The sequence below is a fragment of the Trichomycterus rosablanca genome, chromosome 3, assembly GCF_030014385.1.
Source record: "Trichomycterus rosablanca isolate fTriRos1 chromosome 3, fTriRos1.hap1, whole genome shotgun sequence".
NCBI lineage: Eukaryota > Metazoa > Chordata > Actinopteri > Siluriformes > Trichomycteridae > Trichomycterus > Trichomycterus rosablanca.
The window spans coordinates 11,415,703-11,558,428 of record NC_085990.1 but is presented as its reverse complement, the minus strand read 5'-3'; the positions used below and the strand labels follow the sequence as shown (position 1 = coordinate 11,558,428).

The window sequence follows — 142,726 nt, the reverse complement described above, 5'->3', positions numbered from 1 at the left end:
ATTGCCCTGCTGAGAGTCGACTTGACACTCTTCTCGAGCTTCACCAGACAGCGGCCAACTTCAGTCGCAGCCTGGAGAGCGCCATGCAGCCTCACCTCAGTATGTGTGCGCCAACTTTATAATACAGTATTAGTGTAGCCTATCGCTAACACTTCCGCCAGCTTATATCGTTCAATATTACAGCATTTGTCACTGGAGCTGCATAACACATAAGTAATAAGTAATTCCATTTATTTCAGTGGGATTGGCGGTGTTGGTTATACAATTTGCAAATTAATTTTATCATTATTTAACATGACATTTGTGTTGTTGATCAGTACCAGGGTTAATCTGAAGTGGTGTTATTTTAAGGTGTACAAAGTCAATGTTCACATAAAACCTTTTTCAGTAAAATAAATAGTTTTGGTGACCCTGTGCCCACTGTAGCCTTAGATTTGTGTTATAGAGGGACAAATACTTAATGCACACTGCTACGTCCTTTTGTTTATTTTAAACAATTACCAGTGTGTTACACTGTACTGTTTTCTACTGGTGTATGATTACAGCCCTGCTTGTGCATGTGTTGTAGGTGAGTGTAACCTTTTGAAGGTGGGGGAGCTGGTGTTGTGTGTGTATGCACCATATAAAACGTACCAGATGCAGTATGGAGACCTAGAGAAGACCAACCTGCTGATCCAGCTCAGTGCTGTTCCACTGGTGAGCATACACCCTCTTTTTCCACGTTAAACTTAGGAGTGGGGGTCTTGTAAACAACATGTGTCATTGTTTTTTGTGAATTAAATCAGAATATAGTTCCTTTATATATATTTTCTATTTTCTATTTTTTTATTTTTTTCATTTGCCTGTGCCACCCGATGGTTACATAATGGCAACTGCAATCGATTGAGTCATGTAATTTACACTGTACAACAATTATTAGTTTCAAAAAGTGTTTTAAACTTGTGTGTAGGAACGTGGTGAGGTGTTAGACTGTGTTTTGGAGCTCACACAGTCTGTACAGAAGGTGTTTGGACTGGCAGCAGCTGCAGTGGATCGTTGTGTGAAACTCACAGACGGACTCGGAGTGTGTGGCCTCGTCAAAGCACTGAGGGCCCTTTTCACCAAGTACATAATAACCCTAAAACCTAACCCAGTAAAAATTCCCGCTTGCTTTAGTTTTTTAGTAAAGTCGACACTTCAGTCAGTCATACCATTAACGACTGCTCCTTATGTCACTAAATTGTGTTGTTGTTTAAAGTTGGAAATGTAAGACAGGAAAAAAAATCTTGTAATAAGTTACCCCAGTAAGCAAATAATATTTTGTCTCAAATGGGTTTTATGCTAGACACTTAAAAATAAAATGCTATTTTTTCCCTCTTTTTCTCAGACCCCCCCTCCCGATTTTCTCCCCTAATCTAGTCGTATCCAATTACCCTCTACCAATACAACCCTTCACTGCTGACTGAGACACAACTGACACACGCCACCTCCGACACGTGTGCAGTACCGACTGCCTCTTTTCACCTGCACGAGGCGAATTCATATGCAGACAACCCCTGTGCACGGAGAGCCACACCCTGACCAACTCAGCCAGCAGAGGTCGTAATTGCACCAGTTATGAGTAACGCTGGTCCAGCTTTCCCATCCCTGAACAACAGCCAATCGTTGTTCATGTGGCCGCCCAGCCCAGTCGGAAGGCAGAGCTGAGATACGATACGATGTATTCGAGATCCCAGCTCTGGTGTGCTAGCGTATTTTACCGCTGTGCCACCTGAGTGGCAAAAATGCTATTTTAAAAATATCTGGTATTGTACAGAAAATTTTATTCTTTCAGTGTTAAAATATTGAATGTTTTCTTTACCTATTTGGTATGTGTTCACTTACAAGAAAAAGGCAAAACCACAATCATATGCATATTGGATTTGGCGCTACAGCCAGGGCTAGGTTTACATACCACCATACACCCGGGATGAAGCCTCCTGTAACTTTCTCTCTGTTGTTTTTCAGGTATGTATCAGATTTTTCTATCACTCTTCAGTCAATCCGGAAAAAGTATAAACTCGAGGAAAGGTCCATTTCAGAGGTGTTCACTGAGGACTGGACAGCGTTCCAGAATTGTGTTAGGTGAGCAGTGTTTCACTTAGATTCACTTATTTATTTTACATTACAAGTAAGTAATATAGCACGTTCAGACATAGCCAATCATATCTGTATTGGCAGCCCCCTGCTCGATAGCAGAGCCGAGATTCGAACCTGTGAGCTCAAGATCTCAGCAGTGGCGTGCTTGCATGTTTTACTGCTGCACCACCTGAGCGCCTGATGTTACAGATTTTAACTAGTAAAATAATGTTAAAAATGTTATTAACATTTCAATTACATCATACTTTTTTAATCTATGCTGGCGACGGTTGTACTTTCTGGTAATACTTGGGTTTGGAAAGGCAAAAATACCTTTGATTTTACTTTAATGTCCATATAAATAGGTTCCTGTACATTAATGTGATACGTGAAGTCTGTATTGAATTATTTAAACTTAATGAATCAATATGTGCAAACATATCATGTAACTACTGTCTTATTAAATGTTTTGAGTTATATTCTCTATCTCTGTGGTTAAATGTAGAATTATTGCTACATGTGGGGAGCTTCTCAGGCAGTGTGGAGCTTTTGAACAGCAGCTTTCAAACAAGTAAGAAGACTTTGAGCCACTGTTTTATGCATTTTATGTACACCAATTAGGCATAACATTTTGACCACTTTCCTAATATTGTGTTGGCCCCCCTTTTGCTACCAAAACAGCCCTGCAACTGTGATGCACTGTGTATTCTGACACTTTTCTTTCAGAACCAGCATTAACTTCTTCAGCAATTTGAGCTACAGTAGCTCGTCTGTTGGATCGGACCACACGGGCCAGCCTTTGTGCCTCATGTGCACCAATGAGCCTTGGCCACCCATGATCCTGTCGCACCACAAGAGCTGCAGTTTTGGAGATGCTCTGACCCAGTCATCTAACCATCACAATTTGGCCCTTGTCAAACTCGCTTGCCCAGTTTTCCTGCTTCTAACACATCAACTTTGAGGATAAACTGTTCACTTGCTGCCTAATATATCCCACCCACTAACTGGTGCCGTGATGAAGAGGTAATCAGTGTTATTCACTTCACCTGTCAGTGGTCATAATGTTATGCCTTGTTGGTGTATATTGTATTGTAAATTTAAATAAACTAAAGATTGTATTTATTTTGGTAGATTAAATGGACACTTCTTGACAATCGAATTGAACTTTAATGTTAACCATTCTAAGCCATCTGTACGGTGATTGGCAGGATTTTAGGAAAGGCTGGGCATTTTCTCTGGGAGGGTTTTAACCCCAGGAGCCTGAGCGGCCTACAGGAGGGCGGGACTGAGAGGCGGAGCCAGAAGAACCCTTGGCAGGAATATAACTACCTACAACAAAGCAGCACTGCAGAGTACAACACCCTGCTGGAAACACTGCACACACTTAAGGTTTGTCATTTCTATTATCTGTCTTCCTTAAAAAACCCTTTGCGTGTGCCAGTCGATAACAGGGCTTTAGCCATCCCCCAGCAGATATAGCCAATCATGTCTGTGTAGACACACAACCTGCCCAATATCACAGCTGAGATTCAAACCTGAATCTAGGCAGTGGTGGGTTATCTTAACAGACTGCTGCACCACCCAAGTACCCGCTTTATGCAAACAGGATATTTGTCTGTATGGTTAGACATAATTTAGAATTAGCTGGCAGTCTTAGCCCACATGTTGATGTTAGGATGGCTTGAATGTACACAGTACATTCAGAGACAGCTGTTCCATGAAACCGTTAATAGAGGTCGTGACAGAAAAGTCACCAGTAGTAGTCGGTCATACTCATTGTCATCATGAAACTTGAATTAATTAATTACACAGAATTAAAAATCTTAGTAGTCTTACCCAAAGACTGTCATGACATTTTGACCCTAACAAATGTACATAAACGTTTGGCTTTTGATATATTGGTATATTATGTATACATATAACTAATATTATATAAACATGTACATGATTGTGTGTGGTAGGAGAAAGGCACGGGCAACTCAAGCCTCCTCTCGGAAACTCGCACCGCACTGACTCGTCTGAACCAGCAGGCCAATCAGCTCGCGTTCGATTCTGTGTTCCTGCAAATCAAACGCCAGCTATGCCTACTCAATAAACCAGAGGTGTGTATATATACGTAAAGGTGACGTTACATTTGTGTGGGCTGTGACTGGAGTTTGAGTAGGCTCTAGAAAGAATAGTAGAAATTGACTGTGTGTGTGTGTAGGGTCGAGGTTCTGTTGGTCTGGGTGAAAGTTTTACAGAAGATCTGCCAACTTTCAGCCTCTCACCACAGGAGCACATTACTAATGTAAGTCAAACACACCGTATTCAACATCAGATCACTTTTACAAGACTGTGGGAGAATCCAACACCCATCTCTCTCTTTCTGTCTCTCTCTCATATACACACATGGGCACTTTATAGCACCCGTTTGTGTAAAAACAGCCATACTGAGGTTTTTAGGCATCAGTACATAGGAAATTGTGTTCAAAACCTTACATTCAATGATTAAGGTTTTCCCCTCACAGTCTAGTCATATCTAGTTACCCATTTGTAACTGCTCTACCTCTGCAGACCCCCACAATGACCAAGTATAGGCATAGACTGGCACGTGTCCCACTTCAACACTGAGAAAGAGCAGTCTCATAAAGAGCACTTTTTTGTAGTCATGCACTACTATACATTATTTTAAACTATCCCTTGTGTAGGTGCCTCAATCAGCTAGCAGAAGTCGCAATTGCGGTAATATTGAGGAACACTTTCGACCTTCTTTCCGCCAAGAAACAGATCATTTCTTGTATGGCTGCCCGGTCAGTCAATAGTTCTTAACGAGATCTCAGCGGTGGTGGGTTAGCGCATTAGAAGCCTAAGCCAACTGAATGCCTATGTTGATTTCTTTTAGCAGCACCTAGAGAAAATGTTGTACTGACATGTTAGACAGCATTCTCTACCATCGTCATCATAGCACCAGTGAAAAGTATTTGATGTTTCATCCATAAAGTACAGTTCCAGAGATTTGTGGATTGCCAAGGCATGTTGAAGTTGTTCTGGTGGCTCATGGTGGCCAAACAGCACCACCACCAATCCATGACAGCAACACTGACACTTTATTTTGTTGCTTTTCTTTAATTTGTCACCCATGTGTGTAGATTGGCCAGTATATCATGTCTCTGCCACTGCACCTGGAGCCATTTGTGACTCAGGAGGATCCAGCACTGGAACTGGCCTTACACACAGGAAAACTGCCCTATCCACCAGAGCAAGGTACACTGTAGCATCAACTGTAAAAAGGAATGACTTCTGGCTACTTTGCCACATGGTCTCGCTGCTGGTGTTTTACATGATACATATATTATAGATATACACAACTGGAAACAAGACAGTACACACATGTGCATTTATAGTAATGGGTGTCCCTCCTGTAGGAGATGATGTTCCAGAGTTGGAGAACACGGCAGATTATTGGCTGGGATCTATCGCCAGGGCGACCATGCAGACGTACTGCGACGTGATTTTGCAGATTCCAGAACTGAGTCCTCATGCCACCAAACAGCTGGCGACAGATATTGGTATATATTTACTTATTTTTACATTTTGTTTATTGCATGATGCTTCCGCTCCTTTTGAGGAGAACGAAACCAACACACACACCCTCCGACACATTTTTTCACCTGCACTAGGCAAGTTTATATGCGGATCAGCTTTGTCTATGGAGAGACACACCCTGATCAATGCATTATTCTTCGACTCCGTGCAGGTGGCATCAATCAGCCAGCAGAGGTTGCAATTGCATCAGTCCCTATCCGGCTCCCTTTTGTATGAACAACAGCCAGTTGTTCATGTAGGTGCCCAGCCCAGCCGAATGGCAGAGCTGATGTGCTTGCGTGTTTTACCGCTGCATCACCTAAGCGCCCAGATATTGGTATTCATTATTAAACTAGTATGAGCTTTCAGGTTTTATGGAAGCTGAAACCAAGTTTGTTCAAACTTTTGAGTTTTGGATCAGCACTCGGGTGGCGCATGAAAATGGTAAAACATGAAATTAAAAATATAAAAATTTGCACCAATGTTTTGCTGCACAGCTCAAATACACCTCAGCTGCAGTGTATGGAGAAATGACCTTTTACTCTCCATAAGACTTTTATAGTACAGTGAAACATTTCCACCATAACAGCAAATAATTCAGGTCCTGGTCTACAAATATTCATATTTGTTTGTTGTGTTTGTTTTTAGACTACCTGAGCAACGTGATGGATGCACTGGGTCTGCAAACCTCCAGAACTCTGCAGAACATCACAGCTCTCCTCCGGGCTAAACCTGAGGAATTCAGACAGACATCTAAACCTCTCCCACGCAGACTCACATCCTCCATTGCTGCTATGCGAGGCCTTGAGTACTAACCATGTATATAAAAAAGATGAGCCTTGTTTCGCCATAGCCAGTGGCATCTGCTTGCTTTACCAACCAGCTCCAACATTTCCAAAATGCCGGCTTAAATCTGAAGTTTTCAAACAGAAGGGAAAAATTTACTCGAGTTTGAAGGAGTTTAAGAAGAGAAGTTGCGTATACTATCTAACTTTTCAATTTAATACAGGGCAATGTTATCGTTTTTAGGCCGGAACACTAAGTTTTTGCTATTTTCATTCTTATTATTTTCATTATCTGAACCAAATAAACTTATTTAACACTGTTTTTGTTTCAACACGTATTTTTATTGTGACTGTTTACTGATGCAGAGAAGCAGAAATACTTAATTATGGTAATATAAAGATATGTACTCCATAAAGTACCATAGTGGTTTTAAACTAAAATCTTTAAGTGAGCTAAAACTGGCCTGTGGTTTGGAAAAACCTGAAACCTACAGCTTGATTTACCTGTTGGCAATGGGTGCGACTGAAACACCTATGCTTAATAATTAGGAGGGGTGTCCACATACGTTTGGCCATATACTTGGTCACATATTTAATGACATATAATTAGGTTATTTATAACTTACATTCTGAAGGGGGAGCAAATAATCCTGTTTTATATAGTGGATTAAACAGTGAGAAGCCATAACATAAGGACCACACCCCAAAAATATCTGCATTTCATACCAGTGGTGGATGTCATGGTCAGGGATCTAGTATAAACAGTTGGACTTATCGTAGTTACATATGATTCACATCTTAAATGCTGCAGATTTGTCCACGCACAAGGATTTAAGGGATTCGGATAAGGGCCAAATTCTTATGGCCAGTGACTAGGTCGAAATATCTCTGAAACTGCAAGGGGTGTTTACAACGGTCTGAGGAGGGACAAGCCATGAACCACCAGTGGGTTTTTGGTCAGCAAAGACTCAATGGGCACCAAAGCTGGTCAATGGACATGAAAGCTATGACAGAAGAACTACTGTGGCTTAAATTCTAGATCATTTTAATCCTGGTGATGAGGCAGTGCATTAAACTCTTTTGTGTATGGGGCTGCATAGCCATACAAGTCAAAGTGTTAATCTGAGTCTCTTGCTGTCTTTAAAAAGCGATTAAAAACCCACCTCTTTACTAAACACTTAAGCTGACTTGTACTTACTAATACTAATTCCTTTAAAAAAAACCCACTTTGGTTCTAACAGGTTTTAGCAGATTTGTGTTCTTGGACTGTTGTTTACTTAAACTAGAGTAAGGTAATGTTCACTGTGGTGCACTTCTGTACATCGCTCTGGATAAGAGTGTCTGCTAAAAGCCAAAAATGTAAATGTAATAATAACCCCCCCAGTACACTGTAAAAAAAAGCACTGGCAAAGGGCATGCAGGCTTGGAAACTTGACATTGAAGTAGGTCAACTAATCCAACAAATGCTGTTTTTTTACATTACGTAAAAATTTACAGAAGTAAAATGGTCCAACTCACAGCATATAGAAGATGTAAGACCTGTTGGTAATATTCTGGTATCAGATACAACAGAACTCCTTCAGCTGTCTTGTGGAGTCCATGTCTTGGTGGGTCAGCTTTAAAATTTATATATTTTTTCAAAAAATATATTTAGTTGATTATTTATAAGATTATTGTTTTTTATAAAGCTACTCTCAGCTTGAGTTGAGACATTTTTGTGTTTAAGTGACATGAACAAACATTGAGTGACCCTTGTGTTCATCTTCTAGTCAAAGGTTTTATTTCATTATAGGACTTGAGGTGGGGCATAAAGTCTCACTAGTGAAAACTTTCCAAGCAATGCCTGTATGGACTTGATTATCAATAGATCTTTATAAATGTTCTCTCTCTCTCTCTCTCTCTCTCTCTCTCTCTCACACACACACACACACATCAAGGAAGACATGACTATAAGCATATGATTTCTAATTACTTTATTTAATTACTCATCATGGTAATTGGTTTGGAGGACTGGCAGTGATCAGTGAGGCAAAAATTGCATATCCTTAAATAAAGTACATGAAAACAGAACAACTGGGAACAAACAGCAGCTAATGATCCGGGTAAAATAGCAGGTACAGAAAACACAATGATGCTGACAGAGGGATCATTTCTGAAATCATGTCAACATGGCAGTGTGTGCAGGGGTGTATAACTTGATCACATAATGCAAATAGAAAATTCATTGCTTTAAGTCTCAGGAATAACAACAGCTGTGGAATGCACTGAATGCACTGTATGTAGTTTTCACTTCTTTCTGCTCTAAAATATTCATGTTGCTTCTCCTGAAACAAAATAATAATTTTTTCTAGAGGCTTTCAAAATAACACCAACAAAAACCTGATTCATTCATGTAAAATAAGACTTGAGGCAGAACTGTTTAAAAGATGTACTTTTTAAGGTGTAATCAGTGATTTTGACAGACAGAAGCTAAATCTTTAGGCTTCAAATCAAAACTTTACTTACACTTGTGGGGAACGTGTGCAGTATGTCATACTAGTTTTGGGATTTTAATTATTTTTCACATTTGTGAACATTTCATTGTTCAAAACATAGTTGCTAACTGATTAGCTCTTTTCACCTCAATCAGTTACTTTTATTAGCTATTAGCAAGCTTTTGTAACAACTCTTTTTGGATCTTTGCCTCCTTCAACCAGATCAACTAAATTTGTTGGTTTTCTAGAGCACACTTTATTAGAAATCAATTCAATCCACTCAACTCCTGAAAAGCTATTCCAAAAGCCTCATTTGTGATTGTTAATGTGGCTAAATAGCTTACGCTTGTTTCCACTGACCACAAAATTCTCCTTCAGTGGAATTTTTCCTTACTTGTCAGCATGCCAACCTCTAAGTCCATATAACATAGCTATATATGTATAAAGCTCCCTTGACTGTGGACAATGACACCTGTGGTCAAGCTGCTTCTATGTTAACCATTTGTAGTGGTTCTTTTATAACACTGGACCATTTAGGCACATTTTCTTTCAGCTTTTTAATCCAACATGAGAGTCTGACCTCACAAATGTTCTTTGACTAAATGGGCACAGGTCCCCACCAACACACTCTTAATACTGTGGAACACCTTCCCAGGTGGATGTTCAACAAGCTTATGGTTGCAGCCACACAGTGCTTATATATATTTTCTATAATATTATACTATTAAAACATATGACATTTTCTTTCCTTTTCTATATTGGCCCAATTCAATGTGCAATACTCGTCACACCACTTTAATATTTCATCTATATTTAATCTGTACCATATTCTGTATACTTGGAACTGCACCTTTCTGCACTTTTAATTCCATTTGTTTATTTACACTCAATCCATCCTCATTAATAATAACTGCCGAACTCCAGTGGCCTGCACAGGGCCCTGGCCTCAACCACTTTAAGCACATATCAAATGAATTGGAATGTCATTGGCAAAACAGGCCTTCTCCTGCTTTTAATGCTGTGTGTTTGTGTGTGCTATTCAAAAAGCTGTTATTAATCATGGAACAGGACACGTAGATCCACACACAGTGAGGAGGATGGTTAGATACAAAAATCTTTCTCCCAAGGATCATGGTTGGAAATTTATCAAATGAGGCACCACATATCCAAATCTACAATTAGATCCCAGTTCCATTCCATCAAGCTAGAAATCTTTATCTCACTACAAATATTAGCACATTAGATTCTGTTTCTATGGTCAAATATGACAAAAAATTTAATTATTTGTCGAAAATAGGGGTTGGTTTGGTGCAAAAGGTGATTAGATTAAATGTTTTTATTAAATATGGAGAAGAATCTGTGATGGTTTTCCCTTTAAAGATCATTCACACAATCATCTTCACTGTGGGTGTCATTAACACCGGATGTGACTGTACACTGCACACCTGTATACAGAGACAAAGACATTTAAAAAAGCAAATTTCTTAGCTATGTGAACTTTATTCATCAGTCATTCATTTTTCTGTGTGACTAAACGGCTTTGTTTGTTTTTTGTTCTCATAAAAACTACAAACACCAAGAAAGTTTTAAATTCATGGATACTTAGATGGTAATGGAGACAAAAAAAAACAAAAGTGGAGTAAACTTGGTGGCAGGCTAAATGGGCATCAATCTTTTATTTTTCACCTGAGATGAGACAATCTGCCTAATACAATGCCTTAAAAAAGTATTTAGCCCCCTAAATATTTTTCTTAATTTATGAACTAATATTGCACAGTTGTTGATCTACACAGCATCATGCATCATGTTAAATTAAAAGAAAACAATGTGAAAAACTAAAACTGGTATGACCTTTAAATGTAAGATTATTTAACCCCAGGTACAACATAACTTTTTCAGCTTCATAATCCTTTTAGTTGTCAACATCTTTTATTAAATGTTGTCTGTTTTTACTTCCTTTACTGAGATAAACTGCACATCTTTTGTGGGGTCTATCAGTATGGTTGAGACCATATTGCCTAAAAAACAAAACAAATATGAAAATAGATTTCCAAGAAACATTCAAAACAAGTCAAAAGAATTCGTGACGAATTCAAAGGCACTCAAAATGAAAACTACAGCAACACTGACTAGGTCAGACTGTCCCTTCTAAACTACAGACTGTTTAGAATGGCTATTATAAACCAGTTACTCTGGGTTTCAGAAGGAATAACCACAGCAAGCTTCTACAACATAAATGACTTTCAAGACTTTCAAATTTTTGTTTAGAATTCAAAGTGACGTGCGGAGTAAGTGAAATTCATTTTTACTGTTAGTCAGCAGCAGGGACTGACAGCCTTGATCAGGATTAATAAAAAGTGAAGGATGCACCTGTCAGAAAGGAAGAGAAAACAAAAAGTACACAGATAAAGCCCAACCATTCACTCATTCATTCATTGTCTGTTTTACCACCGCTTTATCCTATTCAGTGGGTTGCAGTGGGTCTAATCCATGGGTGAAAGGTAAGAAACACCCCAGGCAAGTCGCCTGTCCCTCACAGGGCACACACACACACACTAATAACTAGGGCAATTTTAGCACCTCCAATTAACTTGACTGCATGTATTTAAACTGTGTGAGGAAACCGGAGCCAAAGCCCAATCAGTGGCATTTAATTAAATATTACATATACACCGATCAGGCATAACATTATGACCACCTCCTTGTTTCTACACTCACTGTCCATTTTATCAGCTCCACTTACCATATAGAAGCACTTTGTAGTTCTACAATTACTGACTGTAATCCATCTGTTTCTCTGCATGCTTTGTTAGCCCCCTTTCATGCTGTTCTTCAATGGTCAGGACCCCCACACGACCACCACAGAGCAGATATTATTTGGGTGCTGGATCATTCTCAGCACTGCAGTGACACTGACATGGTGGTGGTGTGTTAGTGTGTGTTGTGCTGGTATGAGTGGATAAGACACAGCAGCGCTGATGGAGTTTTTAAACACCTCACTGTCACTGCTGGTCTGAGAATAGTCCACCAACCAAAAATATATCCAGCCAACAGCGCTCAATGAGCAGCATCCTGTGATCACTGATGAAGGTCTAGAAGATGACCAACTCAAACAGCAGCAATAGATGACGTCTCGAAAACTAGGTAGAAGTCTAATAGAGTGAACAGTGAGTGGACACGGTATTTAAAAACTCCAGCAGTGCTGCTGTGTCTGATCCACTCATACAGCACAACACACACTATCAGACCACCACCATGTCAGTGTCACTGCAGGGCTGAGAATCATCCACCATCAAAATAATACCTGCTCTGTGGTCCTGACCATTGAAGAACAGGGTGAATGCAGGCTAAAAAAGCATGTAGAGAAACAGATGGATTACAGTCAGTTATTGTAGAACTACAAAGTGCTTCTATATGGTAAGTAGAGCTGATAAAATGGACAGTGAGTGGTTTTAATGTTATGGCTGATCAGTGTATGTGCTGAATATGTTTTTCAAGGCACTGCATCAAAACTGTCTAATAGCCTGGTGCATCTGCTACAATCTCCACTCAGTTTTATTGCCAGTAAGACATTTATTTAACTGAGAAAATAAAATGCTTTCCTTTGAAGCATGCTGGATGAAAAAAGAGGCTGGTTTAAAATTAGGTTTAAGAATCAGCACCACTGTAGCTACAGAAGAGGCTAAACAACGCTCAGCTTTCTAACACTACCAGTACACAGATTATACAGTCATGTGCATCTGTGGACGAGTGACGATGGATTAATTAGTATTTTACAAAAGACAACATATTGGGGCAGTGTGTTCAGAAATGTGGTGCTCTTTTTTCTTTCTTTAGCTAATAAAAACATTGAAACATCGTACGTCGTACAGTTTGTTACATTTACATTGTATTACTATTTCAAACAAAATATATCTATTTTAATGGAATCTTTTCATCTCCATTGCATATTTTATTTGCTCACTTTTTTATTATAATGTTTTATTTCTCACCCTTCTAAGTTCAACTAAGGTCTTGCAGAAGATCATGCAAATAATTCATGCTGGTAAACAAAGTTACAAAAATGCTTTTGTCCCCCCATCCCAACATTTTAAAGTCTAGTTCTTTTGACCTCTGTGCTTCTGTGGTCAAAACGTCTTGCTCCATCTTTTCAAGCGCTCTTTATTTTTGGTCCAACGTTTGCTTCCTTGTTCCCCTGAAGACAGTCAGTTTCATTGCTGCAGGATCAGTTTTCTTTTACGATGCAGTTGTCGTGCATGTCTGCATCCTCTTCCGTAACCAAACCCCCCACCCCATTATCAAAATATATATATACAGTGTATCACAAAAGTGAGTACACCCCTCACATTTCTGCAAATATTTCATTATATCTTTTCATGGGACAACACTATAGACATGAAACTTGGATATAACTTAGAGTAGTCAATGTACAACTTGTATAGCAGTGTAGATTTACTGTCTTCTGAAAATAACTCAACACACAGCCATTAATGTCTAAATAGCTGGCAACATAATTGAGTACACCCCACAGTGAACATGTCCAAATTGTGCCCAAATGTGTCGTTGTCCCTCCCTGGTGTCATGTGTCAAGGTCCCAGGTGTAAATGGGGAGCAGGACTGTTAAATTTGGTGTTTTGGGTACAATTCTCTCATACTGGCCACTGGATATTCAACATGGCACCTCATGGCAAAGAACTGTCTGAGGATGTGAGAAATAGAATTGTTGCTCTCCACAAAGATGGCCTGGGCTATAAGAAGATTGCTAACACCCTGAAACTGAGCTACAGCATGGTGGCCAAGGTCATACAGTGTCTTTCCAGGACAGGTTCCACTCGGAACAGGCTTCGCCAGGGTCGACCAAAGAAGTTGAGTCCACGTGTTCGGCGTCATATCCAGAGGTTGGCTTTAAAAAATAGACACATGAGTGCTGCCAGCATTGCTGCAGAGGTTGAAGACGTGGGAGGTCAGCCTGTCAGTGCTCAGACCATACGCCGCACACTGCATCAACTCGGTCTGCATGGTCGTCATCCCAGAAGGAAGCTGACGCACAAGAAAGCCCGCAAACAGTTTGCTGAAGACAAGCAGTCCAAGAACATGGATTACTGGAATGCCCTGTGGTCTGACGAGACCAAGATAAACTTGTTTGGCTCAGATGGTGTCCAGCATGTGTGGCGGCGCCCTGGTGAGAAGTACCAAGACAACTGTATCTTGCCTACAGTCAAGCATGGTGGTGGTAGCATCATGGTCTTGGGCTGCATGAGTGTTGCTGGCACTGGGGAGCTGCAGTTCATTGAGGGAAACATGAATTCCAACATGTACTGTGACATTCTGAAACAGAGCATGATCCCCTGCCTTCGAAAACTGGGCCTCATGGCAGTTTTCCAACAGGATAACGACCCCAAACACAACCTCCAAGATGACAACTGCCTTGCTGAGGAAGCTGAAGGTAAAGGTGATGGACTAAACCCAATTGAGCACCTGTGGCGCATCCTCAAGTGGAAGGTGGAGGAGTTCAAGGTGTCTAACATCCACCAGCTCCGTGATGTCATCATGGAGGAGTGGAAGAGGATTCCAGTAGCAACCTGTGCAGCTCTGGTGAATTCCATGCCCAGGAGGGTTAAGGCAGTGCTGGATAATAATGGTGGTCACACAAAATATTGACACTTTGGGCACAATTTGGACATGTTCACTGTGGGGTGTACTCACTTATGTTGCCAGCCATTTAGACATTAATGGCTGTGTGTTGAGTTATTTTAAGAAGACAGTAAATCTACACTGCTATACAAGTTGTACACTGACTACTCTAAGTTATATCCAAGTTTCATGTCTATAGTGTTGTCCCATGAAAAGATATAATAAAATATTTGCAGAAATGTGAGGGGTGTACTCACTTTTGTGATACACTGTATATATATTTGTTCTCCTTTATACATTTGTCCTTAACTGAACTTACATTGTTCTTAGGACATGCAAAGGTTATTGGTCTGAGCGGGTGTCGACGATGTGGCAGTGTCAGTCGAGTGTGACAGAGAGGGCACACACATTCAGTATGGCAGCATAAGCTTTAGTACTGTAAGCAGTTCTAGAATTATCCAGCATCAGCTCAAACAAGTCAGCTAGGAATGTAGTTTCTCAGTGAGGGGTCGTCCTGTTGCTAGTGAGATCGGCAGAGACCTGCTACGCTTGATTATCTCTGCGGGTCTAAAGGGAGACTCTTAGGCTATGTTCAGACTGAAGTTCAAATCTGAATTGTGCACTTTGTGTTCACACTAAATCGGATAAGAATTTAGATACTAGTTATACTCAACTGCTCCACTCGAGTGCCTGACATTCATCATGGTTGAGGTCGCAGCCGCTACCACCACTACCACCCAAAAAACACTACATGTCAGGCAGAAATACACTCTGTAAAGGGCCAACACACCCACCCACTTCCACTTGTGGAGAATTCAGTCAAAGCCTCATCTTCAGTGTACCTCTCCTATTTTCAACTGAAAACGCATAACAGTACATTAGGTACAGCACAAATAGCTCTGGATTTGGATGCGAGACATACTGTACTGTAGGGTACCATGCTAGGAATGTTTAACAGGACCTCACATTGCTATTAGCATTTACAATCTTCCTTCTTGAATATCTTTTTAAAACAACCTATTTACATTGTGCTCAAATCTCTAATGGCATGTAGCTCCCTGAAGTGACAACAGTAAATCTGATTTAACACCTGACTGGGTCACATTTTCAATTGTACTTGAAGATGATAAATAAAATTCAGATTCTATGTGGTTTTAAGTGATTCGGAGTTGAACTGTCTGTCTGAACATAGTCGTATGAATAACTGAACAAATTTTAAGGAGACTGAGGAAGCCGATCCTGGAATCAAAGTTTGCGTTTTATTTGGTCTTGGTGGGGACGGCTTTGGTCTTGAGGGTTTCCAATGATTGCCTTTTCTAAACTGATGAAAAAGAATGGAAGACTCGTGTCAGAACAGCTACCCATTTTCCAAACCTGTGTCAAGTTCCTGGGTTTCAGTCTAAAACTACAGTATGTGAATAGTGAGTATTATTTACTCGAGCTGCTACAGGACAGACAGTGTTTCCTCTGGAATGTTAAAATAATAAAGGTGCGTGTGACTAAGTCATTAGTCAGTCTGTGCAAACGATCAACGATCATCAAAATCTCTAGAAAGTGTCTGAGCTTCCTCCACCAACAAATGCTACAACGTGTTAGCAGAGATGCTACATGATTGATTTAGCAAATTGTTCTCAAAAATGGAATGATGCACACCCAGATCCGTGCTGCAGTACTGTGATTAGTGCAACACATGGACTCTGGGGTGTTTTTCATGGCAGTCACAAAGCATTTTGGAATGTTTCGCTAACATTTTTTGTATCTTTAAGTCTCACAAGATATGAGTAACAAAAACACCCAGTTTTGCCGTCTCATAAAGTCTTTAGGTGGAAAGAGGGTGTGTTTCAGGATCTCCAAAAGGCTGCTTTGGTTACGGTGTGATGATCTGGTCTTGGAAGTTTAAACATCCATGCCTTTTTTCCAGTTACTTCCTTCTGCTGTAGGCGCATCCCGAAAGTGTCGCATCTGGACGTCATTCGAAAAAGTCAGAAAACAACTAACTTTGTCTTCTTTAAAGTTGAAGTCTAAAAACTTAATACTGTGAAAAGAAAAAGACAAAGAATAAGTTAGAAAAATCTATTCGATTCTGTCAGAATGATTTACAGAACAAATAAAACCTACAATCTAACTTCTAACATCAAATGTGTGGTTGAAATGAAACATGTAAAACGTTAAAAAAAAAATATCAACAATAAAACAGTTAAATATCTTGAACCTGGATTGTAAAATACACATGCACTTTACAATGAGTCCCATGTATCTTTAAAGGGGTGCAAAACTCCACTTCTATTAAAACATACTATACATCATAGCAATATTTATTTAATTGCAAATAATATACGATTAATGTGATACATAAAAAACTACTACATTTGTTTTCTGACTGAAATAGAAATGGAATAATCCACCCCAGATACATTTAATACATTTTTATCAAACACTCACTGATAAAAGGAAACTTATTAGTTAAAACTGACAACAGTAGAAATCTGGGGAGGTTTTACCTGTCGATGGTGGTTAAAAGTTAGCATGCGAAAGTTCTGTTAACAGATAATTCACTATTAACTGTAGTTCGAGCCATTTATGTATCATCAGTGTTTTTTACCATTTGTAAACACAGTGAAAATGTGATTCAAACAAGTACATATGGAATTGTGAATAATTTACATTTAATGTTTTAATGATTTCTACATATATTTAATCTAGTGTTTCAACAGATGTTCACAAAAAGAACATGAAATTAAAATAGCCAGTATAAACTATATTCACTTCTTTTTTAAAGAGCCCCTGAACTTGATGCTAGCTTGATTATGAAGATTATATACTGTATACTGTAGGTCAAATTAATCATCACAGTGCAAGTTTAACTTTTTTACATTTATAACAGACACACAACCCGAATTAGTAATGTGGTAAATATATCAAAACATTATGATTATGACCTAGTCACTACATTAAGCTTGGCTTTCTACCCAGTGTTGCTTTGCTAAAGCTACAGTAATGCTAATAACGGCTAGTTGCCAGCTTCTTACACATGCTGTAAAGTATTCTAAAACATGTCCTACACAAACTATATATAATACCAAATATATTACTTTTTACATGACAAAGTCAAATCATTGATTGTCCATATAAATTACAATTTTTTTTTTTTTACTTGTGCCTGCTATGCTAAAGCTATTTTAATGGTGCCTGGCTTCTTGCCTTTGCACTAGTTGCCAGCATCATGGAATTAGATATTATATGTATATAGTGTATTTGGCTAATATTAAATAAACTGCTCTGATTTTAATCATGTAAACAAAGTCTGATAGTCAAAATTGACATAAGATTTTAAGCTGGGCGGCATGCTAAGTTTTAAAAAGCTAAAGCCAGTTAGCATACTGACACACAGTAGTATGTGGTTTGGAACAAAGCCAAAATAGTGAATTGTGCCATTCCTAGCACCCTGGTTGAGTGTTATTTCCAAATAGCTAGAGAACATGGGATGTTTTTAGTTTGAACCTTCATAAATATTCATATATAGTTAATAATAATGAAATTACAGACATACAGATCTCTATTCAACCGTGTTATAATTCTCTTAAACGTACAAAATCCTAGTAAATATTCTACACTACATGTCATGCATTCAATTAAAATATTTTATTTAAGCATTTAAAATAAAAAACATCTTAATGTGTATTATTGTATCATTGTAAAATTAATACTGGGTGCAAGTGATTGTGTGTAAGTGTGACTTATCCTGATTGGACGTAGTTCATGCAAAATACTCCATCAAAATAACATACAAACACCACAACATAAAGACACACACAAACCAATTAACATTCAAATAAACAGCACAAAAAGAATGCAAACGATTGAGACAAATCCAAGAATAACCAGCATACAGTGACTGAAATACATTATATACGAGTTTAATAAGTGTTCACATGTATGCTATAGATACAGGCATGTATACATTGAGGTTTGCAGGTGAAGCTAGTTCAATCTAGCTAGCAGTTTAGTTTTTTTTCCTTCTCTGAGTAACACAGCAGCTTAACGTAGCCTCATAGAGGAGCTCACATTTGTCTGAAAGTGTCCTGACCGTATTGTATTAGTAATAACAATATGGTATACACACTACACAAAGAATTGAGATTTGAAATTCTCTACATATTAAAAACAAAGTTGTTTTTATTTTTACAAAAACATACTGAATACAAGAACAGGACAACAGTATATAGATATACAAGTGAACACTGAATGACAAACAAGGAATGATTGCTATCAGGAGAATAATCAGTCTTTAGTCTCTGTAGTTTCTAATAGATGATTTCTGACTTGACGTAAAAGAAAAAGCCTCCTGTTTTACAGCATTGATAGGAAGGTTATGGGCCATGCTAATCCTGCCTTAATAGAGCATGTGCAGCTCTAAAGAATCTGAAGAACATTTTAACATTGCCCATAAGACACATCAGGGTATTTCCTGAATTCATCACAGTTACACTTTGTCCCAAATGCTAAATTTAATAATATTCATTTCTTTAAGGTGTATATAACATAGTCGTCATGGTTGTTAAGGGATGGTCAGTCAGTATTCCTAAAGGTCTGTATTCAGGGTTAGTTACTTTTGGTTGGCAGTTACAGTTAAAAAATAAATGAAAGGACATTTGTGACTACACAGGTTACATATTTAATGATTATATTGATAACTAATATGAACACGCCTATAGGAATTTACCACAGTTTAATCAATGATTGTCCAATTGTTTATGAAGTTCCATATATAAAAACAACACAGCTTCAATATTAAAAGTAAATCTACGTTGAAATTCTAGTTTGTACAGTAGAATTCAAGTCAAGGAATGCTACTCTGGTTTAAGAACAGACCAAAGGCAAGTGTCTAGCATTGGGATGGTTGAGTTATTCCTTTTTACAAAACACAGCGGTGCAGCTGTAATATTCAGATCATCACTTTATTTTCTTGATGCAATAGACTGTACATAATCTATCTATCCATTTACCTGTTGTGTATTTCTGGTTAACAGCACATTTAAGAGTTTACTCTAATATAAGTACAGTCCACTATCAAAAGAATTACATTACGGTTACTTATGTTAAGCTTTCCCTTATTACAAACCCACCATATGATTGATCAATTACAGTTATGATTAGGTGTGTAACAAGTCAAATCTTATGGATCAGATGTGTGAATGGTATACACAACAAAGACTACAGTCAACTCAACTCTTAATACAGTCCATTATACATTAACAATGAAAAACTATTAAACATTAGCATTTGGGACACTTCTTATTCAAATATGAAAGTTCTATAACATCAGATTGAATACTTGAGGTTCAGTTTGATATGACAGGTGCCATGTTTAAAACAAAATGGCTCTGTTGTGCTACCAATTCACTGGCTCATTATATATTGCAAAACTAAGCAACATAATGATAACATATTAACAGCTACAGATATAGTACAACTTTGCAATTATTGCAATTTTTGGCTATTCTAAGGAAGCATTTTCTTAGAAATGGCTTTGTTCTGTTTGTTTCTTCTTTTTATTAAATTCTGGAAGCACTAGGTCAGATATTTTCGTCTAACAAAAGAAACACTGACATCTAACAGTTACGTATATATTATATACATATAAAACAATGAAGTAAAAAGGAATGTTTTTGAAAATAAAAACAATCATATAAAAACAACCACAGAACATCAACAAAGACAACACCAACAAATTAGGAATGTCTTCTAGTTGTCACATAGTCTTCAAATCTGTAGATCTACTTCAGAGATACTTGTGTAGAATGAAAAATTTGCACACTCACAAATACAAACACCACATGTGCATGAACTACATCTCCAGTCTCATGAATCTGAGTGAAATACCGCACTTTTGCATATGGGTATAAATGTGCAGTGTTGAAGTTTGCAGATCAAAATGAGTCCTTGCTTTTTCGATGTCAGAGCAACCACCAACACTGAGACTGATCGGAGGTATAAAGTGGAAGGACTGAATACACAGAATGCACGATTGGAAAATAAAAATGAAGTCAAATGTGTTTAAAATAAACATTACTGTCCGAACCTGATTTCATTAGATTTGGTTTTTCTGGTCCCAGTTCATGAACAAAAGGTGAAAGTAAATAATGGTGCACTGAACATAATGGTAAAGAATGGTAAATGAACAGTTTTCATTTACGCTTATGAGAAATGTAAAATACGCTTTAAAATATCTCCAATAAAACTGCCTGAGAGAGTAAACATGTTTCTAATAGCTTTATTTTGAGATGTCTTGCATTTGTTGTGGGATGTTTTTTCAGCGATGATTATTCCCAACCTTTTTAATGAATTTCCTCAAATGCTACATTTTGAGAATGGCTACTGGCCTAGCAGGACTAATCATTAATTATTTATTATTATTATTACCTTCTAAAATAGAAAATCTATTATTTTTAACTAGGGTTATATTTACCAGTAATGGTAAGAGTATACATTTCAAACACAAGCCAAAATCTCTTGTGACTGGATGATTATTGTTCCAGTATAACATTCCTACACCAAATCTGACTTTACTGAATACCTGTCTGCATACATAGGTTAAGTGTATACTCTACTCATTACAGTACAGGTTACATTGTTAAAAATAAAACATAAGAATGAGTGTATTAAAATCGTTCCTTGCATTAGGTCCATGTTTCTTAATAGATTAAAATGAACAGATGATATGAATATGGAACAGGAACAATAGCTCTGATATACAAACATATATACAGATGATACTCTTCTCTACAGCTGCCCTCTTAATATAATTAATCTGCATATTTCAATACATCGTCAAACTATGTTTAATTCCACTGATCTGCTGCTATCGACTAACTACAGTACAGTGTTTCTTCTTCCGGAGATTCTATTTTACTGACAAGCACCTAAAGCTGTGAGTGAACGATGATGAAAAGGGTTTCTACTTTTAGATTCATTATTGGTGGTTATTGATGTCTGTTCCAGCTAGACACTGAGTGTGTGTCCATGTCCTCTTCTTTTACACACACACTCTGCACTATCTGCTCCTCTTGTTTTTCTGTCCTGAGGTCTAGCGTTTTATTATTTGCTTTACAAAATGGAAGGAATGGGCGAGCGACAGCGGCGTAGGGTTACTGGGGCCTCGTAGGGGTCAAATGGAGTGCTGGTGAGAGGAGTCAAACGCAGCGATGACCCCGTCATTCCCGATATGTTGTTCAAACTGCGAGATTTCTCGTAGGCCGTGGCTGCAGGAGGGGGGCAGTCGATTACAGAGGATTTGTTCACGAGTATGTTTTAGAAGGATTAGTCAGTTAGTGTAAGATTAAATCATGTATTGATTGGGGTCAAAATTATTGAGCGTGTTGGTATAGATGCAGATAGAAATTAGGTGTTGTATAAAAGGATTATGAATGGCCATAACAATTGTGGAAATTCGTGAATCAGATATGGAATGACAGAAAATTTAAACATAATGTTGAGACACATAAAGGAGAAAAACACACACACACACACACACACACACACACACATACACACACAGAGAGGACAAGACAGGACAAACAAGAAAATGCCGGTTATGAAATATGTCAAAGATTTCCATACCATAAACAATACACAACTAACAACACAACAAAAAATACATTATAGACTTCAACTTTATAACACATCAACACACTCCGGAAGTTGAAGGAAACACCTGCTGGAAGCTTGGGTTAAATTTTGTGTGTTTGCTCCATAGGAGGCACCATATACACTGATATTAACATAGGAGGCAATATATACACTGCTACCTGTTGTGTTTCAGTCAACCAACGACAGAGTTGCAAAGAGGTATAACAGAGTTATGACAGGTATGAAAGCTGCAGGTACACACATGACCCCTCCTACAATACTCTCTGCTGCTGGAGGTAACCAATCACATCACAGCCAATTTCACTCACTCACTCACTCACTCACTTTCTTAACCGCTTATCCAATCAGGGTCGTGGTGCTGGAGCCTATCCCAGCTTTTCAATGGGCGCAAGGCACACAGCAACATCCTGGACGGGGCACCAGTCCATCGCAGGGCAGACACACATACACACACACACACACACCCATTCACCTATAGAGAAATTCAGTGTCTCCAATTAACCTGACTGCATGTTTTTGGACTGTGGGAGGAAACCGGGGCTCCCGCAGGAAACCCACGCAGACACAGGGAGAACATGCAAACTCCACACAGAAAGGACCCGGAGCGCCCCGCCTGGGGGTCTAACTCAGGACCTTCTTGCTGTGAGGCGACAGTGCTACCCACTGAGCCACCGTGCCGCCTACAGCCAATTTTATTCTGTGTAAATGATAATAGGCTCATAGTTTAGCTTGAGTGATATCTTGGCCACCTCCAGCAGCTCTGTGGTAACACTTCTCATTGACTGTGTGGTCACAATGCCTTCATTAGGTTATTATAAGCATGATGTATTTTATAAATTATTTATAAGACAGTTCTGTGGAATCTCTTTGTTTTATACTGTATGTGCTTAATGTATTGGACAGTAGAACATCAGGCTTATAACTGCACCCAGATTTCATTTTGGCATAAAGGACCAGGCATTCAAAAGAAGTACACGCACATTTCATTACTTCCTTTTCTTCCTTCATATATTTTTATATTCGATAGAACGTGTCATGGAGGGATGTGGGGGGGACACTGCAGCATGTTTACCATTACATAGTACACCATAATAAAAAGCAAATAATGAACAGTCCCCGCTTTAAGTCAAACATTACAAGACATGCATGGACATAAGTAGAGTACACAAATATACATCCACACACACATGTACATACACACTGTCTGTGGATAGCAGCAGGATAAAGTGTCAGGTACAATAATATAAAACAGTACTGTAAACCTAAACACAGTGATAAAAATACTGATATACACACACAGAAATATATGTTTTTCATAGGTTGCTGTTGATGTAAATCTAGTAAATGATAAACTGGCAACCCCACATAAAAAAGTGCAGGTAATCACCCAGAATACCAGAGAACTAAGTACCAATTTTTGTTTTAGCCAAATCGTTTGTTAAAAAAATCAGTTTAGATTGAAAGAAAAAAAAAACCCTGACGTCCACATTGTGACCACTGAGAGGTGCTTCTTTCTAATGCAATAAAAGCAGCCCAAAGGGAAGATGAGGGGGAGTCACAAATTATGACTTCCAGGAGTTAGGAAATAGTGACAAAGCATTGACCCAAAATGATGGGAATGCCTAATTGTCTCTGCTGTGATTTCGGTTGTTCATGCGTTGTATCAAGACCAGGGTGACAAATTACAATGCAAATCTGCTAGTACAATCAGCACTTACATTGTATGTGGCAGAAACATTTATTTCACTAAAGCTGCAGCTAATCACACAATTTGCACTTGTTACCGCCTTCTTATTACACACAACTTAATGCTCAATAGACAAGCAATGTTAAAACTAGGGCTGTCAAACGCTAATTTTTTTTAATCGCGATTAATCTCAGAATTTCATATAGTTAATCGCGATTAATCGCATTAAAAAAAAAAATCTGTGTAAATGTTATAGAAAACAAGGATTTTTAAGTGAAATGTTACAATTAAAATGGTGAACACATTTTATGCTAAATGTACTTATGTTAAAAACTGCTGGGACAAGAGAAAACTGTAAGGGAGTTTTATTCACTCACATACTAGGCAGTAATACTATCCAGCAGAGACCCTTGACTTCGTATAAATGTCAGATTGTAGGTTAAAATTTCTCCATCAGCAAACATTGTGAGTGTGTTTTGACCCTTTGGGGCTTCCATAGTGCATGGAATAGCATGCTTGGCTAACGGTATGACTCTAGGACTGCGTCCGGAATCGCATACTTCCATACTCAATAGTACGCGAAATGAGTACGCGAGAGCGGTTAGTATGTCCGAATACATAGTATACACAAAGAGGTACGCGAGAAGTACCCGGATGACCTACTTATTGGGCAGCCATATTTGAGTATGCAAGCGATGCACACTTGCGGTCCGTTAATGTATCCCATAATGCAACTGGAGCTGCGTAGGCGTTCGAAGCGTAATAAGAAACAAGAAAGATAGCGGTCCTCTGTTTACAAGTGTAAGTAAGATAAATAAAATCAAACATTTTAAAGACGAATTAATAACAAAAACACGATAAATATCCAAAAGTTTGGCGAGTGGGGTTTGTAATGAGTCTGTAACCATGGTGATATTACGTCATCACGTCCCACGTCATCACTTGACGTTGGAAAGATGGCGGATGTAGTGCGTAGCAGTGTTGTGTGCATACTGCATACTTCTGTACTGAAAGTATGTACTTTTTTACCGGCCGAGTAGTGCATACTTCCTCCAATCTAGTACGTACTCTCTAAGTATGCGATTCCGGACGCAGCTTAGCTGTTTGCTATTCGGTACCGTAACAGAAGAAGTAATAAAGTGTTATGCTCCCGACAACTTGTGAATATACCGTGTATTTATTTCTTTATTAAGCAAGTGCATCACTACAATGCTCGGTTACATTATGTTAACAAACCGCAAATGAAACAAACAGTAGCAAGTCCGACGTTAAAACGTTGGTGCACGGTCAAGTCTCAACATGAACTACGGATGACTCGCAGGGCCAAATAAAATTTGCGTTAACGGCACTATTTTTTTAATCGCGTTAAATTGAGATTGCGTTAATGCGTTATTATCGCGTTAACTTCGACAGCCCTATTTTTACTTTTGTAATTTTTTGTAACTTTGCACTTTACTGCTGTACTTTGTGCAATATTTCTAATAACTGCAATATTTGGTTTAACTGTTTATATTTTTGTAATTTTTATATATTCTTACTATTTAGTATATGTGTACATACATGTAAACATTTTGTAATTTTCTATTTTTTGTATTCTTGAAAGCTGCTGTAACACTACAAATTTCCCCCTGTGGGATAATAAAAGGCTATCTTATTTTATCTTATCTCTTATCTTAGTTAAAACCAATTAATTTCCCTCAACAGTTTTACAATCACCTCATATTACTACATAAATTTCATAGTAAATTTAAAAAACATCTATATGTTAAGTACACTACCATATATAAACTGCACTCTAATACACAGTTAACCTTTAAATTCTAATCTGGCAGCAAAAAAATTAACCAGCGTCCATGACCATTAGGTAATTAATTGGTGCAAAAACAAGGACCTGGCAACCACTTCCCTCAGCATGGCTGTGAACGCTTTCGTGAGGAGAAGAAAATAAGGTGCCAAATTTACCGAAAATACCGAACATGCTAACAGGCTGCACATATTTTTGCGCATACAATTTCTACACTTTGTGTAATCTTTATAAATGTGCACATTTATTAGGCATCTATGAGGAAAACGTGACCGAAATGAGCTGGAATCTGTGCAAAAAGCTTAGTACAGCTAGCCGTGAGTGAGCTATCTGAAATATATATGACTCAACACACACGCACACATTCCACTATATTAAATATAAAATCTAAATGGCTGAATGGTTTTCTACATGAATATTTCCTTACTGCGACTGACCCAGTTTTCTCTCTTTATTTCTGCTGTATTTTTGTGAGATGATCTCTGATGTTTGAACACAAGGTGGCGTGCTTGGATGACTGTGAGATGAGTAACCATCGTACAGTACATATCATGGCCAATTCATTAGGAACACCAAGGCCCTAATCACAATATACATATTTAAATATGCTCTAAATGCCCCTCATATACTCCACTATCTAGCTTAATGTGTAATTTTAGGATCCAACAGTGTTCCTATAAGTTGTTGATATGGCAGGAATGTTTTAGAAGGGCAGGAACCACCCCTTCGTAGATTTGTCTGCCTCAATGTCTTGAGGAACAACATACTAATACTTTTTTAAATTAAGGCACACTGGGCATAAAGTGCTAATTTTAATTCTTGCCATAACACCACTATTTGGTTCAGGTCAGGATTTTGACTAGAAAATTACCAAACTTTATTTACTTTACGCTTATTCTAATATAAACAAGCTTTTTGTATAAAGTTTCATTATAAGTCACCTTCAGCTCACAGACAGATGACCTTTCATTCTCTTTAATGCTTTTTTGATAGAGATTGAAAGTGATCATTCCCTCAATAATAGCGAGACCCTGACCAGGATGAAGTGGTAACTAAAGACTGATGAAGACATGAATAAATAAATAAAGAAACAATACATAATTTTAATAAAGCGGCACCATTACTAAAGCTCTGTTGTGATCCAGGTCCTGAAAACCTGTGTTCGATCAGCTCAAGCAGCTGAATACATGAATACAATTAATCACATTTTACTATACATACCAAGGAGATCACATATGTACAATACTGCCAAATTTTTTAACGTTAATCTTCTTATTACATTATAAATGGGGTAAATAAGGGACTACACAAGGTTAGGGATCCACCAATAGCCAAATCAGACAGCATGCATTAGACACAGGGTTAGGATTGGTGTTAGTATGGTAAATACCTACCTACGATCACAGTTATGAAATACTGGCACTGTACTGGCGGCCTGGAGATAGATGGAGAATGAGATGAATGTTAGTCAATGGAAAAATTAACAAGTGAGTATGAAAGACATGATAAGTTATGAGAAAATATGCAAATATTAAAACCAGTTTTTAAATATTAAAAGAGCTAACAGTTACTTTAGTAATATAACAGGGTGACATTTTATTTAATACTGTGAAAATGTAAAGGATTTTATACAGAATTCTGTGGTGAACAAGAAGCATGAGGCTCAAATTAGGATTATATGGTCTTTAAAATCTGGCAACCCTATGCAATTCTCAAAAATGTTGTGTTTTTGGATTTGTTTTGTGATCATTTGTGCTGTTCATTCCACAGCCGTCACATCACTTCCGATTTGAACTTCCCTGAAGGTGGAGAATGAAATGTTATTTATTATCTGCCAATAAAACAAAAGCCTTGTACAAAAGTGACCGTATTTCACAATAAAGAACAATAACGAATGTACCTAACATTTTAGACCTGTACACCATCCAAGGTTCAGAAGGAATTCGCCTGTCTGCATTTATAGTGTCTTCTTTTAAACCAGCCAATTATTGATCCAGTGTACCATCTCCTGTATTCAGGTCAGCTGTACAAACACCCTAAATCATGGTTTTGCATTGTTATGAAGGCTGTACATACAGAGTGCTTATTAACACCTGTCCTGTACAGTGTATTGATCCACTAGGAGTTAAAACTGCAGAGGGTTTATATTACCCACAATTAAATTGCTCTGGGCTTAAGCTGAGCATAAATCAGAGTGGCAAGGTTGAAGTGTAGTTTGTAACATGAGAGCTTTTTCCAACCAACTCTAGGACTTCACACTAATGTCTTTTAAACCACTTAAACGCTCGGTTAACCTCGAAGGATTTTGCCTAGCCACAGTTAAAAGGGCGTCTGGGTGGCTAACCTGTCTGGGTGGCTAACCGCCCATAATAGAGCTGATCCAAATACATCCTGCTGAGGTAAAACTATGGGTTCTTTACCCAAAATGCTCTAAAGGACTGGTTTTAATATTTGAAGACACATTTTGCACTAAACAGAATAGAGGTTATGTAAAGGGTTAAAGGTCATGCTGATGAAGATTAAATGTTAAATTCAATACAAAATGTTCAAAAGAAATCTGTAGCTCCACTATCAACTCAAACAAAGCGTCTGATCTTAAACATGAATTTAAATGACCTTTTAACTGACAGCATCAATCACTGACTTCTTTGTCAGTTATCGGTTAAACGATTCATCATTGCCATCCCTAACACACACACACTCAGAGTAATGGAGATGAAGGTAGAGAATGAAAGGTCTATGAAGGTAGAACTTATAGTGGAGAGCAGAACTAAATACCTTTACAGAAAAAAACACTGGTTGGTTACACACCAGTTTGTTGCTTCACACATACTAGCACCAGGTAGACCAGTTTTTCATCCAACACGATCTGTATATACACCGATCAGCCATAACATTAAAACCACCTCCTTGTTTCCGCACTCACTGTCCATTTTATCAGTTCCACTTACCATATAGAAGCACTTTGTAGTTCTACAATTACTGACTGTAGTCTATCTCTTTCCCCTTTCATGCTGTTCTTCAATGGTCAGGACTTCAATGGTTAAGGTACTGGACTAGTAATCAGAGGGTTGCTAGTTCAAGCCCCACCACTGCCAGGTTGCTGCTGTTGGGCCCTTGAGCAAGGCCCTTAACCCTCAGTCGCTCAGACTGTATACTGTAACTGTAATGTAAGTCGCTTTGAATAAAGGCGTCTGCTAAATGTCAAAAATATAAATGTAAATGTTAGTGTGTGTTGTGCTGGTATGAGTGGATCAGAGACAGCAGCGCTGCTGGAGTTTTTAAATACCGTGTCCACTCACTTTCCACTCTATTAGACACTCCTACCTAGTTGCTTCACCTTGTAGATGTAAAGTCAGAGACGATCGCTCATCTATTGCTGCTGTTTGAGTTGATCATCTTCTAGACCTTCATCAGTGGTCACAGGATGCTGCCCACGGGGCGCTGTTGGCTGGATATATTTTTGGTTGGTGGACTATTCTCAGTCCAGCAGTGACAGTGAGGTGTTTAAAAACTCCATGAGCGCTGCTGTGTCTTATCCACTCATACCAGCACAACACACCACCATCATGTCAGTGTCACTGCAGGGCTGAGAATGATCCACCATCCAAATAATACCTGCTCTGTAGTGGTCCTGGGAGAGTCCTGACCATTGAAGAACAGCATGAAAGGGGGCTAACAAAGCATGCATTGGAACAGATGGACTACAGTCAGTAATTGTAGAACTACAAAGTGCTCCTATATGGTAAGTGGAGCTGATAAAATGTACAGTGAGTGTAGAAACAAGGAGGTGGTTTTAATGTTATGGCTGATCAGTGTATCTATGTGTTTGCAGAGCTTCAGTTTAGCTATAAGGTGCCTTAAAGAGTCTTAATCCAGTTTCATGTATTACAGTTTTAAGCTTTAATAAATTGATAATATTAACAGTGTGCAGCCTAGTAAATGCTCACAAGCAGGATATGCAGTAGATAAAAAAATCAGGATTAAAAATATGCTTATTGGGTAGTTACATGGACAGGATATTGGTAGAAATGGTGTTGAGGTGTTGTGCTTTTAGGGTTTGCCCTGCCTCTCAGTGCAGTTTGCAGTTTGTTCTTACCTTTTTTCAATCAGTCTTGGAGTCTGTTTAAATGTCCTTATGTCTGTCAACCAGTCAGCCACACATCAGTGTGTGTTTACATCTTACACACAACTCACAACAGCACAACAGCAAACCCCCACCCATACACACACACACACACACACACACACACACAAACGAGGTCCAGCTACATAAAGCTCTGATCTAGTGAAGTTGTGAGTCTGTGAGCTCTCGCAGTCGTGCCGCGCATTTAAACACCCTCCATCTTCCACCCGTCTATATTTAGTACCTAATTTAAAGCATGGCACCAACCAGAGGCTGCAAACTCATACAACCTCAGTCTGACTTCATCTGCCACCTGACCTTTAACCCTGGATAGCCTAGCCCAGCACAGGGCTAAAAGTGCAGTGGACAGAACAAGAAACACATTAGGTAAAGCCTAGTGCACACTAAACCATCCAGTCACTGATTAGAGGTCATTCGCCAGGTTGCCAGATGAAGCGCCTGGTCACAAATTCAGGCTGTCCCCAGGAAATAAACAGTATGTACCTGCCTACATGGTGCAGATGCAAAGATGGAGGGCTGGGGAGCTCTGGGTCACCGGATCAAGTCTGCAATGTGAAGAACTAAAAGTAGGACGACTATTTAGATTGGTATGTGCGGTAAATCAGTTTCAGCATTTGGATATACACCAACCAGGCATCCATCACGACACCTGTTAGTGGGTGGGATATATTAGGCAGCAAGTGAACATTTTATCCTCAAAGTTAACATGTTAAAAGCAGGAAAAAATGGGCGGCATAAGGATTTGAGCGAGTTTGACAAGGGCCAAATTGTGATGGCTAGACGACTGGGTCAGAGCATCTCCAAAACTGCTGCTCTTGTGGGGTGTTCCCAGGGTCTGCAGTGGTCAGTATCTATCAAAAGTGGTCCAAAATCTGCAAAACCAAATGTCCGGTTGTTTAAAAAGCATACCAAGACCAGTAGTTCAGTAACTGTCTGCTATCCGGTGCACGTCTCTCTGTTTACATAAGTGATAGGCTTTAATTTGTCGGGAGGCTCGCTTTGTTCTCGCCTTTTTCTCTCTTTTATGCTTCATTTTTGCAAGTTCTAGTGCTTAGTTATGCACCAGAGCTTTTCCAGTAGCCACCAGTAGTGCTTCAGACTCAGAATAATAGCTACTCCACCACACAATTAAATGAAATTTCTTCCCAGTAGTACAGTACACCAATTTAAATATTTATTTACAGGTAATACATGACATATTTACATATCAATTTACATTGTTCATTTTACTGTTGATTATATGTGCATGTTTAGCACTTTTAGTGCTGTGTTTTTGTATTTTTTTGCACCCCCTGGAAAAAACCTCACTGTTTCTGACAATTGCATTTTATGGACCAGTGTACCCCTTTTTTAGTCTGTTAAATCGAGGTTCCACTGTATTATCTAACACTCTCTGTATTGGGGTGTGCATGGAGCAGAGGAAGGGTGCAGCTTAAGGGCTGGGAGCTTAAGGGCTGTGTCTCAAATGACACTTTATTAAATAAACTATATGGTCAGAATAGTAATCTCAGCACTAGGAGAGATGTAATTTTGCACACTCTTTAACAGATGTTAAGGTATTTGGGACATAGTTGCTCTCTTCTTGTCTATGTACTGTATATGCGCATCTTGTAATGCAACCTGCACATTGTTTAATTTTTTTTTAAGAGCCTGTTAGGTTCTCACTCTCACATTGGTTGTTTCTAATCATACGGCTGCAACTAGTTGGCAAACATGCTGTGATAAATAATTATGGTTTTATAACTGCTAAGCAGAGCTCATTACATCAGCACAGGCCGTATCCAGTCGCCCATAAGGAACATGGGTACCTCTCAAAAAATTAATCAGTGACTGGAAAATCAGGTTGTCAATCACATAGCGTGCACTAGGCATTAGCCAAGTTACAACAACAACAGCAGCAACAACAACACTAACAACAACAACAACACACACACACACAGGGCGAGAGAAGACAGGGTAACACTAAAATAGGAAATAGAATGAAAAAGCCCACATACAAACGCGTGATATGACACAACCTGAAGAGAAAGACAATACAGAGGGGGTGAGATAGCACCTGATACACACACACACACACACACACACACACACAGTTCAGTCCTAGCTGTTTTAGTACAATTAATTTTCATCAGTGACCCAAAATCACAGGTGAACCACACCAGTGCTGGACTGGCGCATGTACAGAGAGTGGTGGGTGAGATAACACGTTCTGCTTTCATTCTTTAAACGTGTGTATGCTCAGACCAAGGTTATGGTCATATCTTAGTTTATAATCTTTATAAACTAAGATAAAATAATGTAACAAAAGTGATGTCCCCTTATAATTAGGGCCCTACTAAATTCACAGGGAAATGTACTTAATTTCACGCACCACGTTTTTCAAAAATTACAGATTTTATGGATTTTTAAAGTGCCACATTCACGGCAGTCATTAAATTACACTCATAAACTGAATAATAAAATAAATGAAAGCTACAATACACAGCATAACTACCTTAAGGGTTAAATGTAAACCTAGAACATCCAGCAGCGGTGCAAGGCTTCCTGTTCAGTCTCAAAGACGAAAATTCCCATCTGTTTTTTTTATTTGACAGAATTGGGACTCAGTTACCCGAGTCGTGTTTTTAGCTGCTTTAGACTTCGATATCTTGGACATTTTGACTAACTGATCAAGCCTGCAATGTAAAGAACTAAAAGTAGGATGACTTTTTAAGTCATTTACATGAAGTAAATCAGTTTCAGCATTTGGGTATAATATCTAACAGCCTCTGTATTGGGGTGTGCATGGAGCCGAGGAAAGGTGCAGCTTATATGCTAAGTTCACACTACACGATTTTCAAGTTGTTCAGATCGCTGTACAGTTCACACTACACAACTTGATCTCTTGTAATCGGGAGTCTTTTAAGTCGACTGATCGGCGATATGGGGTCACACACTACATCTATCACAAAAACACACAAGAAATGACAAGGGGTTTAATGATACCATGTCCAAAAATGGAAGTTGTTTGTGTGCTGATGTGTAGCGTAAAAGCAATTAGAAGAAATAAATGAATCTGGGTAAAGGAGTGGATTTGGCTACACGACCAGCAGGGATTGTCTGTTCTGCAAAAAGAGTTGGAGGTAAGTAAATATTTTTTGCAGTGCAGCATTGGTATTATGGTTTGGCGTGGATGATAAGGTCACAAATACTGTAAGGCTTGTGTGTGCTGATGTATTTTGATATAAACTATATTATGCACCAGTTCCACACATTTACATGTACTTCCCCCAGGTTTAACTGATTGCTATAGGATTATTAGGACCGCCTCATAGTGCAAATGAACTTAAACGCTACACAAATGCAAAATGTTAAGTCGCTAAACACAAACCCTGAAGTTTAAATTTTACAGGAAACGGCACATTACACAGAAAAAGGCTCATTTCACAATCTGTGACACGATTTTCATGGCCGTGAATTAGGTAGGGCCTTAGTTATTACAAAAGAGCAGTCCTGTTATAAGAAATGAATGCACATCTGCAAGCCAATCAGAAGCAAGGATTTTTTTTTCTGGCCATGAGGTGCATTTTGGAATGTTTTGAGTTTTTCCTCTTTTCGAAGCTTTTTTAAATCACTATACAGTAAGGAAGAACTAACTGAAAGTGCAGAATGTGTGTTAAACCCACCCTTCACTCTTAACATGGTTTGTAAATAAAACACACACACACACACACACAGCTGATCAACATACACATACAAATTTACACAGATATACATGTTAGATACAAATATACACTCGGATGAAACTGTGGGACAGAAAATCACACAGAAACACATGGGCGTGTATGTTTCCACATTACAGATTTGGGTTGTTTGTGTATGTGTGAAAACTAAAGCAAAGAAAAATTAATCAAATACACGCTAAAAAATATATATATTTTATAAGTTTAGGTTGGTAAAAGTGGATGAAAAATTGAAATAAGTTGAAGTTAAATAAGAAAATGGAAAAGGCAAATCAAGATCAATAAAGGGAAAAATACTTCTAAATAAATGAATAGAATTAAATGATTTAATAACAAACAAAAAGGAACATGAGAGAAATAGGGGAATCTGAAATAAGAGCCATGGCAATTTACATAAAGTGATCTCAGTGTCCACCATATGGACAAAAGTATGTGGAGACCTGTACTATATGAGCCACACCCTTTACTAAAATGGGCAAAAATCAATCTTATGGCCAGAAAGTGCAACACAAGTTTTAGACTGTCATCTTCATGAGCACAGGAACTGTTCAGTTGCACACAAACCTAAGCTCAACATGCTCAATTACAAGTTATCTTGAGAGGTGTAATGCACACTGAAACTGGACTCTAAAGAAATTAATCGTTTTTCATGATCGGCTGACAGTCAAATCTGGGTGTATATGGACCAGGAGAGTGCTAGATTAGCCAAGCATAGAGCTAACTGCAAAGTTTTGGTGACAGAAGTTGTTTTTGTCTGGATGTCGTTGGACCTTTTCTAATGGTTCAGTTTGACTCCCACAGTTCTAGTTTGTTTGTTTGTTTGTTTATTGGGATTTTAATGTCATGTTTTACACTTTGGTTACATTCATGACAGAAACGGTAGTTACTCATTACACAAGATTCATCAGTTCACAAGGTTATATCAAACACAGTCCTGGACAATTTTGTATCTCCAATTCACCTCACTTGCACGCCTTTGGACTGTGGGAGGAAACCGGAGCTCCCGGAGGAAACCCACGCGGACGTGGGGAAAACATGCAAACTCCACACAGAAAGGACCCGGACCGCCCCACCTGGGGATCGAACCCAGGACCTTTTTGCTGTGAGGCGACAGTGCTACCCACTGAGCCACCGTGCCGCCCCACAGTTCTAGTAAAGAGTTCTGTGACAGCAGTTGTGTCCTTTTCTGTTTCAACCCAAAACAAGCTTCATAGGGCCTTCCACAAACTGTTGCCACAAAATTAAAGGAATATACTTCTTTACTATCATTGATTTTATAATCGTGTTAGCAATGTGTGTGGCTGAAAAAACAGAATTCAATGATTAGTAGGGGTGTCCACATACTTCTGGTCATACAGTGTATGTCATGGCAGTTTTGGGACTGTAATGATCTTTGTTCTGTGATGGGACCAAATCTGCTGAGGCAAAAATATCCATACAACTACTGTCCATATAAACAGGTCCAGTTTAATTGGGAAAGTCAAGGGAGCTCTGTACAGATCATAGAAAGCAAAAATCATAGCCCCCTCATTCACTTAAACAAACTATGATTACATGGAACAGTTGCCTCTATTATACACTCCATCCTGGTCAGGGATTGCAGTGGCCACATGAAAACAATAGCCGCAACGTCAGAACACACCCTGAACAGAGCGACACACAGTCACACATTAATTCACTTCCTCATACCCGGGGGTAATTTAGTGCGGCCAGTTTATCTTCTCAGCATGTTTTGGGAAGTGAAAGGAAACACACTGTCAGCTGCACCAGCATGCCACACTACAGCGGTCTCTATGCCAAGAAAACCCAAACTGTCACTTTATGCTTAGAGAAGTTTGTCCGGGCAGTCAGATTACCCAAGAACCACCAAGTATAGGGTACGCGTCCATGTCCACAGTCAAGCAAGCTTTACGTCATCATAAGCTTATAGACTGACATACAAAATTTTCCTCCCAATCTAGTCGTATCCAATTACCCAATTGCATTATGCTTCTCTTTACTGAAGTTGATCACCACCCTGGTTGAGGAGAGCGAGACTGACACACGCCCCCTCTGACACGTGTGCAGTAGCCGACTGCATCTTTTCACATGCACGAGGCGAGTTCATACGCGGATAAGCCTGTCCACATTATCCTTCGTCTCTGTGCAGGTGCCATCAATCAGCCAGCAGAGGTCGTAATTGCATAATTTATGAGGTCCCATCTAGCACCCCCCTAGAACAACAGCCATTATTCACGTAGGTGCCCAGACTGCCAGGTAGCAGCAAACCGACGAGTTTGAAATGTCAGCTCTGGTGTGCTAGTGTATTTTACCACTGCACCACCTGGGTGGCGCAGTGGTAAAACAAGCTAGCACACCAGTGTATGTATACCTGGTACCAGCAGGCCAGGCGACTATAAGGACAATGATTGCCTTATCCTAGGGTGGAGTGCCAAGTAGTATACAGTGTGTGACTCTCTGTATGCAATATGGATCTCCATTTAAACCCATCTTGTGTAGCAGCTCAGGTGGCGCAGCGATAAAAAGACACGCTGCAACCAGAGCTGGATTCTGAGTACGTCGTATCAAATCCAGCTCTGCCTTATGTGGGTCTTTCTCTGTCAGAATGCGATTACGACCTCTGCCGGCTGATTAGAGATGCAACGCTAGGTGGCGCCACACTCATCAATGTGTGGGTGGTAAAAATGCATCCGGCTGCTGCCCATGATTCGGAGGGGATATGGGTTAGCTTCGATCTCCTCGGTCAGGGCAGGGTTCGGCATAGACAGAGAGGAAGCACGATGCAAATTAAACAATTGGATGCGCTAAAGGGGGAGAAAAAAAAAAAAAAAAAAAAAAAAAACATGTTGTGCAGGTAAATAAGAAGCGGTCGGCTACTGCACACTAATCGACAGGCCAGGAGTGGAGATCAGAATCAGTAAAGAAAGCTAAATGTGATTGGGTAGTTAACACGACTAAAATGGAAAAATGCTTTACCAATAGGGTGGTCAAAGATCTCTGTAATAGAAGCTTAATGAATCAGTCTGATGGGGTGAAAAGAGCTAAAGAACAATTTGGGGTGGTGTATGTATATTTTTGAGCCAGCAGTTTCTCAGAAAACCCAAAACAAAATTAGAAAATCTGTTTTTGGACAAAAAAAAGTTTGTTCCAATCATTAAGTCACAGAAAAAGAAAACTGCATTGACACGTGGATGTAAACTTTTGACTACAATGGTGTTCGTATGTTTTGTGTGCATTACAGGATATTTGTGTGTGTATGTGTGTGAACTGCCCCAGAATGGCTTTGTACAACCTATCGTATAGACCACTGAGGAGACTTGGTTTGGTGTTTAAAATAGCGTGAGCAGATGATCGTACCTTTCCGGACGTTCGTGTCGGCTGGCCTGAATTCGCGAGTGTTGAGCAAGAAGCAGGCTCGGTCCTGCTGGTAGCGCTCTCGTGTGAGTCCCATTGGGCTGCGCTCGTCTGGACTCAGTACCTGGTCTATGGTGGGACAGTCCTCGTTCGCCAGGGCTGCGCTGGATGCGTCACCGTTCTGCTTCGAGTCTGATCAAGACCGAGAGGTGGGGTGGAGAAAGATAGTAGAGGAGGGGAGAAGTGTGAAGAATGTGAAGAACGTAGCAGAGATGTAGAAGGAGAGAGACGTAGAGTAAGAAAGTAGTAAAGCTCACTGAGACAGCAAACAAGATTCAGAACAAGAGAGGAGAGAATCGTAGTGTTCATAGTTTAAATGTATAGCCTTCTTCTAAACACACACACACACACACACAGGGGGTCTGTTCAAAAACCTAGTGAGCTACCTTGCTGTCTACTGCCTGCATAGGCAGCTGCCTAATTAGAGAGGATTCTGATAAGTCATCGACTTATAAGTCAGGTTATTCAGACACGCTACTCAGTGATTAAAGGAAATACTTTGCTTACTAATACTTGCTGCACTGAATGCTGGGATTGCCTTTACCGCTAAGGAACCATCGGACGCTCCCTCGTTATTCAGTCAAAATATCGTTCAAATTAAAGGTACTAGGCAGCATTTTAAGGTGTCTAAGAATTCGAACAGCCTTCTTCTTAGGAGCAAGTGTAGGATGACGTAAAACGCTGTCTAAATAGAGAGCTCACTAGGTTTTCGAACACACCTATATGGTCAAAAGTATGTAGACATTATTAAAGCTGTACTTATTAAAGTTGTCACTTGAACAAACTTTAGGTCCCAAAATGATGTACATGGAACAATGGCATCTTTATATTTCTATTTTTACCAACTGTTCCATCCAGGTCAGGGATTGCAGTCGCCACCCAGAAACACTGGATGCAAACCCGCGTACAAACCCTGAACACACTGAATTACTAAAGTTAGATGTTTCTGACCACAAAGCATGGTCCATAAAGACATAGTAGCCTCGGGCTACAGCAGACCTGTGAACAATTTTGTCTGCTGCAGGCACTGCCATTTGTGCCTGCTAGGGGGCACCCAGCTGACCAGTAGCAGAGCTGAGATTCAGCTCAGGAAGTTCAGAATCCCAGCGCTGGTGTGCTAGCGGAATCTCCTGCAGCACCACCTGGCACCCCTAGCAGCCCGAATTGTATGAACAAGGCAGGTTAGATCCATGAATTAGTGCTGTCTATAGGGCATGTTGCAGCACAAACCAGGATGAACCTGTGCCCACTGTAGCCTCAGATTCCAGTTCTTAGCTGACAGCAGTGGAACCCAATGTGAACCCAATCTTTGGTTCTCATATCACATCCATCTGAAGGTTCTGAGAGGCTGTTCTGTTTACTTGCCTGTACGTTTTTATGCAATGCATTGCTCCTAAATAATAAAGTGGCCAGTCGGTTTATATATACTTAATCGTTTACATGTGTTGGATTCCTACCTCTGTTTATTTCTATGTTCTCCTCCTGAGCAAGCGGACAGTCTCCAGTGAGTCCACCCGGGCCAATTACCCTGCCCAGCACGTTACCCATGATCCTCTGTGGCGAGGCGGTGGCCATGGCCAGGGCGTCAGGCTTGCAGTAATTCGGCGAGCCAGGCTGCGGGGCCCGTGGAATGTGCTTATTCTTTTTCTTGGGCAGCTTCTGTTTGGCCATAGCCAGTGAATAGTACATGCCGAAGTTGTTGACGATGACCGGAACAGGCATGGCGATGGTAAGCACACCTGCAAGAGCGCACAAAGCACCAACCAACATGCCAGACCACGTCTCTGGACACATGTCACCGTATCCCAGTGTTGTCATGGTGACCACAGCCCACCAGAAGCCGATGGGAATATTCTTGAATTTTGTGTGGTTGCTGCCTGTAGGGTCATCGGGACTGGCACCAATCCTCTCCGCGTAGTAGATCATAGTGGCGAAGATTAGCACCCCGAGCGCAAGGAAAATAATAAGCAGCAGGAATTCGTTGGTGCTAGCTCGGAGCGTATGACCCAGCACGCGAAGTCCTACGAAATGGCGCGTCAGCTTGAAGATCCTCAGGATCCGAACGAAGCGGACCACGCGCAGGAAGCCCAGGACGTCCCTGGCCGCTTTGGACGAGAGGCCACTCAGACCCACCTCCAGATAGAACGGCAAAATGGCCACAAAGTCGATAATGTTCAGTGTGCTTTTAAAGAATTCAGCCTTGTCCGGGCAGAAGATAACACGCATGAGGACCTCAAAAGTGAACCATATGACGCACACGCCCTCCACGTAAGTCAGCCAGCTGTCCGTCACCACCTCGTAGGTGATCTCTTCACGGGTCACGTTGCCTACGGTCACGTTCTCTGTCCGGTTGTAGATAGTGTTGAACACCTCATGCGTCTCCATGCAGAACGTGGAGATGGAGATGAGGATGAAGAGCAGCGACCCGAATGCTACATACTACAGAGAGAAGTGAAAGACAAACAAAGAAACTTAATCAACTTTGATCAAAATCATATTCGCGCAATGCCAAGTTCACAATGTAAACACAATGTATCATTATTTATGAATCATTTTATAGCAATAACAGTGTTATTACTACAGCCCTACTAAATTCACAGGAAATTTTACTTAAGTTCATGGACCAAAAATCACATTTCACAGATTTTTAAAGAAAAGTGCCACATTTCACGGCAGTCATTAAATTATACTCATAAATTGAATGATAGAATGAATGGAAGCTACAATACATAGCACAGCTACCTTAATGGTTGAATGTAAACCTAGAACATTCCGTGGCAGTCTCAAATACAAAACTTCTTGTTGTCGTCCCCCCCCCCCCCCCCCCCCGCATTTACAGAACTGAATAGCAAGTTTTCCAAACGTAGTTACTTAAGTAGTGTTTTTTAGCTGCTTTAGATTCGACATTTCGACTAACCAACTGCTAACTGAATTGCCGTAGGATTGCTAGAACCGCCTCATAGTGCGAATTAACCAGTAAATGTGAGACACTTGAGTGCTACGCAAATGAAAAATGTTAAATCTGGCCCTATAACCCTACTCCTCTAGAAACCAGACTCTAATTCTCTCCCATATATTATCTAAGGTACCTGAAAGCTAGACCAGTCATTGTTGTGCACATGTGTGTGTGTGTGTGTGTGTACTGGAGTCTTACACACTTACATACACAATTTGACACACACACACACAGTTTCATACTAAAGCCCCTCTCACCTTACACACTCATATAAGGAGAAGTTCAGGACTGTGATGTTACTTAGCCTCTAATTCACATTAAACTGGAAGTATGTGTGTGTGTGTGTGTGTGTGTGTGTGTGTGTGTGTGTGTGTGCGAGAAGTGATATCGATTCGGATATGAAGTCATTCTTAAATTGATTTTATCAAAGCCTTTCAGAAGTTCTTACACTTCCATAGTGGAGAAACAGAATCTGCTGCTTTTAATGAGCTACATCCGGAGCCCATCCGGAGCAGGTCTGTGATGTTTCTTCAGATATAGAAATGAAGGTTTACTGCATGTGCACCCATGAATTCAGAAGTAAAAATGACAGGACTTTTAAGGTAACACCAGAATTTGTGCCGGAGCCTATCCCAGCTATTCAATGGGTGCAAGGCACACAGTAATACCCTGGACAGGGTGCCAGTCCATCGCAGGGCAGACACAAATACATACACACACACACATACAAACACCCATTCACCTATAGTGTCCCCAATTAACCTGACTGCATATTTTTGGACTGTGGGAGGAAACCGGAGCACCCGGAGGAAACTAATGCAGACACGGGGAGAACATGCAAACTCCACGCAGAAAGGACCCGGACCGCCCCGCCTGGAGATTGAACCCAGGACCTTCTTGCTGTGAGGCGACAGTGCTACCCACTTAGCCACCGCGCCACCCTGGATTACACTCAGACATGGAAAACAGACAAGATACAATAAAGCGATTGTGTGTGACCAGCTACTCAGTTCACGCCAAGTTACAAGCCGAATGCTCACAACAGACAGAAAACAGGGGAACTTAAGCCAGTAGCGAAAACACACCAAGGCAACTGTAGAAACCAAAAGGCGCTACCGTTTACTGGTCGGGTCTCTGAAAACAAAATAGAGAGAGTTTGAGGATGGTGAGAGAGAGTGGACTCAGAGCTGACCAGAGGCTCAGGTACAAGTGTGGATCTCTTTAAACTACACTTTGTGTAAACCTGCAACCGGTCAATGGCAGGATCATGGCACGGTCATAGCAGATCAAAACGTTACTAGAAGCTGAGAAGTTTAAACCTGAAATAAAATCCATTTTAAGCTCTATGTATATTAGGTACACATTAAGGAGAAACATAGACACCTGCACAAAAGCAGGTCTGATCGAGCATGGTATTTTTGCCTTGTGCCCAGTGTATCCTGATGAAACTGGCCTGCCAAGACCCTGACCTGGACCAATCACTTGAGGCTGGGCGGCTACATGAATAACAACTGGCTGTTCTTCATACAGGGTGGGAGCCTGAGCCGGGACCTCATAACTGATGCAATTATGACCTCTGCTGGCTGACTGATGGCGCCTGCACAGAGACGAGGGATTATGCAATGATCAGGGTGTGGCTCTCCGTACACAAAGCTGATCCGCATATGAACTCGCCTTGTGCAGGTGAAAAGATGCAGTCGGTTACTGCACATGTGTCGGGGGGCGTGTGTCAGTCTCGCTCTCCTCAATCAGAAGTGGAGATCAGCATCAGTAGAAAGGAAGTGTAATGCAATTGGGTAATTGGATACGACTAGATTGGGAGGGAAATTGGAAAATGCAAAAAAAAAAAAAGACCTCTTTAACCTAGGTCAAGGTTACAGTTGCTTTAGCTTCTCAACAAAAGAACTAGTCAAACGTCACACTGGAACAGGAAAGGGCCTTCCCCAAATGGCTGCTACAAGGCTGAAAGCATTTCCTTTATTATATTTCATTGATTTTATCCACCTGTTAGCAATGAGTGTTGCTGAAACATCTACAATGCAGGGTGTTATATGCCTTAAACTTCTGGTCAATTCTTTTTTTATTTTTTTATTTTTTTTTATAATTTTTCCCACTTTTTTCCCCAATTTTCTCCCCTAATCTAGTCGTGTCCAATTACCCTGATTATGTCCTCTATACTGATTCAACTCTTCACCGCTGACTGAGGATGCCTTTCAATTGACATACGCCCCCTAGACACGTACAGTCAGTACAGACTGCATTCTTTACCTGCATGAGTCAAGTTCATACACCGACGGGCACTGTGTACGGAGGGCCACACCCCCATCAGCATTATCCCTCAGCCCTGTGCAGACGCCATCAGTCAGCCAGCAGGGGCCGCAGTTGCATTAGTTATGAGGACCTATGATCTGACTTTTTACCCACTAACCATGAACAACGGCCAATCATTGTTCATGCAACCGCCAAGCCCAGTCGGAAGGCAGAGCTGAGATTCGATCCGATGTATTCGAAACCCCAACTCTGGTGCGCTAGTGTACTTTACCGCTGCGCCACCTGAGCGGCCCACTTCTGGTCAATTCTAAAGTCTAGAAACAAAAATATTTCTGCATTATTAACCTGTCGAAAGAACAAAAATCTCTGAAGGTTAAAACTGAAACTGCAATTAATACAAATTAAATAAAAAAAGCTAAAGTGCATCCTGAGGTAAATTTCTTTCCTTTTTGATTCGGGTAAACGGTTCTTTCCTTGACCAAAAAGATCTTTTAAAGGTATTAGTCCAGACACCAGGTAATGTCATGAGAACATGAGAAGTTCAGTGGAGTAGACGGGAAGCAGTCCGAACCCCGCAGTGATTACATCAGTGAGCGTTTGCATTAGATAAAAAGAAGAGAGTTCCGACAACAGGACGTGTTGAATTACAAAAGTCAGCCAGAGCCAAGTGAGTCATAAACCTCACACCAACATGGCTGACTTCTGAGAACTACCATTATACACCATACAGCAATAAGCAAACCTGTTAGCAGCTCCAGCCACTGCTAACAAAAACACTATCTGACCAATAGCATTTGGACACCTGACCATGAGCTTGTTGAACATCCCATTTAAAAAAACCTATGGTATTAAAATAGAGTAAAATAGAGTGACCTCTATGTGATCTTTTCAGCTATAACAACGGTTACTCTTCTGAGAAGGCTCCTCACAAGACTTTAAAGTATGTCTGTAGGAATTTGTGCCCATTCAGTCAAAAGAGCTCTGGACACCCAAATGGAACAGCGGGATATTCCGCTAGCACACCAGCGCCAAGATTCTTAACACCCCGAGATTATGAACACCCCGGTTCGAATCTCAGCTCTGCTACCGGTCGGCTGGGCTCCATCCAGCGGGCACAATTGGCAGTGCCTGCAGCAGACACAAATTGGCCTCTGTGTCTGCTCGGTGGGAAAATGACCGGACTAAGTGGGTGGGGTCTTCAAACACTGTGCAAGGACCTTGGTTAGCAGACTAAGGCACCTGTGCAGAATGTGGATCAGCCTCGTGCAAATCCACCGAAGCACGGGCGTAAAAGAAGGGGCCCACTAGGACTGCAGCAATATAACCTCCTTGAAAGCAACTGGGGATATGGTGTGGTATGTTAGTGTGTGTTGTGCTGGTATGAGTGGATCAGACACAGCAGCGCTGCTGGAGTTTTTAAATACCGTGTTCACTCACTGTCCACTCTATTAGACACTCCTACCTAGTTGGTCCACCGTGTAGATGTAAAGTCAGAGACGATCGCTCATCTATTGCTGCTGTTTGAGTTGGTCATCTTCTAGACCTTCATCAGTGGTCACAGGACGCTGCCCACGGGGCGCTGTTGGCTGGATATATTTTTGGTTGGTGGACTACTCTCAGTCCAGCAGTGACAGTGAGATGTTTAAAAACTCCAGCAGTGCTGCACCCATACCAGCACAACACACACTAACACACCACCACCATGTCAGTGTCACTGCAGTGCTGAGAATGATCCACCACCCAAATAATATCTGCTCTGTAGTGGTCCTGACCATTGAAGAACAGCATGAAAGGGGGCTAACAAAGCATGCAGAGAAACAGATGGACTACAGTCAGTAATTGTAGAACTACAAAGTGCTTTTATATGGTAAGTGAAGCCGATAAAAAGGACAATGTGTGTAGAAACACGGAGATGGTTTTAATGTTATGGCTGATCAGTGTAAATTGCTAAATGTAGTTAAAAGCTAACAGATGTGCTGGGCAGGAGAGGTCACAGAGCCTTAAATACTATCCACATTTCTGTGACAAAGATCTAAATTTTGAAGGTACATGACTGACCACAGTGTCCCTGTTCAGTGATTGTACAGCTCATCCTTACACTGTGAATAAAAGTTGCTGAGAAAGTCAGCTAGAGACACCATGAAGTAATGCATATGACTCCACAAAACACTGAAAACTGCAAGGAAAGTGCCAGGATGCCAGATCACCCATGATGTACCACATGTGCAGGTTGGCATAAACAGTATCCACAGTATCCATGGATGGTGGTACATTTTGCTGAGTCACTAAATAAATCTGCATTGCAGTGCATTGGACACTCTGAGTTTATGTGAGAAAGTAGTTTTATATTGTTCTATATACAGAATTAACCAGAAAACCCTAAAAAAGAGATGCATTTAATTATTTGAAATGTCACAAGTAGCCGCACAATCCAGTTTAACATTTACCACACACTCAGTGGCTCATATTCAGGAAGTATATTTTTCCTTTCTTTTATTTTTAATCTTCTATTTTTCACCTGTCACATGCCCAGTCCGCTTCTTTTGACTTGCCAGGGACGGGTCTCACAGACCGCAGTATCACATGCGGATAGCCTTGCAGTGCCGTCCGTGATCAGCGACCCCCATTCGGGTGCCTCAACCGGTCAGCAGAGGCCATAACTGCCCCAGCGACCTGTTTCAGTTGTTGTCCCTCCTCCTACAGACACACAGCCAATCGGGTGTCTGTATAGCCCCCTGGCCGGCTGATAGCAGAGCTGAGATTGAAACTCTCTTTAGGCATTTAGTAAAGTCTTAAATTTCAAACCAGAGCCCAAAAAGGAAAAGGTAAGGGAAAAAATATTTGTTGTGTTTTCTGAGGAAAAGAACTACAGTTCCTAGAATGCATCGCAAATAATGCCATCCAATCATCTTCATAACAACAAAGTGCATTTTGTTATGGTTTACTGTACTTTAATGATAGATAAAATAGTCTTGTTTTTAGATAGCCAAACAAACACTTCTGCAATCGACCACTGTCTAGACCAGGTCGCACTATCAGCACATTATATAAATTCGTGGTTCACTTTGGTAAATCATAAGCAGTTCTTGCAGAAAACGTTACTTCACAGAGTCAAGTATAGACAAAAGTTCATCAATTACTAAGTTGGTTAGTTCGGGATCATCTGCTCTGACTGACAGAAAACGTTTAGCTCCACAGACAGAACGAGTCTGACTCTGTGGTAATACTCAGTATAATTAAGCCTGAGCTTTTTAAGGTAAGCGAGTCACACAGAATGTTCTGTAGTAGTTGGTGTTTATTTATAACCGCAACATTCATTATAACAGTAAACACGGAGAGATGACTGAGAAAAGAAACTTACGCTGCGCTTACAATGAATCGACTCCTGAGTCACTTATAATCGATACTGTGAACAGAGCGTCTCTCTTAAAGACACAAACACGTCCTATAACAGCGGTCGTTGCTTTTGTCACCGGTTATCTTCGCTGATAGCTCTATTTTGAAGGTTTTTTTCAGACGGAACTGAACAACATTAAACGTGCGTGTGAGCGTGGTCAGTTAGAGTAATGAAATATGTCTCCCGTGGGTGAAAAATTAATTGCTTTAGTTTTAGAAGTAAAAAAATCTCGTAATGCCACGCCCCCCGGTCAGGCACTCGCGCCCCCCCAGACAAGTACTCGTGCAATTACGGTACTAAACACAGAAATACAAGAACTTAAACGATGCAGAACGGTCACATCTAAAGCTTTGCTAGCTAAAGTGCAAAAGCAACAATGACGTTTTATGGGAAGTTTTACACACCCAGGACTGGAGCAGTCAAGACCAGCTTTGTGATAACAAATAACTGAAAAACAGCAAATTAGGTCATTAGAACTTTGTGTGAAGTTAATGCAAAAACCTGCACATTTTGATCACACCTGTGTTCGGGAATAGTGATTAAATAGTGAAATAATGTTAATATTTTTACTCTGCCTGTCTCTCATTTTCATTGCCTGAGTGTAACATCTACATCTAACAGCTTACCAGAACTGTACAATTTTACTGCTTTTTATAAAGAGATACAATTAATACTGAGCAGAATTAAGTTCACGCTATTGGTCCGGCCCTTCACAACAGTCCCAGTTTCTTATGTGGCCCCTTGGAAAATGTAATTGCCCTTCTCTGGTCTAGAACCAAGTTTGGAGGCTTTGTGGTGCCACCAACCTGTTCAAAGCTCAACAGATACAATTTGCCGTGCCAATGGAGGGAAAACCAGACCATTACCTCGACATGTAGCATGTTTCTCTGTATGTTTAAGCTCTCTGTAAGAAGTCTTGTTTTAACTTGGGCCAGAAAGGGTGTCATGCAGCCAGCAGAGGTTGCCAGAGTGCACACAAAAAAAACAACAATGTATAAATCAAAAGAAAAACATGTGCCATCTATGGAAGGATGTTCTACGGCGGCGTATTAGGGCCCCTGTAAAAACTATATTTTTAAGTTCCAATTTCGAGAATAAAGTCAAGACAATTTTGAGATTAAAGTCAAAATATTATGGCCATAGCAACCTTCTCATGTTAAAATGAGGGATGTTCATGATTTGGTAAAATTATACTCTCGTAACGGTTTCACAAATAAAGAAATCCTTAATGTCCTAGCATATCAGCACCAGTTTGTTATAGCATAAGGACGCTGAAACGGCTTTGCCATAAACTGTTTATTTAGAAGAACCAGATGGACCTATGGCCTTACGGCATATGGACTCGTACGATAAACTAAAACCTTATGGCATCGCTATCAGTGGTTGTTTCATGTGGATGGAAGCATACAATACAAACAATGACCCAAAAGTAATCCGGGTTACTGGATAAACTAGCAGCTGAAGCTAAGTGAAATTACAGTGTTATTTAAATGTAGTAATCTTTTTTTATCATAATTTTTATATATTGTGGTTAATTGTGTGTGTTTGTGTGTGTGTGCCCTCATATTGATTATGTTCCATTAGTTCAAGGTCAGTATTACTTTAATTGATAAAACTTCATATCACTCTAATCTTAATGGATGGATGTTCTTCGCCAGCATCTTTTTGTCCTTGAAGCAGAAAGCTAGTGAAGCTGGAGCTGGTGAAGGTGGAGCTTTGCTGAAGTATAGATTAAAACACACTAAATCACATGCATGCAAATACACACGTGTGTGCACATGATCGCGTCATGCATACACATGTAATGCACTTGCATTAAACACTCTCTGTTTATTAAACTCGCCATTATTTCTTCACCTCTCTCGCCCTTTCTCCCTCTCTCTCTCTGTAAAGGACTAAAAGTGCTTGAGGAGATAAATTAACAGAGTGTGACAGAGATGCAAAACACCACCTACTGCATACACACACACATACATTCCCTTTCTCTCTCTCTCTCTCTCTCTCACACACACTCTCGCTCACACATACACTCACACTGCACTACATTTAATATTAGCCAAAAGGCAGAAAAGCCATCTCTGGCACACACACACACATACACACTCACACACAGAGACACACACACAATCTCTCTGACTCTCTCTCTCTCTCTCTCTCTCTCTCTCTCTCTCTCTCTCTGTGAGTGCGCATGCGCGGCTGTGAGCGGTGAGCGAGCTGAGCGTGGGGAGCGTGAGTAAGAGCGGTTGGCGATTTGCCAAACTTTTGTGTGTGAATAACTTTTCAGATTACATCTGAAGTTAAATCGCGTGTGTGTGTGTGTGTGTGTGTGAGAGTGAGTTGTTGTGCTGAGTGTGTGTGCGGGATTTGTGACCCGCGGAGAGTCGTGCTGCTGCCGGCGTTTAGCTGCAGCATGTCGGCTCCGAATACAAAGCTCTGTGAGAGCCTTACTCGGAGACACGGTGTTAAGGTGGAATGCAGAGTAAATGTTGAGGATTGTTGTTTGGCGGTAGGGAACGTGGTTGGACACTCCAATATCGTTTCAGCCTCCCGCATGAACAAAGCTATTGTACTTTTTCTAAATGATGTGGAAAAAGCTAATAGCTTAGTTCAATCTGGTGTTGTAATTAATGATCAACTGACTCCGGTTATACCTCTCAGCACCCCCTCTAGGAAAGTTATATTGTCTAATGTCCCCCCCTTCATTAGTGATGAGCTCATTATACGTGAACTGTCCCGGTTTGGAAAAATTGTATCCCCTATTAGAAAGATTCCGCTTGGTTGCAAGTCCCCACTGATTAAACATCTTGTGTCCTTTCGTAGGGTTGTGTATATGGTTTTAAGACCAGATAGAGAATTAAATGTGGTCCTAAAGTTTAAAGTAGAAGATTTTGACTATATCATCTATGTGTCGACTGATACTGATATGAAGTGTTTCTGGTGTGGAGATACAGGACATCTTGTACGTAACTGTCCCACAAAAGCGAAAGAGACCTCTGATAGCCCCATGGGCGATGAGCGGGAGCGGCTGGGTCAGGCTGTTGCTGAGTCTGAGGTGGACGTTCGCCCTGCGGCTGCTACGTACGTGGCTGCAGAAGACCCACCGACTGCTCTTGAGCCTGAGGTGGGAGAGCTGAACATGCCTGAATCTAGTGTGGGTGAGACTATAGGAGCTACACAGGGCATGGAGGAGTCTCCTATGCCTGCTCCAGCCACAGAAGAGCTCTCTGTGGAGGGTCTAAGCAGCACTGAGGAGGACATAAATGGTTCTAAAGGTAACAAACCTACATCGGTTGAAATGGATGTAATAGAAACCGTAGTTAATGCTGAAATGGTAGATGAACCTATTTTCAAAACCCCAATTAAAAGAAAGCGGGAACGGGGAAAGCAAAATAAACAAGTAAAAAAGGAAACTAGTGGTGTTGATGTGGACTCAGAAAATGAAGGCTCAGTGTCCGATTCTGGCTGGTCTGTGTGCTCCCAGGAGGAGAAATCACCTGTAGTGTACACTGTAGAGGAGATTAAAAAGTTCCTTTGTGTAACTAAAGGTCAGAGAGGAGTACGGGTAGAAGAGCACTTTATAGATAGTCAACAGTTCATACGTGATGTTAAGCATTTTAGAAGGGAGGGGGCTTTTACTGCACCAGAGATTTTTAGACTGAAGAAGATACTGACCAAACTGCATAAAACCAATAATGATGATGATGATGAATTTTAGAATGGCCTTTGACCTCATAGCTCTGTGGCTACTTATAATTTTAATGGGTGACATAAAAATAGCAACCTTAAATTTAAATGGAGCAAGAGACCAAGTGAAGAGGGCCACTTTTTATGAACTGGCAAAGCAGAAGCGTGCTGATGTGTTTTTTCTCCAAGAAACACATAGCGATGTTAATAATGCTGCTGAATGGGGTAAAGAGTGGAGGGGGCTAGCCATATTAAGTCACAGTTCTAATGCCAATAGAGTTGGAGGAGTAGCTATTTTATTTGCAAATAACTTTGTCCCTTGCACGTATACTGTTGATGAAGTTGTACCTGGAAGGTTGCTAAAAGTACGAGCCTGTTATGAAAAAGAGACCTTTGTTTTTATATGTGTTTATGTTCCCACTACAGGGGCTGAAAGAATGGTTTTTTTAGATAAGTTGTGCGCTGTACTTGCCAATTGCAATTTTACTGAGTTTTTAGTCTTGGGTGGTGATTTTAACTGCACAGCAGATAACTTAGACAGGAATCATCTGGAGCCACACGCGGCCTCCCGCAGGCGGTTGTGTGAACTCATAGAAACTCATGACATATGTGACATATGGAGGACTTTGCATAATACAAAGAGACAATATACATGGGCACACTCCAAAGATAATGCACTTTCATTGGCCAGGCTTGACAGATTTTATGGATTTAGACATCACTTGTCTGTTTTCACGCACTGTTTCATTACTCCTGTTGGTTTTTCAGATCATTTTATGGTTCAGTGCAATATTAGAAAACGTAATGTTAAGCATCAGAGTGCATACTGGCATTTTAATACAGCACTTTTAGATGATGTTAATTTTAAAAAGTCTTTTATCTTTTTTTGGGATGTTTTTAGAGAACAGAAAGCATATTTTAATTCATTGCAGCAATGGTGGGACCTGGCAAAAATACAAATTAAAGTGTTTTGCCAACAATACACTGTTAATGTCACCAGAGACAAAATCAGATCCCTTAAAGCACTGGAACTGGAAATAGTGGAGCTCCAAAATCTATCAGAGACCACAAAGAATCAAGAACATATTAATGTTCTTAAAAGAAAAAAGTCTGCACTAGCTGATCTACTAGGCATAACAGCACAAGGGGCGCTAGTCAGATCACGTTTCCAAAATGGAATGGTGATGGATGCTCCTTCAAAGTTCTTCTTCAGTCTTGAACGTAAGAATGGACAGAAGAGGCTTATGCATGCTGTGCGAACTGAAACAGGGGATCTCGTATCTGAGCCTTCTGAAATACGCCAGCAAACAGTCAGCTTTTTCTCAAAGCTGTTTGAGAGTGAGCAGGCAGATGTACAGGATGCTGAAGAGAACTTTCTTGACCTACAGGCCAAGCTCACAGAAGAGGCTGCTAAAATGCTGGATGAGGAGCTCTCTGTGGAAGAGCTGTATGAGGCCTTACAGGGAATGGAGAATGGCCGGGCGCCAGGCATTGATGGTCTCCCAGCCGAGTTCTATAAGGCATTTTGGTCAGCGATGGGTCAAGATTTGCTTGAGGTGCTCCAGGCCAGTGTAACGGTAGGACAGCTTCCATTAAGCTGTCGGAGAGCTGTACTGACTCTGCTACCAAAGAAGGGAGACCTGACTTCGCTGAAAAACTGGCGCCCGGTGGCATTGCTGTGTACAGACTGCAAACTGCTTTCTAAAGCATTAGCGTCAAGACTGGGGAAGGTGATAGAGCAAGTAATACACCCAGACCAAACGTACTGTGTGCCTGGTAGATCTATCTTTGACAACATTTACTTGATTCGGGATGTTTTAGCTGTTTCCAGGATATTGGGTCTGAAGACGGGTCTCATTTTTTTAGATCAGGAAAAGGCTTTTGACCGCGTCGAACATAAGTATTTGTGGAAAGTTTTGGACAACTTTGGTTTTAAGTCAAGATTTATTGCTATGATACAAGTGTTATACAGTAACATTGAAAATGTACTGAAAGTTAATGGCAGTCTATGCGCTCCTTTTACTGTTAACAGAGGCATCCGTCAAGGATGTGCTCTATCGGGCATGCTTTATGCTCTATCTATTGAACCTCTGTTGTGCCAACTAAGACAGAAACTCTCTGGCCTTAATATACCACAATGTAACAAAAATTTGCACATTTCTGCATATGCAGATGATTTAGTGGTACTAGTTACCTCACAGAAAGATGTAGATGTTTTAGCGAGTGTTCTTAATGATTTTAGAATTTTATCATCTGCCAAAGTTAATTGGAACAAAAGTGAGGCTGTTTTAATAGGAGAATGGCATAATGGGGGACCTACACTGCCTGGAGTATTATGGAAAAATGGTGGTTTTAAATATCTTGGAGTGTACTTAGGAGACAGTGAGTATGAAAAGAAAAACTGGGAAGGTACCATTGAAAAAGTTAAAGGACGCCTCAGTAGATGGGCTTGGCTAGTTCCCCAGCTGTCATATCGGGGACGGGTACTAATTGTGAATAATCTTGCTGCTTCTTCTTTATGGCATAAATTGGCATGTGTAGATCCCCCACCAAACTTGCTTGCAGACATTCAGGCATTGCTAGTGGATTTCTTTTGGGACCGATTGCACTGGCTACCACAGGCCATCCTCTACCTACCAAGAGATGAAGGAGGACAAGGGCTTGTTCACTTAGCCAGCAGGACGGCCACTTTTCGACTCCAATTCATTCAGAGACTGCTTAGTGGACCTAAGGATTTGGTGTGGAGAGAGGTCGCAAACAGGATTTTACGTAGCGTGGCAGGACTGGGTCTAGACAGAGTCTTGTTTTTACTGAACACTAAAGCGCTGGACATGACTGGCTTGCCAGTGTTTTATCGTGGACTTTTTAAGATTTGGAGCTTTTTCAACATATCAAGGACAGACATCACCTCGTTACACTGGCTTCTGGAAGAACCTGTCATCTATGGATCTCGACTTGACATCACAAACCAAACTTCCCCGTCAGTGGTCAGAACCTTGGTCTCACACAACATCCCCACACTTCGTCAGCTGGTGGAAACTGCAGGACCTGGGCTGGACGGTGTGGAGAACCTGGCTAGGCGGATGGAGGTCAGGTCCTCGCGTGTCGTAGCCCAACTTCTACAGCACTGGAGATCAGCACTGTCATCACAGGAACGAATACTGCTAATGGACTATGGTAAAGGAACACTCAGCCCTAATGAGAACGACCCTTTCCCTAAAGTCAACATCATCCCTGATATGCAGGACTGTCAAGGCCCCCTCCTAGACTGTGAAGAAACTTTGAGCATGGACCCAAGTTCAGCTTCTGGAAAGCTTTTGTACAAGGTCTGTGTGAAATGTCTTAATCGGAAAAAACTTGCTAATAGAATGGATACACCATGGCGTGATACTTTGCGTCTCAGTGCGGAAGTAAAGCCTGAATGGAGAGTAATTTATAAACCACCTTTAACAAAAAAAAGGGCAGATTTACAGTGGAGGATTTTACATGGAATTGTGTCTGTGAACTCTTTTATTTCCATTTTAAATCCAGAGGTCACTCAGGAATGTCCTTTCTGTTCTCAGAGAGAAACGGTTTTCCATGCTTTTATGCACTGTTTTAGACTGCGTCCCTTGTTTAATCTTATTAGCTCTGTTTTTATGTCTCTTAATGTGATTTTTACACCTCACACTTTTATTCTTGGTTTTAAATATGTATGGAGAGAGAGGTCAAAGTGCCAGCTACTAAATTTTATTCTTGGCCAGGCTAAGATGGCAGTGTACATAACCCGGAAAAATCATGTGACACACATAGCTGATTCAGACATTATAAAGGTTTTCTCTAGACTGGTGAAATCAAGGATTTTAGTTGATTTTAATTATTATAAATGTATGAATGACCTAGAAACTTTTAAGAATGTATGGTGCTGCGGAGAGGCTGTGTGCTCGGTTTTAGATGAAGAGCTCTGTTTTGCACTTTACTTTATTTAATTGTTACCAAACGCACTTTACACTTTGCATGTTTACATACTTATTTTAAATATTTTTAATACATCTTTATGTAAAACTTAATGGTTAAGATGGTAATGTTTTTTTAACATGTTGTGATATGAATTTGTTTAAAATAAAGTGTTGTTAAAAAGTCAAAAAAAAAAAAGTCTCTCTCTCTCACACACACAGACACACACACTCACACACAGAGACACACACACAATCTCTCTGACTCTCTCTCTCACACACACACACACAGACACATACACACACACAATCTCTCTGTCTCTCTCTCTTACACACACACACACACAGGGACATACACAAAGTCTCTTGCTCCTTCTTTCTCACACACACAGACATAGAGACATTCACAGTCTCTTCCTCCCTCTTTCTTTCTCACTCTCTCTCTCTCACACACACACACACACACACACACACACACACACACACACACACACAGCCACAGACACACAGACAGAGACACACAGTCTCTTCCTCCCTCTTTCTTTCTCACTCTCTCTCACACACACACACACACACACAGCCACAGACACACAGACAGAGACAAACACAGTCTCTTCCTCCCTCTTTCTTTCTCACTCTCACACACACACACACACACACAGCCACAGACAGAGACAAACACAGTCTCTTCCTCCCTCTTTCTTTCTCACTCTCACACACACACACAGCCACAGACACACAGACAGAGACAAACACAGTCTCTTCCTCCCTCTTTCTTTCTCACTCTCTCTCTCTCACACACACACACACACACAGCCACAGACACACAGACAGAGACAAAAACAGTCTCTTCCTCCCTCTTTCTTTCTCACTCTCTCTCTCTCACACACACACACACACAGCCACAGACACACAGACAGAGACAAAAACAGTCTCTTCCTCCCTCTTTCTTTCTCACTCTCACACACACACACACACACACACACAGCCACAGACACACAGACAGAGACAAACACAGTCTCTTTCTACCTCTTTCTTTCTCACTCTCACACACACACACACACAGCCACAGACACACAGACAGAGACAAACACAGTCTCTTCCTCCCTCTTTCTTTCTCACTCTCACACACACACAGCCACAGACACACAGACAGAGACAAACACAGTCTCTTCCTCCCTCTTTCTTTCTCACTCTCACACACACACACACACAGCCACAGACACACAGACAGAGACAAACACAGTCTCTTCCTCCCTCTTTCTTTCTCACTCTCTCTCTCTCTCACACACACACACACACAGCCACAGACACACAGACAGAGACAAAAACAGTCTCTTCCTCCCTCTTTCTTTCTCACTCTCTCTCTCACACACACACACAGCCACAGACACACAGACAGAGACAAAAACAGTCTCTTCCTCCCTCTTTCTTTCTCACTCTCACACACAGCCACAGACACACAGACAGAGACAAACACAGTCTCTTTCTCCCTCTTTCTTTCTCACTCTCACACACACACACACACACACACACACACACACACAGCCACAGACACACAGACAGAGACAAACACAGTCTCTTCCTCCCTCTTTCTTTCTCACTCTCACACACACACAGACACACAGACAGAGACAAACACAGTCTCTTTCTCCCTCTTTCTTTCTCACTCTCACACACACACACACACACACACACACAGCCACAGACAGAGACAAACACAGTCTCTTCCTCCCTCTTTCTTTCTCTCACACACACACCCACAGACATAGAGACATACAGTCTTTTGCTCCCTCTTTCACACATACACACACACAATCTCTTGTTTTCTCTCACACGCATACACATATACACACACAACTAAACCACTTTAGTGACATAATGAGACAGAATTAAAAGGTGAAACAAACAACAAAGGAAGGCACAAAGATAAGACAAAAGAAAGAAAGAAAAGGAAAAGTGGAAAAAAAGAAGGAAATGTATTTATTTATTAGGATTTTAACGTTGTGTTTTACAAACTTTGGTTACATTCATGACAGAAACGGTAGTTACTCGTTACACAAGATTCATCAGTTCACAAGTCATGAACAATTTTGTATCTCCAGTTCACCTCACTTGCATGTCTTTGGACTGTGGGAGGAAACCGGAGTTCCCAAAGGAAACCCATGCAGACACGGGGAGAACATGCAAACTCCACACAGAAAGGACCCGGACCACCCCACCTGGGGATTGAACCTAGGACCTTTCTACTTACGAGGCAACAGTGATACCCACTGATCCACCGTACCTCCCCAAAAAAGAAAGAAAAAGAATATACATTTAAAGACAAAAGAATAATGGGGACCGTGGTGGAGGATTGGTGGTTCAAATCCAGGCTTTGCTATGCAGCCACTGTTGGGTCCTTGAGCAAGGCCCTTAACCCTCTCTGCTCCAGGGGCGCCGTACGATGGCTGACCCTGCGCTCGGACCCCAGCTTCCAAACAAGCTGGGATATGCGAAGAAAGAACTTCATTGTACTGTACACCTGTATATGTATATATGACAAATAAAGTATATCTTCTTCTAAAAACTATAAACATATAATAATGTAATAAAGGTAGAACAGAAGAAGTAGGTAAAAAATAATTGGAAAAAACAAAGAAACAAAGAACAGAAGTAAGGAGTCGTTTTGCTTGATGGATTTCTGTCTGGGTTGTAATAAATAGGGCTGGGCGATATGGATCAAAAGTAATATCCCATAAGGTATAGGGATGTCCCGATCAAGTTTTTTTGTTCCCGATACCGATCCCGATTATTAATTTTGATCCCGATCCGATACCGATTCTCAAACCGATGCTTGTATTTTCTAGATATTGTCTAGATAAGAACTAGATAACACTGTTTACACAGTGCACACTTCAAGTACATTACAATTATTCTAATTAATCCAATGTACAGGGGTTGGACAATGAAACTGAAACACCTGGTTTTAGACCACAATAATTTATTAGTATGGTCTAGGGCCTCCTTTTGCGGCCAATACAGCGTCAATTCGTCTTGGAAATGACATATACAAGTCCTGCACAGTGGTCAGAGGGATTTTAAGTCATTCTTCTTGCAGGATAGTGGCCAGGTCACTACGTGATGCTGGTGGAGGAAAACGTTTCCTGACTCGCTTCTCCAAAACCCCCCAAAGTGGCTCAATAATATTTAGATCTGGTGACTGTGCAGGCCATGGGAGATGTTCAACTTCACTTTCATGTTCATCAAACCAATCTTTCACCAGTCTTGCTGTGTGTATTGGTGCATTGTCATCCTGATACACGGCACCGCCTTCAGGATACAATGTTTGAACCATTGGATGCACATGGTCCTCCAGAATGGTTCAGTAGTCCTTGGCAGTGACGCGCCCATCTAGCACAAGTATTGGGCCAAGGGAATGCCATGATATGGCAGCCCAAACCATCACTGATCCACCCCCATGCTTCACTCTGGGCATGCAACAGTCTGGGTGGTACGCTTCTTTGGGGCTTCTCCACACCGTAACTCTCCCGGATGTGGGGAAAACAGTAAAGGTGGACTCATCAGAGAACAATACATGTTTCACATTGTCCACAGCCCAAGATTTGCGCTCCTTGCACCATTGAAACCGACGTTTGGCATTGGCACGAGTGACCAAAGGTTTGGCTATAGCAGCCCGGCCGTGTATATTGACCCTGTGGAGCTCCCGACGGACAGTTCTGGTGGAAACAGGAGAGTTGAGGTGCACATTTAATTCTGCCGTGATTTGGGCAGCCGTGGTTTTATGTTTTTTGGATACAATCCGGGTTAGCACCCGAACATCCCTTTCAGACAGCTTCCTCTTGCGTCCACAGTTAATCCTGTTGTATGTGGTTTGTCCTTCTTGGTGGTATGCTGACATTACCCTGGATACCGTGGCTCTTGATACATCACAAAGACTTGCTGTCTTGGTCACAGATGCGCCAGCAAGACGTGCACCAACAATTTGTCCTCTTTTGAACTCTGGTATGTCACCCATAATGTTGTGTGCATTGCAATATTTTGAGCAAAACTGTGATCGTACCCTGCTAATTGAACCTTCACACTCTGCTCTTACTGGTGCAATGTGCAATTAATGAAGATTGGCCACCAGACTGGTCCAATTTAGCCATGAAACCTCCCACACTAAAATGACAGGTGTTTCAGTTTCATTGTCCAACCCCTGTACATGTTTAACAACTGAATAGCTCTGCAGTGCTGAAGGGAAAAATGCTGCATCCAAGCTATTGCTTAATGTTTTTGTATTTTTACAAAATCAATCAAAATGAGTGAGATAATTACAGTTTTACTTTAAACTTTACAGTCAAAGAAAAAAAATGTTTAATGCAGTGATGCACTAAAAATGAACAGAAATCTGTGTAGCAGCTTAACTTGAATGTAAGAAAAAAAGTTACTTAAAAGCATTACAGTAAAACCTGAATACCAAAATAAAATGGAAAGGCTCTTTTGTTATGAAGGAAAGCCAGTTCTTAAAGTGCTTGTATTGTGACAATGGTTTGATGGACGTTTGTACACGAAGTGAGTGTGTTTTGACCCTTTAGGCCTTCCATAGAACATGAAACAGCGTGCTTGACTCAACTGTCGGCTATTCGGTACCGTAACAGAAGAAGTTAATAAAGTGTTCTGCTCCCGACAATATGTGAATATACTGTGCATTTATTTCTTTATTAAACGAGTGCATCACTACGTTGTTTTGTAAACCGGTGTGATCCTTAACTCACACACACTCTCACACATGAACGCAGCTCTGCTCCCACCGCCTCGTGAAACGCTCACACTGCAGACGTTACACTTCACTGCTGGACTTGTTTTACTTTTCAATTTAAAGTATTTCCACACAGCGGACATGCTGACGTAACACAAAAGATCGGGATTAAGATCGGGTTTAGTAAAGCCGATTCCGATCAATTAAAAAATGCCTTGATCGGCCCCGATCCCGATCTTTGAGATCGGATCGGGACATCCCTAATAAGGTAATAACAAAAAGACACTTCTGAGACAAAGCTACATGTTCCAAATTTTTTACAGCCACTTTTATTAAAATTCATGCTGGGGAAGCTTCACACAAGAACTATTTTTACTTTACAAAAAAGAGCTATTCTAAGAAAAAGAAAGTTGTTTCTAAGGTATCTCCTGTCGTGTAATGTAAACGTTTTCACAAAAATCCACCCAAACGTTTTCTCAAAAATCCACCCAAAACTTTCTCAACGATCCACCCAACCTTTACCTCAACAATTCACCCAACCATTCCCTTAACAATCCACCCAAATGTTCCCTCAACAATCCACCAAAATGTTCCCTCAACAATCCACCCAAATGTTCCCTCAACAATTCCCCCAAATGTTCCCTCAACAATCCACCCAAATGTTCCCTAAACAATCTACCCAAACGTTCCCTCAACGTTCCCCCCTCACGTTCCCCCCCTCACGTGGAACATGCGCAGAGACTAACTGTGAGAAGAGAAAGACGAACTGTCGGATCTAACTGGAACGCAACATCTACAGTATATCGATATACACGATATTGTCTTATCTTATATCGCGTATGAAAATATATCGATATTTAAAAAAATCAACGTTCCCCCCGAACGTTCCCCCACGAACATTCCCTCAACGTTCCCCCAAGAACGTTCCCCCAACGTCCCCCCACGAACGTTCCCACAACGTTCCCCCAACGTTTCCACACGAACGTTCCCCCAACGTTCTCGCGAACGTTCCCCCAACGTTCCCCCACGAACGTTCCCCCAACGTTACCCCACGAACGTTCCCTCAACGTTACCCCACGAACATTCCCACAATGTTCCCCCACGAACGTTCCCCCAACGTTCCCCCATGAACATTCCCTCAACGTTCTCCAACGAACGTTCCCCCAACGTTTCCCCACAAACGTTCCCACAACGTTCCCCCACGAACGTTCCCTCAACGTTCCCCCACGAATGTTCCCCCAACGTTCCCTCATGAACGTTCCCTCAACGTTCTCCAACGAACGTTCCCCCAATGTTTCCCCACAAACTTTCCCTCAACGTTCCCCCACGAACGTTCCCTCAACATTCCCCCTCAACGTTTCCTCAACGTTCATTCACGAATGTTCCCCCCGAACGTTCCCCCAACGTTCCTTCATGAACGTTCCCCCAACGTTCCTTCATGAACGTTCCCCCCCAAACGTTCCCCCACGAACGTTCCCCGAACGTTCTCCAACGAACGTTCTCCAACGAACGTTTCCCCCCGAACGTTCCTTCATGAACGTTCCCCCAACGTTCCCTCCCCCGAACGTTCCCCCAACGTTCCCCCACGAACCTTCCCTAAGCGTTCCTTCATGAACGTTCACGTGAAAGAATTGGCGGTGGGGAGGGGCGAGTTGTGTTCAGTGAGGGAGAGAGGCGGGGCAGGTGAACATGCGCAGAGACTAACTGGGAGAAGAGAAAGACGAACTGTCGGATCTAACTGGAACGCAACATCTACATATCGATATACACGATATTGTCTTATCTTATATCGCGTATGAAAATATATCGATATTTTAAAAAATCAACGTTCCCCACGAACGTTCCCTCAAGGTTCTCAAACGAACGTCCCCCCAACGTTTCCCCACGAACGTTCCCCCAACGTTCTCCAACGAACGTTCCCCCAACGTTTCCCCACAAACGTTCCCTCAACGTTCCCCTACGAACGTTCCCCCAACGTTTCCACACGAACGTTCCCTCAACATTCCCCCTCAACGTTTCCTCAACGTTCATTCACGAATGTTCCCCCAACGTTCTCCCTGAACGTTCCCCCAACGTTCCTTCATGAACGTTCCCCCAACGTTTCCCCCCAAACGTTCCCCCAACGCTCACCCCCCCGAACGTTCCCCCAACGTTCCCCCACGAACCTTCCCACGTGAAAGAATTGGCGGTGGGGAGGGGCGAGTTGTGTTCAGTGAGGGAGAGGGGCGGGGCAGGTGAACATGCGCAGAGACTAACTGGGAGAAGAGAAAGACGAACTGTCGGATCTAACTGGAACGCAACATCTATATCGATATACACGATATTGTCTTATCTTATATCGCGTATGAAAATATATCGATATTTTAAAAAATCGATATATCGCCCAGCCCTAGTAATAAATATTCATTATTCATGGTTTTTAACTTTATTTCAGTCTGAGACAGACCCGCTTGTCCCTCTGTTATTATGGCTAAAATGAGATGGAGAAAATGACATGAGGGAACAACAAACGTTCCCCCAACGTTCCCCCACGAACGTTCCCCCACAAACGTTCCCTCAACGTTCCCCCACGAACGTTCCCTCACGAATGTTCTCCAACGAACGTTCCCCCAACGTTTCCCCACGAACGTTCCCTCAACGTTCCCCCACGAACGCTTCCCCAATGTTTCCACACGAACTTTCCCTCAACGTTCCCCCTCAACGTTTCCTCAACGTTCATTCACGAATGTTCCCCCAACGTTCCCCCCGAACGTTTCCCCAACGTTCCTTCATGAACGTTCCCCCCCAAACGCTCCCCCCGAACGTTCCCCCAACGTTCCCCCACGAACCTTCCCTAAACGTTCCTTCATGAACGTTCACGTGAAAGAATTGGCGGTGGGGAGGGGCGAGTTGTGTTCAGTGAGGGAGAGGGGCAGGGCAGGTGAACATGCGCAGAGACTAACTGGGAGAAGAGAAAGACGAACTGTCGGATCTAACTGGAACGCAACATTTATATCGATATACGCGATATTGTCTTATCTTATATCGCGTATGAAAATATGTCGATATTTTAAAAAATCAACGTTCCCCACGAACGTTCCCCCCCGAACGTTCCCCCACGAACACTCCCTCAACGTTCCCCCACGAACGTTCCCCCACGAACGTTCCCCCAACGTTTCCCCACGAATGTTCCCTCAACGTTCCCCCACGAACGTTCCCTCAATGTTCTCCAACGAACGTTCCCCCAACGTTTCCCCACGAACGTTCCCCCAACGTTTCCACACGAACGTTCCCTCAACGTTCCCCCACGAACGTTCCCTCAATGTTCTCCAACGAACGTTCCCCCAACGTTTCCACACGAACGTTCCCTCAACATTCCCCCTCAACGTTTCCTCAACGTTCATTCACGAATGTTCCCCCCGAACGTTCCCCCAACGTTCCTTCATGAACGTTCCCCTAACGTTCCCCCCCAAACGTTCCCCCAACGCTCACCCCCCCGAACGTTCCCCCAACGTTCCCCCACGAACCTTCCCACGTGAAAGAATTGGCGGTGGGGAGGGGCGAGTTGTGTTCAGTGAGGGAGAGGGGCGGGGCAGGTGAACATGCGCAGAGACTAACTGGGAGAAGAGAAAGACGAACTGTCGGATCTAACTGGAACGCAACATCTATATCGATATACACGATATTGTCTTATCTTATATCGCGTATGAAAATATATCGATATTTTAAAAAATCGATATATCGCCCAGCCCTAGTAATAAATATTCATTATTCATGGTTTTTAACTTTATTTCAGTCTGAGACAGACCCGCTTGTCCCTCTGTTATTATGGCTAAAATGAGATGGAGAAAATGACATGAGGGAACAACAAACGTTCCCCCAACGTTCCCCCACGAACGTTCCCCCACAAACGTTCCCTCAACGTTCCCCCACGAACGTTCCCTCACGAATGTTCTCCAACGAACGTTCCCCCAACGTTTCCCCACGAACGTTCCCTCAACGTTCCCCCACGAACGCTTCCCCAATGTTTCCACACGAACTTTCCCTCAACGTTCCCCCTCAACGTTTCCTCAACGTTCATTCACGAATGTTCCCCCAACGTTCCCCCCGAACGTTTCCCCAACGTTCCCCCCCAAACGCTCCCCCCGAACGTTCCCCCAACGTTCCCCCACGAACCTTCCCTAAACGTTCCTTCATGAACGTTCACGTGAAAGAATTGGCGGTGGGGAGGGGCGAGTTGTGTTCAGTGAGGGAGAGGGGCAGGGCAGGTGAACATGCGCAGAGACTAACTGGGAGAAGAGAAAGACGAACTGTCGGATCTAACTGGAACGCAACATCTATATCGATATACACGATATTGTCTTATCTTATATCGCGTATGAAAATATATCGATATTTTAAAAAATCTATATATTGCCCAGCCCTAGTAATAAATATTCATTATTCATGGTTTTTAACTTTATTTCAGTCTGAGACAGACCCGCTTGTCCCTCTGTTATTATGGCTAAAATGAGATGGAGAAAATGACATCAACCAATCAGAGCGAGGATGTACAATGTGGTACACCTGAAAGGGAAAGGAAGTGGAACACAGGACACTGCGGGAAAATGAAGGTCACTAGTGGGACAGGTGTGTGTGTGTGTGTGTTGCAGGAGGGAGATTGTACACAGTAATGATGATAAACTGTGTGTGTAACCTTGCAGCAGTGCCAGCTCTTTATGGAAGCATGGCCGTGCCACACTTAGTGTGAGTGGTTTCTGGGAATCGCGGTTTGATCCACGCCTACAGTTAATGTGTGGAAATACTTTGTCATGTTCTTTCTTCAGGCTACTCTGGTTATTCTATGTCTCCAAAAACCATGCAGACGTTTCACTGGCTGCTTTAAACTGACTACAGTCTGATAAAAAAAACATCAATCTAAACAGTGACAGTATTAAGGGTAACGACAAAGACAGTCCAGTCAGCTTGATTCTTATTGTTGTTTTGGCAGGGTTCCCTTAAGTAGTGAACACATAGGGTCTGTTCAAAAACCTGGTGAGCTGCCTTGCTGTCTACTGCCTACATAGGCAGCTGCCTAAGTAGAGAGGATTCTAATAAGTCAGCGACTTGCTACTTGGACAGCGATTACAGCGATTACATTAGTTTTCTCTTACTAAGCTAACACAATTAGCCTCATGCCATTCAAACCAATGTGATAGGGTGGCACAACGCCCTAGCATGTCAACTTACGTCTCCCTCCGTGTACCGAAAACTGTTAAATTGTCACTGACAAGCCCAAATTTACAAATGAATTACACTTTACACCGACTAGGCATAAAATTATGACCACTGACAGGTGAAGTGAATAACACTGATTATCTCTTCATCACGGCACCTGTTAGTGGGGGGGATATATTAAGCAGCAAGTGAACATTTTATCCTCAAAGTTGACGTGTTAGAAGCAGGAAAAATGTGCAGCATGAGGATTTGAGCGAGTTTGACGAGGGCCAAATTGTGATGGCTAGACGACTGGGTCAGAGCATCTCCAAAACTGCAGCTCTTGTGGGGTGTTCCCGGTCTGCAGTGGTCAGTATCTATCTAAACCGGCGACAGAGTCATTGGCGGCCAAGGCTCACTGATGCACGTGGGGAGCGAAGGCTGGCCCGTGTGGTCTGATCCAACAGGTCTACAAAGCTACTGTAGCTTAAATTGCTGAAATTTAAAAATTGAATCGTATCTGTGGCTCGAGGGGTTTTGTCTTGACTTAATAACATGCACTTACAAATAAAAAATAAAAAAAGGGTTTCAGAAGTTTTGTACCCGTGTAATCTCATGGTTGGACTACTGCAACTCCCTCCTGGCAGGTGCTCCTATGTCAACTATTAAACCCTTGCAGCTCATTCAAAATGCAGCTGCCCGTCAGGTTTTTAACCAACCTAAACACTGCCACATCACCCCACTGCTGCGTTCTCTTCACTGGCTTCCTGTAGCTGCACGCATACAGTTTAAAACACTGATGCTTGCATACAAAGCCAAAAATGGACCAGCCCCAAGCTACCTCCGAAGGTCCAATTAAACCCGCGCTGTATCATGCAACCTCCGAGCCACTAGTCTCGCTCAACTTGATCCTCCACCCAGAACTAGAGGAAGACAAGCATCAAGGCTCTTCGCTGTACTTCGGTATACTGTACTTGCACCCAAGTGGTGGAACGAACTTTCCTTGTCTGTCCAAACATCTTAGTCTCTTGCTGTCTTTAAAAAACGATTTAAAACCTTCATCACCTCTTTACTAAGCAACTAAGCAGACTTGTACTTACTTACTAACGCTCTTATTCATTTCTTGAAAAACAAAACAACACTTTGGTTCTAACAGGGTTTCAGTAGATTTGTGTTCTTGGATTGTTGTCTACTTAAACTAGATTAGGGAAATGTTCACTATGAAAGCACTTCTGTAAGTTGCTCTGGATAAGAGAATCTGCTAAATGCCGAAAATGTAAATGTATCCTTTAGGGTTGGGCGGTATGACGGTATTACGGTATACCGCGGTATTTAAAAATGGTGACGGTATTTTAAAAATGTGAAGCGCCAAATTTCTGCTTAAGGTCCACCTTGAAAATGGAGACTTTAAGACCTGCGCGCATCCACAATAAGGGAGGGGCAGGAGTTGTAGACGGTTGGAGCTCACTGATTGGTTGTGGGGGTGCTCACTTTTTGAGGCGATAACACAAAAGCTAGGGAGCTCTCTACATAGGGTGTGTTCAAACACCTAGTGAGCTGCCTTGCTCCCTTACTGCCTACTGCCTCAGTAGAGAGGATTATAATAAGTCAATGACTTATTATAAGGCAGGTTATTCGAACGCGCTACTTAGACAGTGATTCCATCGGGTTTTGCTTGCTAAGCTAACAGTTAGCATCTTGCCATTCAAAACCATGGGATGGGGTGGCACAACGCGCTAGCATGTCAATATAACATCTTTGTACCGAATACGGTTACATTCACTGACAAGCCCGAACTTGCAAAAAAACACACTTGTGCAAGTATATACAATATAATATTATCTCTCTGTGTGTGTGTGTGTGTCGCGCTCACTCTTTGCGATACTCGGATTTCGGATTTGAATTCCGACAATAAACAGCTTTTATTATGACTGATTAATTCCCCGTACTGATGTGAAGCAGAATTGGTGTATTACAGGCAATAAGAACGGCGCAAAAATGAAAAGAACATATAAAACATATATATAACGGTTCCCAGAGATGCGACTCGGTTCATTTGAAAGAGCCGTTCAATAGAATCAGATCGCTCGTGAACGACCCATTACTAACAGAGAGACGTCTGCACACACCCCTCCCCCCGCCACGCGGTAATACCGTATACCGCAGTATTTTATGAAGACGGTATGACGGTATGAAAATCGACAATATCGCCCAACCCTAGTATCCTTGGACTGTTGTTGATTTAAACTAGAGTAAGGAAATGTTTACCGTGGAAGCACTTCTGTAAGTTACTCTGGATAAGAGCATCTGCTAAATGTCAAATGAAGCATTCTTGTTTTGAATCAGATGCAGGACAACAGGACAACCTTTAATTAATGACTTCAGATGTTTTAGCCACACCCATTTCTAATAAGTGCATAAAATCAGATTAAATAAATGATACGCTTACAACTTTGTTGCAAAAGTTCAAAAACACGTCCTTCCTGTTCCAGTGTAAATAATGCCAAGTTCACACTACACGACTTTCCAAGTCGTCAGGTTGCTGTACAGTTCACACTACACAACTGGATCTCTTGTAAGCGGGAGTCTTTTAAGTCGGTGTGGCTTTCACACTACACGACTGATTGGCGATAGGGGGTTTCACACTACACCATCTATCACCAACTGGAATCACAGGTGAGCTTCTCTGGTCTCCCAAACTACGTTCTGTCACGAAAACAGACGTGAGAAGTGACGAGGGGTTTAATGATACCACGTCCAAAAGTGCACGTCAACAAGTGGCGAGCGATCAAAGTTTGTGCGCTGATGTGCAGCGGAAAATCAAAGAGAAAAATAAATGAATCTGAGTGAATTTGGCTACATGAACAGCATGGATTGTTCTACAGTGAGTTGGAGGTTAATAAATATTTTTGCAATGCAGCGTTGGAGTTTTGTCAAAAACGATCAGGTCAGAAATACTGTAAAACTTGTGTGTGTGCCGATGTTTTCTGATATAAACTATATTATGCCCCTGTCCCCCCTTTTTACAACACCTCCCCTGTGTTTCCCCTCACCCCGTATCTTACGTTCTCATTGGCTGGTCGACATAGCACTCATTGCCAGTCGGGCAACTCGGATCCAGATATCTGACATGCTAGAAATCTCACTCCGGTCGCCGAGCGTTCAGCGAGCCGCTCGATCGAGTTGTTGAGTAGTTCACACATAGCGATTGAGAGCTGAGTTTCGATTGCAGAGCAAGTGCAGAGTTGCTCCCGAGTCGCCAAATCTAGCGCCGACCAGTCGGCGAGCGAAAATCAGGGCAAAAATCGTGTAGTGTGAACTAGGCATAACCCCTAACAAATGCTCTTTTAAGTGTGTGTGGGCCCAGGAAGAGTGGGTAGAGGCACCATTTTAATGACAATGATTTTAAAGTGGACTGTCCACTTACTTTTGGCCATACAGTGTATGTAACATGTACAGTGTAATTTACCCGTCTGATTTAGGCTTAAGTGACTCTATTTGTAAAATGACTTCAATCACATTGAATACAATCACACCATCAATTAGCGTGCTAGAGCAGCTTGTACTGCAGAGAAATAACTTGGTGTGTGTGTGTGTGTGTGTGTGTGTGTGTGTGCTTTCTATTTTGTATTCTCTCCAGAACACTGCAGTGTTGCCGTGTGTGTTTTGTCCTTGCGACACACCCACTGTTCTTCATCTCTTTAGCACACACACACACACACACACACTCACACAAACACAGTTTACATGCATATAAAATAACTGCAATTTGGTTACTTCATCAACCAGTTCACCAATTTAGCTACATGACAACAGCCTGTTGAGATACAAATTTCTTGGGCTTAATCATCAATGTCAAGCACTGACTGTAATGTTTCTATCTGAACACTACACAGCAATCAAAAAAAACTCTAGAACGGGTTATGAAGCCATTTGTAAAGTTCTCGGACTCCATCAAATCACAGCGAGAGCAAATACCCTTCAATAAAGGACACTTGTAACTGTAATGAATCTACCCAGGAGTGTCCAGAGCTGAGCAACATCATCTCCAAAAAGTCATACTCAAGATATGTCAGACAAAAGCCGACGTAGCCTAGCCTAATAGTTAAGGTACTGGACTAGTAAGTAGAAGGTCGCTGGTTCAAAACCCACCACTGCCAGGTTGTCTTTGTTGGGCCCTTGAGCAAGGCCCTTAACCCTTAATTGCTTACACTGTATACTGTAAGATGCTAAATACTGAAAAAGTAAATGTAAAAGCCAAAGAGCATTAACATGGCAAAATGTTCTGTCATATAGCAGTGGTACTTTGGTGTGTGATTGATTTGCTGCATCAGGACCTGTCCTGGACTTTAATCTCTGTTAAGGGGGAGTAATGAAATAAAGTTTATCTGTCCATGAGCTGAAGCTAAGGTACAATCATTTAGTGCAGGTTTAAAGTTGTGCAGTGGCCCACAGAAGCGAACAGGAAGGGGGCAATTACTTGTTCACACCACACACACATATAAATAACTCTGTGTGTGTGTGTGTGTGTGTGTGTGTGTGTGTGCTTGTTTACAGTGTTAAAAGTGATGATTTCAGCACTGACTGTCCCTGCGTAGACTTCAATGCTGCCAACCTTGGTAACAAGCAGATGGTCAAACACACACATACACACAAACACACACTACGCACAATCACTTACAGATGCACACCATACAGACACATTCTCTAATTCTCACACATTCTCACACATGCATGCACACACACACGCAAACATATGCACATACACCGATCAGGCATGACATTATGACCACCGTCCTAATATTGGGTTGGTCTTTCTTTTGCTGCCCCATACACAACAAACTGAGATGCTCTGTGTATTCTGACACCTTTCTATCAGAACCAGCATTAACTTCTTCAGCAATTTGAGCTACAGTAGCTCGTCTGTTGGATCGGACCACACGGGCCAGCCTTCGCTCCCCACGTGCATCAATGAGCCTTGGCCGCCCATGACCCTGTCGCCGGTTTACCACTGTTCCTTCCTTGGACCACTTTTGATAGATACTGACCACTGCAGACCGGGAACACCCCACAAGAGCTGCAGTTTTGGAGATGCTCTGACCCATTTGTCTAGCCATCACAATTTGGCCCTGGTCAAACTCGCTCAGATCCTCACGCTTGCCCTTTTTTCCTGCTTCTAACATCAACTTTGAGAATAAAATGTTCACTTGCTGCCTAATATATCCCACCCACTAACTGGTGCCGTGATCAGTGTTATTCACTTCACCTGTCAGTGGTCATAATGTTATGACTAGTCGGTGTACATGCTCCCACACAAACACTGTGTGGCTGCATGGGTTTCCCCTGGATTACTAAAAAACATGCAGAAATTAAACTGTGGCCCTTCAATGAATCGGCTTCTGCTGGGTGATTTCCTTGAATCTTGTGTTTTTGGTTGGTGCTTGACCCACTGTAACACAGACCAGTATGAATGTATACAAACACTGCATGGTCAGTATAAACCAAGTTTGCTATAAGTATGCACAATACACACATTTACATGAACAAAAGATCAATGAAAGTGCAGTAAGTTAACAGCTGTGGTCACCATAGTCGCCCCATGTTAACCGATTACTCCAATCAGTACACTTTAGGAATTTAAGAATATGAGTTTTTTTCATATAATTTTAACCTAATAGACACAATCAAACCAAAACCAAATTCATCCAGGGCCCTGATGAAACATAAGACAACACAGGAGGGGGTTCTTACATAAGCAGAGGGACTATTTATGTTCATGCTACTGAAATGACATATTTGGGACCTGTGGTTTATTTCCTTTGGGATTTCTTTGCTTTCTGTAGAGAATTAAGTCAGAATCCCAACTAGACCCGAATTACCAGAATTAGCGTGATGCTACTAATTGTTCTTCATTATACTCGTAACAAGCAAACTTCTTATGGGATTTTTGTTCCCATAATGCTTTTCATCCCCATGAGTGTGTGTGTGTGTGCACACAATATGTTTTCTCTATGAAGAAACACGGGCAGCACGGTGGCTCGGTTGGTAGCATTGTCGCCTCACAGCAAGAAGGTCCTGGGATCAATTCCCAGGTGGAACGGTCTGAATTATTTCTGTGTGGAGTTTGCATGTTCTCCCCGTGTCTGTGTGGGTTTCCTCCGGGAGCTCCGGTTTCCTCCCACAGCCCAAAGACATGCAAGTGAGGTGAATTGGAGACGCACACACAGAATGGTAAACCAGAGTCAGCATAGTAACAGTGTAGTCCAATACAAGCAGACAAAAGGAGACGAGGGACAAAAGGGACACATTTTATCAGAGGAATAAGAAAAAGCACTGTTGCCTCACAGCTAAAAGAACCTGGATTTGATTCCCCGGATTGGTGGCCAGGGTTCTTTCTGTGTGGAGTTTGCATGTTCTCCCTGTATCCGCTTTGACTTTCTCTGGGTGCTCTGGTTCCCCCCAAAGTCCAAAGACATGCAGTCAGGCCAATTAAAGCTAAAAATTACCCTAAGTGTAAGTGTGTGTCTACACCGTGATGGACTGGCTACCTGTCCAGGGTGTTTCCTACCTTTCGCCCAATGAATCAGACCCACCGCAACCTTGACCTTTGTACCTTCTACAGTCTAAAGAGACAAATAATATGGACAGCTGAACCATCAGACAAAATCGCAATCATAACCACATTGTAGAAATGTAACCTTGACATAAAAAGTCAGAGCAATTAAAACACTTTAGATTAGTGTGTGTGTGTGTGTGTGTGTGTGTGTGTGTGTGTGTGTGTGTGTGTGTCCGAATCTGAGAGGCAGCAGGGCATGATGTCGCCTTTGAGATGCTGCTCAGCAGGATATGATCTCATCTCTCCAGCAGGTATCAATCAAATTGGAGATGAAATTACCCAGCAGCCTTTAGCTCAGGTTCCCAGCGGAGCCAACACTGGATCTTGGTGCTTAACACACACACACACACACACACACACACACACCTGGTGTGTCTAGCCTAAAAAACAGATCAATTTAGATTTTACATGCTTTCAATCTGATCCACCAGAATCCTATATTTCAACTATACTACAGGGCCAAAAGTATGTAACCACCCCTTTTATTTAGTAGTTTCTGCAATGTGAAACATTGAGGAATTAAAGCTCACAGAATCTTGTGCTCAAGTTTCTAAGTACTTGAAAGTCCCATTCGCTCCAACATTCACTCTCGGGTTCCAAACTACCACTGGATGCCTTTCAGTTCAAAGACTGTTCCCTACAACTTTTATTCATTGGGCTTTCCATGGTTAAGCAGTTGCATGGCTAAGAGACAAGCCTGAGCTTCCCATGCACACTACTCTAGACATCAACTAGTAGTGTAAAATACAGCACCACTGGACTCTGAAGCACTGAATCATAATGAATTTATACAATGATAATTTATATTTCAGTGTTATATTTCAACAAGACAATGGCTTAAGTGTTTTCTCTCATACTGTCAGTGTGATATTAAGCAACATGACCATAAAGACGTCTTTATAACATTCTTACCCATATTTAACAAGGGTGCTAATAATTCTGGAGCCGACTGTAAGACTACGCAGGATAATCGATGTGTGAGTGGTGCAGTAAAACCCAGACGTGTCTCTCTTCTGAACAGAAATGAGCAGTGACTTCACTTGATGACGCCATGAAAGACAGACAGTGTTTTCTCTTAAGCAAGCAGCTGCAGAGCTCAGTACATGAAATGAGCAATTGGCCATTCCCATCCGTCTAACGCTGCTTTGTGATTGGCTGCATCACTGAGCCGTGTGAATAGGCTGAATTCTGACTGGCTGTGGCTTTTAAGAGGACAGCAATACTGAGCAGAACAGACAAACTGTGATGCAATTGGCTGTGTGTGTGTGTGTGTGTGTGTGTGTGTGTGTGGTGCAAAAATAACCTAAACAGAATCAGAGCAAAACTGAAATCTGAAAACCTGGACCACACACACACACACACACACACACTTAATCAGTACAAAACCAAAGTTATCCAATATGCATATCACCTTGCTAAAACAACTCCTGAAGTAATCAGAAAAGGTCTACTGAGACCTTTCTAAGTACCTAGGACTCCACCAAACCACAGTGTAAGCTGTTGTTTTTAAATGTAGTGAATCTAGCAAAGAGTGACTGGCATGCAGAAAGGGCCCAGTGATAAATCATCCAAAATATACATCATTTTAAAGTAAGAATACTATAGTAACAGTTGAACATGGCAGCGGTACTGTGATGTGGGGTGCTTGCATCAGGGTCTGAAGCAAAAGAGCTTTAAATGCTAGGACTAAGTGGAACAATGCAAGGTCATCTGTCCATGAGTTGAAGCGTCATTTGCAGAACAATGATCCAAAAGACAAAATACAAAGTCCTGAAGTTCTAAGCAGTTCTGGTAGGACCAGTTGGTTAATATTTCTGCATTATGATAAACTAACAAACTATATTAATTTTTTTACAGTGCCGTAGCTATTTAATGCAGCTAATTAGCTAGGCTCTAATCTGCTAGAAAACTGATCTCCAATGGCCTTGATAGAAAGTGTCACACAAAGCCCTGTCCACAGCAATGTGGCTAATATGACTGCTATATTTAAAGACCAAGCACTGTATGGACGACAGATTTATGTCAGAACTGTTGATGAAAGCAACATTCAGGTCAGTTCTAAGCACTGAGGTGCATTATTATCCGTCTCATATCTGCTAATCATAAAACACTGAACCCAATGGACGAGCAAATATTAAAGTAAAACCCAGCATCCTTGTCTGACATGTTTCAGTTAGCATGTACAGAGCAGCCATGTGTTAGAATAGAATAGAATAGAATAGAATAGAATAGAAAAGAATGCCTTTATTTGTCATATATACATATACAGGTGTACAGTAAAACAAAATTCTTTCTTCGCATTTCCCAGCTTGTTTTGAAGCTGGGGTCAGAGCGCAGGGTCAGCCATCGTACGGTGCCCCTGGAGCAGAGAGGGTTAAGGACCTTGCTCATGGGCCCAACAGTGGCTGCATGGCAGAGTTGGGATTCGAACTCTCAACCTTTCAGTTGATAGCCCAAAGCTCTACCCACTAGGCTACTACTGTCCCGTGGTACATGTGATGTACATGTCTTGACATAGTGACCACTGACACCGGATTATGAGCATGTTGGACATGCCATTCCAAATCTATACTTTGATATGTAGTTTACATTAATGGCATTTAGCAGACATTTTTAACCCAAGTGACTTACAGTTGTAAGCAAATACAATGCAAGCAATTATACCGTCACCACTGAGATACCACTGACTTTGCAACTCTACCAAACTCCATCTCCTGGATAGGCTTTTCACGAGAAGAGTGTACCTGTGGGGATGTGTGCCTATTTAGTCAAAAATGCATTTCTTGGGCAAGGTATTGATGTTAGATGAGAAGGCCTGGCTTACAATCAACAGTCCATTTTATTCCAAAGACGTTCGGTGGTGTTGTCATCACAATCATGTCTTTATGGACCTCACTTTTGTGCAGAGGGGTACAGTCACACTAAAAGAGGAAAATGATTTTCTCTGCTGCCAGTTTAAAAACATATAATTTACATTTTATATCAGATTTTACATATAATGGGTGTCGATAAAACATCATGATGTAAAAAATTTGTTTTTAGGTGTCTATAAACTTTTGGACTTACAGTGTACATTTTTAACAACACTCATTTGTTTGAAGACACCAAAACATCAACTGATCCAGTTTGGAAAACACACAGATAGCAACTGTGTGCACTAAAACAACTTTGATGTTGCCGCTCAGGTGGCGCAGCGGTAAAGTACGCTAGCGCACCAGAGTTGGGTTTCTAGATACATCGTATCGAAACTCAGCTCTACTTTTCCGACTGGGTTGGGTGGCAGTATGAACAACGTTTGGCTGTTGTTCATGGGTTTAGCGGGTAGAGTCGGAGCATAGGTCCTCATAACTGGTACAACTGCGGCCCCTGCTGGTTGACTGACGGCGCCTGCACAGGGCTGAGGAATAACATTGAGGGGGGTGTGACCCTCCGTGCGCAGTGTCTCTCGGTGTATGGACTCGGCTCGTGCAGGTGAAAAATGCAGGCTGTACTGATTGCGTGCCGGAGGGGGCGCAAGTCAGTTGAGTGGCGTCCTCAGTCAGCGGCAAAAGGGTCGAATCAGTATAGAGGACACAATCAGGGTAATTGGACATGACTAGAATAGGGATAAAAATTAAAATAAATAAATAACTTTGATGTTGCCATCAAGGGTGTATTCCTGCCTTGTGCCAAGTGTTTCCAGGTGGCACTGTACCAACAGAAACGCTAACTAGAATAAACAAACAAAAAAAGGTTATTTTAAATGCATTACATGAAATCGTCCCTTCAAAATTATTTTATCAAACGTATTGCCAAAAAACAGCATATATCCACGATGGGGGTTGCCATGACGCCTCCCTATTTCCGTTTGCCATTTTTTTGTTTCCGGACGCGTTACATTTGCTGTAGTACTGAGAAAACTACAACATTTCTAATGAGAAGAATTAAACTACTTTTGGTAAGGACTGCATGGTTCAAATATGAGCTCGGGCTCGACGTGTGCCGCTCTCGGGTGCCACAACAACTCAAAAAAATTTAAGCTGTTGTTGGAAAGTATGTGCTTTGAACACCAGCGGATTCGTAAACACTGTCCGTGCCCTGCGCCTTATGCGTTTATTATATATTATATATATTATTATTTATTATACATTGTTTATTATTTCCAATGTTTCACAGCAATTAGAATGTTCCTAGGCTCATCCCTACCTTCCACAACACAGCCGCTGTGTGGCTGCAGGAGTTTCCTAACCCTGCAATGTAAGAGCAACCCACCGTCTCGACTACTCCACTTTCCCTTAGCATTACCCACGCCTGATGTTTACCTCGGCTGACACTCTGACTCGGTTCTACCTCTGCTTTCAAGAAAATGAAGTCGCTGTGTTTGCTATATAAAACCTTTCCTATTTTGTTGCTACATAGGTAATTGTATGCCTCTGTGCTTTTATAGTTCCGTAGCTCCTCACCATCTACATCTTCGGAAAAGATGAAATGGTTCACTATATCGATATAGCTGACCTCTGGCCACAATTTCATGTCATCTACCCACTCTGTAAACGTGGAAGGGTGGGGCACTGTCAGAACATGTACACCACAGCTTCTTAAAATTTCCTTACTATGCAACCACCTAGCGTTTTTGGCCATGCTTGTTAAAACAAAAAAAAACAGTTACGAATGACCACTACTTCTGTCGATCAGAACGTAAACACTGTAACCGGAAGTCAAAAACCGGCTTCAGCTACGAATCACAGGAGAGTTCAAAGTTCAGGAAAATCATGGAAAGGATTTTAAACTGACTTATTTTGGTTGGTGCTTTTTAATTGTGCAAATAGAAAAGAATTCTCTTCAGAATAACAGAATCTGATTAAAAGACACAATTCACACAATTCTTCAGATTTACCTAACAAAGTTCACTTAACATTAGCAAAGCAATTTGTTCAAAACAGACATTTTACTCTCTACTACCCGAGGAACTAGCAATAAAACCCTCATTAATTAAGGTGAACAAACGCAGCGCTGTACATTTCAGCCAGATACTAAAACATGCTTTAACACTTTATAAACTGATAATGGGGGGGTTATAAATGCTTTATGAGCTGTTAATGACTTCTGACTGGGATGAAAGTTTATCTAATTCTCTGGGTTTTAGCCTCCTGTAGAAGAACAACAGGAGTTTCTGCAGCAGGTAAAATTACTTGTCATGTAAAGAATGAGTCCATGTGTCTGTTACCGGGACTGACAGATACAGACTGAGTCCATGCACCTGTTACCGGGACTGACAGATACAGACTGAGTCCATGTGTCTGTTACCGGCACTAACAGATACAGACTGAGTCCATGTGTCTGTTACCGGGACTGACAGATACAGACTGAGTCCATGCACCTGTTACCGGCACTGACAGATACAGACTGAGTCCATGCACCTGTTACCGGGACTGACAGATACAGACTGAGTCCATGTGTCTGTTACCGGGACTGACAGATACAGACTGAGTCCATGTGTCTGTTACCGGGACTGACAGATACAGACTGAGTCCATGCGTCTGTTACCGGCACTGACAGATACAGACTGAGTCCATGCACCTGTTACCGGGACTGACAGATACAGACTGAGTCCATGTGTCTGTTACCAGGACTGACAGATACAGACTGAGTCCATGCACCTGTTACCGGGACTGACAGATACAGACTGAGTCCATGTGTCTGTTACCGGGACTGACAGATACAGACTGAGTCCATGCACCTGTTACCGGCACTGACAGATACAGACTGAGTCCATGCACCTGTTACCGGGACTGACAGATACAGACTGAGTCCATGCACCTGTTACCGGCACTGACAGATACAGACTGAGTCCATGTGTCTGTTACCGGGACTGACAGATACAGACTGAGTCCATGCACCTGTTACCGGGACTGACAGATACAGACTGAGTCCATGCACCTGTTACCGGCACTGACAGATACAGACTGAGTCCATGTGTCTGTTACCGGGACTGACAGATACAGACTGAGTCCATGCACCTGTTACCGGCACTGACAGATACAGACTGAGTCCATGTGTCTGTTACCGGCACTGACAGATACAGACTGAGTCCATGCATCTGTTACCGGCACTGACAGATACAGACTGAGTCCATGCATCTGTTACCGGGACTGACAGATACAGACTGAGTCCATGCACCTGTTACCGGCACTGACAGATACAGACTGAGTCCATGCACCTGTTACCGGCACTGACAGATACAGACTGAGTCCATGCATCTGTTACCGGGACTGACAGATACAGACTGAGTCCATGCACCTGTTACCGGCACTGACAGATACAGACTGAGTCAATGCACCTGTTACCGGCACTGAAAGACACAGTCTCTGTAACAGGTGCATGGACTCAGTCTGTATCTGTCAGTCCCGGTAAGTGTATTTCACACTACACAATTGGATCTCTTGTAATCGGGAGTCTTTTAAGTCGGTGTGGCTTTCACACTACACGACTGATTGGCGATAGGGGGGTTTTACATTACACCATCTATCACCAACTGGAATCGCAGGCGAGCTTCTCTGGTCTCCCAAACTACGTTCTGTCACGAAAACAGACGTGAGAAGTGACGAGGGGTTTAATGATACCATGTCCAAAAATGCACGTCAACAAGTGGCGAGCGATCAAAGTTTGTGCGCTGATGTGCAGCGGAAAATCAAAGAGAAAAATAAATGAATCTGAGTGAATTTGGCTACATGAACAAAATGGATTGTTCTACAGTGAGTTGGAGGTTAATAAATATTTTTGCAATGCAGCGTTGGAGTTTTGTAGAAAACAATCAGGTCAGAAATACTGTAAAACTTGTGTGTGTGCTGATGTATTTTGATATAAACTATATTATGCCCCTGTCCCACCTTTTTACAACACCTCCGCTGTGTTTCCCCTCACCCCGTATCTTACGTTCTCATTGGCTGGTCGACATAGCACTCATTGCCAGTCGGGCAACTCAGATTCAGATATCTGACATGCTAGAAACCTCACTTCAGTCACCGAGTGCTCGGCGAGCCACTCGGATCAGGTTGTTGGGTAGTTCACACATAGCGATTGAGAGCTGAGTTTCAATCGCCAAGCAAACGCCGAGTTGCTCCCGAGCTGGCAAATCTAGCGCCGACCAGTCGCCGAGCGAAAATCAGGGCAAAAATCGTGTAGTGTGAACTAGGCATAAGCAGCAATTAAGTAGGCCATCTGGGACACAACTTTACAAGCTTTGCACACCTGGATTTGACCAGTTAATTCCCAAAGTTCCATCAATTTGAGTGGCGATTTGTCTGGGCTACTCAATTTTATTCAGAGACTTGCCCCAAAGCCACTCCAGTATTGTTTCTGCATCTTAAAGGTGCACTGTTACCTGAGTCTCCCCCAGAAAACTCCCCGAGAGATTGAGAGAGGAAGAGGATGATCATGTATTGAAAAACAGTGCTGTTATGAATATGACTGAAACATTAGCCAGTACAGCTTAGATTAAGCACATAATTCAGTTCTGAATGATGATCATGATCAACAATCAGTATAAACATCATTTCATTTCTCACTCAACTCTCCAGTAATCTCTACAGAGACCCATCAGGAACCAGCTTGTGTCAGGCTATTATGAGTCATTCATTTATTCATTCATCTATAGTAACCACATTATCCTGGTTACAATACAGGGTACAAAGTAGAAAAGCACTCTGGACAGGATACCAGCCCACTACATGGCATCATACACACACATTTACGTTCATTTACATTTACTGGAATGTTCTGAGTGCTGAGAATACTTAAAGGTAGCCGACATGGACCATAAGTAGGAATCAAACCTGGATCAAACTTGTGTGCAACCAAAACCAGTGCAGTGCCACCATGCCACAACAGTACCCAATATTCATTTACATATATTTTTGTTTGGCTCAAACAGCCTCTATCCTAAACAGGGTCCCTGAGGGTCCAGAAATAACTGAAAACACTGGGCACAAACAAAAACCACTCACCAACTATGTCACACTTATGATTAACTCAGAATTGCCAGTCTACAGTCTTTGTCTGTTTCTGAATGTGAAAAGAAACCAACAAGGCGGGAACATGCCAGACTCCTCATAGACAGCAGTTTGAAGTTTGAATATAGGATCAGAATCAGAAGGACCATGCAACTACGCAACACCAACTCCTCCTGCAGTGTCACGGTGTCACCATTGAATGTTTATTCCAGTAGTGTTCACTGGATTCAAAGGGTCACAGGGTCCTGTGAAGGGTCCACGTCCTTATGGATCTTGTTTAGAGCTAAGGGAACAGTTATTTTGGAACTGTGATTAAGCTAAAACACCTGAAATCAATACTTGTGCATAACACAAGCAATTAATATCCTACCATATTATTATGTGACAGAACAGGCCCAGTTTGACATTGATTTTGAATCCAGGTGGCTGGAAAGTGAGTTTATTATCAGGGCGTGAGTGACATTTCCTTTTTCCCTCCTGTGTCCACTTGTCCTCATAGATGGAAGGATCACTGCAGATCGGTAGAAAATAATTTTTGCCCAATCACCTAATCAATTTAATTGTACGTGTCTTCCCTGCTCTTCCAGCATTTTAATGCCCCCATCCTACAAGGAATTAATGGGTTTAATGAGTATGTAAATTAAGTTTTTACAGTCACCAGAACCTAACTAAACGCCTGTAGGAGACGTCAGTGTGTTAGATTGTGCTTTACCCTATTATTATTAAAACACCAATTAAGGAAACTAGGTTTGAAAGACTGATGCCATATATATTCTATTTCTCCTAATGGTTCCAGAGATTGGTTTGATTTGCTGGAATCAGAGTATAGGGTCAGTCATTCTAAGAGTGGATGCATGGCAGAGCTGGGATTCAAACCCACAATCTTCCAATTTATAGCTCAACGCTCTACCCACCAGGCTACCACTGAGCCAATATCTTAATAGGACGCATTTATATGTAATCAACTTAACACAAGAGTCATCTCCAGACCCAGACAGTAATAAACTCAGTAATTTTGAGCTGTGTGTGCCCAATAACGTCTTCTGCACCTCAACTCCACTGAATAACTTTGATTGTAAGCCAGGCCTTCTTGTTTAACATCATCGCCTGGCCTCAAAAATTCTCCTTTGACTAAAAGGTCACAAATCGAACTGACACACTTGACACTTCTCTTGTGGGAAGCCTTTTTAGAGGAAAAGAAGCTGGTACAGCACTTGGTATATTAAAGCACTTGGTTTTGGAATGGAATGTTCAACAAGTTCACTGTCAAGTGTCCAAATTCTTTTTTAACATTTAGTGTATGTGAATTAAGTGAGCTTTAAAGTATTTGGTTAATTATAAAATGTGATGAATTAAATACAAATAAAAAATGTTAATCTTCTATTTGATGCTGTTATGGGTAGGTAAAAATGGTAAGTGCTTACCAGTTAATTTTGCAAGAACATTAATAGGCTCTTTGTTTTTGCAGCTCAATACAAAAATGCCCAATTTAGCCTTTAAAAGTATATTTTAGGGCGTTCAGGTGTCACAGCGATAAACCTCTCCTGACTGAATGATAATGCCTGCACAGAGTCATGGAATAATGTGCTGATCAGGGTGTGTCTCTCCGTACACAAAGCTGATGCTCATATGAAGTAGGGGTGGACGATATGGCCTTTAAATAATATCACGATATTTTGGGATATATTTTTGCGATAACGATATTCACTAGCGATATATAAGAACACTTTTTTAAAAAGTTTATTTTAAAAACAGTTTTGTTTTGCAGACAGTCAGGAAATCTAAGGTACAAATGTTACTAAATGTACATTAAATTAAGCATCACTTCCAGTAGGGCTGGGCGATATGGCAAAAAAAACCTCATATCTCCATATGCTTTTGAGAAGTGGCGCTATACGATACGATATAATGTAAACTTAAAGTAATGTTTATAAGTTCTCTTAAAAACACAAAACATTGTAGTTCTGATAAATTCTGACTAATTACAGTGTTTTTTGCATTATTACAGGCTGTATTTGTATTCATATTGACAACATTTATATTAAACAAACCAGCAGAATCTCACAATCACATTTATGCTGACCGTCTTACTTCAAATAAATGAGCATCAAAAAAATCCCGATTAATATTTGATCATGCTTTGCTATCATTGCAAAATGAATATCTGTCAATTACACAGCGACCAATGAAAAGAGAGCTTAAAATTCCGCCCAGAATCTGAATTCCAAGCTCTGATTGGTTCATACATCTGAATCTCTTGAACCAGAGTTGTTTTGCCTTGTTTCTCAGATGGTAACCTCTATATTTTGTTCGTTCACTGACACAGTTTTGGCCTCACATCATTCTCTGACTGACACTCCTCGTACTCACACGAGCGCTTTTGCTTTAGGTGCTGAAATAAAGTTGATGTGTTGCCACCTTTTGTCGTTACAGTATTTTTGCACGTTTTGTCCGACCTTCTGTATCTGAAAAACTTCCACACTAGTGATGTAGCTCGGCTTTTAGGGACTAGTTCGTCCTCGGTGCTAACTCCGGTACTACTGTCCATTATTTCACTGTTACGCGCTTGAGAGCGAGTGACGCGCGTTTGCTAACAATATCGTGATATGGCAAAAACCATATCGAATTTACAACTATACCGGTATTATCGTGAACGATATTATATCGCCCATTCCTAATATGAAGGTGCAGGTGAAAAGATGCAGTCGCTACTGCACACGTCTCAGAGGGGGCGTGTGTCAGTCTTGCTCTCCTCAATCAGGGCGGGGATCGGCTTAGTAGAGAGGAAGCATAATGCAATTGGGGATACGCTAAAAAGTCGGGAGAAAAAATGAGGAGAAATGCCCCCTCTCTCTCTCTCTCTCTCTCTCTCTCTCTCTCTCTCTCTCTATATATATATATATATATATATATATATATATATATATGAGACTATTTTGTAAAGGATAATAGGGTGATAAATCAGGGCGGGGATCGGCTTAGTAGAGAGGAAGCATAATGCAATTGGGGATACGCTAAAAAGTCAGGAGAAAAAATGGGAAGAAATGCCCCCCCATATATATATATGAGATTATTTTGTAAAGGATAATAGGGTGATAATTTCAGGAGGAATGTTTTACAGTGGTTGGGGTCTTGATATACAATATAAATGTTGTTGCTCAAAGCACCATGCAACAAGTACTCAGATCAATGAAATCCATTAAATAACTTGAACACCAGTTAGAAAATCCTCTCATCGACTTTAAAACCAGCATGAATAATAAATAACCAGCAGTGATTATAATAAATATGATGCACTAACCCGTGCGTATTTGGACGAGTAGGGGTCGTCAAAGAGCGCCCAGATTCTAGGTTGCCAGACGCGCCACCAACCCACTTTGCGATTATCCTCGTGTATACAAAGGTGCTTCAGGTCCCCGTCAGCACCTCCCGCGAGTCCCACATCATCGTCCGGCGGGTCCGGCTCAGGGGTCTCAAAGCTGTCCAGTGCCTCTTCAGCATCCCGGTGCTGCCTGTAGTTCATCCAACAGCACGCCTCCACGTCCGTCTCGTCGATGCCCCAGAATGCCAATTCCTCCTCAAACAGCGGTCCGCACACGTCCCCTGGGCAGTGCAGCTTGCCCGTGCGGTAATAGTTAAGCACGAAGGCGAACACGGCCGGGTGACGGTCAAAGAAGAACTCGTCGGAGGACGAGTCGTAGTCGAAGTTGGTGGGGGCGTCGGTCTCTGTGAGCCATGCCAGGCGCGTGCCCGGCAGCGTGCGCAGCGTGCTCCGGTAGGTCTCGTGCCGCACGCCGCCGCAGTTGATGACGATGCGCTCGTTGTCCGCCGGGCACAGCATGTCGGCGCTCGCACATGCCTTGTTCGACGACTGGTTGCCCGCCTTGCGCCCTCGAAACGACGATACACACACCGAGCTGAGCATAGAGAGGAGGGGGAGGAAGAACCGGGGGGGGGGGGGAGGGGTCTGAGAGGGTGAGAGTGACAGAGAGAGAGAGAGAGAGAGAGAGTCATTAACTTCTCAACCTGTTTTATATAAACACGGTACTGCGCATCCCATATTAATACTATATCTATATATTATCCATCCATCCATTTGCCCCCAACTGCCCACTATACCCACTATACATCTGTCTGTCAGTCCAACTTTTTATATTTGGTACACACTGATCAGCCATAATTAAAACCACCTCCTTGTTTCTACACTCACTGTCCATTTTATCAGCTCCACTTACCATATAGAAACACTTTGTAGTTCTACAATTACTTATTTCTCTACATACTTTTTTAGCCGCCTTTCATGCTGTTCTTCAATGGTCAGGACCCTCACAGGACCACCACAGAGTAGGTATTATTTGGGTGGTGGATCATTCTCAGCACTGCAGTGACACTGACATGGTGGTGGTGTGTTAGTGTGTGTTGTGCTGGTATGAGTGGATCAGACACAGCAGCGCTGCTGGAGTTTTTAAATACCGTGTCCACTCACTGTTCACTCTATTAGACACTCCAACCTAGTTGGTCCACCTTGTAGATGTAAAGTCAGAGACGATCGCTCATCCATTGCTGCTGTTTGAGTTGGTCGTCTTCTAGACCTTCATCAGTGGTCACAGGAAGCTGCCCACGGGGTGCTGTTGGCTGGATATTTTTGGTTGGTGGACTATTCTCAGTCCAGCAGTGACAGTGAGATGTTGCTGTGTCTTATCCACTCATATCCATTCATTCTTCTTTATCTATCCATCTCCCTGCCTGTCCATCCATCCATCCATCCATCTTTCTCTATATCTTTACATATTTGTCCATACGTACATTCATCCATCCATCCATCATCAATCTATCTATCCATTTATATATTTGTGTCTCTCTCTTCATCCATCAATTCACCCATCCATTCATCCACCCCCGTTTATGTCTGCATGTACATGTATTCATCCTTCTGTCAGTCTGTCCACCCATCATCCATTTCCCTCTATTAATCCACTGTTTTGTCCATCTGTTCATCCATTCACAAATTGATCCATTAATACATCCTCTTATCTATCTACTTATTTGTGTAATTTTATTAAAGAATCACTACAATTTTTCCTGCCCACCTGTCCCTCAATGTACCCATCATTTAACTTATCCACCCAGCTGTTCATCCATTAGTTCCTAATATATGTACATCAATCCATGGCAAAGCAAACATACTGTAAAATGTGAACTTTTATAGATAATGTAACAAATAATAAAATGGATGTAGGACTTTCTTTGTCTCTTTTCATTTTCTCTGTTTTTATAGGGTATGGGGTAGACAAGCTAAGGGACAAACATCAGAAAAACAGAACAGTGGTTGCTAGTGGAAGCACAGTAACAGGAATAGACAACACTTTCACACAGTACCACAGTCACAAATATAACCACAGAATTGAATTAGCACCTCTGCAAAAACTGTGCATTGTTAGCTTTGCAAAGCTAAAATCCACAGCAGTACTGCAGGGCCTTTTGTATCAAAGGCAAATGCACAAATCACAATTTGGGATAGCATGCACAAACCTCTGACACCTGAGCAATAAAAAACTGGTCTAAAAAGACTGAAGCGAACTATTACCGTTTTACCTAAACATTGACAGATTTATGTTTGGAGTAAGCCAAAGGATGTCTTTGAACTATAATATCTGCTGCCAACTGGTAGGTATGCTGGTGGATCTATGGTTTATGCACAGCACCTGGATGAAGCCATTAGGTTCAGTGAATGCTATGCATGATTTTATGAGAATGTCCCACAAATACGAGTCAGATTTACAGGACCAGATGCACCATATGATGTAAACACTATTTCCAGATGTCATTCTCTAATGTTCTATAACGATGAATAATTAAAAAGTTGGTTGATGACCACCAAGATAAAGTCAAGATCCTTCCATGGCCTCTCTAATCACCAAGTTTAGACACTAAACCTTTATAGAAAAGTCTGAGTGCAGATAGTCAACTAGATCTCCACTCTCTTTGGCCCTAAAATAACTGAAAGGTTTGTACCAACATTCTACTTAGGGCCACAGAGTGGTGCTGCACATTATGCTATAAAAGTAGCCCTTGATTATGACACCACGAGGAATTTAAGCAAGACCCTGAAACAAACTAAACTAATCAAAACTAATCAAGTGTGTGCTGGCCACAAAACATCAGGATCTACTCGAATGCTATGGTGTTGATTTAGCATAGTTAAAAGCCAACAGCTGTTTGCAATTTCACTGACAGATCAATGCACTTGAAAGAGGGCACTTTCCACCCACTTCCAAATAAATGGGCTTAAAGCTGTCCTAGATTGGTTGCGTCACATTTTTATTAGTAGACATGGCAATGTTTTACCGTTCGCCAATAAAGAAGCATCAGTTAGCTTACAGATCTTGGTTACAATGCTTGTGACTTAGTCAGGAGTCAAACTTGTAAGGTTTGGACCACAGAGCAAATGCTTTTTCCATGGGCACTCTGGCGCTGAGGCGATCTAATGCACTACTCTACCAGTGCTAAAAGCTCGAGATGTAAAATTAGAAGCTCTGCTGTCTGGAGCCAAAAGGCCTTTTTCTCAGAACATTAAGCTAAGCTACCAGTTCGTGAAATCAGACCTGAAACAACGAATGCCAATTGTTAAATTTTTCAATGTCAATCAATGAAATGGAAAAAAAGAGTGGGAGAGATTAAACATTAACCTCTTAACCATCCTATATACACTGATCAGCCATAAAATTAAAACCACCTTCTTGTTTCTACACTCACTGTCCATTTTATCAGCTCCACTTACCATATAAAAGCACTTTGTAGTTCTACAATTACTGACTGTAGTTCATCTGTTTCTCTACATACCTTTTTAGCCTGCTTTCACCCTGTTCTTCAAGGGTCAGGACCCCCACAGGACCATTACAGAGCAGGTATTATTTAGGTAGTGGATGATTCTCAGCACTGCAGTGACAATGACATGGTGGTGGTGTGTTAGTGTGTGTTGTGCTGGTATGAGTGGGTCAGACACTGTGCACTCTCTTAGACACTCCTACCTAGTTGGTCCACCTTGTAGATGTAAAGTCAGAGACGATCGCTCATCCATTGCTGCTGTTTGAGTTGGTCATCTTTTAGACCTTCATCAGTGGTCACAGGACGCTGCCCATGGGGCGTTGTTGGGTGGATATTTTTGGTTGGTGGACTATTCTCAGTCCAGCAGTGACAGTGAGGTGTTTAAAAACTCCATCAGCGCTGCTGTCTTATCTACTCATACCAGCACAACACACACTAACACACCACCACCATGTCAGTGTCACTGCTGTGCTGAGAATGATCCACCAACCAAATAATATCTGCTCTGTGGTGGTCCTGGGAGAGTCCTGACCATTGAAGAACAGCATGAAAGGGGGCTAACAAAGCATGCAGAGAAACAGATGGACTACAGTCAGTAATTGTAGAACCACAAAGTGCTTTTATATGGTAAGTGAAGCTGATAAAATGGACAATGTGTGTAGAAACAAGGAGGTGGTTTTAATGTTATGGCTGATCGGTGTAAACCCTGTACTGCGGTACTACTGAGGCATAGCAGTACAGCTATTCATCCCAAACCTCACTGAGTGAAAATAGAGGGAGAGTGTAAGGACAAGTAAACTAGTATTTTGCCGCAGTAAATGCTGGAGCTTTCTAATTTTTGTCCCCTAGACGCACTCTCTTGCTCCCTCTCTTTCTTTCTCCCTCTATCTTGCTCGTTCACTGCAGTAGCGAGCACTGTGTTCATACCTTTGTGCGTGCTGCTTTGCCATACGCAAAGTATTCCAATACCTCCCCCCTCACTCTCAGGTTCTGCATTCAGGATTCAAGCAGTTCACTTTCTCCCATCGCTCCATCCCTGACCATTCTCTTCCTATCTCATTGCTCTACATCCATTCACTCAGTTCCAGGTCGGAATTCTTTTATCCCTATTTGACTTTTTTTTTTTTTTTTTTTTTTTTTTTTACTTTTCTTTCTTTTTTGCTTTTCTCTGTTTTCATCACTGGGCTTGACTTTAACTGTTTTCTCAGTAAAAGTTTGTAAACTTCAGTCTTCAGGAGTTCAGTTCAGGGCTATGAAACAGAGCGATGAGAAGATGGATGAAGTAAGGTAGGACTGTGCATGGTTCTGGCATGTAAAAATAAGCTTGATAATAACATTATTGGACAGAAACTGATCTCAGAATAGTGGAAGTGAACAGAAAATGTTAAAGCCAGAAGCATGCCTTCACTGCAGTCCAGTTTTTAATGATAAATAATTGGAGTACATTGGAGTTGCTGTCAATTTTCGGACAATATGACGAAATCTTTTGGGTCACTAGAAAACATACAGCAACTTAGATTGGTGGTACAATTTAGGTTTTTTTTCCTTGTTAATGATTGTGATCAACTATACCTGGTGACGTCTCTCTGTCCACATAAATAGGACTAGTTTGAATACAATGAGCCACAAGCATTACAATAAAAAGTCTGTAAAGCTCTGCTCAGACCTTAGAAAGCATATTATAGACATTAACAAGTCAGAAATGTCACTCGAAGGACTTTTGGACTAACTTGGAACAGTTCCGTTGCAGTTTGTGCAAATAATTTAAACATTTAAAGAGTTCGGTGCATTTTCACCAAAAATAACTAGATTCCAAACAGAGAATGTTTGTTCCCAGTGGGAACCAAAGAAAAGTAGGTTTTTTAGCACGAATCATGATATCTGTGGGTGTGTCCAGTTGTAGAGGAAAGAGAACATCTTCTTATCACCTATAGTCGATCCATGCTTTTTTTTAGAGTAAATGTAATCATCTGTAACTACAGCACAAATGCTTGCAATCTATGCACTCCGCCACCTTAGTGGCGCGATCCACTGATGGTGCAGCCTTGGTTTCCAGTGCAAATTGGTGCTTACGGAGGACAGTTCTCTTAATAGCACCAAGGTTCTCAGAGGCCTGAATGGAACCAGTTCAAAATCCAGAGTGATTTTGGTCAAAAAGAGCTATCAGAGAAATATCAAAGCAATTGCATGTGCCAAGACTTAAGAGAAAGATCTTCTGGATGGTCAAACATAAGTAAAACAATCACCAGGTCTGCCAAAAAGTTAAAACCAAGGTGACATTATCCACAATCAAGCAAGCTTTACAACTGTCCTGCTTTTTCTCCTCCATTTGATCAACAATAAACATCAACTGAGTTTAAATGTGCTGACTTTAAAGCAGAGGATTTTTACTACACACATTCCAATGTAAAGCTTGCTTGACTGTAGACAGTCAGTGGTTTTGGACTAAACAGTGTTTTAATTATTCAGTCAAAAATCATGCTCTAATTTCAGCACCACAGACAGCGAGCCAGACCAGTTGCAGCAAAGGGAACACACTGGTGCATTCAAAATGCTTGAGAACACCAATTAGGCATAACATCATGACCACGTTCCTGATATTGTGTTGGTCCCCCTTTTGCTGCCAAAACAGTCCTGACCTGTCGAGGCATGGACTCCACTAGACCCCTGAAGGTGTGCTGTGGTGTCTGGCACCAAGATGTTAGCAGCAGACAGTAGCTCGTCTGTTGGATCGGACCACACGGGCCAGACTTCGCTCCTCACATGCACCAATGAGCCTTAGACACCCATGACCCTGTCGCTGGTTTATCACTTTTGATAGATACTGACCACTGCAGACTGGAAACACCCCACAAGAGCTGCGGTTTTGGAGATGCTCTGACCCAGTCGTCTAATCATCACAATTTGGCCCTCGTCAAACTTGGTCAAATCCTTACGCTTGTGAATTTTTCCTGTCTCCAACACATCAACTTTGAAGATAAAATGTTCACTTGCTAATATATTCCACTGTTCACTGCCTAATATATTCCACCCACTAACAGGTGCCATGATGAAGAGATAATTAGTGTTATTCACTTCACCTGTCAGTGGTCATAATGTTATGCCTGGTCAATGTATGCTAAAATATTTATTCATTCATTTTCATTAATCACTGACAGGGAGTACATTAAAAATTCTTATAATTATTATTGGAAGCAAGGTCTTCTTGGTCTATGTTGATGTGTGTCACCCATTCCACCATCGTCATGCTGCCTCAATATAGGGTATTTATATGCAGAATTTATGCTAGAGTGGTGAGCTGGTGGTACTGCAAAGCATCATGATTCCAGTGGTAGGGATTCTGTCCTCACTTCATTGTCATTGTTATGAAGTTTGCAGGTTCTTTCTTTGTCCATGTTGGCTGTTTTGGCTAGGATAGGTTTAGCTATGATGTAATAAATACCTCAATCAAACTAATCATACTATTCCATAATTCCTGTCTCTGTTCCTCTATTCCTTATTCCAAGTCTCTGTTCATTCATCATTTTCACAAACTATTGTTAATTGTTAATGTACAAATCCCAGTTTTGTTAATTGAAGATGTGTGTAGGACGGTGAGACTAGATAAGAGAAGAATGGAAAGAAAAAAAATTAGGAGACAATGAAGGAGAGTGACGTGAGTAAAAGAGTGCCAGTTTAATTACAAAACATTTACAGCACCAATGACATTCAGTGTGTCCTCTACTGCTGCAGTACAGTGTGTGTGTGTGTGTGTGTGTGTGTGTATGGAGGGAAGGGGGTTGGAAATTAAGCAGCAAATTGCCCATCAGTGAGATGAAAGCGAGAGGAAAAAAAATAAAATAAGGAAGAACACAGAGATAGAGGGAGAATTATGTTGATAAAGGGTTTAAAAAAGGGTTAAAACTGGGGATTGCTGACTGTGTCAGGTGATTAAAACGAAATCGTCTAGAATAAAGGTGGGTGTCTGGGGTGGTGGGAGAAAGAGGTAGCACAAACTGATGACGTGATATCAGGAGGAAGGAAGACAAATGTTTAGTGTGAAAGATGTAAAATCAATGCAAGATCAAAGAAGCAAAACAAGAGGGAAATAATACGGAGTGCACAAGAGAGAAAACACCTCAAGAGTGACTGAGAAAGAGAAAGAGGGGATATAGACATGGAGAGAAAGAATTATGGAAGAAAAACAGCAGGATAAAGAGAAGAAAGATACAGATGATGGTATAGAAGGGGAGATGGTAGAGGAAAATAAAAGTCAGAAGCACAGTATAGGAGAGAGAGGTAGATATACAAAGGGAGGTAGAGAAAAGATCCATGTAGAGTTAAGGAGTACAAAAGGAAGGATACGTAGAAGGTACAGGAGAGAGACATATAGTCAAAAAAGGGAGAAGGAACGATAGCTAAACAAAGGGAGGTAGAGAGGAAAGGTAGCTTTACAGACAAAGCTATAGGCAAGAAGTAAAAATACAAATAAAGATATAAAATAATAGAAAAACAGTTATATGAAAGTGGCAAATATACTGAGGAATGTATAATAAGCATGTATAGAAGGAAAGTGGAGGACATCCAGTGGATACAATGGATTTAGATGAATCTAAATTAAGGAATAAAGGAATTGGTAGTTAATCGAGGCAGAGGCAAATTTACAGAATAAGATATATAATATATGTATAGTATAATATGTGCAGGACAGTGGTAGCCTAACAAGTACAGCTGTGAGTTACCAACTTAAAGCTCTGTAATGCAGCCACTGTTGGGCCCTTGAGCAAGGCCCTTAACCCTCTCAGCTCCAGGGGTGTCGTACAATGGCTGCCCCTGCGCTCTGACCCCAGCTTTCAAAAAAGCTGGGATATGCAAATAATGAATTTCATTGTACTGTGCACGTGTATGTATATGTATATATGACATTTAAAGGCATTCTATCTGCCCTAGATTGTCCTTTAATATAAGAGAGAAAGGTATTGTACAACCCCAAATCAGAAAAAGTTGGGACAGTAGGGAAAATGCAAATAAAATAAAAATTCTGTGTTCCTTACATTTACCTTCGCTTTTATTTGATTGCAGACAGTTTATACTCAAGATATTTCATGTTTTACTTGCTCAACTTTATTTCATTTGTTATTATACCTCCATTTCAGCATTTCAGGCCTGCAACACATTCCAAAAAAAGTTGGGACGGGGGCAATTTAGGGCTAGTAATGAGGTGAAAAACTGTAAATTGTAATCATGGTTTGGTACAAAAGCAGCATTTAGGAAAGACTGAATCTTTGATGAGCAAAGATCAGCATTCCAGGTTTTTTGGAAAGAAATGGACATTGTGTGCTCTGGACCAAAAAAGAGGGTCTGTTATGGTACGGGTCTGTGTCAGTGCCCTCGGTAAAGGTAATTTACACTTTTGTGATGGCAGCATTAATGCAGAAAAGTACATTGAGATCTTAGAGCAACACATGCTGCCCTCAAGACATCATCTTATCCAGGGACACCTTTTCAACAAGACAATGCAAAACCACATGCTGCACACTTTACAAAGGCACGGCTGTGGAAGAAGAGGGTATGGATAATGGACTGGCCTGCCTGCATTCCTGACCTGTCCCCAACAGAGAATTTTGAAAGGAAAAACAACCCCGTACTGTTGCACATCTTAAGACGTGTTTGCAGGAAGAACGGGACAAAATAAAAGCTGAAACACTAAATCACTTGGTATCCTCGGTGCCAAATTGTCTTTTAAGTGTGATGAAAAGGAATGGCAACATTACAACGTAGTAAATGCTTTACTGTCCCAACTTTTTCTGGAAGGTGTTGCAGGCCTGAAATGCAGGAATGGATGTTTATTAATAAATTCAATGAAGTTGACCAGACAAAACATGAAATATCTGAGGTTCATCCGGCAATCAAACAAAAGTCAAAGTAAATGTAAGAAAATCTGTAGAGGTATAAAATAGATATCAAAGTTAGAATGTATAAAAGGAGAGCGGTAACCACTCTCATAATGAATAAATAAAAGAAGAAACGTTGATAATGATCACATACAAAATGATGTATTAAAGGAGAGACACATATTATATAGAAGGAGAAATAAAGGACAGAGGTAAATGCTGTGCAGAATGAGGTATAAAGTAGATGTAGGTGGACAGGGAAATAAAGAATAAAGAATGCCAGGTGCAGAAATAAATTAACAGACAGTAAGTGCAGCTGAAGGTGATGTTTATGGATGAAGCATATCCAAGGTGTTACAGTGAGGGGTCTTTAGGGAGAAGCACACCTTTGACAGGGCAGCTATCTGTTGCAAGCAGGTCAATATATGCAAAATACTGAGGCACTCAGTAGTATACTATATACTGGAGTAGTATGCAGTATGATTTAATTCATCATATACCTGAGCCCTATGCAGTATGAAGTACGGGGACCTAGGCTATATGCAGTATGAATTATGCCATTTTAAACAGTCTGTGTCTCACGCTTGTTTTCAAGCAGAGGCGCCACCTACAGGAAAGAGGAGGCAGCGCAGGCATGCAGAATACTGCAGTCACCTCCCCTTTTTTGCAGAAACACCCCTGTCCTCCATCTCTATTTCCCTGCTCTATCATCCATGACCATTTCCCAACAAATAGAAAAAAATGAAAAAAATAGAAAAAATGGTTCTATTTGAATCTCTATACAGAATAAAACTGGTAAAACAGAGTGAGCTTGTTTAGACAATGGAGAAGAAAGAAACAAGAGAAACGTCAAAAATGTACAAATATGTTGACACAAAATATAATGTAATATAATAATTAATCAGGAGTACCTCAAACATGTGACTGATATAATACCATCAGTAAACATCTATCAGCATGACGTCACTAAACTATCACATTATAGGACCAAACATGGGAAAAGGGGTGGTGGTCATTTTACAGGGAACTATGTACATTTACATTTTCGGCATTTAGCAGACGCCTATATCCAAAGCGACTTACATTACAGCTACAGTATACAGTCTGAGCAATTGAGAGTTGAGGGCCTTGCTCAAGGGCCCAACAGCAACAACCTGGCAGTAGCGGGGCTTGAACCAGCGACCTTCTGATTACTAGTCCAGAACCTTAACCACTAGGCTACGGCTTGCCTAGTGGTTTGCAAAGTATGTACTTTGTGTGTGGTCCTGAGGCTTTATTTGCCCTATGTAATAATCTGACTATCCATAATGTATAAGGTATCGATATAAACCCAGCTTAAAGTATTTCAGTTAAGATGCTGGGCCACTGCAAGCTGCCACGAGTTGTTCAATGCATCTTGACATTGATGCTCAAGTCTCTGAAACTGTACAGGTGGAATGAAATGCCATACCTTTAAAAGATCTTCTCTTAACTGATGTTTTAATAATGGAAGTCAGGAGCTCTGTTTAAAACGGTCATGGGTGACTGTTATGACAATCAAATCATTGTGTCCCATGAATAAGGCAACTGGCACTCTGGAAGAAACCACAATGAATAAAATCTTCTATTAGATTGATTAGTTGATCGGTTAGAATAACAGACTATTGATCTGCAGACCTAAACCATGCCTGCAATATGCCCCTCACAATATAACACGGTCAAGCATTACAACCTATGTTTGTTTAATAGGAATTTAACATCATGTCTTACACTTTTGGTTACATTCATGACAGGAACGGTAGTTACTCATTACAGTTCATCAGTTCACAAGGTTATATCGAACACAGTCATGGACAATTTTGTACCTCCAATTCACTTTACTTGCATGTGTTTGGACTGTGGGAGGAAACCGGAGCACCCGAAGAACATGCAAACTCCACACAGAAAGGACCCCGACCGCCCCACTTGGGGATCGAACCCAGGACCTTCTTGCTGTGAGGCGACAGTGCTACCCACTTAACCACGCCCCATTACAACCTATGTCATTCTCTTGGTAAACATCACATGCAGTATGTACTCGCCAGTACTTGCAGTTAAGAGATCTCAAGCAAATTGAACAAGATTTTGGACCAACAGGCCAGACAGCACTATGTACCACCAACACAACTAAATTTAAGGGAATATGTTTTGAAAAAATAGCATCCTATTTCAGATCCAAAGATGCTCTGATGGCTTATTAAAATAACCTGGGTTGTTAATTCTATGAATAAAAATCAATATTTAAGAAAAATATTAAAATTATTAAAATATTCTAAACTATACACCTAAAGACAATTAAAGATGTTTCTCAATGGCTAAAAACACATCATCTACCTGTTGTACAAACACAGCATGCAGACCAACATGCATAAATCTACAGTATCTGTGCTGTTCTAACAGTGACCACCTGTAGCTGCTCCCACTGCAGCATTTTAATTATAAATGAAGCTTGTGATATCAGCGTCTCAGTCCTGCATTAGCTACATACATCATGACATCTGGGATGCTGTGCACATGATAGCTTACTCACAACTGCTCAATAGCTTTCCAGATTATATAACAGAAACCATAATAATTAATTTGAACATGTTGAATATTCAGTCATGTTGTATCATTTTACTAATTTAAAAACTAATGTATTTAATCATCTTATAAGTGTCTTACCCTGAAACCCAGATCAGAGTTCTAGTTAATTTTCTCTCTATAAAACTGTTTGTACAAATTTTCCCCAACCACTGGGCCACAGACCAGAACCGGTCATTTATTACCGGGTCACACAGAAAGAATAAATAATTATTTTTTTCTGTTTTATTGACAATCACACTCTGAAAGATGTTTTATTCTGAACAACCCGATTCTCTTTTAACAACATCTGTCTGTTTCTCTTTCAGTCATGTGATACCAAAAAATTAAGCCTACAAGCTAGGTAAAATGAGCAAAAAACAAATGTCGTTGGAGTGTCTCGTTGCAGTGTAAAAAAAGCTCAGAGTTCCCACTTTTTGTGTTTTTTATTATGCTTGTCGTATAATTTTATTTTAAATCCTCCCGCCCCAGCCAGTCCATGAAATTATATCTTATATAAAACCGGTCCGTGGTGCAAAAAAGGTTGGGAACCGCTGATCTACATGCATCAACGGCGGTAAAGCAGGGCTTTGGCAGTAATCATATTGCCACAGAAGAATTGTTTGAGACATTACTCTTATTTAAAGAACCTTCACTGTTTTCAGTTATTTATTCTGTTGTTTTCAGTTTTTAGACCGAATTTGACAAACCTGGTTTAATAAATTGTAACAAGTCTGCCTGAGAAAAGAGAAAGCAGAATTCACCCATAATGCCCTACAACTTTATTGCAGGCCTGGCACAACTGGCTTCAAAAATCACATTAATAATAAATTGCTGCTGAATTATAAATCACACATGGTCTGGTGCCATGTCTGCTTTTTATCAAATAATTTAAATTCAGCAAAAACTCAGTAAGTAAGAGAATTTGTTTAACATAGAGAATTCATGAACATCAACAAATTTAAAATAGGTGTCCAAATAAAACTGTACTTGATTGGAAGTGTTTAGTCAAGCATCAGGTTAAAGATTAGATTTTGTATAACCTGTTCCTCAAGACATCTCACACTGCAGCTCCTTCTTCTGCTTCAACTCCATTAGTCTAACAGTAACTACAACAGAGAATCTATAGAGACAGAAAGCTTATTAACACTGCCACTCGATTAATATTGAACTCAAACATACACTAAATATAGTACAGAGTGAAATCCCTACTGAATTAACTACTTTAGAAAATAAGCTATTAGTGCGTATTACGATTGGCAAGAATTGTAGCTTGTAAAATGTTCAGGGCCACGGTGGGTCTAATGGCTACCAGTGGTAGGGACAGTGGTGGCCTAGTGGGTAGAGCTTTGGGCTATCAATCGGAAGATTGCTGGTTCAAATTCAAGCTCTGCTATGCAGCCATTTTTGGGTCCTTGAGCAAGGCCCTTAACCCTGTCTGCTCCAGGAGCGATGTACAATGGCTGACCCTGTGCTCTGACCCCAGCTCCAAACATGCTGGAGTATGTGGAAAAATAATTTCATTGTACTGTACACGTGTATATGTATACACTGATCAGCCATAACATTAAAACCACCTCCTTGTTTCTACACTCACTGTCCATTTTATCAGCTCCACTTACCATATAAAAGCACTTTGTAGTTCTACAATTACTGACTGTAGTTCATCTGTTTCTCTACATGCTTTTTTTAAGCCTAATTTCAGCATGTTCTTCAATGGTCAGGACCACCACAGAGCAGGTATTATTTAGGTGGTGGATCATTCTCAGCACTGCAGTGACACTGACATGGTGGTGGTGTGTTAGTGTGTGTTTTGCTGGTATGAGTGAATCAGACACAGCAGCGCTGCTGGAGTTTTTAAATACCGTGTCCACTCACTGTCCACTCTATTAGACACTCCTACCTAGTTGGTCCACCTTGTAGATGTAAAGTCAGAGATGATCGCTCATCCATTGCTGCTGTTTGAGTTGGTCATCTTCTAGACCTTTATCAGTGGTCACAGGACGCTGCCCACGGGGCGCTGTTGGCTGGATATTTTTGGTTGGTGGACTATTTTCAGTCCAGCAGTGACAGTGAGGTGTTTAAAAACTCCATCAGCGCTGCTGTGTCTTATTCACTCATACCAGCACAACACACACTAACACACAACCACCATGTCAGTGTCACTGCAGTACTGAGAATGATCCACCATCCAAATAATACCTGCTCTGTAGTGGTCCTTGGACAGTTCTGACCATTGAAGAACAGCATGAAAGGGGGCTAACAAAGCATGCAGAGAAACAGATGGACTACAGTCAGTAATTGTAGAACTACAAAGTGCTTCTATATGGTAAGTGGAGCTGATAAAATGGACAGTGAGTGTAGAAACAAGGAGGTGGTTTTAATGTTATGGCTGATCGGTGTATATGACAAAAAAAAGGCATTCTTCATTCTACCAATCCAGAAACACAACCTGACCAAGGCACCACTCCATCACAGGACAACACATACTCACACATTTACTTGATTACTCAAACCAGAGTACACTGAGAAAACATCCTGACATCTCACAAACACTAACTAAAGATGAGAATCAAACTCATGTACCCAGGGCACATGTTGTTGTGCAGCAATCATAGCTGCATCATCATGCTGCTCCAAATATGCCACCTACTAAGAAAAGTTACCAAACAGATGCCAAATTACCAGCATTAAGCTGGCAACAGTTAGTGTTAGTAGATTTTCTTAAGGCAGGGTACACCAAGCCAGTGTTGAAAAAAACAAAGCAAAAAAATCATTTATTATTAGGAAATTATCCTGACCAGGGTCAAACCATGTCTTTATGGACCCTTATGAATACAGAAGAGCAGTCATTCTGGAACGGGAAAGGGCCTTCTTCAAACTGTTGCTACAAAGTTGTACGTAGATACATCATCTATAATATATACAATTGACTTTATATACTTGTCAGCAATGGTGTTGTATAGTATGCATGTTTATATAGGGTGAGAGTTTTTCCTGGGTACTTCGGGTGTTTTCTCCCACCTCCCAAAAGCATGCTCTGGACTGTGTAATCTAAATGACCCCAGTTTGTGAGTTTGTAAGCAAATTGATGGGTGTTGGATGCTCTGTGATTAACTGCCACCCTGTTCCAGCTATATACATGATGAACCAACATGTTCATCGTGATGAAGCATCTACTGATGACAAAAGAATGAATAAAGAGAGGAGAGGTCAAATACTTCACTCAAAGTGAATGTAGCGTAGAGCTCTAAAGATGACAGAAAGCACACAGACTATGATTTATAAATGAAATGCTGACAACATGCTGAGGTTAAAACTCATATAAACTTTATATAAGACCAGACAACTCAACATCTGCCTGAGATTTTTCTGTTCTTTGATGTAAATTGGTATTCTTTTTTTAATCAGTCCTTTTTTTCAAGGATAAGCGAAGAAAACACACTTATAATGAGGAATGTTACTTGTAGAATGTTGAAAACAAAAAGTTTAGAAAGTGAAAGAAAAATCCAGTACTATCATTATTTAAATTTTTCGGCATTTAGCAGACGCTTTTATCCAAAGCGACTTACATTACAGGTACAGTATACAGTGTGAGCAATTGAGGGTTAAGGGCCTTGCTCAAGGGCCCAACAGCAGCAACCTGGCAGTGGTGGGGCTTGAACCAGCGGCCTTCTGGTTACTAGTCCAGTACCTTAACCACTAGGCTACTGCTTGCCTAGTGGTTTGTTATTGGCATTGCAATAACCAAACCTGACATTTCACCATCATTCTGCTGGAGCCTATCTCAGCTTTTCAATGGGCGCAAGGCACACAGTAACACCCTGGATCGGACGCTAGTCCATCGCAGGGCAGACACACATACACACACACAGTCACCAATAGCAGCGTTTACCAGCCTTTTTTGCACCACGGACCGGTTTTATATAAGTTATACTTTCATGGACCGGCGGGGAAAGGATGATTTAATATTAATTAATAATATTGCTCACGAACAATGTAAAATGAGCTGTTTTGGCTGCAATGAGACGCTGCTTCCACCTAGGGGTGACAATAAGACAATAACACCCGAAATAGAAGACCCACGCAGACACTGGGAGAACATGCAAAATCCGCACAGAAAGGACTCGGACCGCCCCGCCTGGGGATCGAACCCAGGATCTTCTTGCTGTGAGGTGACAGTGCTACCCACTTAGCCACCGTGCCTTCCGCATTTCACCTTAAATTTTTTTGTTATATTAGTTAGACATTCTTATATGCCTTAGACTTTCTATTACTGTATGTCCCCGATTGTAGCTGTTGGCACTATTTTCCTCTGTTGAATGGCCATTTAATGTTTTCATCTAATGTTGGTTTTAAATATTTTTAGCACTGTTACCATTCTTTCATGTTTCATATAGTCTTTGATTGTTACCTAAGTAGTTCTTAATGAATAAAACAGATTACCAAGACTAGACCGGCTATCATAGGTTAAAATACACAGGTGAACAAGGTGTATGCAAGCCAGAAAAAAATAAAAACCTTACTGACAAGATAAAACTACACTGACAAAATAATGCATAAATAATATGTGCACCACAATACTAAAATAATTTCCGCTTGCACACCAGCACCGAAGTTCTGAACTCCCCAGTTCGAAACTCGGTGTTGCCACCGGTCGGCTGGGCACCATCTAGCGGGCATAATTGGCAATGCCTGCAGCAGATACTAATTGGCCACCGTATCTACAGGGTGGGGGCCAGACTATGTGTGGGTGGGTGGGTCTTCATACGCTGTGTAAGGACCCTGATTGGCGGAAGAGACGCCTGTGCAGAATGCATAGGCGAGAAGAGGAGGGCTGTGCACATGTTGGAAGAGGAGTGTACAGTGACGTGCTCTCCTCGGATGCAATCTGGTATCTCTCAGCAGCAGAAGACAAAGTTTAATGCGCTAAATCGGGAGGAAAATGGGGAGAAAATGCATTTAAAAAAAACTTTTGTCTGATAACAAAGCCTGGTAGCTCTCTATTTCACTGACAGTGTTCAAGTCATGTGTGACATGTCATTTATATGGATTCTACTGTAATCGCTAACCAACATGTGATAATTGTGTACAAATGGATGCTAAAACAATAAACATTGTGACAGAATAAAAATGAAGCAGGGACTGACAGAATAATTGTTAAATGTTTTTTTTATGCATTTTCTTCCCCTTTAGCGTGTCCAATTGGCCAATTTGCATCGTGCTTCCTCTCTGCCTATGCGGAACCCTGCCCTGACCGAGGAGATCGAAGCTAACCCACATCCCCTCCGATACGTGAGCAGCGAGCCGTATGCATCTTGCCACCCACACATTGACGAGTGTTGCCCCACCTAGCGTTGCGTGCGGAGAGACACACCCTAAGAGCACTCCTTCCTCATCTCCGTGTAGGCGCCTCTAATCAGCCAGCAGAGGTCGTAACCGCACCATTCTGAGAGAGGGCGACCCACTTCCGACCTCGGTCCCGCCCATCTGAACAACAGGCCAATCGTTGTTTATATAGCCGCTCAGCCTCGGTCGGTAAGGCAGAGCTGGATTCAATAGGACGTAAAAATCGAATCAAGGGTCTGAGAAGATTTAACTTTTCCCTGTGGTCAGTTTGTACGTATTTAGACCTATATTCCTAAATAACATGCAATATATGCTAATATTAATGGCTAGCTGTTTTGAAAATGTGCCTAATATTTTTAGGAGTGCAAAAAACTTATTAACCATCACAGTATCAACAAAACATCAGATACTCACAAACCAAACTTTGTGAATAACATTAATAGAGTTTTGAAATGAATAACATTTCATTCTAATTACCAATTAAGACAAACTCATATAACTCTTGTCTTGTCCGGTTATTTCTCTTATTTTCTCCACAGATAAATGATGGTGTTCCTCCTCTACCACTCACTGTCAGCCTGGCCTGAAATATTTTCAGCACTGTTCTGATTCCTCCATCTTTTTTCCCTCCTTCTCCAGATTACTCATCTCTAAACTAGGTACAGAAATGGCACTACTTAGCTAGCCAGGATAGCTGTCAAATAAAAATAAAAAACATTACAAATGATCTATTTGTGAGATCCTTGTTGTAAGAATGTGTGCTATTTATTCTAATATAGATAAGATAAGATAACCAGGCTAATTAAATGCATTTATGGTTTAATGTTAATTAAAAACAGAAAAAAATGACCACTGGATTATAAACTCTACTATTCATGTTACATTAAGAGTTTAAAGGATGTGGTGTGTAATATAAATGATTGATATCGTTGTCTGTGGAAAATATATGATATATGTTGATATGGCTGGATAACCAGGCTAACTAAAACTGGCTAACTAGGCTAACTAAGTGTAGTTAGCACACAATTGTGGCGCGAAAAATACCAACCGTCGTGACAGGACAGAAAAGAAGTAAACGATACTTGTTGAATGTTGAAGTGAAATTGTGGTCTGAGGTCTGACGGGATTCATGTTCGCCTGTGCACTTTAAACGGTGAAACACACACAACACACAGACGACACAGAACCACTGACAGTCAGGATTAAATACTCACTCAGTTCTGATTCGAGTCGGGCTCGTTTACACGGAAAATTTGACCCAACCGTCGGGTTTCAGTCTCAACGCAACCGGAGCGAAATACCACCCGGTATTTAATCCACTGCTGTGTATTTCTGGGGGTTTTCGATACCATGGGATCGAGATTATAACGAGACGGACTACAGGTGGATTGTTCTTATTAGAAGGGCGTGTTCGGTAGCTAAAGGTTAGAAGCTGACATATCTTCTTCTATATCGAGACCCTACCGAGCTTTCATCTCTCTCTCTCTCTCTCTCTCTCTCCTCTACTCTCTCTCTCTCTCTCTCCTCTACACACTCACTCACTCTCTCTCTCTCTCTCTCTCTCTCTCTCCTCTACACACTCTCTCTCTCTCCTCTACACTCTCTCTCTCTCTCCTCTACTCTCTCTCTCTCTCCTCTACACACTCACTCTCTCTCTCTCTCTCTCTCTCTCTCTCCTCTACACACTCTCTCTCTCTCCTCTACACACTCTCTCTCTCCTCTACACTCTCTCTCTCTCTCTCTCTCTCTCTCCTCTACACACACTCTCTCTCTCTCTCTCTCCTCTACACACACTCTCTCTCTCTCCTCTACACTCTCTCTCAAGATTCAAAGTAGCTTTATTGGCATGAATGTAAAAAAAAAATGCAATATTGCCAAAGCATTACAACGATAATAACAGAATTACAAAAGAAGCAATATATGACAATAAAACAATAAATAATAAAAGTGAGTACAGATAAAATAAAAATAAACAATAAAAGTATTTTAGCAAATTTACAGGAAGATATACAGACAGTATATACCTGTACTTTACACAAATGTATATATACACACAGAACTGTTACCCACTGTCTCTCAGGCGGTGTAGCGCTGACACATACTGTGCGGCGAGGGGGGCAGTGTGCCCTTCTCCCAGAATTTTTTGTAATTTTTCCAATTCTGTGAGTGTTTGGTAATTTGGGATTTGTTGTTTAAATCTTTCGGTGAAGTTTTCTCGTGTTGTTTTGAATTTTTGGCCAGGACTTTTTGTATCTGCCCGTCTCGATGGCCAGACTGTGGTTACTGAGTCGGTACTTGGTCAGGATCCGTCGCTACGGTTCTAGTTTGTACTCACTTTTTACTTCCCGAAAGCATTCTAGTCTGCTGTGAGACTGGATTTGGTTCTCCCAGTGTTCTAGATATCTGTTCTTACTATTTGCTATGAGCTGTTGGACAGTGCTGTTATCTGTGGTGAGGCCTGTTTGGGGGTCAGAGAGTCTCAGGGCCAGCTGGCTGAGGTCACTCTTTTCAGGGGTCAGTTCCTGGCACTGAAGTGCTTTAAACTGTAGTGACTCTTTGGGACTTGACTTTAGGTGTATCCAGAAATTTTTAGATCTTTTTTCTATGTTTATAATTAGAGGAAATCGGCCTAATTCTGCCCTGCAGGCGATGGTTGGTGTTTTTCTCTGGACTTTTAAAATCATTCTACAGAATTCAGCGTGCAGGGTTTCTGTTGGATGTTTGTCCCATTTAATATAACTGTGAAAATTGAGTGGACCCCATACTTCACTTCCGTACAGTGCAATGGGCTGGATCACGCTATCAAATAATTTACTCCAAATTGAGGTGGGAATGACAATGTTGTAGAATCTTTTCCTGATTGTGTACAGGGCTCTACGAGCTTTTTCTTTTAGTGCATTCACTGCCATGCTGAAACTCCCAGATGCAGTAATGATGAGACCAAGGTAAGTGTACTGCATTGTGTGCTCCAGGGCAGTGTTGCCCAGGGTAAACTGGTGCCTGTGTTCCTGACATCTAGTTTTTTTTTGGAAGATCATAATGTTTTTTTTTTTTTAGATTTACTGATAGGGTCCAGTTCTCTCTCTCTCTCTCTCTCTCTCTCTCCTCTACACACTCTCTCTCTCTCTCTCTCCTCTACACTCTCTCTCTCTCTCTCAATTCAATTCAATTCAATTTGCTTTATTGACATGACAAATTTACATACTTGTATTGTCAAAGCTTACATTAGTATATATAAATATTTGAAAAAAAGAACAAGTATATACATAGAAAAAAAAATGGTAATAAAATATTCATTATGTAATTAGACAATTATTCACACAAAAAAAAAGAGAAAATATTACTGTGTGTGTGTGGTGGGTGTGTGATGTGTGTGTGTGTGTGTTGTGTGTGGTGTGTGTGTGGTGTGTGTGCGGGGGGTGGGTGGGGGGATGATCTAATGTTTCACTCACTGTCCCGGAGTGTGTGACACTCCTGTACATATCTGGCTGCAGTGGAGGCTGATGGTCCCTCTCCTAATATAATGGCCAGTTTCTCGCTGTCTGTCAGCGTTCTGAAGCCGCTCACCTCTCTTCCAAACTGATCAAAATATTTGTGTCTAATTATTGTGTATTTTGGGCAGTTTAGAAGGAAGTGCACCTCTGTCTCAACCTCACCTGTCCTGCAGTGACCACACAGTCTCTCCTCTCTGGGGATCCAGGACTTTTTTAACCTGCCTCTCTCGATGGCCAGGCTGTGGTCACTCAGTCTGTATTTGGTGAGAATGTGTCTCTGCTTCGTATCTCGGACAGTGAAGAGATACGTGGCCAGGTTGTATTCATGTTTTAGGGTCAGATAGCAGTTCAGTCTGTTTTGGGATTGAGTTTGGGTTGTCCAATGTTCCAGATAAGTGTTTTTGAGGTGTTTGATAATTTGGGTGATCCTGATTGGTGTTTGGGAAGCAGTGCTGGTCAGAGAGTTAGGGTTGTTAGGGGTCAGAGTGTTGGGCAGTCTCTGGACCAGCTGACACAGGGGACTCTTTTCAGGGTAGAGCTCTTGGGATAGGAGTGCCTGAAACTGCAGGCTTGTTGTGGGACTGGATTTTAGGTGCATCCAGAATTTAAGGGCTCTTTTTTTAATATTAATAATTAATGGGTATCGGCCTAATTCAGCCCTGCATGCGTTGGTTGGGGTTTTTCTTTGTACATGTAAAATCATTCTGCAGAATTCTGCATGCAGGACTTCAGCGGGATGCTTGTCCCATCTAGTGTAGTCATGATGACTGAGTGGACCCCATACTTCACTACCGTATAGCACAATGGGCAGGATTATACTATCAAAGATCTTTAACCAGATTCTAATTGGGATGTCAATCTTAATGAATTTGTTTTTAATTGAATAGAGGGCTCTGCAGGCCTTCTGTTTCAGTGCATCCACTGCCAGACCGAAGCCTCCTGAGGCGCTGATTTTGAGCCCCAGGTAATAAGAAAGGGTGTGGTCTAGGGCGGTGTCTCCTGGATTGAAAGTATATCTGCTTTCCTGAGATCTGGCTTTCTTTTGGAAGATCATGATTTTAGATTTATCAGGATTTACTGTCAGGGCCCAGGTCTGACAGAACTTCTCCAGCAGATCCAGATGCTGCTGAAGCCCTACACTCTCTCTCTCTCTCTCCTCTACACACTCTCTCTCTCTCCTCTACACTCTCTCTCTCTCTCCTCTACACACTCTCTCTCTCTCCTCTACACTCTCTCAATTCAATTCAATTTGCTTTATTGACATGACAAATTTACTTATTTGTATTGTCAAAGCTTACATTAGTATATATAAATATTTGAAAAAAGAACAAGTATATACAGAAAAAAATAGTAAGAAAATATTCATTATGTAATAAAACAATTGTTCACACAAAAAGAGAGAAAATATTACTGTGTGTGTGTGTGGTGGGTGTGCGATGTGTGTGGTGTGTGTGTGGTGGGTGTGTGGTGGGTGTTCGGGGGTGGGGGGGTGCGGGGGTGGGTGGGGATTTTATTTGGTGTTTCACTCACTGTCCCGGAGTGTGTGACACTCCTGTACATATCTGGCTGCAGTGGAGGCTGATGGTCCCTCTCCTAATATAATGGCCAGTTTCTCGCTGTCTGTCAGCGTTCTGAAGCCGCTCACCTCTCTTCCAAACTGATCAAAATACTTGTGTCTAATTGTTGTGTATCTTGGGCAGTTTAGAAGGAAGTGCACCTCTGTCTCAACCTCACCTGTCCTGCAGTGACCACACAGTCTCTCCTCTCTGGGGAACCTGCCTCTCTCGATGGCCAGGCTGTGGTCACTCAGTCTGTATTTGGTGAGGATCTGTCTCTGCTTCGTATCTCGGACAGTGAGGAGATATGTGGCCAGGTGTGGCCAGCTCCTCCCGTGTAATTCTGGGCTGACCTCACCTTTCTCAGAATCATTCTTACCCCACCAGGTGAGATCTTGCATGGAGCTCCAGAGTGAGGGTGATTGACTGTGATCTAGTATTTCTTCCATTTTCGAATTATCGCACCAACAGTGGTCTCTTTCTCACCAAGCTTCTTGCTGATGGTCTTGTAGCCCATTCCAGCCTTGTGCAGGTCTACAATCTTGTCCCTGACGTCCTTTGATAGCTCTTTTGTCTTGCCCATGGTGGTCGAGAGATTTGAACAGAAGAAACTGATTCTGTGACAGGAGTCTTTTATACAGGGACAGGACTAATTTGTGTGCCTCATGGGCACATAACCGGTCTGTGGGGGTCAGAATTCTTGCTGGTTGGTAGGGGATCAAATACTTATTTCCCTTAATTAAATTTGTGTGCCTCATGGGCACATAACCGGTCTGTGGGGGTCAGAATTCTTGCTGGTTGGTAGGGGATCAAATACTTATTTCCCTTAATTAAATACAAATTAATTTATAACTTTTATTATATGTTTTTTTTCTGGATTTTTTGTTGATATTCTGTCTCTCTCTGTTAAAATAAACCTTCCATAAAAATTATAGACTGTTTAAGTCTTTGTAAGGGGGTAAACTTACAAAATCAGCAGGGGATCAAATACTTATTTCCCCCACTGTATATATATATATATATGGTGTTTGTGCATGTAACTCCGCATTGTAGTTCTTGACAAAGGTTTGCTAAAGTAATTCCTTGCCCATGTGGTTATATCAGCTATTGTTTAGTGCTGGTTATTGATGCAGTGCCATCTGAGGGATTGAAGATCATGGGCATTCAGCTTAACCTTGCACCCTTGGCCTTTACACACTGAAATTTCTCCCGATTCCTTGAATCGTTTAATGATTACGTACTGTAGAGAGAGAAGTATGGAAAATCACTTCCAGTCTTTCTTTGAGGTTCATTGTTTTTAAACATTTCAACTGTTGACATCACCTGTTTGGAATCATATCATTTTGTACTTTTTTCACCTCATTTGCTTTTTTTGGAATGTGTTGCAGGCGTGAAATGCAGGAATGGAGGTATATTAACAAATGAAATTAAACTGAGCAGATAAAACATGAAATATCTTGGGTTCAAACTGTCTGTAATCAAGTAAATGTAAGAAACACTGCATTTTTATTTTATTTGCATTTTCCATACTGTTCCAACTTTTTCTGATTTGGGGTTGTACTATATATATACAGTGTATCACAAAAGTGAGTACACCCCTCACATTTCTGCAGATATTTAAGTATATCTTTTCATGGGACAACACTGACAAAATGACACTTTGACACAATGAAAAGTAGTCTGTGTGCAGCTTATATAACAGTGTAAATTTATTCTTCCCTCAAAATAACTCAATATACAGCCATTAATGTCTAAACCACCGGCAACAAAAGTGAGTACACCCCTTAGTGAAAGTTCCTGAAGTGTCAATATTTTGTGTGGCCACCATTATTTCCCAGAACTGCCTTAACTCTCCTGGGCATGGAGTTTACCAGAGCTTCACAGGTTGCCACTGGAATGCTTTTCCACTCCTCCATGACGTCATCACGGAGCTGGCGGATATTCGAGACTTTGCGCTCCTCCACCTTCCGCTTGAGGATGCCCCAAAGATGTTCTATTGGGTTTAGGTCTGGAGACATGCTTGGCCAGTCCATCACCTTTACCCTCAGCCTCTTCAATAAAGCAGTGGTCGTCTTAGAGGTGTGTTTGGGGTCATTATCATGCTGGAACACTGCCCTGCGACCCAGTTTCCGGAGGGAGGGGATCATGCTCTGCTTCAGTATTTCACAGTACATATTGGAGTTCATGTGTCCCTCAATGAAATGTAACTCCCCAACACCTGCTGCACTCATGCAGCCCCAGACCATGGCATTCCCACCACCATGCTTGACTGTAGGCATGACACACTTATCTTTGTACTCCTCACCTGATTGCCGCCACACATGCTTGAGACCATCTGAACCAAACAAATTAATCTTGGTCTCATCAGACCATAGGACATGGTTCCAGTAATCCATGTCCTTTGTTGACATGTCTTCAGCAAACTGTTTGCGGGCTTTCTTGTGTAGAGACTTCAGAAGAGGCTTCCTTCTGGGGTGACAGCCATGCAGACCAATTTGATGTAGTGTGCGGCGTATGGTCTGAGCACTGACAGGCTGACCCCCCACCTTTTCAATCTCTGCAGCAATGCTGACAGCACTCCTGCGCCTAGCTTTCAAAGACAGCAGTTGGATGTGACGCTGAGCACGTGCACTCAGCTTCTTTGGACGACCAACGCGAGGTCTGTTCTGAGTGGACCCTGCTCTTTTAAAACGCTGGATGATCTTGGCCACTGTGCTGCAGCTCAGTTTCAGGGTGTTGGCAATCTTCTTGTAGCCTTGGCCATCTTCATGTAGTGCAACAATTCGTCCTTTAAGATCCTCAGAGAGTTCTTTGCCATGAGGTGCCATGTTGGAACTTTCAGTGACCAGTATGAGAGAGTGTGAGAGCTGTACTACTAAATTGAACTTACCTGCTCCCTATGCACACCTGAGACCTAGTAACACTAACAAATCACATGACATTTTGGAGGGAAAATGACAAGCAGTGCTCAATTTGGACATTTAGGGGTGTAGTCTCTTAGGGGTGTACTCACTTTTGTTGCCGGTGGTTTAGACATTAATGGCTGTATTTTGAGTTATTTTGAGGGAAGAATAAATTTACACTGTTATATAAGCTGCACACAGACTACTTTTCATTGTGTCAAAGTGTCATTTTGTCAGTGTTGTCCCATGAAAAGATATACTTAAATATCTGCAGAAATGTGAGGGGTGTACTCACTTTTGTGATACACTGTATATATATATAGTATATATACAGTACATACAATATGTACACACACATATGTAAATACACGCACACACAGTTACACACGTGTAATTCACAAGCATGTAACTCGCAACCTGTTCTGCATTAATGACAGAAAATTCTCTCTCTGTCTCTGCTTATTTCTCTTTCTTTCTTTATTGCAGATTAAATGTCTGGCCAGATGTAAAAGCTCTAGCTAACCTTAAAGGTGCTCGCAAAAGGGCTACAGGGATTAAACACACACACACACACACACACAAACACACAAGATTATAATAAATAAGAATGGTGGCAGCTCTTACCAGAGAGGCTGAAGATGAGAGAATAAGAGGACGGCATTTAGCAGATGCAATAAGCCACTTACAGTTGTGACTGAAGACATTACTAGAACTTGAGGGTTAAGCTTCTTGCTCTGGGACCCAACAGTGTCAACCTGGTGGTGGTGGGGCTTGAACCAGCAACATTCTAATAAGCAGTCCTGGGCTTTAACCGCTGAGCTACCCCATCCTGCTGGACTTGTCCGGACTGCCACTGGGGTTCCAAACTGACCTAAACTTTGTTTATTTTAGCTCAGCTATTTTTGGATTGTAAGTTGATTGGCTACCCTATAACTGTCCCTAGCTGTGATTGTAAGTGTGTGATGCCCTGCGATGTCTTTGCACCATGTCCCTGTTGTATTTTTTGACTTGTGTCCAGTGTTTCAAGGATAAGCCATCTTCCGAACATGACTCTTCTCTCAGGTTACAGAAGATAATTGGTGAGTCCAGGCATCTTCCAGAAGTACCACTGAACCTACAACTGCTGGTTTACCAACATCAGCACCATAGACAGCAAAAATCTGCATCTTGTAGATCAATGCTGCATTTTTTTGGATATGGAATAATTTGTTGCAGTTGATTTATTTATGTTTAAAACTGTATGATTTAAGTTAAATAAGAAAATATGTGTATAGAAAATTCTCATATTTTATCAAGTTTTTCTAGAACCTGTTTATTTTACTAAGCTTTGTAGCTCTTAACCCTTTAGGACTCTTTTACATTTATAGATATTTTAGTAAAGAAATTGAAATATGAAAAGTATTTAATAAAAACATATAATTATTACACACCCTTCTACTAATTATTGACTTCCAATGTTTCTTTTAATGTCTACATTTATTGCTAAAGAATCAACTGGATAACAATCAATTTTAATAACATAAATTGATATACGTATATCCTTTTGGTATAGTTTGGGAAAGGCTCCCCTGTTCCAGCAAAATTGCTTCCCTGTGCAAAAGCAAGATATGAAGACATTGTTTGATGAAGTTTAGTATGGAGGGACTGCAGTGGACAGCACAAAACGTTGACCTCAACCCCAGTGAAAAAAAAAAAACACTAAAAAGCTGAGGAACTGAGTTGCTGTGTTTTTACTTGTCATTACAAGTAATAACACTAATCACATATACATGAAACGAAATGTAAACAGTAAATGTAGCTTCAGCAGATAAGGGCACCAAAGTAGAAGGATATGTCTACTCGGCTATACATCAAGTGTTATATTAAATAAATATCTTCAAATACATGCAGTGGTAAATTTTACCCCAGGTCACAGAGCTCGTTCTCATCTATATTTTCAAGTTCAACTTATTAAAGTGTTCCTTTTTCATTATAACTTAAATACTTTTAAAATACTTTAATACTTTAATACTGTAAATACTTTTTCTTGCCACTTTGGGTTCTCTTTTATATTTTTAACAAAACTGCTGCTACCTTATTTACTTTTAAATGAAAGATTCCTAAATTTCAGATGAGAGATTTCCAGGTCAAAAAGCGATTGGTTTTGTACTGAACAAGTACAAAGTGAAAATGCTTTTTGGTGTCTTATAGCACAGCTCTAAAACAGAGGCTCTGCTGCCATCAGGTAGAAAGATGTGAAACTGCAAGTCATTTCACTAAAATATAACCTTATATATCAAAGATTTAATCTGCTTGATATATTCATTTATAAATAATCTATAAAATGTTTTGGCATTATTGGGATTCCTTTGACAGACATATTTTGTTGTAGTTTCCAGTATTTATTTAGTTTTAGTGATTTATGGTATTATGAATTTGTGAATTCAATTGTGTGTATCATTTATGTGTATCATATCATATACATGAGCTATAAATCATCTGAGTTCATATTTAAGTTGCACAGAGGGCAAACTGAATTTAGGATCAGAATGGGAATTGTTGAAGGTTTGTGAGTATGAGTAAATAACTTTATTTAACCTTATTATTTAATAACTTACTTATTAGTCAGGGCAGGACGGTGACCCGGCTGGTAAAGTAAATGCAAAACAAAAACATGTGTCCTATAGACCTGGATTTTATTCTCACTAAAGTCTCTGTCTTAACTTAGTCCAGGTCAAGGTTTCAGTCTACTAAATCATCTACTAAACTGTGTGTGCTTACATTTGTGCTATTTAAAAAGCTTGATGCTAGTGACAACCTTTAAAAGTCTTAGTGCTGTTAATTAAAAGTATTGTTATTAGTATTGTTCGTACAAAATAATTGGTCATAGTCATGGCCAACATTTCTGGGCTCCATACCAATGGCATCTCTGTGGACCCACTTATCACCAGAAATAAAAATGCAGTTTTAATCCAGGCCCCTTTTTTCTAACAGCTTTTGGTAGTCATTTCCATGATTCCCCCTCTGTGATGTCCCTAATCATAAGACTTACAAAGCCACTCACAGGGTGGTCAAACCAGTCAGGACACATTCTCCCCCAAGATACCACCAGTTCCACCTCCACTCTCCACTTTCTGACGCAAATCAGAATCAGTGTCAGAAGATTAAACAGAAGGGGCATTTTTGGCCTTTAAAAACAGGAATGAGATTTGGAGATAGGAAATTCAAATGACAAATTTGAATTATGTATATAATCACGAACAAGACTGTTTATTTGAAACTTAATAATTGAAACACCTATTAAAACACTTACTTCCAGTGCATACATCCTCCTTCAGTTTACACACAATATCTCTTTGCATTTATATTTATTTATAAGCATAAACAAACATATGTTTAACAACTACATTGCTGTGTGGCATTTAGATACTATTACATCTACACTATATGAACAGCATAGGGACACCCTCTCTAATATTGAATTTATGTGTTTCAGCCACAACAACTGCTAACAGGTGTAATTAATCTATTATCCAAGGAAATTATATGTTTCCAACTTTGCAGCAGCAGTTTTGAGAAGGCGTTTTCCTGTTCCAGCATGATAGTGCCTCTGTGCACAAAGCAAGATCTATAAAGACATGAAGAGAGGTTTGGTTTAAATAAACTCCAGCTGCCTGCACAGAGTCCTGAGCTCAGACCCACTGAACAGCTTTGAAATGAACTGAAACATCAATTAAGGCTTTCAGTGCTCAGACATACAAACGCTCTTTCGACTGAATGGGCCCAAATTCCCACAGACATACCTTAAAGTGTTGTGAGAAGCTTTCTCAGAGGAGTCACTGTTGTACACATAGAAAAGTAAAGCCTGCATAAAAATAAACCAGGTTCCAGCTATTAATTCTGCCAAAGGAAGTTTTAATGTACTGGGATATATCAGAGGGAAATGTTATATTATTGTGTCGACTAATGCATTAATTGCCGGGTTTAAAATGCACTGTAGTCAACCAGAAACTGATAATGAATCCCAATGTTATGAGTCAGATGTTTAACTAAAAAGATTAAGTGTAATGCTACATGTACCCTGGACAGGGAACTAGTCTGTTGCAGATCATCACAACATATCGACACATAGCTCTAGACGACCATTAAAAGTAGAAAAAAATCCTCAAGGTTTGTTTCACCAGGAGAAAGACACCAGGGGAAAAATGTCTGTTATACTTCCTGATGGCAAGACATGTGTTATAAAGTTGTAGAGGAGCAGATGGTGCTCCAACGGTTGAACAGATTTGGACAGAACTGTTGATGGCATACTGTGTGTAGCAAGTCACTGGTGACGCAGTTGATGTAGAGCAGATCTTAATTAATGGCTTCCTGTTTAGGGAAGCTTGTTTTTAAAATAAAGTAATGAAATATAAGTAACAAGTAATAAAAATGTTCATGTTCATTTTTGCCAAGCAATGTAATGTGGTGATTTCCAGCAAATATGCCACCTGATGAAACTTTCATGTTTAAGCATATTCAATATATGTACAAAAAGTTGGCTGTATACATGGTTTACATGAAATAGCCACATCCACTAATTACAAGTGGTACTTACATAACTGTGCTCATTAAGTGTACTGGAGCATTACATTTTAGATTCCCATCTAAGTCTAGTGCCTCCTCAAAATATTGAGTTTAAGGCAGAAATACACCCTGAACAGGTCAGCAGTTTATCTAAAGTTATCGCACACTCTAGAGATCTAGAGGAAACACCATATGGACACCATGGTTTCCCATGTGCTTAAGCTAGAATAAAAACTGCCCAAATAAACTGAGGAAGCAAAGATAAGTAGATCCGACTATGTTTTAGACCTCACACTCTCATACTAAACATTATGTCAACATTATTAGGGACAGTGGTTGCCTAGCGGGTAGAGCTTTGGGCTATCAACTGAAAGGTTCAGAGTTCGAATTCCAGCTCTGCCATGCAGCCACTGTTGGACCCTTGAGCAAGGCCCTTAACCCTCTCTGCTCCAGGGGTGCCGTACAATGGCTGACCCTGCGCTCTGACCCCAGCCTCCAAACAAGCTGTACTGTACGTCTGTATATGTATATATGACAATAAAGGCATTCTATTCTATGTCAAAGCTGTATACTACTTGATTTTTGAAAAAGCGTTTGTCCTGGTGTGCAGATTTTCATCTAGATGAAAGTAGTGCTAAATGCCACATGGTGGCAGCATTACTGGTGTTTTTAACTCATCATGTGTCCTCAGAATTTAAAGATGGTATTTATTTGAATAACACCAACAACAAGGACAGAACAAGGACAAACAAAAAGACATAACGATGACTATATGTGTCAGTTATGTATGCATTTACATTCATCACGTTTTTCATCCTTTTAATACAAATAGCTAAAACTAATCTTTGTGTGACCAGAAGTCAAAACTACTACCACCACCACCACCACCACCTCTAATAATAGCAGCAGTAGTAGAAGTCGTGGTGGTGGTGGGGTTAGTAGTCAAGAGTAAAAGTATTTTAACAGTAATATTAAAGCAGTTATATATTTGCAGGTTTTGATTAATTTAAATAGGTTTTTAATGAAACTGTATGACATTTTGCTTTGTAACACAACTGCAAATACAAAACCCATGTTTGACCTTATTTTTGTCTGAATCCCAGTGATGAAATTGTAATAGAGTACATTTAAAAGTTATCAGAAATATGTTAAATTATTTAAAGAATTAACATCCCAAAATATTTTTACACATAAACTATTTGCATCAGCCCTCCTACCCAATCATCTAACAGGACCACCACATAGTGACCACCACCCTCATTGAGCAGATTTCATTGGGGTGCACAAGTCTCAGCACAGCAGTGAAAATGGGGGTGATAAAATAACCAATTAACACTGTTGCACTTGTATTAGCACAAGATTCACTACCATATCACCACCATGCCAGAGTCACGGCTGTACTGGAAATATGTAACCCACATCTCACCACAAACCATTTAGTACATGTATTTCAAAAAGGATTAAAGCTGTTTTGCATTTTGTTTAGGGTTGTTGTTATTTTGTTTTCAGCTCGCCGACTGTGGGTTCATGATGTTCTAGTTTTGATCCTCTCACCATCTCAAACACACACATGCAGAGAGGCATTGAGACGTCAATGCTGCTCTAGTGTTTAAAGTCTAAACTATTTTAGTGGTGTGTTCTGTCTGCAGCATCCCACCTTTAACCCAAGAGGAGCTGACTGATTTATGTTTTTAATAAATTAAAAATGTGTCAGAATACGATAAAGAGAAATATATTTAGTGCAAATAAATGCTATTTACATTGTATTGTATTATTTTGTTATTCAGTTATTCAGTGTTGTTAATGGTACCATTCTGGGAGTTCCATGGTGGACAATGTTACTGCCTCCACAAATGCATAATACAACCATAATACAATCAAAGGCAACTCATAATATATAGGTATATAGTAAGTTAGATTCATTTGATGTAAAAATGCGACTTGTCTTTTTTTTCTGGTACCCATATAAACAGGGCTATGGACTGCACCTATTAAAAAGTAAATGGAACAGTGGTCCACTGCCAAAGGTAAGATGAATCTTTGGAAAAAAAAACATGGAGAAACATATCTATATGTATACATTAGAAAACTCTGTGTCTTATTCACCCATACCAGCACAACACACAAACACTACACCACCATGCCAGTGTCACTGCAGTGCTGAGAATGACCCACCACCCAAATAATACCTGCTCTGTAGTGGTCCTGTGGGGGTCCTGACCATTGAAGAACAGCATGAAAGGGGCCTAACAAAGCATGCAGAGCAACATGTACTACAGTCAGTAATTGTAGAACAACAAAGTGCTTCTATATGGTAAGTGGATAATAGACAGATAGATAGCCAAATTATCTATCTAGATAGCCAATAGATAGATAGCCAGATAGATAGATAGATGGATGGATGGATTCTTCAGAGACTCTTGAACTCCTCCCAACAATAGTTTGTGTTCATTAAAAGACAAATATAGACTTGTTTTTTGTATTAATTAAGGTCTAATCTTCATTTTTTCCAAGTTAATTGTCTAAATGTTGTTCGTAGTTTACTGTATAAAGTGACCTCCAATGACCTCTATTTTTCCAGAACTGTATAATGTCCCCAGAATCCTGTAGCTCTACGACTCTGTACTAAATACAAACACTTCATTATTACCCCACCTGACTGACAGATGAATGGAGTGCAGTAAATGAGTCATCAACACATCACAGATTTCTTTCCATCCAGCATATTCACACACACACACACACACACACATGCACACACCAGTGAGTGTGAGTGTGTAAGTGCAAGCTGCTTCATTCACAAATCAAAAATAGCTTTTAGTGAGAACGCTGAGCTGTGTTTATATTAGTGACAACACTGAAGTCTGTATATTTTTTGCTCTTTTTGGTTTGTCAGTGGTGCTACTGTGGCACAGCTGCCACCTTACAAAACATGTGGAAGGTAGATTGATAATTCTAAACTGCTTGTTTCTTGCTTTATGATAGATTGGGACCCTGTTCAGAATGCATTTCTGCCTTGTACTCAGGATAGCACTGGTCCTACCACAGCCCTGGCCAAGATAAAGTGCTTGATAAAAATAGAAATTTATAGGTGTTGTACATGTGTATATGAATGTATAGGTGTTTATATTTGTGTGCTCATGTATATGTATGTGTATATATATGTATGTAGGAGTGTAGCTGTATGGAGATGTGTGTATATGCATGTAGATGTATGTATGTGTGTACTGTATATGTATATAAATATATGTATGTACATGTGTGTATATGTGATTGTGTGTATATGTACATAGATGTGTGTATGTATGTTTGTGTACATGTGTCTGCATGTGTATATGTGCATATATGTATGTACATGGGTATATGTGTTTATGTATGAACATGGGTATATGTGTTTATGTATGAACATGTGTGTACATGTGTATGTACAGTATGTGTGTATGTAAATGTGTGAGTATATGTATATATATATTTGTGTATGTACTTGTGTGTGCATGTGTCTGTATGTGTATGTATGTATATATTATATGTATGTTGATATATGTACATGTGTACACTGATCAGCCATAACATTAAAACCACCTCCTTGTTTCTACACTCACTGTCCATTTTATCAGCTCCACTTACCATATAGAAGCACTTTGATGTTCTACAATTACTGACTGTAGTCCATCTGTTTCTCTACATACTTTTACTCTGTTCTTCAATGGTCAGGACCTCCACAGGACCACCACAGAGTAGGTATTATTTAGGTGGAGGATCATTCTTAGCAATGCAGTGATACTGACATGGTGGTGGTGTGTTAGTGTGTGTTGTGCTGGTATGAGTGGATCAGACACAGCAGCGCTGCTGGAGTTTTTAAATACTGTGTCCACTTACTGTCCACTCTATTAGACACTCCTACTTAGTTGGACCATCTTGTAGATGTAAAGTCAGAGATGATTGCTCATCTATTGCTGCTGTTTGAGTTGGTCATCTTCAAGATCTTTATCAGTGGTCACAGGCATGGCTGGATTACTGACCGGGCCAGTGGGGCCAGCGCCCAGGGGCCCTTGAGGTCAGGGGGCCCCGGGGGGGGGGCCTGGCCCAAAACATTTTGTGATGCCTATCAACATTTATGATACAATATATTTTTATTTCCGAGGGCCCTCCATTTTAAGGATCCTCTGACTATTAGGGACTTTGACCCCAGGGCCTCTTGGCGGCCCTAGCCATGCTTTTGGGGCCCCTAGCCATGCTCTTGGGCCCCTTATGAAAATGGATGAGGCGTTGTGGCACTGCTCTGACTTCGACTTCTGGCTATTAGGGGTCCTAGGAAAGAGGGGGGCATATTTTTAGAGGGCCCTGGTTATGACAGCCCCTACCAGGGGGCCCTAGAGAAGAGCAGGGCATACCATTAGAGGGCCCTTGATCACGAGGGCCCCTGCTATGGGGCCCTTGACTTCCATAGAAGTCGTTTACCATGGCTCCTTGACTTTCTAGGGACCTACAAATTGCCAGGCAAGCTACCATATTTCATAACAGACGTTTTGTTGCAAATATGCGATTCAGGCCCTTACTTAATGTTTCTGAATTTGTATTGTTTCAAAATTATCATGTTCAATTTCTCTTAAGCGCAGAGACACAAATTAATTTAGCAATTTTGCAATTATTTAAATTTAAGACAAGCAATTTCAAGCAGTTTGAATGCATACACACACTTAACTGAGCTATTTGATCTTCTTTTCATGCCTGACAATATGTCCAACAGTGAGCTCACTTTAAAGGCTAACTCACTCGCTGCAGCATATCCTTCAGATCTGAACATGAGCCTGGCAGATGAATTGATACAATACAAATCATTCATAACAGAAAAAGAAAAATGTGGGGTGGGGCCCAGGGGTTGCCCAGGGGCCCAGACTATCCTTAATCCGTCCTTGGTCACAGGACGTTGCCCACAGGGCGCTGTTGGCTGGATGTTTTTGGTTGGTGGACTATTCTCAATCCAGCAGTGACAGTGAGGTGTTTAAAAACTCCATCAGCACTGCTGTGTCTGATCCACTCATACCAGCACAACCCACACTAACACACCACCACCATGTCAGTGTCACTGCAGTGCTGAGAATGATCCACCACAAACATAATACCTGCTCTGTAGTGGTCCTGTGGAGGTCCTGACCCTTGAAGAACAGGGTGAAAGCAGGCTAAAAAGGTATTTAGAGAAACAGATGGACTACAGTCAGTAATTGCAGAACTACAAAGTGCTTCTATATGGTAAGTGGAGCTGATAAAATGGACAGTGTGTGTAGAAACAAGGAGGTGGTTTTAATGTTATGGCTGATCAGTGTATATATGTGTGTATGTAGAGTAAGGTAATGTTCACTATGGAAGCACTTTTGTAAGTAGCTCTAGATAAGAGCATCTGCTAAATGCCAAAAATGTAAATGTAAATATATGTACATACATGTGCCTGTATCTGTGTGTGTGTGTTTATGTATGTGTGCATATGTACACAGTTTTGTGTCTGTACATGTGTGTATATGTATGTAGACGTGTGTATGTATGTGTGTGTATATGTACATAGATTAGTGTCTGTACATGTGTGTGTATATTTATGGAGACGTGTGTATGTACAGTATGTGTGTCTATATATAGATTAGTGTCTGTACATGTGTGTGTATATGTGTGTATGTGTACGTTTGTGTTGCAGGTAGCAGATGGAACGAGCATGTTTGTGTTCATACAGTAGACATGTAGGTCAGGTGCACCATGGGCTGTTGTTACCATGGCAACTAGCAGGCAAACATTTTGCATTCTGCTTTTTTGCCGGTCTGGTTTATAAATACATGAACACGTGCACACAGATTGTTGAATTCCTGTAACTGTGGGGACTGAATGTTCTGATACACTGTATGTGTGCATTCAATAGAAGATTTTCTCTATTTTCTAAGCTTGACAAAGCATTTCAGATTGAACAGGTACAGTAGTCTCTTCTGCTACAACAAGGGCTGTTGTAGCCTAGCGGTTAAGGTACTGGACTAGTAATCAAAATGTTGCTGATTCAAGCCCCACCACTGACAGGTTTCTACTGTTGGGTCCTTGAGCAAGGCCCTTAACCTTCAATTGCTTAGACAATACACTGTCACAGTACTGTAAGTTGCTTTGGATTAAATTGTTGCTAAATGCTGAAAATGTAAATGCTTTACCACAAAATGTCTTTGACAGCTTTTTTACAGACATGTTTAGAAAGTTTTGCTATGTTTCTGACTGATTCACAGTGGTTTTACATACTAAAGAACTATTTCTTACTTAGGCAATGGAACATTTTACAACCCTGTTTTTATTTATTTATTTTTTTTGCATTTTTTTTGTGCATTTTTCCCAGTTTTCCTCCCAATCTAGTCATATCCAATTACCTAATTGCATTATGCTTTCTCTTTACTGATGTTGATCTCCACACTGGTTAAGGAGAGCCGGGACTGACACACGCCCCCTCCAACACATGTGCAGTAGCCAACTGCATCTTTTCACCTGTAAGTTTATATGGGCAGTTGTAGCCTAGCGGTTAAGGTACTGGCCTAATAAATAAAGGGGTGCTGGTTCAAGTCCCACCACTGCCAGGTTGCCACTGTTGGGCTCTTGAGCAAGGCCCTTAACTCTCAATTGCTTAGACAGTATACTGTCACAGTACTGTAAGCCGCTTTGGATAAAAGCGTCCGATAAATGCAGAAAATATAAATATATATAAATATATGCGGTTTAGCTTTGTGTACAGAGAGCCACACCCTGCTTAATGCATTATTCTTTGTCTCTGTGCAGGTACCATCAATCAGCCAGCAGAGGTTCCATCCAGCACCCCCCTAGAACAATCGTTTCAAGCAACACTGTTTTTAAAAATTAGTTTGCATTCCCTGGCCAGAATAGATATCCTGCATCTGGACAGAGGTTTATTATGCAATGGAAGGAAGCTGGACATGTCTAAATTAAAAATGGGTGTGTGATGCCCTGCAATGGACTGTAAAGGGTGTATTCCCTTTTTCCGAACCCACCATGGCCCTGATCAGAATGTGCCAGTTACTAAAACACACATACACACACCGGTAGACTATTCGTCCTCATATAACCTTGTTTTATTTCTTCTCCTCTTGTCATTATTTTTCAAGTCTTTCTCTCCTGAGTTTCCTATAGTCTAAAATAGCTCTCCTCCTTCCTGTGATTCACTATCCTCCCGACATCAGTTGTACAGATCCCCCCCTCGAGCATGCTGGGTAATAAATCTTTCGACTGGCCCATGAGGCTCATGGTAAGCCGACGAGCTATTTTCTAAGAAAGAGGAATAGAGACAGAGAGTGAAGGGGACAGAGAGAAAAAAAAGACGGATCAAAGCTACTGAAGGTAAAAGTAAAGCGGCTGAATATTTTTGTTTATTTATTTTTACAGCTTTATCCTGTCGGGGGGCCTGGTGCCCACAGTGGCTAAAAGAAACCATATTGCTGTGTGGCATTCACTGTACCACCTGCTGGATATTTAATTTAACAGCTATAATGTGCTAACTGAGGACTGAAGGTTTTGATTGGAAAAATCTAGCACTTATTGGGTCCACGATGGTGCTGAGGTCTAATACACAAGCCCACCAATGCTGGGAGTTTTAGCTCTTGATTTATAATCTAAGCTGTGCTATTGATTTGGCATGGGCATCTAACAGGCACAATTGGGCGTGCCTGTAGGGAGGTGCAACATTCCATTGACCACTGCTGGCTGGTTGAGGCACTTGCTTGAGTCGCGGATGATTCTCAATAGGCATTTAATTATTAGGATTTTGGTTACATTCACATAGTTACTGGTTACACAAGAGTCATCAATTCAGGTCTTAATGTCAAACACAGTCATGGACTGGAACTCCCAGAGAAAACCCACGCAGACATGAGGAGAACATGCAAACTTCACACAGAAAGGACCCGGACTGCTCCACCTGGGAATTGAACCAAGGACCTTTATGCTGTGAGGCAACAGTGCTACCCACTGAGCTACGTGCCGCCCTCTTGAAGGGCATAGCCTGAATCTCTGAGTGCAATAAGGCTCACTATGAGAGTTTACTTCTGGCAGGTGAAAAGATGTGGTGCATTCTCAGGGGGGCATACAATTCTGTGGTTGAGGTGGGGGTGGTGCAGGCGGAGGTGCGAAAGGGACCTGGAAAGAATCCCCTTTGTGCACCAGCTAGCTAACCAGCATACTTTGGTCAGTTATTTTTCCATTTATCTTTATTTATTTATTTTTATGCATTTTCCTCCTGATTTAGCGCACTCAATTTGGTCTGCTGAGAGATACCAGATTGCATCCGAGGAGAGCACGTCACTGTACACGCCTCTTCCGACACGTGTACAGCCCTCCTCTTCTCGCCCCTGCATTCTGCACAGGCGTCTTTTCCGCCAATCAGGGTCCTTACACAGCGTATGAAGACCCACCCACCCACACATAGTCTGGCCCCCACCCTGCAGATACGGTGGCCAATTAGTATCTGCTGCAGGCACTGCCAATTATGCCCACCAGATGGCGCCCAGCCGACTGGTGGCAACACTGAGTTTCGAACCGAGGAGTTCAGAAACTCAATGCTGGTGCGCTAGCAGAATATCTCGCTGCGCCACCTGGGCGCCATCACTATTTGGCTTTATTTAATGGCAAGTCAAGCTTGCAGTGGGCAGGATGTAGGAACACAACCTCATCTGAGATGACGGCAATGCAAAACTAGACCGATGAGTCAGTCCAGTCGATCTAGTCACAGTTAAATAGATATTGTTTATTTTTTCAACCTGAATAATTGACACAATGAGGTAACTGATCCTATTTTCTCAGGTGTTTTCCTTTAAATGCTTTTAACTAAACAAATAATGATAAATTCTTCACATTTTCAGGACTATTCAGCCATTTCTGCTCGTAGAGAATTGCCAACATGATATGTTTCCCTTAAACGCCACGTTGTCAGCACAAGAGCTGTCTCTGTGTAGTAGCGTTAATTAAAGGAAGTGCTTTGATCTCGGCTCAGTCTTCGTTTGGCACCGAGAACAAAACCTCCTCTCATTGGAAAAGCAGAAAACAAGAGGAAGAGGAAAATAAGAGCAAAAGCGAATGCCTGCAGCTCTCACAGTTCAGTGTGCGAGACACTCTCACTCCCACGTACACAGAGCATCTCAGGATTCAACTTGGACAGTCGTCTTTCCAAGCTAAAATTAGACATGACTGGTTAGTTTGGATTATTTAACCATGTTCGTGGGGGTGTCTGAGGGGGGACATGTGTGAGCCTGAGGAAGGAAATTGTTTTGTTTTTAATCTCCATTTTAAGAAAATCAGGACCATTTGAAACATGCAGAATCAGAAGCGGGGGGTAAAAAGGACAAATAGTTCATTCTCTATGTTCTCCTGGCAGCTGTCTGCTTGGTTGCCATAGTAATGGAGTTTTACATCCTGAGATGGGTGTACTTCTTCCTTCCTAGAAAATGAGAAATTAACGCTCTAGCCACCTGCATGTGGCACAGTGGCACAGCTGGTAGTGTGTGTTCTGCTTAGCGCCTTGGGTCCTGCAGACCTGGGTTCGATCAGTTGATCATTCAGAAACAAGGCTACTCTGGGTTCCTCCCAAAAACATAAAGAAGGGGCTATGAATCATCCCAAGGTGTTAGTATACAGTATGAGCCCAGAAATGAGTGACTGGTAATCTGCAATGGACTGGTGTCCTTTTCAGGGTGCATTTTTGCCTTGCAATGCACTGCAAGTTTCCAGGTAGAGTTGGATCCACCGCAACGGTTGTTAAGATCATATTTTGGGGCGCCCAGGTGGCGCAGCAGGATATTCTGCTAGCACATCAGCGCCAAGATTCTGAACTCCTCGGTTCGAAACTCGGCATTGCCACCGGTAGGCTGGGCGCCATCTAGCGGGCATAATTGGCAGTGCCTGCAGGGAGGGATAACCAGACTATGTGGGTGGAGTCTTCAAAAGCTGTGTAAGGAGACTGATTGGCAGATAGAGGCGCCTATGCAGAATGCACGGGTATAAAAGGGTTCCGTTAAGGGCTGCACGCAGGACAGAGGAGGCGTGAGCAGCAATATACCCTCCTCGACTGCAATCAGGGATCCCCAAGCAGCAGAAAACAAAATGACTTCGCTAAATTGGGAGAAAATGGGGAAAAAAGATCATATTTTGGTGGCTTAAATGGATCCTTACAATTTAAACTATGTAGCACTTATAGAGAAGCTAACAGCTAATTGTGTCTGGAACATTCCAAACAAGAACAGCTTAACATTTAGGCACACTTGAGTAAAACTCTGATCTAAAAACATGTTCCAGCAGGATATAAATAGGGCGCATATCATCTTAATTTATCACCTGAACTCAATGCACCACCAAAATGGAGCAGATTCTCTGCAGTCTATTGCTTTATTTTTGGAAGCCCTGGGGAGATACATTTAACTTCTGGGTATAAATTTGTAAGCATTTGCGCGTACATGAAAAATGAAAACCAAATCTTTTAAATGTGTTGCATGTTGCATGGTGCTGGACCAGTAATCATAAGGTTGCCGGTTCAAACCTCACCACTGCCAGGTTGCTGTTGGGCCCTTGAGCAAGGTCCTTAACCCTCAATTGCTTAGATTGCATACTGTCACAGTACTGTAAGTCGCTTTGGATAAAAGCATCTGCTAAGTGCTGAAAATGTAAATGAATGTTACCCCTGAAAATTTTATTATATACACAAATGAGCCAAAACATTATGACCAAATGTGCATGACAATGCCTATTTCATAACAACTGTGCATGTCACAGTCAGGAATATATTATGTTGGGCTGATAATGTTTCCTCATATGCTGTGTGTTAAATGCAGCAGATCTGATCAGCAAAAAAACCTGTTATATCCACATCAGAAGTACCTCTGAGGTACGTACAGACACCCATGACGAGTTTAAATATGTGTTGTTTTTAATTTGTATATATTTGAAATTGGGCGGCACGGTGGCTCAGTGGGTAGCACTGTCATCTCACAGCAAGAAGGTCCTGGGTTCGATTCCAAGGCGGAGCAGTCCAGGTCCTTTCTGTGTGGAGTTTGCATGTTCTCCCTGTGTCTGTGTGGGTTTCCTCCGGGTGCTCCGGTTTCCTCCCACAGTCCAAAGACATGCAAGTGAGGTGAATTGGAGATACAAAAGACTTAAACTGGTGAATCTTGTGTAACTAGTAACTACCTGTCCTGTCATGAATGTAACCAAAGTGTGTAAAACATGACATTAACTGTTTATTTATAATAACTTATTCAAATTTGATTTTCATTTTCTTTTTTAATGACTGTTCCCTCTAATATTTTGCCAATCTAGTCATATCCAATTACATTTTTACTGCTGCAGACCGCTACTTCTGACAGAGGAGGACCATAACTAACACACGTGTGCAGTAGCTGACCGCTTCTCTTCACCTGCACAAGCCAGGTTCATATTGAGATTCGTATCATGCACAGAGAGTCACGCACTGATCTCCATTATCCCCTGTCTCTGTACAGAAGCCTCCAACCAGCCAGCAGAGGTCATAATTTTAGCAGTTATGAGGAATCCCTCTGGCCCTCTCTCCCCCAGACAAGCCAGTTGTTGTCTGTACAGGCACCCAGATGGTTGATGTCAACACTGGTGGGCTAGCATATTCATTTTTATTGTCATGTTTTACCACTGCTTTATCCTGCTGGGTTGCAGTGGGTTCGGTTTCACTGGAATCACTGGGCGCAGTGCAGTAATGCTCCCCGGACAGGATGCCAATACATTTCGCCATCCAAGCTGGAAATTTTAAGCCTTCTTGCGGTGCATCAAATGTCTAGATTTGCGACATTCTGTGATAAAAAAAAACATTGGTTTGAAGCCCATAATGAGATAGGGTTTTAGAACCAACATTTGCATTTCTCATCATTGCAGATTTGTTGTTGTTTGACCAATACCTTTCTGATTTATTTAGAGAAGTGCTTTACACTCTCACACATGCCAGCTGTTTGAGAAAAAGAGAATCATTTCAGTTCCAAAGTGGAGATGCAGCCACAACTCGCAACTCCAGTGTGATTGCTTGTGCTGTGAAATGTATTTGCCCCTCTCTGATTTCCTCCACATTTGTCACACTAAAGGTTTTTTTTTCTCTTTTCTCCTTTTATAAAATAATGTTTCATTTTATTATTAAAAAAGGTAAGGCAACACATATTTCACCCATGTGGAAAAATGTATTTGCCCCCTAGAGCTTAAAAACTGGTTGTGCCTGAAGCAGCAAAGCATCCCGACACCATCAGACTAAACCACTATGTTTGGCTGTTATTGTGTAAGGTTGTGCTAGGTTGTCAGATGTTCCATTATCAGCTCATTAGTGCACAGAACTTTTCCCCACAAGGAATCAACGTGTTTTTGAGCAAGTGTAGAACGAGTTTTATATTTAGCTTAGTTGGCAGTGATTTTCACCATTTAAATTTTTCATTAATAGGATTCTTAACAGGTGGTGAAAGGTGAAAAGCATGAACGCGTGAACGGTATCAGGACCTGCCATATCCTTAATGTTCCTTTGGCTTCTTGTGTTACTTCTTCCATGCATTCTTGGAGGAATTTTGGTAGGCTTGTTGGCATTAGTGACTTTAGTGAACTTCTTGCTTCGATACAAGAAGTAATCATATAGAATAGAATGGCTTTATTTGTCATTTAAACATATACAGATGTACAGTACAATGACATTCTTTCTTTGCATATCCCAGCTTGTTTTGAAGCTGGGGTCAGAGCGCAGGGTCAGCTATTGTACCGCGCCCCTGAAGCAGACAGGGTTAGGGGCCTTGCTCAAGGGCCCAAAAGTGTCTGCATGGCAGAGCTGGGATTCAAACTCTCAACCTTTAAGTTGATAGCCCAAAGCTCTACCCACTAGGCTACCTTTGTCCCTACAAAGATATATGAACGGCGCCCAGGTGGCGCAGCGGGATATTCTGCTAGCACACCAGCGCCGAGATTCTGAACTCCTCGGTTCGAAACTCGGCGTCACCTCCGGTTGGCTGGGTGCCATCTAGCGGGCATAATTGGCAGTGCCTGCAGGGTGGGATAACTGGACTACTGGGTGGGGTCTTCAAACGCTGTGTAAGGACCTTGATTGGTGGATAGAGGCGCCGATGCAGAATGCATGGATGAAAAAGGGTTCCATTATGGGGTGCACGCAGGTCTGAAGAGGCGTGAGAGGCAATGTACCCACCTCGACTGCAATCAGGGAACCCCCAAATTGACTATGTTAACAATATTAACGATATGTAGTGTTTATAACGATATATAGTAAAAATATATTAACAATGTAAAGTGTACTCAGTTTGTCATATGCAAAAAAATCTATAATGAGGCACGATGTCTGGGGCTGTTTTTACATTTCAATGTAATTTTTAATCATCCAGGCTGAAATGCATACTCTTACAATTACATATCAGCAAAGTGCTTGATTCTGAGAAATGCTGCTATGCAAATTAAGGAAGTTTGTACTTTTGCAGAGCCCATTATTTAAAAAGTTTTAGAGAGGACAGGAATACAACACTAGCTTCCAGGACTGTTTCATCATACCATTTCTAAATCCCCTGAAGGGAAACCTTGTTACCATATATTAAATTTTTCTTATTTTCTCCATTCTTTTTTTTCTATCACTGTCCTTTTCGCATTTATAATCTATTTTTCATACCTTTCAGCTTTTGTTTTTACTGTCATACACCCATCTCTCTTTATTAAATAAACATAAATGAAATGTAAATCACCTCTAACGTGAACTGAAATGTAAACTGTTGAATTGATCTGCATTAATTCAACAAATTAAAGGTAAAAAGTCAAATAGAAATGAAAAACGTTAATATTACATGGTTTTGAAGCCAACATTTAACATACTGTCTATTCATTCATTTATTTGACCACCGTTTTATCTTGGTCAGGGTCATCGTGGGTCTGATTTATTGGGAGAAGGGCAGAAAACACCCTGGACGGGTTGCCAGGTTAGCACAGGGCAGAAACAGACACACACACACACACACACACACACACTCACCTTAAGGCAATTTGTAGCATCTCCAATGAACCTGACTGCATGTTTTTGGACTTTGGGAGGAAACAGAAGTGGACACAGGGGGATTTCAACATCATTTTATTTATTATTTTAACATTAATAATGCTTTTACTTATTTTACTGTCTATTGCTCACAATTGCAATGTAAATAAACAGTTTTTAAAGTAGATTTTTTGTGAGCTTTTGTTCTTTAAGGGTTTAACAGGTTAACAAGCGCAGCTCAACACCTAGAATGATGTTTGATTTGAAAACTGGTCAGCACACAGAAGGTAGGGTATGGATGACCAGCTCACTGTGCTTTTTCCCTTGTTTGTGTTTATTTCTTTTTCCTTCCTTCTTTCCCATTCCATTCTCCTTCTAATCGTTTTAATTAAACTAAATTTTCTTTTCTTGTCCTCTTCTTATTTATTCTTTTATTCTATTTTTGCATTTTGCACTTCCAATCTATCCTTGGCCCCAACTTCCTCTGCTGCTGCAAACCCCGCCCTGACCAAGGAGAGCCGCAGACTACCTGTGACCCATTCGATCACTCGGTCAAGATGCCAGTACAAGTGGTGGAGCTATACAGAGAGCACAGCGTGACCCTCTCAACATATGAAAAGCTCTATGTAGGAATTTGCATACAAAGCTGCAGGTTTCATGCATGCAACAGATGTGTGCATGTGTAATGGGGACTTAGATATGTCTAAATGAAAAAGACAAGGGGGAAATACAACTGCATTTTTTCCGTCTACAGGCATTAGATTAGATTTGTATTGTTCGATTCCTGTTTACAGTCCAGAATAAGCAAAAGTGGCATGACACTCATTTTTGTCATATTCATTTAATTTTATTTATCACAATGCAAAGAGCAAAGAGCTTCAGATTATGTACAACCACACCCAGTCTTACAACATGTATAATCCTATTCTGCTACATACTTAATACTGAGCATTAAAGAACTGCATAATACCATTCAACAGCTTTAAATAATGAACAGCCAGAACCCTGTTCCTTTTCGTGTCCTCTTATTTTTATTTACCTGCCTAAGCTGAATGTTTTATTTACCTAGCTGAGCTGTATTTCCTTATGCTACATTGTTTTAATATCATGTCCTACTTTATTTTTCAGGATTTAACACTCACCAACATGAACCCAGTGGTGGGTATAGTAGCAAAAAAGAATACGCAAGTAGGCATTTGACTCAAATTATAAGCAGAAAATGATCTAGCATTTGAATACATTTAAATACTAATGAGTTTATTTTTACACAAATATTTGCATTAGCGCTACACTATGGGCATCACTCAATCACTCCAATTACAATGTTTTTTTCTAAATGAACATAAATTATTTCCTAGAGTAAAATGAAAACACTGAGGGGAACTGTCTGGCAGAAAGGGCAGCAATATTCTAAAAATAATATACATATATAATAATAAAAAACTGTTTATCTACTCACAATTTGACTATCGACATTCATCTAAGCAAATAAATCCTTCATACCTGCCTATTACATTTGTGTTGGAATCGGAAGGGTTAATAGAAGCCCGCCCTCTGCTGTTGCTAATTGGTGGTCCAGCTATATATTTTCAGAGGATAAACAACAATTCAATTAGAGACCAATTCAAATTACTTTAAAATTACCAATCAAATCGTTCCTCTAAATAGATGGGCTTTGTTATCGCTAACCTTATGGCAAGTTCTGCCCGCTGGACCAGCTGCAATAATCACTCTGCAGAGTCGTATGATCGTGACTGACATGTGCTTTGAACTCCAGCCTGTTCTACTGTATATAGTGTCATTTATCAGAATGTCGTTATTTTTAAGGCAACTTATAAATGCAATAAGCTAACATTTTTACACTGCTGAAAAGTATGCATTGTAAGCTTTTAAATGCTACCTTGTTTACCAAGAATTTTATGTGAAGGGATGGGGGTTTGGTATAGAGAGCCAAGGTTTAAAAGTCACAGTTAGCTACTGTTAAAATGTTTAAGACAGTGACATAAGCCAGCTACAGACATTCCCGCCAACCAGTGTTTACATTACTACATATTACATAATGCTGGATGGCAAATAAGAACATCTACTGCCCCGCCCATTCTTATTTGAAATCCAATCCGTTTGATGCGAGTCAGAATTATGACTAAATGCTATATCTGGATTTAAGTGTATTAAAATCATTCCTTTTCTGATAGAAATGTTCCTCTTGCTGATGAGGACTCTTAATGTTTCATCAGATTAAATGGAACCTGTTACCAGCTCTGCATGTATTAATGACCAGCTGCTACTGGGTATCTGTTCATTAAATCACTGACAATCAACAAACGTGCATTCCAGCACTACCTAAACAATCAGCCTGAGCAACTCTCATCCCTAAACTACAGTACAAGTAAAGTAAAGTAAGCTTTCACTCATGATGGACATGTACAATATTTAGCCAAAAAATTGGTAAACACCTGCTTGTAGCACATCCTTTTCTCAAACCATTGACATTAATAGACAGTAGACCTTTTTTTTTTCGCAACAAAGAGGCATGTACCTTTTAAAAAGTGAAGTCAAACTAGTCCTATTTATATAAGCACATCAGCTTTAGTCAGTCAAACTCTTGAAATGTTTAAGGACAAAAACCATGGGTGTGTTTGAAAACCTAGTGAGCTGCCTTGCTGTCTTACCGCCTATATAGGCAGCTGTCTAAGTAGAGAGGATTCTAATAAGTCATTGTCTTATAAGGCAGGTTATTCGAATGCACTACTCAGACAGCGATAACATCAGTTTTCACTAACTAAGCTAACACAGTTAGCCTCATGCCATTCAAACCAATGGGATGGGGTGGCACAACGCGCTAGCATGTCCAATAACATCTCCCTCCATGTACAGAAAACGGTTACATTCGCTGACAAGCCAGAATTTGTAAATAAACGACACTTTTTTATACAAAATTATAAAAAATGTATACAAAATTAAAAATCAGTAATAATTTATTTACGTTTGAAAATAACTCGTTCGTTTCTCCGCACCGTCCGGCATGTTTTCACATATTTCTGTAAGAAAAGTTGTGCCACATTGAATGCTGGAATTACCTCCACCACTAAGGCAGCGTCGGATGCTCACTCATTCTTGAGGCAAAATAGCGTTTAAATTTTAAGATACTTTACTAGTGAGGGTATCAAGGCATCTAGGATTTCGAACAGCCTCCTTCTGGGGAGCGTGCACAGCATGACGTAAAATCCTGTCTATGTAGAGAGTGCACTAGGTTTTCCAACACACCCCATGTGTTCCAATCTTTTAAAAGAACTGTTGGGAAAATGATTGGCATACATCTCCCTTTTAAGTGTACCTTATCTTTTAACTTCAGCTGTAAATAAAGTCCCTTCTACCCACTGAATCTTTAAGTAGACATACACACTCACACACTAAGATGTCTAAGAATCCCTGTCATCTCCAGATATGCTGGAATATATATAAGTTCTGTCAGAGAAGAGTAAATTATTTTGTCTCTTTAAGCTCCTCTGAACGTACTCATGATGTTTACAGTTCATCACCACATTTGTTCAAATGTGTAATAGTCCGAGATCAGCGCGCTCTGAATAGGCTGGTTGAATAACTGGAAGCAAAAGCATCTTCAAGAAAACACAGAGATCAGGTTTGTCAAATTTCAGAAAGAACAACAACTCAGTACTGGAAGTTTTGTACAATGTAGCAGCTACAGGATTTAAGAAAGCTACCTGAAAGTCCATTCTTAGCACTTAAAAACAGTTTGCTCATTATAAAGAGGAAGCATTAGATATTAAAAAGGTCCATAAATACGACCGACCCTGTTTTGTTTAAGATCAGATCTCTAATTAAAGGAAGGCTTAGTTCCAAACTGTAGATTCCAAAGGTCCACCAAACAATATCTGTTTTTGCTTCATTATTTATGAAATATACTTTTAAAAATAATATAAGATTGCCGCTCAGGTGGCGCAGCAGTAAAATACGCTAGCACACCAGAGCTGGGATTTCGAATACATTGTATCGAATCTCAGCTCTGCTATCTAACTAAGCTGGCTACATGAACAACGATTGGCTGTTGTTCACAGGGTGGAATAAGCTGAACCAGTGTTCCTCATAACTGGTGCAATTGTGACCGCTGCTGGCTGATTGATGGTGCTCTCTCTGCTCTCTCCGTGCACAAGGCTGATCCGCACATGAACTCGCCTCGTGCAGGTGAAAAGATGCAGTCGGTACTGCACACGTGTCTGAGGGGGCGTGTGTCATTTGCGAAGCTCCTCAGTCAGCAGTGGAGGGTAGTATCGGTAGAGGTGAAGCGTAAAGCAATCAGGGTAATTGGATACGACTAGATTGGGGGTAAATTTAAGAAAAAGAAAAAAATGATATAAAATTAACGTAACTAGTAAATAACCATCAGAAATATAGGCCCCCTTGGTAATGACGGGCAAAATGGTAATTTAGGCTGTAGCTTATCAACACTGACGGTATGTGAGAAATAAACCACCAGTTTAAATAAACATGACTTTTGTTGTTGATTTTTTGCATTTTTCCTCCAATATTGTTTCCAATGTAGTCATATCCAATTACCAGATTGCATTTCTTTTCCTCTGCATCTACAACACGTGTGAAGGGCCAACAGCTTTTTTATGACCTGCACAAGGCAGAATCATTTGGAGATTTGTATCATGCATGGAGAGTATTGCACTGATCTCTATTATCCTCCGTCTCACTGTGCAGGTGCCATTGATTAGCCAGCAGAGGTCATAATTGCAGCAGTTATAAAGAATCCCTGACAAGCCAATAATTGCCCTGCTTTGCTAGTGCCCTGCTTTGCCAACTAGTCTTCCACTGCTGGGAATCCTAGTTGCATTCGAGGAGGGTATATATGCCTGCTCCACACCCCCTCCGATGTGTGCACAGTCCCTCTACCCCTTCTTTTTCGCCTGTGCTTTCGGTGGATTCGCACATAAGTCTTATCCACTTCTGCACAGGTGCCTCGGCCTGCTAACCAGGGTCCCAACCACTTAGTCCGGCCTTTTTTCCCACGTAGAAGACTCGGTGGCCAATTTTGCTGCAGGCACTGACAATTGTGCCCGCTAGATGGCGCCCAGCCGGCCGATAGCAGTGCCAAGATTCGAACCGTGGTGTTTAGAATGTCAGCGCTGGTGTGCTGCCACCTGGGCGCCTCCTGCCTGGCGACTTTTGTTCTGTTGAGACTACTCAAGAGGGGTTTCTTATTTAGAAATGTTTGAATGTTTGAAACAGTTGGTTGTAGAATTGTGGAATTTTGGAATCATAAAAGTTTGGACACTACATTTATTTTAGTAGCTTGGGTAAATATTAACACTTACACTACTGGCACAAATCCCTGTAGGATAAAGACCTTTTTTCTAACATCAATCAACTGCTCGTTTTACACCTACTAATGTCCTTTTATTTTTCATACACAAATCTCGATGGGTGTTGCCATTACCATCTTACTCTTGTCCTGCCGATTGGGTGAGGGGCTTTTGGAAGCCTCCTCCCTGGAGGAGTTCGGCTCTGACTGGATGCTACGCTTGAGAGGCGTGGGTCGAAGACAGGAAGCGTTAGTCACTAAGCCAGATTCTCCATGTCTGTGGACAGTGACTCTGGTAGCCACTCCTCTCGAGGCTCTAAAGGAAGCTCTTCGACGATGATGGTTGAGCAGATCATATTTTAGAAAGTAGAAGACTTCCTTCACGCCGCAGCGGCGCTCAGGCTCCGGGGCCAGGAGCCGGCTGAACATGCGCAGAGCGTCATCAGTAAAGCGGCGCCACTGTGAGGGCACGGTGCCCGGCGGGCACGTGCCGTGTTGCCAGCGCTGAAACTCTGCGTAAAAAGTGTCGTTAGCCAGTGCTGCTTCCCACGGGAAGTTACCGGTGAGCATGCAGAAGAGGAGCACGCCGAACGCCCAGACGTCCTGGGGTGTCGCCACCACAATGCCCTCAGAGCCTGTGACCTGGCACACCTCAGCAGCAGTGTAAGGGATGGTCCCGCTGACACGCTTGACACGGCTGCCTGCCCGTCTTGTCATTCCGAAGTCACCCAGCTTCACGTGTCGGCACTCGCGGTCGAAAAGGAGCACGTTCTCTGGTTTAACGTCCCGATGGACCAGATTTTTACTGTGCATGAAGTCCAGAGCCAAGCCGAGCTGTTGCACACAACGTTTCACCATGTCCTCAGGTAAACCAGCCTGAGAGAGAGAGAGAGAGAGAGAGAGCATATCTGTTAATAACTCTGCTATTAATCATCATACATTGCCCTTAAAAATAATAAGCCCCAAACGTACAACATATAACCAAAAGTATGTGGACACCCCTTCTAATCAATATCACGGTCAGGTGATTCAGTCATACTAATTGCTAATAGTGTATTTAATTCATTCTTAATTTAATTAAGTCTAATAAATGATATACTTGAACTTATTGGTAACATTTTGGGGAAGACCCGAACCTGTTCCGGCATGACTTGTGCAGAGTGTGGACCATGAAGACATGGTTTAATGAGTTTGATGTGTAGGAACTCCAGTGGCACATCGCCCAATGAACACCTTTGGGATAAATTATAACCTGGTTTGCAAGGCAGACGTTCTGTTCCAACATCAGTGTCTGAGCAAATAAACAGTCCCAAATTCCCACCGTCACAGTTCCGACAAGCTTCCAAAGAAATCTTCTGAAAAGCTGCTGTCACTAATGCAGCCACTGTGTGCTCCCACCTCTCTGGGAGCACATGTTTGGTTATGGTGTGTGTGTGTGTTCAGTAAAGTCAATGTCCCTTCTTGTGATTGGTCTCCTGTTGATAATCCACGGGTGCACCTTGTTTAGGGAAAATGCTCAGGACATTTGAGGAGTTGGAGACTATTTTGGTTTTTTGCTCCTGTCCATTTGCCCCTGTCCATTTGCCGTTTGCGCCTGTCTGTTGGTTCATATTCGTTTGCTCCTGTTTGTTTGTTCTTATTCATGCTCAGAAGTCTTGTTTACTCTTGTTCCTGTTGGTATAAATTCTTGTTTAGTGTAGCATTTTAGCTTAGGGTTTATTATAGTGTAGTCACGTTATGTGTTTAGATTAGTCTTAGTGGTTAGCATAGAATTTAGTTTAGACTTAGCATAGGTTACGTGTTTGTATGACTTGTCTTGTGTACACTCGTCTTGTGTTTTTCTATTATTAAATGTTTTGTATAACATCTCTGAGTGTATGTCTGCCCTTCTTGTCAAGTCTAGCCCTAATTCGTTACAGCTGCAAAAGGAGGTCTTTGGTTTTGGAATCGGATGTCCAGTAAGCTCATGGTCAAGTGTCTACATACTTTTGGTGAAACGTTTATATTTCTTTTTCAGCATATAGTAAAGTAATAAAATAAGTGTTTTTTCCTCATTTATAAAACTGTATGTTACTTATTCCTTAAGTTTAGGTAATAACTTTGTCCTGGTTACAGTTCCACCATAAAACGCTGGGCAGCAATCACACACTCATACATTCACTCACTTACTCCCAACTCGAGGCAATTTAGAGCAGCAAATCCACATTTTTTTGCACTAGAGGTGCAGAACTGCTCACAGACCAGAGAATCAAACCCAGGTTCCCAAGAAATGACTACAAAATAACTGCATCATGTTATGTAAAATACATGACAAAGAGTAGAGTGTAAAAACCTCCAAATATGAGTAAAAGGACAGAAGTAAATACTGTAAATACTGGTTTTGAATGATATATCTACATACAACATGTAGTGTTAAGGACTATGCCTAGCTTACCTGAGGCGGTATGATGTCGAACAGGTCACCTGCCGGTGCATACTCCTGCCCAAACACATAGCTCTCCTCCGTCTCAAACAGAACATCCAGAGCTTTAATGATGAACGGGCTGCAGCCCAGAGCTACTGTCAAACTGTACTCCCGAAGAAAACTCCGCAGCTTTGTCTTGTTCTTATTGACATACTTCAGGGCCAATTTTGTGCCTGAAGAACACACACACACACACACACACACACATAATGTTATCACAGAAAGGAGGATAATTTAAAACTTTCTATAACAGTGAGCCATCTGTTAAGCCCTTAAACGGCTCATAAACACTATAGCAGGTGGGTTAAAATTGGGGGTGTGGATCAGAGGGTTGAAGTCAACTTATAAATAAAATGACCATTTGTCCACTTTTTCCATCCAAGCTAGTTGTGTCCAAATTCTCCACTGCTGCAGGCCCCTACAACATGTGCACAGTAGCTGTCCATCTATTCATCCATCCATCCATCTATCCATCCATCTATCGCATTCAGAGAGTCACACACTGCTGTCCGTGAGACATCCATCCCATGTGCAGACGCCTCAACTAGCCAACGTCCAAAACTCCAGCAGTCATTCGACCTTTCTCTCCCTCAGATACAACCAATTGGGCATGGACGTCAGGCTGGTCATAATCTTGTATAAACAAACTATATCCACTTTCAATTACTAGACAATGTGGGGTGCTTGGGTGGAACAGCGGCCTAATGTGCTAGCCCACCACCACTGAGATCTTAAACTCTTGAGTTTGAATCCCAGACTGTTCTATCGACCTGGCTGTGAGCCCAGGTGAACACATCACAGAGAGGGAACTGGGCTTCATTGCCACTGTACATGTCCGTCCTCTGCTGTCTGGTCAAGGTGTTTGTGGAGTTGCATGTCTCTCTCTATGGGTGCTCGGGTGGCACAGTGGTTAAGTACGCAAGCTCACTACCATGGTTTGAATCTCAGCTCTAAAGTATAAATGTATTAACAAAAAAAATTTACTGAATACTTGTTTGCCCTCATTGTTTTCACACCTCAAAAAACATGAAAAAGCTGGAATCACACACTGATGCTTACCCTGTGTGCGGTGGGCCACCAGATCCACTCTGCCGTAGGTTCCTTTCCCTAAAGGACCAATCAGTTCATACTCCTGTTCCACCTCGGAGGCGGAGAGGGTGGTGATTGACAGAGCTTGCATATCCTCCACTGGGGCCATGCCAACACTAAGACTCCTTCCCGCTGTGGACATGCCCACTTGGGCACTAAAACAAAAGACATTTAATTGTTTAATATGTTATGTTATAATTTATACAATTATTTTCAAGAACTGCTATAACAGGATTAAGGCTGCTGCAGGGTGGGATTTGGACCCACTGCGACCCTGATCCGGATGAATCAGGAACACAAAAATCAATAATAAATTATGAACTTCAGTACATTTGCGTGTCTTTATTTGTGTGTCAGTCAGAGAGATTTGAAATAGCCTTTAGAAGTAAATAGTCTTTTAGTTTGCAGGCAGTTCTGCTAATCTCAGAGGGCAAGCGTGGGCACATGTCTTCTCTGATGCCACTATAATCGTCTCTGAGGAAAGCGCCAAGTGACCACGATGATTGGCTGGCAAAAATATGACTTCTGCATGATATACTGCATTCACACAGAAGCACAAAGACACTACATGGCCAAAAGTATTTGCACACCGATCGAACCCAGACACCTATAGCCCATGTTGCTGTGTGGCACCCACTGTGCCAGCTGCGTCAGCAGGCTGCCCCACAAATACCGCTAATGCATTTTGGCTTTTTACCCAGGTAGTCAATAACCATGAAGGTCCTCCAGAATAAAATCAATAAATCTGACGAGCCCACGCATTGACCCACATCTAAATGGGCATTATTACAGGAAGCAGACTGTGCCCATTTAGTGCACTTCCATGCACATTTCCCAGTCCAATTAGATACCATTACCACCACACACTCTCCCAAGATGAACAGTATTATAGTGAATCAATCTGGTGGCGCCTATTTACGTTTAAAAGGCTAGACAATAATTATCTGTCAGATCTGGTCAATATTCTAATCACAATAGTAATAGTAATTAGTCTGGAAAAAAAACAGGGATTATTTTCACAATGTTTGTTTTGTGGTCCATTATTTTCCCTTAATTATTTAAATGAATGGGTGGCGCATAGCAACATGGGTTCTGGGGAGCTGGGTTTGGACGTTCATTCTGGTTAGTGTGTGTGGTGTTTTGCATGTTTGCAAATCCACGTCCCCTGAATACTCCAGTTTCCTCCCAAGCATTTGTTCAACAATATTTATTTACCACTAGCAGTTTAATCAAACGTGTTATTATATATAGCCAAAAGTATGTAGACAGCCAAAAGCATGAAGCATGGCATAAACAATACATGATGCCCATTTGTGGCTATAACAGCCTCCAGTAAGATGACCTTCTTTCCAAGGTTCTGGGCATGTGTGCCTATTCAGTCATTGAAGATGTTGGACAAACAGACCTGGATTGCAGGTCCAACAGTGTTCCAATTCATCTCAAATCCCTGCGCCAGGTGGGGTTTGAACCAGTGACCCTTTGATTACTAGTCCAGTACCTTAACCACTAGGCGCCTTTATCCACATTACAGTTACAGTATACAATAGGGATGTAACGATGCACCACAAGACAGTTAAAAATCGGTGCACGTGCCACGATTCGAATCGGTTATTCATTTAAAATGAATCGATATTCACTTTAAACAGCAGAGGGCACTGGAGCTATTTACCTCACCTGGTTGACGGCACTTCATAAAGTTGCCAGGTAGGGGGATTTTCCAGCCAAATTTATTTATGTGAGGATACTTTCTTTATTTGTACTATTCATGTATTTATATAACGTTTTGATTTTTTTTTTACACAATAAGCATTATTTGGCATAGTTTGTACCTACCTCAGAGGGGCATTCATTATTTAGATAAATAAAAGATATACAAATACAGTATTTTTTTTTTTAAGGAACTTTGTCATAACTTCTCATTTCATTTTGTTTTAAAAAATCATGAACCCATTATCATGAATCGTATGGCATCGTGGGTAGAGTGTAAGTTACATCCCCAGTATACAGTCTGAACAATTAAGGGTTAAGGGCCTTGCTCAAGGGTCCAACAGCAGCAACCTGGCAGTGGTGGGGCTTGAACCAGCTACCCTCTGATTATTAGTCTAGTACCTTAACCACTAGGCTACAGCCTGCCCAAACCCATCACGGATCTTACCAGAATGATTATTTTTGAAATGCATACATATTAAACGTATCGTGAGTGTGTGGCGGTTACCGGGTCTCACCTCCCGCCGGCACCCTCTCGTTCAGCTCCATGCTCCTGCATCCACGCGCCACCGGCTCACCGAATTCCCGTTGGAATGTGACCGACAGACGAACCTCAGGTCTTCAGCGGAGCCCAGGAGCACCAGAGCGCCTCAGAGTTCCGAACTTCTGCTGAATGTCTTTAAACGGTCCGTATTGCAATGTGCAGATCTAGGTATTCGTTATCTGTTGATGGGCGCGCGCTGCTGCTGCTGTTGATGCTGTCGGGGTTTTGTCCTGGTTTCCCTGCGCGCGCCTGAGACTGACCCACTTCTCTGTGCTCCTCAGTCCAGCATCACCCCTCCTCGCGCGCCTTTTCACCTCTTTCTCCAGCAGGTGCGGGTCAGATCTGATGTGATTCGTTACCGGCGGTACAGATCAGAGCAAAAACAGAACAGAACAGAGAACATGCTAAACATATCAGTTCCTGCGTTTTAACTAAACAAGCTGCAGCGCGCGCTTACATTGTTCTGTGCTCCTCGCGCTTGAGGGAGATATATTAGAGCGCTCACGTGAGCATTGGGTCCTAGTGCCCGTATATAAACACACTTAATGTTTACATACAGTACAGGTAAACAGTACATGCAGAATACTCAGAATATTCACCTGTTTCCTTTTCTAAGAATTATTCATTTATTTATTTATTGGTTCTTTATTAGGATATTTTACTGTATTTTAATTTTATTGTATTTTAATCACATTTAAAATTAGATAAGTTTATTTATTCGTTTTTTTTTGTTTGGTAGCTTTTGTGTACGTTATTTGAAATACAATTTCCATTTACTATTTAGCAGATGCCTTCATCCAAAGTGACCTACAATTAGGACTGTATAAGATAGATAGACAGAAAAATGGAGAGAGAGAGAGAGAGAGAGAGAGAGAGAGAGAGAGAGAGAGAGAGAGGGAGGGAGGGAGGGATGGATGGATGGATGGATGGATGGATGGATGGATGGATGGATGGATAGATAGATAGATAGATAGATAGATAGATAGATAGATAGATAGATACTTTATTGATCCTTTGTAGGAAATTTCTTTGTTACAGCAGCTCACATCAGACAACAACTTCTTGCATACATACAACATTCACTAACTATAAAAACAAGCAATAAAAAAAAAAAATGTACAGTATGATTCTATATTCTATCTTTTAGTTATGCTGTAATAATTAGGGCTGCCGGAGTCTAAAACTCTCTGTAAAACTGATATTTTTCTCAACTCGCATTTTACATTTTTAACTACAGTTTCTGTTGTTTTAGCCCGAGGTCCTTCTGTTGGAAACCTGTTTACCTGCCCGAGGTTAAGGAATGAAGTCGAGACTGCCGTGCCAACAATGCTGCTCCTGCTGGATGTGACGGGGCCTGGCGTGTTTGCACCAAGAACTCACTATAGACTTTATTACAGACTGGACTGAATAATAACTCTATTATTTATTTATTTATTTATTTATTTATTATTGCTAGTTATAACTTTTAGTTCATTTTAATTCTGTGTTTGTATGATTTGTGTAAATCTTATTCATTTAAAGTATCCTCCAGACCACCCAAGAAGGATGGGCCCTGCTGAGTCTGGTTCCCTTGCCACTGTCGCCCTCGGCTTGCTCAACAGGGGTTTTTGTATCTGTTGGTCCTGGATTTTGTAAAGTTGCTTTGAGACAATGTCTATTGTAAAAAGCGCTATATAAATAAATTTGACTTGACTTGACTATATACATGTAAACACTTTTATGGTGCATACAAAAAAAGTAGGTATTTATTATTAATTATTATGAATTATTTTAAATTATTAGGAGTTGTTGAACAGTCTGATTGCAGTTGTAAGGAAAGATTTCCTGTAGCGTTCAGTCCTGCTTTTAGGAGGAATCACTCTGTGACTGAAGGTGCTCTGTCGAAACACCTTAAGGGCGTGAAGTGGGTGTGAATTGTTTTTGATTATTGAGTTAAGCTTTGTGGGCATTCTTAACTCTGCTACCTGCTGAACTTTCAACAAATTGCAAGCAATTCAGGGTAAAGGGTCTTGCTCAAGGGCCCAACAGTGACAACCTGGCAGATGTGGGGCTTGAACCAGTGACCTTCCAGTTAAAAGGCCTGTACTTTAACCGCTGAGTGACCGCTGCCACATATAATTGCATATAAAATGCCATATATTTGTTTATTAAATTTATTTAGCGCTTACAATACAGTACATTTTATTTTGTGTTTTCGTCTGTTACCTTATTAGTACTTAATTAAAAAATATTGATTTATTTATTTATTTGTCAAATGATTACCTAAATGATCTAAATATTGCTGCATTATTTTCTATCATCTTTATATATTCATTTCGGGCGGCTCGGTAGGTATACCTATACCCGCGGCTCGGTAGGTATACCCGCTCCACCTGGAATCGAACCCAGGACCTTCTTGTTGTGAGGCGACCGTGCACGGTCGCCTCACAACAAGAAGGTCCTGGGTTCGATTCCAGGTGGAGCGGTTTGGGTCCTTTCTGTGTGTAGTTTGCATGTTCTCCCCGTGTCTGTGTGACATGCAGGTGAGGTAAATTGGAGATACAAAATTTTCCATGATTGTGTCTGATCATAAATGTAACCAAAGTGTGTAAAACATGACGTTAAATTCCTAATAAATAAAAACATATTTATGTATTTTACTTTGTTTTTTTCCTTCTTATTTATCAATGTATTATTTGGGCGGCACGGTGGCTCGGAGGGCTGCACTGTCGCCTCACAACAAGAGGGTCCTGGGTTCGATCCCCAGGTGGGGCGGTCCGGGTCCTTTCTGTGCGGAGTTTGCATGTTCTCCCCGTGTCCGCGTGGGTTTCCTCCGGGTGCTCCGGTTTCCTCCCACAGTCCAAAGACATGCCACCAGGCTAATTGGAAACACTGAATTGTCCTATAGATACCTAGCCGCTAGATGTACAAACCAGTGCATTGTAGTGCCGGTCCCAAGCCCGGATAAAATAAGGAGGGTTGTGTCAGGAAGGGCATCCGGCGTAAAAATTGTGCCAAATCGATGCGCGGATCATGATCCGCCGAAGAGCTGACCCCGCAACCGAGCGGGACAAAGGCCCAGGAGAAGAAGAAGATTTATCAATGTATTATTTATTTATTGTCTTTATTTATTCATTTCAATTTCTTTTATTTCTGCTTATTTATTAATTTAATTCTTTATTTATTGTCTAAGTGGGTTTTTTTCAGTGCAGATGCTTCCAGACAGGTTACCCTGCTTGTTAATTAACATTCTGTCTTGACCTTTGGTGTGCATAATAATGAAAAGTGAGTTCTAAAAGAGGTGGCATTATTAGCTAAAGAGTGCCCAAGGTGTAGAGGACACTGTGTTCTACAGTATGTAGTACAGTGATGTACAAACTAGTAAGTTATTTGGAATTTAACCTTTAATTGGAGATATACACTAATCAGCTATAACATTAAAACCACCTCCTTGTTTCTACACTCACTGTCCATTTTATCAGCTCCACTTACCATATAGAAGCACTTTGAAGTTCTACAATTACTGACTGTAGTCCATCTGTTTCTCTACATACCTTTTTAGTCTGCTTTCACCCTGTTCTTCAATGGTCAGGACCCCCACAGGACCACCACAGAGCAAGTATTATTTGGTGTGTTGTGCTGGTATGAGTGGATCAGACACAGCTGTGCTGCTGGAGTTTTTAAATACCGTGTCCACTCACTGTCCACTCTATTAGACACTCCTACCTAGCTGGTTCACCTTGTAGGTCTTTTGCTGCTGTTTGAGTTGGTCATCTTCTAGACCTTCATCAGTGGTCACAGGACGCTGCCCACAGGGCGCTGTTGGCTGGATATTTTTGGTTGGTGGACTATTCTCAGTTCAGCAGTGACAGTGAGGTGTTTAAAAACTCCATCAGCATTGCTGTGTCTTATCCACTCATACCAGCACAACACACACTAACACACCACCATCATGTCAGTGTCACTGCAGTGCTGAGAATGATCCACCAACCAAATAATACCTGCTCTGTGGTGGTCCTGGGAGAGTCCTGACCATTGAAGAACAGCATGAAAGGGGGCTAACAAAGCATGCAGAGAAAGAGATGGACTACAGTCAGTAATTGTAGAACTACAAAGTGCTTCTATATGGTAAGTGGAGCTGATAAAATGGTGTAGAAACAAGGAGGTGGTTTTAATGTTATGGCTGATCGGTGTATTTATAGAAACACGTCAAAATGTGCGAGGATAGTAGCTAAAACCACCTTTAACACCTGGTTTGTGGTATCTGAGTTAAGGTCAAACTACTTCAACCATTTTATCAGTTTCCCACAATGAGAAACATTTTATGTTTAGTTGTCAGTTGTCAGACGTAATGGCCTTTGTAATTTTTTTAATATTATCATGTGCTTTTCAAACTTCTCTTCTTATCTCTTCACTCTCTTTTCCTTTTCTCCTTTTGGTTGGTGTCCCACTTTGCTGTGTCTCCTTTCTTTATCCAGGACGCCCTGTTTTCTCTCCTGAACTCAGCTGGAGGCTTTTGCAGGCTGTACTGTTTATATCAGTCTATGCTGAGTGTTGGAAGGCATGCAAATCTATTACCTTTACAGTCTTATATTCTTTTAATGAGTACTGTATGTCTTACAGTGAGTAATACATGCACTGAACATATATACAACAGCAATAAAAACAAAAACAGACTGACTGACACAAAAAGAGAACTTCAGTAATTCATCCATAATAATTCCACTCACATTTTCAACGGTTACTGCAAATGTTCATACAGATGTTCGATGTATAACCATTTTATACTGTTGGCTGCCCCCTTCAAGTCTCAGTTTTATCTAAATTGTCAAGGACATGTAAAGGTAATTCAGAATAAACCACAGAAGTTCAAATGTAATTTTTGCTGTAAAATTTGCTCTTGACATTTTTAATGAAGTGTGAAGTCCTTTAAGTTAAATAGCCTGTGACAGGAATGCATTACCAAGTCCAGATTTTGCAGGGTACTAGCAGACCTCTCAGGCACTCGGGTGGCACTGAAGAGACTAGTCTCAACACTGAAAAAATGGAAGAGGCTTGAGCTTCTCTTCACTCACATATGGAGTTCAAGAATACAGAGGAATTGGATGCACTCAAATTGGAAAAAAGAAAAAGTACCAACCCCTCCAAATCAACTCGCCTGAGATCACTCTCAGAGTTGGATGTTTCATTTATTAATTTTTTATCCCTACTCAATTAATTACATTTACAAGAATCTAAATGGGGCAGCACGGTGGCTCAGTGGGTAGCACTGTGGTCTCGCAGCAAGAAGGTCCAGGGTTCGATCCCCAGGCGGGGCGGTCCGGGTCCTTTCTGTGCGCATGTTCGCCCCGTGTGTGGGTTTCCTCCGGGAGCTCCGGTTTCCTCCCACAGTCCAAAAACAAGCAGTCAAGTTAATTGGAGACACTGAATTGCCCTATAGGTGAATGGGTGTGTGTATGTGTGTCTGCCCTGCGATGGACTGGCGCCCCGTCCAGGGTGTTACTGTGTGCCTTGTGCCCATTGAACAGCTGGGATAGGCTCCAGCACCACCCCCTCCCCCCTGACCCTAATTGGATAAGCGGTTAACAGTGAGTGAGTGAGTGAGGCTCTAAATGTTCCAATTTAGCAGTGATACATGCATGGCCAAAATAAGCAATGTGTTAACATTCTCTGTGTTCTCAATAACGTCAAACAACGAGAGCAATATTGTTAAAATTGTATTTATTGATTTATTAATCTTTAGGCAGGAACACACCATGAACACAATCAATACCCAATCCACCTATTGGCATTTTTAAGTGATGCATGTTAGAAAACCAAGCCAGCTACTTAAACCGTAACTGGAAGCAAGGTTCAAACCTTGGTCCTAAGAATCCATGTTATGCTTCCCTAGGAAAAGTTCATTTATTAAAAACTATATACTTGATCAGAGTTGTGGTAAATCTAGAGCTTACTCACAAACACTTGGCACATGACAAAACAAGTGGGTATCATTGCATATGTGTAAATTATAGCACATTTACTTGCATGGGAGGAAATCGGAGTACCAGGGAGAAAATGATGCGAGCCATACTCCTCACACGGCAACTAGAAATGGGGACTTAGGAGCTATGCGACACCCACACTACCTGATGAATTGGTAACGCTTAAGATCACTTTCTACATATTAGTAATATAGTACTGCCCCCTGTAGTCAGAGTACTGTAACAGCAACAGACAAAACAGATAAAACAGGCCATTACCATGGAAACTACAGTGGAAGAGAACAAGGGTGTTGCAAGGTCATACTGTAATAAGTCCTGGTTGAAGTCTGGGTCATATAATGATGAAATGATTATATCTAACCTATATTTGAAAGTAAAATTCTCTTTAAAGAGGAAAAACTGCATGTAAAACCTGAGCTTTTTTATTTTTTTCATTTTCACCATTGCTTTATCCTGGACAGGTTTGCAGTGGAACCGGTTACCCTAAAAAACACTGGGTGCAAAGCAGAAACACACCCTGAACATTATACCAGTCCATTGCAGGGCTTTGCACTCCTTCCCCCAGAAACTTCCAATCATGTCTGTGTAGGGGCTAGGTCAGCTGTTGGCACCAGATGAGATTTGACTTCAGATCTCAGCAGTGGTGGGCTGGCACAATAGACAGTTGCACCATCCAAGTACAAAAATGCTTTATTTTCCCCAAAA

General features: G+C 41.2%; 3 protein-coding genes across 4 annotated transcripts in view; 1 reads left to right on the top strand and 2 right to left on the bottom strand.

The window, feature by feature from the left end:
* The window catches only part of cog7 (component of oligomeric golgi complex 7), a 12,056-nt gene extending 5,287 nt beyond the window's left edge, over positions 1-6,769 (top strand). The window contains exons 8-18 of the mRNA XM_062991836.1: positions 1-99; positions 569-696; positions 950-1,104; positions 1,987-2,103; positions 2,603-2,668; positions 3,306-3,486; positions 4,059-4,199; positions 4,304-4,387; positions 5,229-5,343; positions 5,505-5,648; positions 6,313-6,769. The exon at positions 1-99 is cut by the window's left edge and continues 100 nt beyond it. Coding sequence (XP_062847906.1) covers positions 1-99; positions 569-696; positions 950-1,104; positions 1,987-2,103; positions 2,603-2,668; positions 3,306-3,486; positions 4,059-4,199; positions 4,304-4,387; positions 5,229-5,343; positions 5,505-5,648; positions 6,313-6,479 — 1,397 coding nt within the window. The 3' untranslated portion in view covers positions 6,480-6,769. The remainder of the gene's footprint in view (positions 100-568; positions 697-949; positions 1,105-1,986; positions 2,104-2,602; positions 2,669-3,305; positions 3,487-4,058; positions 4,200-4,303; positions 4,388-5,228; positions 5,344-5,504; positions 5,649-6,312) is intronic.
* Positions 6,770-21,520: 14,751 nt separating this feature from the next.
* kcnc3b (potassium voltage-gated channel, Shaw-related subfamily, member 3b) lies at positions 21,521-81,675 on the bottom strand. Of its 2 annotated transcripts, none has more exons than XM_062992684.1 (4): positions 81,052-81,675; positions 38,439-39,420; positions 36,925-37,113; positions 21,521-21,819 (listed from the first exon to the last, which is right to left on the bottom strand). In XM_062992684.1, exons 1-4 carry the CDS (start codon positions 81,673-81,675, stop codon positions 21,665-21,667), a joined length of 1,950 nt encoding a protein of 649 aa, XP_062848754.1. In that variant the 3' UTR covers positions 21,521-21,664. The 2 variants fall into 2 exon arrangements, with proteins under 2 accessions (XP_062848754.1, XP_062848753.1); XM_062992683.1 differs by lacking the exon at positions 21,521-21,819 and adding an exon at positions 27,091-27,133.
* A 48,681-nt stretch (positions 81,676-130,356) lies between these two features.
* sbk1 (SH3 domain binding kinase 1) lies at positions 130,357-136,102 on the bottom strand. The gene is made up of 4 exons (XM_062991835.1): positions 136,033-136,102; positions 133,778-133,962; positions 132,689-132,891; positions 130,357-131,130 (listed from the first exon to the last, which is right to left on the bottom strand). Exons 1-4 carry the CDS (start codon positions 136,071-136,073, stop codon positions 130,357-130,359), a joined length of 1,203 nt encoding a protein of 400 aa, XP_062847905.1. The 5' UTR covers positions 136,074-136,102.
* Between the last annotated feature and the right edge of the window lie 6,624 nt (positions 136,103-142,726).

Excerpts from the sequence above, each read along its gene's own strand:
- sbk1 (XM_062991835.1), bottom strand. The coding sequence starts at position 136,073 with ATGCAGGAGCATGGAGCTGAACGAGAGGGTGCCGGCGGGAG. Across the intron at positions 133,963-136,032 it reads CGAGAGGGTGCCGGCGGGAG|TGCCCAAGTGGGCATGTCCA; the intron begins GTGAGACCCGGT and ends CTTTTGTTTTAG. Across the intron at positions 132,892-133,777 it reads GGTGGCCCACCGCACACAGG|GCACAAAATTGGCCCTGAAG; the intron begins GTAAGCATCAGT and ends TGTGTTCTTCAG.
- kcnc3b (XM_062992684.1), bottom strand. The coding sequence starts at position 81,675 with ATGCTCAGCTCGGTGTGTGTATCGTCGTTTCGAGGGCGCAAGGCGGGC. Across the intron at positions 39,421-81,051 it reads ACTCGTCCAAATACGCACGG|TATGTAGCATTCGGGTCGCT; the intron begins GTTAGTGCATCA and ends TTCTCTCTGTAG. Across the intron at positions 21,820-36,924 it reads CGACACGAACGTCCGGAAAG|CCACGGCCTACGAGAAATCT; the intron begins GTACGATCATCT and ends CCCCTCCTGCAG.